The sequence below is a fragment of the Indicator indicator genome, chromosome 1 (genome assembly GCF_027791375.1).
Source record: "Indicator indicator isolate 239-I01 chromosome 1, UM_Iind_1.1, whole genome shotgun sequence".
Taxonomy (NCBI): domain Eukaryota; kingdom Metazoa; phylum Chordata; class Aves; order Piciformes; family Indicatoridae; genus Indicator; species Indicator indicator.
The window spans coordinates 117,395,779-117,537,610 of record NC_072010.1 but is presented as its reverse complement, the minus strand read 5'-3'; the positions used below and the strand labels follow the sequence as shown (position 1 = coordinate 117,537,610).

The window sequence follows — 141,832 nt, the reverse complement described above, 5'->3', positions numbered from 1 at the left end:
CTTCCCTTCAAATCCAGCTGCCTCGGACAGGGAAAGACACAGGCTCCAGATGCTGTCTGCAAGTGCCCTCTCGATTCCCATAGCAACAGACCCCCTTGGTTTTAGGGCTGAGAGCTGCCGGGCATTGTCACTCTGACCCTGAGGCTGACCGTTCCTGTTAGAGGCAAGATCAGGTGTCACTTATTCCTTGGGAGGGGCTGGGAGGTGGGAAAAACCTCTTTCATCAGGGTGCTGAGAGATGTCACTTGTTTTTATGCTGAAATAGGACCATAATTATTAGTTAGTGCCAACCCTTCTAGTGTGCTGCCTGCAGCACCTTACAAGCAGTGCGAAGGGTTCCCAGCTGTGCCCTGCATTGGAAGTGTGCTTTTAGACACCCGTCACATATGGGGTTCAGACTATCTCAGCCCAAACTCAGTAGCTTAATTTCCACATCCCTCCTGTAATCATCACAAGGATAGAAAGAAAAAGCACTAGCTGCTTTTTTTTTTTCTCCCTGCAAACTCCAGGAGCTGAAAGAAAGTGTAAAGCCCATGCTCTCACCCAGCACCATCTGTGCCACCCCCAGAGTGAAAGAATTCGTTATTTAATGGAATGTGAAGTGTCCTGGCAAAGGCATTTCCCATGGGAAGGCACAGCCAAAAACCAGGAGGGAGCAAACCATCCGATGGTCGATTCTTTGAGCAGATGCCAAATGCCATCTGCTGTGTCTGTGCTGTGTTGCGGTGCCTGTGGGGAGCTGAAAGCAGCAGTGGGTAATGCTCAGCCACAGAGGGGAGAGAGTGTTGGAGGCAGCAACTCCTCCAGCCTTGCAGGGGAGAGGCTGTCTGACAGGCCACAAGCATGCACAGTGCCTGTGAACAGCTCATCCTGCAAGTGCCAGTTTTTGGTGTTTTCTGAGGCTTCTGATGGCGAAGCTGCAAAAACACTTCCAAGCCTCTTTTGCACTGCAGTCTGGGACAGCTGGGCTTGTGGGTTGGTGCTGTCCTCCCTGCCCACCCCAGACCCTGGTGAAAGAGCAAGACATAACTGACCTGCAGAAGAGGCCAGTGCAGCCCTGCAAGCTCCAGCCTCAGATGCCCTCTGCAACATGCTGGCAGGGCTCCTTCCCTCTGCAAAGGGGATTTATAAGAGACTACAGGGTGAAGCAGGTCCTGAAGCCAGTCTGGGAGTCAGAGCCAGGCTGGCTTTTCAAGCTGAAGCCATCAGTAATCCTACTGCACTCAGAGCAAGGTGAGTCTTTTGGAAGGTACAAACCTTTAGTTCACATGCTTCCCTTGTCAGCTTGAAGCAGGAACTTGAAGTCTTCCAGGAAAGAAGACTTCCTTGCCACTGTCGAGCTATGTTGTAAGATATCTTTTAGGCTGTTTTGCCGTCAGTCCCACAGGCTGTCCTCTAAAACATCCTGGAGGCTATCCCTCAGGCCATCCCATAGTCTGTTCCCGTGGCTATTCTGAGGTGGGCACAGCCTCTCCCACTGCAACAGCCTTTCCACATTAAGCCCACCACTACTGTAGATCAATTAGGAAATACATGACTGATCACTCTGATAAGCGTTACTTTAAACTTCTTTCATCATGGTTCACTCCCAAGTGACTTCATTGACTTTGACATACAAGTAGACACCTAAGGAAGGCAGACATGACAATGAAAATGCAACCATTTAGAAAGAGGCAGCAAGAGCACTTGCACTGGGAAATGCATATGAGGTGTAGAGGAGGAGACCAAGATCTCCTCCCTGATGACCTGCTCCAAGAGTGCTCGGATGAGATCACTTGTGCACTGCAGGAATTGATCCTACATTGTTGAAACATCTAATGATCAGAATTGCACACTGATGAGAGTCTACCTTTTGATTTCTGTTTTAAAAAAAAAAAGCCAAGCTCTGAAATTCAGGTGATGAGCCTGTTCCTGCCACTCCATGCTCCTGCCTTATCTATCATCCCTATGTATTTAAATTGTGTTTCTTAAGCTCCAGCACAGACACACATACACCCCCACACCCCCACACACACCCATTAATGAATACTCTGGTGAGACCTCACCTGGAGTGCTGTGTCCAGCTCTGGAATCCTCAACACAGGAAGGACATAGGTCTGCTGGAGCAGGTCAAGGGGAGGGACACAAAGATGATCAGAGGACTGGAGCACCTCTCCTCTGAAGACAAGCTAAGAGATTTAAAGTTGTTCAGCCTGGAGAAGAGAAGGCTCCAGGGAAATCTTATAGCTTCATTTCGATATCTGAAGGGGACCTACAGGAAGGCTGGGGAGGGACTGTAATAGGATAGGGGGCAAAGGTTTTAAACTGGAGCAGAGTAGATTTAGGTTAGACATAAGGAGGAAGTTTTTCACAGTGAGGGTAGTGAAATACTGTAACAGGTTGCCCACTGATGTGGTGGAGGCCCCATCCCTAAAGACATTCAAGGTCAGACTTTCTGGGGCTCTGAGCAACCTGACCTAGTTGAAGGTGTCCCTGCTGACTAGAGGGGGGTTAGAGAAGATGACCTTCAAGGGTCCCTTTCAACCTGATGTGTTCTGTGATGCTATTCTATGATTATTGGGAAAATTGCTTTGCTATATAACTACTGACTACTGCAATTTCCAAGAACTTGTCACATAGAAGTGATTCTGCAAAAGCTGAGCTCTCAGAAATCGTGGTTAAAGCCTGGTACAATCTCAGGCACAACTTAGGCCTGTGCCTGAAAGGCAGCAAAAGACGGTATTCACCAATGAGGATGTGCAGCTTGGTGAGATTTCCTTTAGCTGGTTTAACCCTCCTGAATCTCCTTATTTTATTATACACTGTGCAATGTGGAGCAAAAAATTACTTGGAAGGATTATCCAAACTTATTGACCCTTTCAACACTTCATCAGCTGGAACACATCCTGGCAATACTGCACCAGATGATGTTTCTCCATTTTCTGTCTTAAAGAAGAATATTGACCAGGGCAGCACACAGCTATCATCTCCCAAGCTGCAGGTGGCATGTCAGGCGTTGCCCAGCCCAGCTTTGCCATCTCTGCTAAGCTGTTTACTGAGGACAGCACACACTGCTTTGTAGACACAATCCTTAAAAGCTGATGTGGCTTTCAAAGGGCTGAGGGGCTTGAGCCTTTGGCCCAACCATCTGGCGGTGTCCCGGCCACTTACCCCACCAGGTGCTCCCAAGGAGTGAGAAAGGTGTCTCTGTCTCTCAGGCCTGGCATCTGCTCCATGTAGCTGCTCAGAAGCAGCTTTATTAGGGTTTCCGAGGTGTAGTTGTAGGATATTCAGACAGCATGCTCTTTGCACCTTGACTCACTACTGTCAAAGCACAAAACATCCATGCTGTCTTAACACTGGTCAAGATCCCCCTCCTGCTGCAAACTCAGCCTAAAGGGTGAGTGTAAAGCTTTAGTGACAAGGAGGGCTGGCACAGGATGGCAGAGCACCATCCCCATCTGCTCTGTGCTTCCTGCCCATGGCTGCAACCACACAGAAGGAACCAAAGCAGCAAGCTGTCATTGACAGCACAGGGACATCGCTGACACTGCCTGCACCTGCGTTTTACATGGACTGCCAGACTGCATGGCTCCTCCAGTGAGCTGCTCCTGTCAGGCACAGCTTGAGACGGCAATGTTCTTTTGCAACAGTCTCCCAAAATCTGTCCTTTCTCCAAAATATCTCCAACAATCAGAGTAATCTATTTACAGCCATGGGATTTGGTTTCCAAGGCTCACTTCACCAGTCCTGGCACACAATGCAGACCATGACCCACAGGCTCTCTAACACCTGGCTCTCCCACAGCACTCAAAGAATTGCAACCTGCTGCTGTATAGCCAAACTGATGGAGTGCAGGGCAGTAATCTTCAGTGGGATTTAGAGAGGGAAAAAAAAAAAGCCAGATAGGTTAAACCTTTCTGTGAGGGATGTTCCACTCATTTTTCTTCACAGAAATGTATTTCCACAAGGCATTGCTGAACTCTGTCTCTTCACTCTCTGCTACACTTTGCCTCTCCTTGTCCTCGTGATGGAGTGAGACTTCTTGGTGCCCTGCCTGAGGTGCCTGCTTCTGCCCTACATTCTAGCAGTGAGGCTGCATGGGGCTGGACTCAACACCAAACAGCTTGTCCCACCTGAAAGGCAGGGAGAGGTGCCTGCAGTCAAGGCTGAGAAGGGAAAACTTTGGGTTCTGTGCAAAGCTCAGAAAGTACTTTGGTGTCTACAGAAGGGGCCAATTAGGGTCTAAGGTTGCATTTGACTTCCTAGGCCATTGGGACTGGGAAGGTACAGCCTGACCTGAGAAGGAGATCACAAAATCACAGAGTCACAGAGTGTGAGGGGTTGGAAGGATCTCCAGAGATCACCAAATCCAGTCTCCCTGCTAAAACAGGATCATCCAGGGCAGGCTGCGCAGGAACTCATCCAGGAGGCTTTTGAAAGTCTCCAGAGAAGGAGATTCCAGTGGTGGGCAGCTAAAACATGATTCAGACCAGGTATTCTAAGAACAGTGACAGATTTTGAACAAAGTTTGCCTAGGAAAAAAAAAAAAAGAGAACAATATTCTTAAAAAAACACAACTACTCCGTATCTAAGAGTCTCAGCTACTTCCTTCACCCACTACTCCTTTCTCTTGCAGGTCTCCTCCTTCGCCTGCAGGTCTCTTGAACATGTCTGCCTGTCTCCACATTCCTGCAGGGCCTCATCTTACTGCTTTAGCTCTCCATGTTTCCCTCAAACCTACTGAAATGCCTGATTGCCCATGGGGCCAGGAATGTTTCCCTTTCACTCTCCCAGCTCCAAATTCCCCTCTCAGCTTTGCCTAGTCTTCTCTGTGTTCTTTCATCATCTTCGGTGTTCCACCACTCTTGCTGATAGATTTTTCTCCACCACAAACCCATGAGTCAGTGTTGAAGCCATACTGGAATGAACTTCTCAGGGCAGCTACATTTTTAATAACTAAACCCATGGCTACAGCCCTGTAAGCTCCTCCAACAGGCCTGTTGCAGAGCATGACCGAACTTTTCAGTCCAGCTCTCACTCCTTTCCATAACCTTGTGGAAAGTGTATGCTTGTTGTATAGAGAAATTGTATCTCATTTCTTTGCACATTTCTTTTATACACTTCCAGGTTTCCACAGCACTGGTCCCCGAAATCATAGAATTGTCAGGGTTGGAAGGGACCTCAGGGACCTCCACCCTGCCTGCCATGGGCAGGGACACTGTCCACTAGATCAGGTTGCCCAGAGCCACATCCAGCCTGGTCTTAAAAACTTCCAGGGATGGGTCTTCCACCACCTCCTTGGACAATCTGTTCCAGTGTCTCACCACCCTCATGGTGAAGAACTTCTTCCTAACATCTAATCTAAATCTACCCTCCTCTAGCTTGGGTCCATAGTGATCACATTTAATGCTAATTACAGAATGACTGATTATCAATACTAGGACCTTTATATGATTTGTCTATACAGGCCCTGACAGCCTGTATTTGGCCCATCACCAAGCAGCAGCACAGCTTCCCACACTGCTTGTGGTTCCAGCCCCATTTCTGTGCCTGTTGCTCACCCCAGCCGCACCTCTAATCCATGCAGTGCAGCGGTAATCGCCTGCATCCCAGTTTCCATGGCAAATCCCCAGGAATGTGGGCTGTAAGGGAGTTGCAGCATCTCATGATGTGGCTGACCCAGGGCACTGGGGTGCAGATACAGAGCCTCCTGGGCTGGAGGTGTAGTATTACTGACTCAGGAGGCAGTCTTGCAATGCTGGCCACCTTGATGCTAATGCTGCCTTTATCCTGATTACAATTGTTGTTACGCTTCTGGTACCAATAGTTCTTGCTTGTGTCTCTACACTCACACATAGCTGTTAATAGGCTCCAGTCTTGGGAAAGTGAAAATAGTAAACCCACAAATACTTGTCCATGTGTGCAGTACTGGCTTTGAGAAGCAGAGCAGTCCCAAGCTAGAGGCAATCCTGCCGCTTTACTAGAGCACATGTCTGCTGCAGCATCTGGCATTTCTTGACTTGCCTCTTTTGTCTGCTGGGGGAAAAAAAGTCCCTTCTTTATCCAGCTCTACACTAACCATTCTTTTAGTAATCTGCTTTACAAAGCACTTGCAATACCTGGCAGCTCCTCAGGTTGATTTCCTGTAGGTCTCACAAAGGAGAAATGCCATTATCTTCCCCTGTTCCCTGCTGGGGGTAAAGAAGGCTCAGTCTCCACAAACATTTCTTTCCAGTGCTAGCATTAGTCCCTGACACAGGCCCAGCAATGCAGTGGCACAGACAAGCCTGTGTCCTGACTTTGCTAAGAACACTTTGCACCACCTCCTAAGGCAACACTTTCTCTTTACCAGGAGTGAGCAGGACCTGGAGCATCGCCATGCCCCATGACTTGCTGCTGAGTGCTGCCATATACCTATGTAGAGACTTGGCTACTCTCCTGTTGCAACCTCTCTGCCTATTTTCAGGTTCCCTTCCCTCTCTTCTTTCCATTTTCCATCTCTTCCCTTCATTTCTCATTCCACTCCCACCTTCTCAGTCCAGCTATTTCTTTCTAGGCCTCCATTTGAAGTATCAAAATGGAGCCAAATGTGCTTGAGTGCCTTGCAATCTTGCCCTAGGCACTGCTGTATACCACAGGACCATGCAATACAGAGGTACTCACACACATCCTAACTAGCTGCTAACTATACACAAAGTCAGCATGCAGCATCCCTGGTATAGATCTTCTGGGAAAGCCCAGCTATAAAAGCTGTGTTTTCACAAGGTTATGGAAGAAATTAGCAGGCCCAACTGGAACTTTCAAGAGCTGATGAGAAAAAAATGGATTAAGTGTGTCTGGAGTCACCCACTAGATCATTCAGAGGGATGACAGCCAAGAAGTGGAAAAGTCAGTTCCCTCTGTTGGACAAGGCTGGCTCCTGCTCTTGGCAGAAAAGCCTGACCAGGGGCCACAGCCATGCTCCTAAACAGGAGGGAAGCAATATATGGCTCAACTTGAAGCAAACTGCCTGGCACTTTATGTGGTGCAGGAAAGTGAAGTTACTTCAGATGCCTGTTTTGGAAGACTGCCATCTGAGCAGCTCCGAGCTGTTCAGTGACTCACTGTAAATCAGTTATTTCCATCTTTCTGACAAGCAGACCTCAGACACCCTGAAGTCTTGGCAACCCAAAGATTAATGAAGGGCTGTCAACACCAGTGTCAGCCTGGCGTAACATATTCCACAAGCTCATGAGATGTGGAGCCTGGGGGATGGTGGCATCCATGCACACTTGTGTCTGGGCTAAAGACCCAACATGAGCAGAGCAGATACAATCATTGCTACATCTGTGACTCATTCCTGGGTGCCTCCCCATCTGCATGCTGCCCTTCACCCCCTCCTTACAACACTGAGCTAGCACCACAGGAGCAGGAACGGCTGCAAAACCTTTCACTACTCAGGGTTGCTTTTCAGCAAGCTGGGTGCATTGGCAAAGTTCACACCCTGGGTGGGAGATTTGTACCTCAGCTGTATCATCACACCTGCATCTCACAAAAATCAGAACTAACCACATGAACTCCTGGGGGTTTGGCACAAGGGGCCTTTGCACAGATCTTTATACCACATCGATCTTTGTACTACACAGATCTTTGTGCTACACAGATTTTGTACTATGTATTTCTTTGCAGTATGTATTTTAACATTATTTTTAAGTACAGACCTTCATAGACAGCTAGATAATATCTCAAATAGAGAACACTTTTTCTGCAATGCATAGATTTTTCTCAAATTTGTTCTGTTGCCACAGATCATTCAGTCCTGTTTCCATTAACAGGCAGAAGCACATTTGTTCAACAAAGAGATGAGTCTCATCTTTTCAGGTGGGAGGCCAGAAGAGGGACGCAGACACTGTGTGAAAAGGATGACAGAAGCCTGAAGGTTGTATGAAATGGGGAATCTTTTGCCTATTCTTGCAGTTTCCAAAATGATGTTGTGTTCAGTGATACTTTTTCCCAAGGAGACTTACCCAGAAAATCACCACTGGAGGTCTCTCTATCAGGACTGTCACTGTTTCTAAAATTCACAGCCAAAGAAACTCCAAAGACTGGATGAGAAATCATTAGCATCTGCTTTCAAATAACACAGTTGTGCCTTTTCTTTTTTACATGTCTCCTGCCTTCTGAACCTGGCTGTTCACCCACATCACGTGTATGAGCTTTCCTCTACAGCTCTGGAAGCCGGAAACTTTCACCAAAGAATAAATTGAACTGAGATTTTCATGCAATAAGATGATTCTGTTTCCCAAGGAAAACAGTAAATACCATAAATAATGGCACAGGCAGGGGAAAGGGCAGCACTGTAGCATTTCAGAAAATTAAATGGAAGTAGCTCATGGGGAGAAGAGAGAGCCTCACACAAAAACTGGCTTGTCTTTTCCTTTTGGTAAATATTTTTCACTACCCTTCCTTCATCCTCCATTGGATTTTGCCCTGCACAGCCCAAGCTTTCACTGTGATGCTGGGTCTCAGCCAATACCTCTTCCCTTCAGGCCTGCACTCTTCACTTTCTTAGAGGCAAACCCTGAGACCAGTAGTGCTGGTTCTGAGATGTGAACATTCAAGTCCAAGATACTGCAAAATGTGAAAAAAACCAAGCTCAAGCCAGTGCTTCCCTTCATAGCTCCTGCACAGGGAAAGACCCAATGTCACCATGTTGAAGCTAGCTCTGTGCATGTAGTTATCCTCAAAATTGAGGAGAAGAGCTCAGAGACTGTCACTGGGGACAACTCTCCCAGCTGTCCTTGAGGGCTCTTGGTATGACAGCTGCTGGCATTTAATGACAAGCTTTGGCCTGAGGGGCTTTCCTCTCTCTTCACAGAATCACAGAACGTCAGGGGCTGGAAGGGACCTTGAGAGATCATCCAGTCCAACCCCCCCTCCCCCCCACCAGAGCAGGATCACCTAGAACAGATCACACAGGAACTCATCCAGGTGAGTCTTGAACATCTCCAGAGAGGGAGACTTCACACCCCCCCAGGGCAGTGTTCCTTCACCCTCACAGTGAAATAATTCCTCCTCCTATTTCCATGGAACTTTCTGTGCCTCCACTTTCACCCATTGCCTCTTGTCCTGTCATTTGACATCACTCCCATGCAGCTGAAGCAATGTCTCCTTCCTAGACTTTCATCCACATCTTCCTCTTTTCTTCCTTCTTTTTCCTTCTTTGAATGAATTTCACTGAAATCACCCATATTTTTTTACTTTTTTTTTAATCCTCATCCTCTTACCTGTAGCTGCTGCTGCACAACCTGGACAATAGATGTGAAGGTTTCCCCCACCTTAGATCTATTCCTCTGACCAAGTGTTTGATCAAAATGTACTACTGCTTCTTTGACCCTGTTCAGAACCTTCACATAGGCAGCAAACAAGCTTTTGTACAAGAAACTGAGAAGAACAAGAACGTGGAGAAACAAACACACAGAAATAAAACAAAAGCCCAGCAGCTTTCCACTGAAAAGAGTACAATGTCCTGCCTAGCTCTGCTCCCCAGCCCCACACCTCTTCCTTGCACTTCTCCTCTTTCTGTTTCTTTTGCTGCTTTTCCATTATCATCTCTTCTGATCAGTACTCTGTCCCCACTATCTGCCCCAGTGACTTCATCTGCCATGGCTGGGGGAGCTTCACACTCTTCCTTCTGCCCCATTTCATCCAAGGAGCACAGTCTCCCTGTCTTTCGACATCCTGCTCTCCAGCCATCAGCCAGCTCCATGCCATCCCTCTGCCCAGGAGAACAGTGCCCACAAGCGGCAGAAAGTCCACCGAGCCAGAATCCTTTACCGACAAGATGGGATTCCTGCAGGGGCGCCAAGCCCTGCTTGCTTTGGAGCATGTGAATGCTTCACCCTCACGCTTGCCCGGGAGACAGCCAAAGGCAACACATCACTTTATTTTTCTTAATAAAATGCTGCCTTTGGTGTATTTATCTTCTACACATCCTTCTCCCCTCCTCCAACCCCATCACACCAGGTTCCCAGAATTGTGCCTGTTGCTGAGGAGCTGCTGTTCAGAGAGAGACATCTGGTTTGTGTGCACATCTATGTGCAGAGATGTGTCTGAATGAGTCTCTATAATAATCTTTGGGCAATGACATTAATTAGGAACATGACCCCACCCACAAACACACCCACCCCTCAGATGGGTGCTGCCCACCATGAATTAAATATTGCTAGCATGCTAGAGCATCAAACTGCAAGATGCCAAACATCACCATTGCTAACTCTTTCCACATTGCTGAAGATTGTAGGAATTTTCACAGAGCCTTCCATGTAGATATCCAAGCCCCCTACAAGGTTAAGACATCCCACCACTACCTGAGAGGAGCTGCATGCTCTTCTTGTGCCTTTGGAGTCCCATTTCTCCCCAGTGCTGTCACTGCTGCTCTCTGGGTAGATCTGCTGTGTGCTTCTTTTGATGTTGGTTGCTCGAGAACCTGTCAGCTTCAACAACTACCTCTGCCTCATATTCTGTGGTACCTCCCAACACAAAATTTGCTAGATCAGCTTGGTTGAAAGCAAATGAAGCTGTATTTACAAGGAAAACTACAATCTAGAAATATGCAATGCAATGAGCATGTATAAAATATACAATATTTACATATATTTACAATTTATAAACAACACAAGAACCCCCTTGGACAAAACCAGGGGGTTACCAACAGCTTCCTCCTCTTCACCCCTTCCATCCCTGTACATGGGACAAGGGAAAGAGAAGAACATTAGCCACAACAGAGAAATGCAGCCAAGGTCAGAAGCAACCAGCTAGTATCTGCTGGAGTGGAAGAAGCTGAAAAGAGGAGTTAGTTTACACAACTAATTTTAGGTTAGTAATCAGACCAATGGGATTATTTAGACCTTATAATTATTTTCCCTTTTACATCCAATGGTGATTTATTTACATTCTAATACTTTTCTACTAAATCTGTGGAAAAGTTTCCTAGGCACAGAGTAAAACTTCCACATATTCTAAAGGTGAATAGGGTTAAGCTTGGATGAGCTCTCCTGAGACACAAAATCCATCACAGTGGATCACACTGTGAAAGTGTCCTGCCCTTGGCATCCCAGCCCAGGCTCTGACAGACAGTGCAACCCCCAGGGAGCTTAAGCTGCCACAGACAGCCTACATACCTGTGCAGACAGAACCCAGCAAAGATTGCATGCTCCAAAACAGTCCAGTATCTGATTCTGGGTGAATCAATCTGTAATTCACAAAAAAGTAATAGCTTGGACAAACTTGCTTGAAAATAGACTCAAGCCATGGAATACTAAACTTACTGGAAACTCCTGCAGCCTCTGAGTGCTTACTAAATGTGGTTTTGGGCATAAAAATTAGGACTAGCAAGACAGTTTATCATGGGTTATTGTTGTTTTCAACAGAACAAATTTAGGTGGACAATTTTAACTGTGCTTGAAAAACAGATACAGTAGAAGGCAGTTCCTGGGGGGAACACAAGGGATGCATAAGGTGAATGTACCAGAGCTGCTAATCATCCATTTTGACTGCTTTTATAGGTCTAGAAGAAACTGTGTAGGAGCACTTAGGAACAACATTTCCTTTCTGATGACACAGAAATGACATTTAGATGCTGCTTTGACAGATGCATTATTTTATTAGAGGACTGCAAGCAAGCAAATACAGGAGCTTTGTTTTCCCTGTTACTGTATGACTCATATTGTCTGTAACCTTTCTACCAAGAGGTCTCATTTCAAATCACAGTGAAAACCATTCCTAGATGTTAGTTCTACTTCAGATGTTCAGGGGATTTTATCCATTCACCATTTCTAGGTGCTTTGCTGGAGAGGGATTTTATTCTCCTCAAAAAATTATTTTCCTGAAATCTGGGTTTAGTTTAGAGTCTCCTGATTTGCTTGACAGCAAAGCATACATAAAGTTAGTCTAATGTAGCTCTAATGCAGATCAGTCCTCAAATGCACATTCTCAGGCTCCTCTGCCCACCCCCTGGATTTGTCAGGCAGCCCAGTTCTGCCTTTTTGGGCAGCTTTATTTTGAAAACTGCTGCTCTAAAAATTAGAGCAAGAAAACCAGAAGGTTTCTCTTTATTTTTCTTTGCTTTCAACAACCACACCATTTTGCAAGCAGACACACAGACCAGCTGTGCTATTGGATTCCCTTGGTGCCCTGCAAATGGGCAAGTTTTCTTACTTCCAAACCCATCCCCCAACTCAGCCAGCAAGAAAGTAAAGAGCTAGCACCAAGCTGAGTGCTCTCATGCTTAGGTGGGGTGACAGCCACCTGGCACAGGTGACTCTGCAGGCCATTTGAACTCCTCCTGCTTTGGAGAGAGAAGATGCTTTTGATAGTTTCTTGTGACCTCTTCTGTTCTTTGTTAAAAGTGTTTTCTTCCCTTCATGCAACTGGAAAGCTGCAGCCAGAGGAAAAGGGAAGGAAGCTTTATAAAGGCTTTAAAGAGGGATGGCTAAATCCTTGTTACATTTATTGGTATAAACCCAGATCTGTAGATTCTGCCACAGAACAATGCAATGTTCAGTTGTTTCCTACCAGGCTATCAGAGCAGTTTAAGAATAGGTCCAGAGCCTGCTTTACTTATTAAGCTGAAGCCTCACGTGGCCTATGGTGAAACTGGGTTGACTCAGACTCAAAAACAATACTCTGTCCTTTGCAGCAGAAATAATGTCACTGGGTTTGGCAGAAGATGCAGAAGAAACCCCTTCCCTCCAAAAGTTTTGCCTTTACATCACTCATCTATGAGCAGCCTCCTACAACAATTACCTTTTGTTTCACAAAAAAAGAGAAGGTGAGAACTGAAGATATCGATCGTCCCTTTTGAGCTAGACTCTCTGTGTCTACTGGACAACAAAATCCAGCTGTGTCGATCTGAGCTGCCTGGCTCCACCAGAAACCACCAGGGACAGGTCTATACTGCCTCACTTCCAGCCCTGCAGTGGCACAGTGCAAGCTGTATTGTTACTCTGGATGCATTCCTGTGCAGACTACCCTGGGTGGTCCACTTTGGCAAGGGGAGAGGACTCGATGATCTCTGGAGGTCCCTTCTAACCTCTAATGTACTGTGTTACACCATGCTGACATCATGCTCACTGCATGACAGGAATGGGCTGGTGGGGGCTTATGGCACTTGAAGTATATTCTGCAGCTTGTAAAGCTTCCAGTTCCTGTTTTTTGTGTTCTTTGCTCTGGCTTCCAGGCAGAGAGGTGTTTCCTTTTTGACAGTCCTACAGTTCCGCGGTTGTGGGGAGTTCGCATTTTGTCTGCTCCCCTGCAGCTGCATACTTCACTACTTCTGTTTTCTTTTGTGTAATCTGATGTTCCCCTGACAGAGTAGCAAATTGTTCTTACCTCAGCTAATATCTTGGCCTCCTGGGTCCTTTTCCTCCTCGCCCACACAGACGGGAGGGAAGGGGAAAGAAGAAATCCCTCAGTTGTGAGCAGATTGCTGGGGCTCAGTTGCCAGCTGAGTTAAAACCAGGAGAGTCCATAGTTGGTGCTCAGTGTGGGGCCTGAGCCTGCGTGTTGAGATAAGAAGAGAATTCAGTTCTGCTGGAGTAAATTTGTTCACCCTGTATTTGCTTTATTATGCTTCCCTTCATGTTAAGGCATTCACCTCTCTGTTTGTGTTGCCTTTTCTGGTTACACTACATAAGCTCCTATGTGGTGTATGCATTTGTTTCCCTGTGGTATCCTCTGTGGTGCTGTTTGTCACCTTGAGGAAATGGTTTAAGGCCTGCACTTTGCCTGGAAAGGACATCTAAAATCCAGTCCCACTCAGCTTTGATACTAGCTGCTCATTTAACTCTGCATCCAACCTGCCATTACATGAGCAAAGGAGCACAATGATGCTAAGAAGTAAAACATAGCTGAGCACTACTGGATGCAAGTCCCATGACAGCTCCATAGGGTCCTGCAGAGACCCTCAGTGACTGTGGCACTGAATTAGGACCAACCCTCGCAGATATTTGTTACAAGCACTGGAACCAATTAGTTCCTGGAGGGTACAAAAAAGAGAAAATGATTACAGATGTGAGAACAAAAATGCCAAACTTAAATGAACCCTTGGGCAAACTAAAAATCAGACAATTCTTCAAGCCAAAGCATCTATTTATCTTGCAGGTTATGTAGGCCTAAATAATACATAAGAAAGGACCCAGCAGATGAGTAGCTCCACAACCAGCCACAATGGTCCTCTTCTTTCAGTCCCTACAGGCTCCCAAGTTCTCCACAGGCCAAGCTTGGCACCTGCCAGAGGCACACAAGGAGAGCAGCCCTCTCGCTTCCACCTGCAAACACTGTTTAGCACACAGAATCTTTGGGGTGAGGTGGCTCTTCCCTTTTTTTTTTTTTTTTTTTAATCCAAGCACCAGATTTTCACCTCTTCATAGTTTTCAAGTTAACTCAGTCTTTCACACTTTCCCTTCTTTGCATTTTTAACCTTACTCCATCCTACTTTCACATTTCTCTAGCACCTCAATTGCACTCTGCACTTAATTGTGCTACCACTGGTTGTCCTCCATTCTTTTCATTTCCAAAACCTGAATCCTCTTTCTGTCCTTGCACTTCCCTTTTTTAATCTGTAGCAGACTTTCCATATAAAAAGGCCATTGCTCCTTTTTAGATGGAATCAGTTCAAGCTCTTGTATGAAGCTTTCTGCTTGACTTATGCTAATGGGTTCTTGAGTTCCCTTTTTTTTCCCCAAACCTCACCAACATGCAGATAGAACTCTAGGGTAGGAAAAACAACAACAACAACAAACCAAACCCAAACCCCAACAAACCAAATTGACACTCATTTCTGTTTATTTACATCTGGCTAGTTACTTAACATCCAGAAGCAGTATGGAGTGTACGGCACAGAATACATTTACCAGCTCCTCAACCAGAAAGAGAGAATCTCATGAAGTTGTGGCACAAAACACTCGTGGAAAGAGCTCTTGTCTTCCATTTCTGAGTGGCTGGTGTCTTTGTTTAAAGAGTAGAGAGATATCATTTTACTCCCAAAGGAAGTAAAAATAAAGACACTCCTGTTGAATTGGAGAGAAATGCAGAATTATGTTAAAAAATATAGCAGATGGTACAGAACACATGAATCCTTAACACCTAATACATATACAGGATACATGAAAACCCCCAAAAAACTTTCCCCCAACCAGACTAAACCACAAGCCCCAATGTTTCTTCTCCCCCCACCACCCTTGTCTCCTGGGTCCACCTCCTGGACTGTCTAGCCCCTGGAGGGCTTTCTGTCTTTACAGTTAAGACTTCCAGTGCTTAACCCCATGACAGCTGGAAAAGCCTGGGGTGAAGACTGTAATCAACCCCTAGGAAAGAAATATCCTATCAATCCCATCTAAGTGAGAGACATTACCTGGGGCATCAGCCTTTTGACAGCATTCCAATGTTTAGACTTATGTGGTAGTACACCTGAAGTGTAGTGCCCTCCTCTGCCTGAAACAAACAAATGGGCCTAAAGGAGCATTGTGGAAATGTGGCTGAGTATTTGTCACCTGCTTTTATAAGAGGAGGGAGAGTAATCCTACCCCCAGTAACACTATGAGGTGAAGAAAACATCCTTAGAATCCTCTAGGTAAGTACAGCATCAAGAGAAACCTTCAACACATTTTTGATGCTTAATCTCCTGATGTAGCAGTTGAGCAGGTTCCCTGAAATATGCCTAAAGAAAGCCTGGCTCTTGAATTCACAATTTACAGAGATATGAAAGCTTCATTGCAGCAGAAAGGTAACCAGTATACTACACCAAGAGTGAAATACAGAGGAAGAAATAAATCCCAAGCATCAGGTGGTGATGTCAACTAATTCTCTCCTTATTCCAAACTGAAAAATAACCAAAAGAAAGGAGACAAAGAAGGGAACAACAGCGGCAATCGAGTTTATTAATCTCAGGCAGTGAGACTGATAACATCACATTAAGGTCACTGAAGATGAAGATGAACCCTATCAGCAGCTAAATCCTCTCTTTTCCCCTCCCCACCTTTAAGGATGATGGATTCTTAACTGGGCATGGCAGAGAATGTAGTTCAAGGCTACCCAAGTTGCAGAGCATGCAGATTAAAACCTCCAGGTGAACCGTCCACAGTCCTTCCACAAGCATGGCAGGCTGTGAGAGGAGAGCAGGAGAAAGAGCCTGCACCGTTGCATGGGTAGTTTAGCAGAGAGCAAAATAAAATCAAAACAGACTTGCTGGAAGGTGAAAGTCACATAGTTCAGCAAATCAGAACATCATATCAGATATACCCTGAGGTTGGGACAAATAATGAAATAATCTAATCTAACCTCTTTTATAATATGAGGCCATAAAATTTCGTTCAGGCCAGAGGACATCACAGTTATCAATTCCAGGCCTCATCATTTAATGGGACTGTAAACAATCTTCCTCAAATTAACTCCATATGAAGAACGTTTGTTTCCAACAGCTCTAAACACCCTCTGAATCAATTTGTACCCTCTTACATCTACCTAACTTTGAGCAACACTTCTTATATAGACAACCCCACACTTCAGTCACCGGAGAAACCTACCAACAGCAGCCAAATTCCTAAGAACAGGCAAATTCCCTCAGACAATCTGAGGCAGTGTGACACTGGTACAAGCACTCAAGGAGGATTGCTATTGTTATTCTAAGGATATTATGCCACAAACACATGCAATAACCTCCCAGAGCAGATGACAGAATCCCTTCTGGAATTTCCTAACTGGCAAAACATCTGTAAGTGGTTCTGTCTGTGTACAGAGCATGTTACCAGTTCAACCTAGAAGCAAAAGAAGTCTCAAAGTGACCTGTGAGCATGACGCTACCTATTCATCTTTTTCCCACCCTATGAACCCTTTGTACACAGGATGGAGATACATCTATGCTGTAGAACATCCAGCAACTGCCGAGGTGCTCTCAAGGATACAAGCATCCTCCCAGAAGCTTCTGCTCTGATTCGGGCAGAACAGAAATGTGAATCTGAATTGCTCTTCTTTTGTATGATGCCCTAGCTGCTATTTGCCTGTATCTGGGAGGTGCTTTGGATGCATTTTGATGAGAAATTCTGTCCAAACACCTCAGACACCTTTTTCTAACCCTGAATTGTTTTCCTTCCTGTGCTGCTTTACCTCAGCACACCTACCATTTTGGACATTGTATCTCTGGTAGAGGCACAAAAACCTCATCAAGCATCATAACAGAACTAAGACAGTAACTGCTCAAGATGACTAGAGGTAGAAAGACAAGATGTGGCTTTCCAGTTTCAGTTCCGTATAAATTGAAGAACAGGCAAAGCAAACCACAAAAAGCCACCTCAAAGCTGTGCTGGAGGAGCTGGACTCAGCCCCTGACTCGGTGGGGGGTGGAATTTCAGCTCACACTGACACAGTGTCCTTGTCTGCTATTAGACCAAGTAGGCCAAGAAGGCCAACAGCATCCCGATCTGCATCAGGAATAACGTGGCCAGCAGAACCAGAGAATTGATTCTCCCCATGTACTTGGCACTGGTGAGGCTGCACCTCAAGTACTGCATTGTTCTGGGCCCCTCACTACAAGAAGGGCATTGAGGTGCTGAAGCATGTCCAGAAAGGAGCAACGAGGCTGGTGAGGGGTCTTGAACACAAGTACTATGAGGAGCAGCTGAGGAGGCTAAGGCGAGACATCGTTGCTCTCTACAACTACCTGAAAGGAGGTTGTAGTGAAGTGTGGCACAACCTCTTCCCCCAGGTATCAAGTGATAGGATAAGAGGAAATGGCCTCAAGTTACACCAGAGAAGGATTAGATTAGAGATTACAGAAAATTTCTTCATCTGAACGGTCATTTGGCACGGGAACAGGCACTGGAACAAGGCTGCCCAGGAAAGCAGTGGAGTCACCATCCCTGGATGTGTTTGCAAGACATTTAGATGAGGTGCTCGGTGATATGGTCTGACAGTTGTGTACAGGGAGATGTTAGGTTATGGTTGGACTTGATGATCTTAAGATCTTTTCCAACCAGGTGATTCTATGATAAGTAAGCAGAATATAACCATCTGGTGCAGCTGGCTGGAAATACTGATGTTGGACAACCTACAAAGTTCAAAACCTTCCATATTCAGGATGAGGAGGGCACTGTTTTCAACCCAAAAGATTCTAATTTGTTCTCCCAATGAACCATTTTCATTACCCTCACAAGAGACAGGAGAGCTGTCGCAGCAGGAACATGGAGGTATCAAAGATTAAATAAACAACATTTTTCATTTTAAGTAAGTTTTATTCAACACAGGATGGTAAATGGGTGAAATTCACAATAACCAGCATTAAAACCAACGCACAAACCCTGCAGCCATATTTAAATCTGGCTCTACCTACTGGTCACTCACATTTCTACATACAAAACATTGTCAGTCCTGCTCATTTCCAGATTAATGGATATTGGCACCCAATACTAACAAAACACACAGTTTACTCACAACTTGAAGGACCTTTGGGGTTGTTAAGAAAGAAATATTTCTATCTTTTTGTCCAACAAATCATAGATGGGAGGAAATGAAATGTACATCAGCAAGGAAAGAAACATTAGTACACTAGGAGTCCTAGAGTTCCTGCCCACAATCAATGGAAGGAAGGACTCAGCCCAGCACCTCCAACACTCTTAATTCCATATCCAAATAATTACAGTGAAAAAGCTACTCAAATAAATAAATAAATAAATATTAGCAGCAGCCCCAACAAGTAAAACATAAAACCCAAACCACAGTTTTTAACTATCTTTACAACATGTAACTTAAATAGAACTGAAAGCATTTTAACCTAAGACTTCAGCCCATCAGGAACAGCCTCTCAGCACCTGAGTGCAGCAGTTTAAATTGCTTCAATAAGCTAACATACAGCTCCTGTATATATATATATACATATACATACACATACCTTTTTCAGGGCAAGGGCTTGGCATCTTCAGCTAAAGAAGTTCTCTCTCCCTCCCTACCCATGCAGCCATTGAAATTGTGCCAGTCCAGGCTTTTTTTTTGGGTGTTGTAATGTTATTTTCCCCCCCATCAGAGACCTGATTCCTCTCTCCTGGTCTGGCCAGCAGTCCCCTAGGGTCAGTGTGGCTGAGTGAGGGGCAGTGTGCCATGCCACTGGGATAGAAATCCTTTCAACTAACAGCGCTGCAGAATTCTGTCACATTGAACTGCAGCCTAAAGCCCAAACAACACAGCACAGATTTATGAATTTGTTTGTTGAGTATGCCCATTGACCTCAACAGGTTTACTCAAAATATGTGAAGTTAACTTCATCTAGGTAACTGCAGAGTTAGGGCCTACATGGAGCCTTCACTTGCAAGGACTTTGGTACCTTCTGTAAGTCTTTGTGGGACTGAAGTCTTCCCTGTAGTTAAAATTTAACACATTTTTTACACTGTTCAAGTCAAGCATAAAGCACGTGCTGAATCAAACCAGTGGAAAAATAACTCATTAAAGACTGAACAATTACAAAACAGCCCTGGAAATGAAGTGCTGTGCCAGCACATGGACCACAACACCAGCAGCTGATTGAGACATTTATCCATATTTTGCCAGGTTATTTTAGGGTGTGCTGTTTTGTTCATCAATTTTAAAGACCACTTAATTGTTTCACAAAACTTAAGAGCATAGTTCAGAACAAGACATTATGCCTAGAGCTTTAATAAATACAGTTACAAACAGTACACAGTTTATCTAGCTCTCCTGATCTAAGTATAAACACTTCATACAAAACCGATTTTTACTTTGTACATCTTGAAAAAAAATAAAATAGAAAAATCACAGAAACATCTGTTTTGCAAAGGAGAAAGCTGTACAAAGAAATTATATGTTTTAAAGACATGAAACCATCTATTTGCTGAGTAAAACTAGTTACTGAAACGTTGCCTTAAAACCTGTCACCTAGGTAATTTTGCTTTTCTGGTAGTTTAGCTCCAAATCTGAAATTCAGAGCCAGTTCAAATTAGCCACTTGAAAGAGATTTGTGGTTTTTAAGGCCCTGGTCTGACTTCCATATGCATGCACCAGCACTGAACTCAGGAAGTACCCAAGAGAGATCATTGTGGCAGCAGGCACTAAAGCAGCTCATCTGTTCAGTCCTGCAGTACTGAAGCATGACAGCTCACTCTGCCGCCCCAAAGGTGGCCCTTTCAACCCAGCACAGTTACGTGATGTCAGCACAACCCCAGTTTATAATGCCCTGGAAATCATTAGAGCTCCCTCTCTGGAAATTCTGACTCATAATCTACATTTGTTGCTTCAGATTCCTTTTTGCACAGTCCTAACATCCATCCAGAGAGGCTGTGAAAACTGCTAACTGCAACAGTCAGTTCCATTTCATTGCCTACCAAAAGGCAGGATGTTGTCCCTGGGAAATAGAAGTTGTACTGTAGTTAAAAAACTAATAATACAGTGAGGTTATTGTTGTCTCAGCAGCTTCAGAATACTAAAAGCAGTGCATCCTAATAACCAGCTGGTATTGTCCTCCATAACATGATGCCCTTGATGTGTACAAGATGGCATAAGGGATACATACTTTGCTCACTGACACTGGGGTGTTTCACTGCTACACCATTACAATTTCAACTTTCTTCTGCTTTACTTTTGACTTGTTTCTGGAAAATACACAGGTTGGCATTTTAAGTAAAAACATTCTATCAAAAGAAATAAAAAGGCACTTGGCATTTCTCTTTGGCTCAGTTGAGGCACGCTGCTAAAACCTTCCCACTGTTCCTGTCTCTTCTGATGAATAGTTGCCATTCTGAGGTACTTATTCATGTGCAAAAATAAGATCTTCAGGAGTTTACCAGCTGCATTTCTCACATGGCTTCCAGTAAACACGCAAAGTTCTTCACCAAACAGAATCTCTTAAATATAGAATAATGCATTCCAGGAAGTTTGTTTTACAGGGAAATGCTCTGGTCACTGACATAGTTCTCCTCCAGATATGGTCTTGCAGCTCAGTGTTCTTTAAACCTGGGAAAGAACAGCAACCGGACAGGAAAAGTTGAGGTGTGAGGTGTAACAGTCACTAACTTCCAAATGCAGGATCTCAGTTCAGGAAGGACAGGGGTCTACTCAAGAGAGTCCAATGGAGGGCTATGGGGATGATTAAGGGACTGGAGCACTGCCTTATGAGGAAAGGCTGAGAGCCCTGGGGCTTTTTAGTCTGGAAAAGAGACGACTGAGAGGGGATTTAATAAACATTTATAAATATCTGAGGGCTGGGTGTCAAGAGGGAAGGGACAGCCTCTTCTCACTTCTGCCCTATGATGGGACAAGGAGCAGTGGATATAAACTACAGCACAGGAAGTTTCACCTCTTCACAAGGAGGAACTTCTTTACTGTAAGGGTCACAGAACACTGGAACAGGCTGCCCAGAGAGGTTGTGGAGTCTGCTTCCCTGGGGACCTTCAAAACCCATCTGGATGCATTCCTATGTGACCTGCATTAGATTCTGTGGTCCTGCTCTGGCAGGGGGGTTGGACTCGATCTCCATAACCCCTAACATCCCTTCCAACCCCTAACATCCTGTGATCCATCCCTCGTCACGTGATTTCCTATCCTCTGTCCGTTTTACTTCAAAACTACAATGAAGGGGCTCGGTTTAGATTTTGCACATGCAAGTCTAACTCCATTGAGTCAGAGGATTATGCTTTTCCCCTCAATTCAAAACACTGTAAATTCAGACACCCTCTCCTTTAAAAGGGGAGCTCTTGGAACAAGTTACGTTTGAAACCGTTAATAAACAGAGGAAAAGCAGCTGAGTAACCTCTTATTTCTCACCTGCATGCTCCATGACGAAACCCAGAGAGATTACATGTTTAGAGAACAACAAACCATACCCAAGAGACTGACAGAGGGACGTTTTCAGAGCACATACTTCTCAAAGTAAAATGTTCTAAAGGAAAGCACTGAGGATTTGAAAACACCAAACTGAGATTAGCCTTTTGAAGGAGAGCTAAACCAGACAGAAATGGACATACAGAAATCTCAACACATTCGACCTACATGGAGGTACTATGTGGCAAAGGCTTAGCAACATGTTTTTCAACTGTTACTAGAGAGCAACAGCCATGCACAACACTCACAGGGTATGATCTGCGTGACACCGAAGCTCCTTCTGAATAAGACGGAGTAAGAACTGCAAAAACAGTCACAGTATCTGTGTTAGTATCTACACAGATATATAAATAAGCCACGTTTCAAGATAAGATTTCCACTGTTATTCGAAGAGTTCCTCATTTGAAACATTACCCTGTAAATCAAATCAATCAATCAAAGATTTACACGTGCTTAGTCCATGTTTGGAAGAGGAGTTTTCACGACAAATAGGCAAGAGCAAAGTAATTTCATTTTCACAACTGAGGGGTCTATTTCTTTGTAAAAACCGGAATGCTCTCTAGTTGCTTCACCAGCAGATGTGCAAAGAAACCAGCAGAGGGAACCCAAGACCTCAAGGAAGCACACGGCATAGAGAAATTCTGGAACATAGAAGTATTTTAGCTGCTATTCTGAAAAGTAACTCTGTATGTGAAAAACTTTAAGCACACAATTCGTCAAGACAAGTCAGTCATGTTTCTTTGCCTGTGCAGGGTCAGGATGTGCACTTTAAACGGTGTAGTAAGATATAGGAAAGTGATTTTACAAATAAGATTTGATGATTCCCACATACAATAAAGACAGAACTTCCAGGGTTCCTCACTGTTACGGGTTTCCTTATCGTCAGAGTCTCACTGTTATAAATGGAAGTTACTTCACTCTTCAAAGTCTTAGTGTTTTAAGAAGTTAAACCTTATGTTTCAGGGTGTCCTGGTTGTAACTCAGCTGGCAGCTGAGACCCAGCAGTCTGCTCATGACTGTGGGGTTTCTTTCTACTCTCTCTCCCTCCCCTCTGGGTGAGCAAGGAGGAAAAGGACCCTGAGACGTTAGCTGAGATAAGGACAATTTACTCCTCAACTGCACAGACATCAGACTGCACAAAAGTGCAGAAAACACGGGGGCATGCAGCAGCAGGGGAACAAAGTGCAAACCCCCTGCACCCGAGAAGCCAAACCAAAGGACAGGTAAAAGGGACACAATCCTACCCATGAAGTCAGGGGGGTGAAAAACAAACACAAAAACCCCAGAATAGGAAACTTTACAAGCTATAGAACACACTTCAAGTCCCATAAGCTCCAGCCAACCCCTTCCGGTCATGCAGTGAGCATGGTGTTACCATGGTGTAGAAGATATGATCCAGCTTGAGTTGCAACACTGCAGGGGTGTGGGGAGGAGAAGGAGGGCAGCCCTATGCCCTGTACCTTCCCTTCTAGTGGGCCCAGCCAGCGTAAATCAATACAGAGGGGTATGGCAGTGGCCAAGAATGGCAGAACTGAATACCACCTAAGAGGATAAAGCACCATGAGATCACTTCTGAGAAACAACACTAGAACACAGGCATCTCTATGCCATACTCGGAGGAAAAGCAGAACGAACAAGAGTTACAAAACCCAGGATCTGTTACAACAGCAGAGTCAACCCTCTCAGTACCAGAGCCTTACCAAGACCTTTTAACTGCTGCTGCTGTAAAGAAACAGGGGATTTTTTTTTTGTTTGGTTTTAGCAAGTAACTATAAGAGAAAAAAAAAAAAAAAATCAACAACAGAGCTTTAATTCTCCTGCAACAATCTTCCAAACCTCACTCTGCAGCATGGAATACCTAATACTGAAAACAGCACAAATCAGGAATTACAGAGCTGCTGATTATCAGTGGTAACATACTTCAATAAATTAGGTCATTTAATAGTTGACTTAATTTCTGGATATTTCACATCTTATATGTGGAAATTTTCACTTTTTTATTCATTTCACTTTAATTAATTTACTTCCAATTAGCTTGAATTTAGATAAAAAAAGCCTCAATCCTAACTCAAAGCATGACTCTACTTTTCTCATGCCACACCGGGCATTAGCTCCTCTGCAGGAGCACTGAGCTGAGTGCAACACCCTGCAGGCACAGGGCTTTGTGTGGGCACAGCCAGTCTGGAGGAAGAAGTATTTCTGAAGTGTTTCACAACCACCCTGCCCTTTCATGAGCATTTCCACCTCCCACTTCAAAAGGAGAGGATAAGCAGGTAACACCTCAGGACATCTATGAAGTAGGCATAGATAGTGTTCTTTGCTGTAGAACAAAGCCAGCACACAGATGTCTGCCAGGGAAACCTGTGGCAAGTGCAAAGACATAACCTGCAAGGTTAACCCCTAGAGGTGAGTGCAGGAACATTGACTTCAAAATGTAGAGCAAGAGTCACCCTGTCTTCTTTGGTTTTTAAAACCTAAGCAGAGCAAGTCAGAAGTGGGAAAAACAAAACAAAACAAAACAAAACAAAATCAAGAAAAAAGACCCCCACCCTCAAACAACACAAAGCCAAACCAAACAAGAAGAAACTAAACAGCTTTTCAGATCTTTCTATCAATCATACTGGATCACAACAGGAGAAAAAGGGAAAAATGGGTGTGCTGTGTACCAGGCCACTATGTGTGTGTGGCAATCCTTTCCCCTAAACTTGTCAGGAGTTACACCACCAGTTTTTCACAGCAGTTTTAGGGCCCATCTGGAGGATGTGATATATTAACTTCCAGAAGCTTCATTATCATGGTGATTTTGGTGATATAGCAATGCAGCAAACATTTGTTACTGCTTTGCTAAATAGGCTTTAAAAAAAAAAAAAAAAAAAAGAGATAATTCTTCTGTGAGTGGAATCTGGGATTGTTCAGTGTGGAGAAGAGAAGGCTCTCACGAGACCTTATTGTGGCCTTCCAATATCTGAAGGGGGATTACAAGAAAGCTGGTGAGGGATTTTTTAGGGTCTTGCATAGTGACAGGACTAGGGGGAATGGATCCAGGCTAAAGGAGTGTAGATTTAGATTAGACATTAGGAAGAAGTTCTTCACCATGAGGGTGGTGAGACACTGGAACAGGTTGCCCAGGGAGGTGGTAGAAGCCTCATCCCTGGAGGTTTTTAAGGCCAGGCTGGATGGGGCTCTGGGCAATCTGATCTAGCAGAAAGTGTTCCTGCACACAGCAGGGGGGTTGGAACTAGATGATCCTTGAGGTCCCTTCCAACCCTGACAATTCTGTGATTCTAGGCCTATATATGAAGGTTTAGTTAATATTATGGCTGCTGTAATCTGCTCAGCCAGCAGTTGACAGATGTGCATTTGCTCAGGAGCTGAAGTGTATCAGGACTAATCTGCACTTTTGAAATTCTCATCTAATTTTAGTCAAAGCGAGCAAATTTGCTCTTTAATTGAAAATTTCCTACAGAACTCGAAGTTTTGTATAAAATCAAGCACTGAAAATGCAAAAGGAAAATTTGCATTTTAAGATAGTTTAGCAGAAAGGAAATACATAGCAATTAAAAGAGTATTTTTAGACTTACTAGCAAGGCACATGCATCTGCCACCATCAGCATGTAAAATACATTGTTCCAACCAGATGGGGAAATCAGGCCAGCTAAGAGAGGTCCCAAAGCTGCACCTAAAACATCATATTGGTATTGTCAGAATGATGCAATGTAAGATTTACTATGCTCAAAGTTAGTTATTCTGAACTGGAATATCAATTTTCCCACCTAGTTAACTCAGCATTATCTGATGTATTAAAAGGTAAGAAAAGTGCAAAACATTATTGGTACAGCTGCAAGCCAATGGGCAACCTAACACAGGAGAAGCTGGAAGACTGGAAGTTTGAGAATTGTCTGCCTTTGGCTCAGCCAAATGCCCATCCAGTATGAAGCTGAGTCCTATTCAATCTTCCCTTCCACACCTGAGTGCAGAGAGCACGAATAAAATATCCCTCATGTCAGAAACACCCCAACATCATCTGCTTTTGTTGCTTGTGCCCAGTATCAGTCTACCACCTTCTTTGTGTTGACCCTTGATTGATGGGTCGAGGGTTGGACTGGTTACTCTTTGAGGTCTCTTCCAACAGGATGCATTCTGTGATTCCTTCTTCCCTCCCTAAAGTATGGGACCAGAGAGCTTTAAGGCTAAGTTTGCTCTACTCTCCATTTCCAAAGTGAACTGGAGAGAGCCCAGTTTCTCAAAGCCCCTTTGTGTTAACCTACCCCAGCTAAGGCAGGCTATGTGGCAGCTCTGGCTTACCTACAGATCCTGTTCCATCGATGATCGCTGTCACTGTGGACAAGGCTCTTGCATTCCCTTTCAGGCTTTTATGGGTACCCTGAAGTGGCAAATATGAATGAGGCCTATTCTAAGATGAACTCTGAAAAAGTCCTTACAGGTTATCTAGCTCACACCCCTGCATATTAGATGCACATTGTGAAGATGCCTTAAATATCCTACCTCATACCTTTCCTAACTACTTAAAGAAGCCTTCTATCCCTTTAACTGTCACCTATAGCATTTTACTTTATTAAATCATGTTGTTTAAACTACAGGTGCCAAGAAGCTTTCTGTTCTGCATGTTGTGTAGTCAAGCAACAGGGATGGTACTTCAGCTTTGCATCATGCTGCTTTTTCCATGGCCCTCTTCTCCCTCACTAATAGAGAAAAGCTCTGCAGAGCAACAACAAAAGATCACTGACAAGAATACTGTTAGCAGTTTGAACCCTCTTCTCAAGGGCCAGATCGAGGTCCTATGATGTCAAACTTTACTTTCTTAGCTAGCAGCCCCTTCAGGACACTCCAGAGGATGTCTGGAGATTTCTGTCCTGCTCATTTTCCTACATTTAGAGCATTTGTTGTTAGAGGGCTTTTGCCTCCTGCTTGGCACCTTAAGGGACCAACACCTTTGAAAGCAACCTTACAAAGCTTACCCAATGTAAGGTACCAGGGTCAATGTTTTTACATGGCATTTGTGATATGACTGACTTGATCCAGCTGGAAGTGCTGGCAACCAGAGTAACTACAAGAAAGGGCAGAGGGTAGCAGGGACAAAGTAAAGCTATGTGCCAGGTATAACTTTCCACACTGATGGGAATTAACTCTCCAGCTCATCTCTCACATAGCTCCTCTCCTCATTTAATGATGCAAAGTAGAAAAAGGGAAAAGGCACCTGGTACTGAGATCTGGTATTCCATGAAACCTTCACATTCACTTTGGGGTGTCATCTACAAGATCTGGTCTATCTTGTTCATAGGTAAGAATCATTTAAAAGCTTCTTGCAAGCATGGTGCTTATTCATACCAATCCACAAACTCAAAGCCAATCTCAATAGCTGAGTTCAGCACTGCCTATCCAGCTCCTTAACCCTTTGCTTTAGGACAATACAGCCCCTTCACTGACAAGCTTGGAGAAGCCAAAGGTGTCTCCCAAACTCACCAAGTCAGCAGAGACAGCAGTGGTGATCAGTGCGTAAGGGCCATTCACCAGGGCACCACTGATTAGCAGCATCACTATTGCAAGGTGACAAAAATGGAAAATGTGAGTTGCCTGAATGACTGTTAACCATATCAACAGGAGACATCAGAGCCTATGGCTCTCAAATGGTTCAAGCCTTCCTTGGCTCCTGTCTTAGTTTTAAGAGTAGACAGAAATTATATTTTACCCCTTAAAGAAAGTATAATAAAAACGCTCTCACACAGGATTGGAAAAAGTTGGAACTTTAAAAGGAAGTACTATTCACACCTATAGACAGAAATTACAGAATAACCAAACTCACTTTCAGTCTCAGCCCAGTCCTTCCAACCTGGGCTCTCAATCATCTCTTTAAGCCAAAAAAACTTTTCAAAGCCTCCCCCAGTTAGGCCAAACCCCCCAGGTCTCCATCTCCCCCCCAACACCTCTCTATCTCCCCATGCCTCTGGACCCAAACAGTGCAGAAGAAATTAGCTTTTACCTGGCAAACCAGGCTGCTCAAGGCCAAAACCCTCCCCCAAAATACAAAACAAGAGATAAGGAATGGCTGGGAGAAGAGAGAGAGAGGAAAAGGGCAGAAAAGACAGTAACATCCATTTATACAGAGGAGTAGATGCAGGCATAATGGGATGATAATAACAAAAGATTACAATTTCCTGCATCCCCTCTGGAACTCCTGGAGGACCTCTCTGTGGTAGGACAGCTAAGGCTAGTCCTTAACCCACAACAGCTCCCCTGAGCCCATTACAGAATTGAGAAAAAGCAACACACATTCCTATCTTACTTCAATGCTTACTGCAGGATGAGAATTCTCAAAAATAGCAGGAGATAGGACTGAGTCAAAAAAGCACTTCCCAGGGCTTTGATGGATCCTGGTAGGTCAGAGAAAGGGGAAAAATCTGGCCAAACTGACTCTTAGAGCATGGCATGCTCACAGGATCCACCCATAAACCTCCTCTCTGCTTGTACAGCACCAAGCACCAAAGAGCTTTAAAACTTAACAAAGTCTTTAGGCTGGTGAGATGCTGCTATCAGCTCTTATATTTCAACTTCTGTTTTGAGATAACAGATAGAAAGCAGCAAGTGGTTAATGTTGCTGTCAAAAGTACTACAAATAATATTTAAACCACCTCTGACATTTGGTGTAGGGAATATAATAAAGCCTGTGCTGACATAACAAGCTCCAGAAAGAAGACTAGTTAGATTAACTAAAGCACTATTCTCATGCCACCTTTATGCATTTCCTAGCCCTGCTTCCTTATCCTGTAAAAAGCCTGCAAAAGGTAGTCTAGGAAATTTGATTCCAAACTTCATCCTCTCAGGGAAAATGTAAAAGAAAAAGGAAAGATCATCAAAAGATCATAAATGAAAAGTTAGCAGAAAGCCAGACAACGAATTTAAAAACACTCACCTACAGTAGCCTCAAGGCCCATTTTACTGACTGCAGAGAACATGTACAGCTGTAAAGACAAAAAAACCCAAGCATGATGAATATCAGCATATGGACTAACCCTAGGTTCCTGATTTTCCCCATGCTAACTACAAAATATCTTAGTTGGCATTATGTGAAAGCTAGTTCTGTATTTTTCAAGACCCTTTTAGACCACTGCAGAATGACTGATTTGACACAGGAGGGAGACAAAGGGCATGCTCCTGTTCCTCAGTATGTCCTTTCAGAAGAAAGGGCTGTGTTACAAGACCAGTCAGTTTTAAAATCTCAGGTTGCCAGCTCTGACACAGCACAGGATATTGTTCACAAAAGAATCAAAGATGCCCAGCTGGAATTTTCCCAGCAGTTACAGCACAAAAAATTTCACCTTTGAGTGGCCAAAATTCTGGCTAAGAATCAAACATCAAATTTTACATAGGAGTGAAACTTTCCACATAATCCTGCAATAAATTAATCTTGTTTAATTAGTATAGGCAGCCCTAAGGTCCATACTTGCTCACATGCTCAACCTTTCATGTCAGCTTTTAACTTGGCCCAAACTCTTTATATCCAAGCTAGAAGATACTGTCTGCAGAGCATCTCAAGCAATGCTGCCAAATCTCAGCCACAGTTGTAAGAGAGAAGCAAACTCTTACTGTGGGTGCTGCAAGCAATAACATCATTCCACAGGTTGATGCCCTCTTCTCCAGCCTGTCTGATATCAGGCCTGCCAAAATTCCACCTGAAACAAGACATAGGTATGTGAGGGAAACACTCAGCATGTTTTACACAGAAGACATCAGTTATACTTAAGGAAACCCAACCCAGATTAGAACAATATGATACCACTTCTAATGCAGTTATACACAGCAGCACAGAGTGTGAGACTAACAACAGAATTCACACTTCCCAATATCCTTATTAACCCAACTGGTTTTAACTGCACGGACAACAGAAGCAGACAGATGCTCTTCCTCATTGTTTACTCCAACCAAATATCCAAGATGACATGGGTGGGGGAGGAATAGAGATGGAAGAAATATATAGAAATCATCATTCTGCAGCTTTTGAATGAAAACACCTTTTTGTCAGGTGCCCCACTGCTGGCATTCTGGAATCCAGCTGTGCCCAGCTACACACTGGTCTCTTAACTACTCACAGAAATCACAGAGTACGTCTGCTTGGGAGAGACCTCAAAGACCATCCTGTCCAACCCTTGACCCAGCACTGAAGGGTCAACACTAAACCATGTACATGCCCCCTCCAGACACATGCTCCAATTACACTTCTGTGTACAGTCATTGGCAGACACAAGAAGTAGGAAAAATTAAAGAGCCTCTGGTGATTACCTGGAGAGAAAAACAATTACTTCATTTGCCCCAAGATCTGCAATAGTTCATTTCCCTTGGTTGCAGTGCAACATGAACAGAGCAGTCAAGAGTCAAGTTTACTGTTGCATCAATCACTGGAATGGTCTGCCCAGGGCAGTGGTGGAGCCACCATCCCTGGGGATGTTCCAGTGGTGTGAGGACCTGGTGCTTAGGGACATGGTTTAGTACTGACCCTTCAGTGCTGGGTCAAGGGCTGGACTGGATGATCTCTGAGGTCTCTCCCAACCAGATGTACTCTGTAATTTTGACAGGTGGTGTGACCAAGACTCACAGGCCAGAGCTGATGAAGCCAAAAGATTCTGTAATATATGGCTCTTACAAACTGTACTGGACAATATATACTGGATGGGAGGTCGACCATGAGCCAGCATGTGCTCTTGTGGCCAAGAAGACCCATGGCCTTCTGGGATGTATTAGAAGGGGTGTGACTAATAGGTTGAGAGAGGTTCTCCTACCCCTCTACTCTGCCCTGGTGAGGCCACATCTGGAGTACTGTGTCCAGTTCTGGCCCCCTCAGCTCAAGAAGGACAGGTAACTGCTTGAGAGAGTCCAGTGCAGAGTCATGAGAATGGTTAAGGGAGTGGAACATCTCCCTGATGGGGAGAGACTGAGGGAGCCGGAGCTCTTCAGCTTAGAGAAGAGGAGACTGAGGGGTGACCTCATTCATGTTTATAAATATGTAAAATTTGAGTTACAAGAGGATGGAGCCAGGCTCTGCTCAGTGATGCCCAATGACAGGACAAGGGGCAATGGGTGGAAGTTGAGGCACAGGAAGTTCCACGTAAATGTGAGGAAAACTTTTTTCACTGTGAGGGTGACAGAACACTGGACAGGCTGCCCAGGGGAGTTGTGGAGTCTCCCCCTCTGGAGTTATTCAAGACCTGCCTGCATGCATTCCTGTGTGACCTGGCATAGGTGATCCTGCTCTGGCAGCGGGGTGGGACTAGATGATCTTTCGGGGTCCATTCCAGCCCCTGGCATTCTGTGATTATCACTGGCTCTGTGAGTTGCTCAGTTTAAAGATATTTTGCTAGGTCTTCAACAACCAACACAGCTTTCAACCTAGCACCTTTACTGCTGTCTTTCCTAAGCTGGTCTGTTTAAGGGTGAAATATGAACTCAATGATCTTAGAAGTCTTTTCCAACCAAAACAATTCTATGATTCTATGATTTATCTATAAAACTCACCAAAGATTCCACCCACATCAAACAGCGTAGAAAGGTCTCCAGCTCTTTTGGCATCAAGGTGCTCTAGTGAAAGAAGAAAAAACATCTGTTTCATTTCCAGACTACAAAATGTAGAAATCTCAACACAGTCTTGTCATGCTAGGATAAAGGCATCTTACAGCAGCACTGTTTGTTCTCAGGAATAAGCTACCATAAGCTGTCACAGTATATGACAACTAGGAACATAGCATAACTGTGCACTCAGGCATAGTGTCTTCTAAATGCAGTCATACTCATGGCAGGGCAGTTTACTACTTTAACTACAAACACAGTCCAAGCAATACAGCTGCTAAAGTATGGACTAACAGTATTCTTACTAATGAATAGCCACTGATCCATGTACAGTCAACAGAGGCTTTTTAATAAAAGCATGATTAGTGTACATTTCAATCCCTTACGGAGCCTCATCCTGAGGCCTCCATCCATGTGACCAGTAGCAGTCATCATTAATGCACTGTGCTGTTCCTGGGGACTAAGAAGAGTCACTGATTTTGTGAACTCCACTGTTTGCACATGCTTACATTCAGTCTAATGGAGTTACTGATAGGGTAAGGGGTCAGCACACCATGAAGTTGGCCTACCCAGCCCTATGCATTAAGTCTGAGGTTTCAAAAAGGAGCTGAATTTCTAAACCCCTTTGGTATTTTTTTTAAGTCTCTGAGATACAAGAGCAGTATGGGCTAAACCAGTGGGGTCACTGGTACTACCATAATCTCACCAACATCTGCCACAGCACAGCTGGCAGTGCTGCAATAAGCATCAATAAATTTTATTATTAAAAGCCTGCTACTTTCAAGGTACCCAGTCCTGCAGAAGCACTGATGATTTGGAGTCCACACATAACAGCCTCTAACTGTAGGATTTGCAGCTCTGTCTCTTTCTGTAGGGTGTTCAACCTGTCCCTCTCTGCTGGCTGTTATTGCCATACCTGTCCAGCTTTTTTGTTACTTGGGGGTTTAAAGGTCATATCATGGCTCACAAGACTACAGATCCCTCTGGCTAGGGTGAACTCCTTTCTCTACACTGACAGCACAAACCAAACCAGCAGTACTGAACAGATAAAGAAGCTCATTTAGATTTATATAAATTTTAATAAGCCACTTCAATCATGTAAAGACATTATTAGAAAGTAAACCTTTCTGATTTGTTTGCAAGAGCCAAACACAAAGCAAAGATCAGACTCTTTTGGGTTTATTTAGAAAATGCCCTGAATTCACAAAACTGAGAAGTATGTTAGTTGGTGACTTACAATTATCCTGCTACTGGAGCAGAGGGAGCTTACTTCTGAAGCAGTAAAATTTATTGTCTTATTTCAAGCTCTTATTTCCAGGCACTTTATAGACACAGCATTGTGATGCTTACCTACGTTTGTGATATAGAGAGGAAGCCAGAAGAGGAAAGTGTAGCTCACCAGCTTTGCAAACAGAAGACAAAAGGAGAATTCTATGACTCCCTGAGAGAAAAAAAAATAAAGAAAGTTAATGTCTTGACAGAGGCTGCTATTTACATTGCATACAAAGGGTAGTGGTCAATGGCTCGATGACCAAATGGAGATGGGTGACAAGTGGTGTCCCTCAAGGGTCTGTATTGGAACCAGTGCTGTTGAATATCTTCATCAACGATAGTGGGATTGAGTCCAGCCTCAGCCAAGTCTGCTGGTGATACCAACCACACCAGTTTGGTAAGACTGAAGGATGGGATGCCAACCAGAGGGACCTGGGCTGAGGAGACTCTCAGGAGGTTCAATAAGGCAACGTGCAGAGTCTTGCACCTAGGCTGGGGCGATCCCAGATATCAATACAGGCTGGGTGTGTCGGTGTGAGCTGAAATTCCCCCCCCCACCGACAATAACCAGGCTAGCCCAGATTGGAAGCAAATGAAAAGCTGTATTTACAAGCAGAGTCTAAAATCTACAATGAAATGCAATGAATATGTACAAATATACAAAATTCACGACATTCACAAATATATACAATCAACAGAAAAAAAAGCACAATCGATCTCCCTTTGCTTCCCCTCAAGGGGACCCTCCCAAAGGGGCCTCTCTCTCTCCCAGGAGCTTCCCCCCCAGACCCCCCTGGACAGAGAAGCAGAGTTAGTTAAGCAGAAAGTTGTTAACTTAGCTGCCAAGGTCAGTGTGTTATCTTCAGCCAGAAGAGAAGAAGAAACAGCAGCCAGACAGCCCAGCAACTGCCCCCACTGCCGAACGCAGAATGTGCAGAGTGCCTACTTTGTTTTGGGTAATAGTTCTTAAACATTTCTATCTATCCAATGGAAGTGTTTAGAACAATCGTTATTTTGCTTTCTTACACCCAATAGTGACTTATTTACATTCTTTCACTTTCTCTGTTCTGAACTTTGCAAGGAAAAATTAAAAAGACAGTTTCAAACCATCACAGTCCACCCCTTCTAAACAATTCCATTGGCTGCTACTATCATTTATCTAATCTAAAATAATATCTACAACAATAGGTGAATAAAGACCATAGTCCATTCCGGCTATTTCAGATGTAGATGATTCAAAAGAGTCAAATCACAGGAAAAACAGCAAACAGCTTGTTTCCTCGCAGATGGAGCAAAGGAAGGAACAGGGACTCTCAGGTGACTCAGGGCTCTCAGGGTTCGTGCACCGTAGATCTCATGGACTCTCCTCTTGGGCGCGATGCTGTATCTGCGCAACACTCTGAATTGAACCTCTCTCAGCCAAAGTTAGATTTCTTTGTGGAATACACTGAATTTCACCATTTTCTTGCATCACCCAATAGGTGTGACCAGGACCTTCAGCAGAAACCACCCCTCGGACAGGTTTGGCCTCTCCTGAAGGAGAAAATACCCAAACAGTTTTGCCTAACAGATTCTTTTCTCTGATAACAGGAACTCTATCACCTTCCTCCTTTCGCAACAAATCTGATTGGGCAGGTCCAGCTCGATTCACTGAACCTCTACTATTCACCAACCAGGTTGCTTGTGCTAAATGTTTCTCCCAGTTTTTCAAAGATCCACCCCCCATGGCTTTGAGAGTGGTTTTCAGCAAACCGTTGTAGCGTTCGATCTTCCCTGCAGCTGGTGCATAGTAGGGAATGTGGAATATCCACTCGATGCCGTGCTCTTTGGCCCAGTTTTTTACAAGATTGTTCTTGAAGTGAGTTCCGTTGTCTGACTCAATCCTCTCTGGAGTTCCATGTCTCCACAGGATTTGTCTCTCCAGGCCAAGAATGGTGTTACGTGCAGTTGCATGAGGAACTGGATAAGTTTCCAGCCATCCAGTGCTTGCCTCTACCATAGTCAGCACATACTGCTTACCAGATGGAGAACGAGGTAGAGTGATGTAGTCAATCTGCCAGGCTTCACCATACTTGTACTTGGACCATCGGTCACCATACCACAAGGGCTTGATCCGCTTTGCCTGCTTAATAGCAGCACAAATGTCACAGTCATGGATGACTTGTGTGATAGCATCCATGGAAATGTCAATGGATCTGTCACGAGCCCATTGGTAGGTTGCATCTCTGCCTTGATGTCCTGACGAGTCATGGGCCCACCGAGCTAAGAACAGCTCACCTCGGTGTTTCCAGTCAAGATCAGGATCAGGATCAGAGTTTGTGTCCACCTGGGAAACTCTTGCAGCTAGATCTGCCTGATGGTTGTGTTGTTGTTCCTCTGTAGCTTTGCTCTTAGGAATGTGAGCATCGATGTGTCTCACTTTCACTGGGATTCTCTCAATGCGAGCAGCAATGTCTTGCCACAGATCTGCAGCCCAGATTGGCTTTCCTTTCCTCTGCCAGCCATTCTTCTTCCAGTTTTTCAGCCAACCCCACAAGGCATTGGCTACCATCCACGAGTCGGTGTAGAGATAAAGCTTTGGCCATCTCTCACGTTCAGCTATGTTAAGAGCTAGCTGGACAGCTTTTACCTCTGCGAATTGACTGGATTCTCCTTCTCCATCTCTCGCTTCTGCAACTCTGCGCGTTGGGCTCCACACTGCAGATTTCCATCTCCGCTTGTTCCCAACAAGACGACAGGAACCGTCTGTGAACAAAGCATATCTCTTTTCATCATCAGACAGATCACTGTAAGGAGGAGCTTCCTCAGCACGAGCTACTCTCTCCTCTGGAGGTTTAGCACAGCTTGTGCCTTCTGGCCAGTTTGTGATCACCTCCACCAAACCAGGCCTTTCGAGATTTCCCATTCGAGCTCTCTGTGTTATCAGAGCCATCCACTTAGACCAGGTAGCATCTGTTGCATGATGTGGTGAAGAACCTTTGCCTTTGAACATCCAATTCAGAACTGGCAATCTAGGAGCTAGAAGAAGTTGTGACTCAGTTCCGATCACTTCAGAAGCAGCTTTCACTCCTTCATAAGCAGCTAAAATCTCTTTCTCTGTTGGAGTGTAGTTTGCCTCTGAGCCTCTGTAGCCACGACCCCAGAAACCAAGAGGACGTCCTCGTGTCTCCCCTGGAGCTCTTTGCCATAAGCACCAGGTTGGACCATTGTCACTCGCGGCCGTGTACAGAATGTTCTTAATGTCTGGACCAGTTCGGACAGGTCCCAGACCCATCGCTTGGACTACCTCTCGCTTGATCTGGTCAAAGGCTGCTTGTTGCTCAGGACCCCATTGGAAACTGTTTCTCTTTCGAGTCACATCATAGAGAGGTTTCACAATCTGACTGTATCCAGGAATGTGCAGTCTCCAAAATCCCACTATGCCTAAGAAACGCAGAGTTTCTTTCTTGTTGATGGGATTTGCCATGGTGGAGACTCTGTTTATCACATCCATTGGGATGTGACGGCGACCATCTTGCCACCGCACTCCCAGAAACTGGATTTCTCTGGCAGGTCCTTTCACCTTGTCTCGCTTGATAGCGAAACCAGCTTGCAAGAGAATGTCAAGGATTTTGTTACCTTTCTCGAAGACTTCTTCAGCAGTCTCACCCCAGACGATGATGTCATCGATGAACTGAATGTGTTCTGGAGCTCCACCTTTCTCCAAAGCATCATGGATCACTGCATGGCAGATGGTTGAACTGTGAATCCACCCCTGGGGCAAACGATTGAATGTGTACTGAATGCCTCTCCAGGTGAAAGCAAACTGAGGCCTGCATTCCTCTGCTATGGGAATAGAGAAGAAAGCATTAGCAATGTCTATGGTAGCATACCATTTGGCCTGCTTGGATTCCAGCTCATATTGGAGTTCCATCATGTCTGGTACAGCTGCACTCATGGGTGGAGTTACTTCATTCAAGGCACGGAAATCAACTGTCAGACGCCACTCTCCATTCTGCTTTCTCACAGGCCAGATTGGACTGTTGAAAGGTGAATGAGTTTTGCTGATGACCTTCTGACTCTCCAACTGACGAATCAAGTTTTGAATGGGCACCAAAGAGTCACGGTTGGTTCTGTATTGTCTGTGATGCACAGTTTGAGAAGCAACCGGCAGCTTTACATCCTCTATCTCATGTTGTCCCACAACTGCAGATTCATCTGAAAGCTCAGGTCTAATGGACAACTTCAATTTTCCTCCATCAATTTCTACAGTTGCTATTCCAAAAGCCCATTTGTAACCCTTAGGGTCTTTAAAACGCCCTTCTCTCAGAAAGTCAATTCCCAAAATACAAGGTGCATTAGGACCTGTTACAATAGTATGTTTCTTCCACTGCTTCCCAGTTAAACTTATATCAACCTCTATCTTAAACAACTCTTGAGATCCACCAGTGACTCCCTGAATAGTTATAGATTCTCCCCCTTGATAATTTGATGGTATTATGGTGCACTGAGCTCCTGTGTCAACCAAGGCCCTGTACTTCTGAAATTTTGAAGTGCCAGGCCACTGGATGTACACATCCCAATAGATTCTGTTATCTCCATTATCCCTTACCTCCCCCTGGCGGAAGGCAGGGCACCCCTAATGGTGGGGATTACCTCCACATGTACAGCTGGCACAATGTCCAGCACCAGAATTAGGATCACTGTTGGAGCTATCAGAGTTGTTCTGGGAAACTGAGGAAGCGACAGCTACCCTCCTGGTATTGCTACCTCGGGATCTGCCCCTCTGCAGCTCCCGTAACCTCTTGAAAAGATCAGAAGTTGGTTGACCATCCCATCTGTTCATGTTCTCACCAAACTGATCACGCAGAGTTATCCAGATACTGCCACGTGATTGCCTCTGCTGTCTGTTTTGGTTTGACCTATTCTGGAATGGCCTCCTTGGAGCACGTCTGTTCCTAACAGCTGAAACTTGTATCCATCTGGAGGAAGAGGAATTAGAATCATCCCCCTTCATCAAGTTGGATATGGAGGTTTTAAGTTCCTCCTTCAGCTCTTTCATGCAATTCTCCATCTTTCCAGACAGAGTTTCAATGGCTGAAACCAAAGAAGTACGTGCGAGACTATCCTCCAACTGCCTCATTTGGTCAGTGAAATGGCCAACAGTGGGAGGCACTCCACCATAATTTCTTGCCACAATCCTGCTTGCCAGAATAGTGGCATAATTAGGAGGAGCAAGCTTAATGAGCTTTTTGGCAAGGCCTGTTCCAACAGGAATTTCATCAGGATTCAGAGTCTTATGATCTCCATACATTACTTCTCTCACAGCAAACTCTCTCAGACGCTTGATTCCCTCAGCTATTGTGGTCCAAGGCTTAGGGTTCCATGGTAAATCATCTCTGCTGGGGTACCTCAGCGAGACTGCCAGTAGGAGGCGTGCCCACAGAGAAACTTTACCAATGCACTTGCCTAGGTGCCTGTCTATGCCTGTATCCTTTGAGAGCATCCCCAACTGAGAGGCCGACTTGTCGCCTACCACCAATGCTGGGGCTCCCATATCAAAACAGCTGGCTAGCCAAGACAGGACTGGCTCATTATCTCCTCTGATGTAATCCTTTCTCACATGTCTAATTTCCTGTCTGGGTGCATTAGCTGACTGTATGTCATCCTCATCATCCTCATCATCATCATCCTGAGGTCGCTGTCCCCATAATCCTGTTGTAATCCTCCGTTGAATTTCCTTGAGTTCAGAGGCTCTGCCAGCAGTTGCTAATCTACCAGGGTCTACATCCTGACCTACATCTCCATCATCCATGTGGGGTCTCAAGAGGTCTACCAGAGTTTTAAGGCTAACCCTCTCTTCCTCATCAGAAGGATCTTTCTTAACAGAGGGACCCTGAGTAGAAGGACCCTCATCTCCATCTGCACCATCTCCTGCAGCATCTGCATCTCCTTTACGCTTTCTGGTTACAGTGGCCACCAAATTTACTGGCTTGGTTTTCACATTCACAGCAGAGTTGGAAGAGCAAGTAGCCTTATGTCTTTCTTGACACAGTGCTATCAGTAGCCATATGATTATTCCAAGAAGCAACAAAAATTAAGGCAAGCACAAGATATCTAGGGTACCACTGGTTCCAAAGACCCTCTGTAGTTGTAAGAGGAGTAACAAACTCATATGTGTCTGCTAGAAGATCCATAGTTGAGTTACCATAGCTTCTTAGCCCAATAAGACCACAACAGAATTCACCAACATTCAGTAACTTGTTCTTAACCCAAAGAAATGACTTATATGCCACATATCTCACAATCTTGTCTATCATGCAAGAAATGGCCCATCTGTAGGCAATTGCACCGATAATAGATGAAATAGAATGACTCAGAATCCAAAACAGCTTAATTTTGCTTCCTAATCTGAGCAGAAATAAATCACAAGCAATCGAGCCCCACGTTGGGCGCCAAAAATAAAAAGTGTGTCGGTGTGAGCTGAAATTCCCCCCCCACCGACAATAACCAGGCTAGCCCAGATTGGAAGCAAATGAAAAGCTGTATTTACAAGCAGAGTCTAAAATCTACAATGAAATGCAATGAATATGTACAAATATACAAAATTCACGACATTCACAAATATATACAATCAACAGAAAAAGCACAATCGATCTCCCTTTGCTTCCCCCCAAGGGGACCCTCCCAAAGGGGCCTCTCTCTCTCCCAGGAGCTTCCCCCCCAGACCCCCCTGGACAGAGAAGCAGAGTTAGTTAAGCAGAAAGTTGTTAACTTAGCTGCCAAGGTCAGTGTGTTATCTTCAGCCAGAAGAGAAGAAGAAACAGCAGCCAGACAGCCCAGCAACTGCCCCCACTGCCGAACGCAGAATGTGCAGAATGCCTACTTTGTTTTGGGTAATAGTTCTTAAACATTTCTATCTATCCAATGGAAGTGTTTAGAACAATCAGTATTTTGCTTTCTTACACCCAATAGTGACTTATTTACATTCTTTCACTTTCTCTGTTCTGAACTTTGCAAGGAAAAATTAAAAAGACAGTTTCAAACCATCACACTGGGGCATGATGAAATTGAGAACAGCCCTGCAGAAAAGGACTTAGGGGTGCTGGTGGATGAGAAGCTGTACACCAGCCAACAGTGCGAGCTTGCAGCCCGGAAATCCCATCACATCCTGGGTTGCATCAAAAGAAGCATGGCCAGGAGGTTGAGTGAGGTGATTCTGTCACTTTGCTCTGCTCTGGTAAGAGCTCACTTGGAGTACAGCATCCAGCTCTGGAGCCCTCAATACAGGAAGGACATGGACCTGATGGAGCAGGCCCAGAGGAGGGCCATGAAAATGGTCAGGAGGCTGGAACACCTCTGCTACAAGGACAGGCTGAGGGAGCTGGGATTGTTCAGCCCAGAGAAGAGAAGGCTCTAGAGAGACCTTATAGCAGCCTTGCAGTACCTGAAGGAGCCTACAAGAAAGCTGGGGAAGGACTGTTTATGAAGGCCTGTAGCAAAAGGATGAGGAGCAGTCATTTTAAATTAGAGAAAAGCAGATTTAGATTGGATGTTAGAAACAAGTTCTTTACCACAGCGGTGGTGGAACACTGGAACAGATTGCCCAGGGAGGTGGTTGAGGCCCCACCCCTGGAGATATTCAAGGTCAGGCTCAACAAGTCTCTCAGCAACTCGATCTAGCAGAGGATGTCCATGATCACTGCAGGGAGGGTGGACTAGATGACCTTTGGAGGTCCCTTCCAACCAATCACTCTATGACTCCATGAAAATGGTTTTTATGGTGGCATCTGGTCACAAGCTGTGTTCCTCAGGGTTCACTACTGGGGCTTGTTCTCTTTAATATCTTTATCAGTGATCTGGATGAGGGGACTGAGTGCACCCTCAGTGAATTTGCAGATGACACCAAGCTGGGTGGCTGTGTCAATCTGCTAGAGGGGAGGGAAGCTTTACAGCAGGATCTAGACTGATGGGCCAAGGTTAATTGTATGAAGTCCAAGGAGGCCAAGTGCCAGGTCCTGCACTTGGATCACAACCACCCCACAGTAAACTGCAGACCTGGGGATGTGTAGTTGAAAAGCTGTAACTTGGAAAGGGCCCTGAGGCTACTGGTTGATAGCTGACTGAATACAAGTCAGCACAGAAGACCAGTGGCATCCTGGCTTGTATTAGAAAGACTGTGGCCAGCAGGAACAGGCAGGTGATTGTCCCCCTGTACTCAGCACTGGGCCAGTCACTATAAGGACATGGAAGTACTGGAGTGTATCTAGAGAAGGGCAACAGGGCTCATGAAGGGCCTAGAGCATAAGTCCTATCCACTCTAAATCTACTCTTCTCTAATTTCAAACTCATCATCTACCACTCCATCTAGAACTTCATGGAAATATGAATTCTGTGGTGAAACTTAACTCTTAAGAGGAAGAGCACAGGTACTCACAGGTATCTTCAAGGCCCCAAGGAAGCTGATAGCTGATGTCCCATGTCTACCTTCCCCAGTGACCACAGTGCTGGAGTTCAGCAACATGCTGCAATTTTCACTCTCAAGAAGCAAATGCTGCATTTCTGGGTCCTACAATTTTCCCCAGCACCACCATATGAAAAACAAAGGCAACAATGCATCAACAACACCTATCAAGGAAGCAAATAATATCAAAACATTTCAAAAAATAATGATGTGTGTTATCACAGGAAGCTACAACTTAAGAAGAACCTCTTGATTTGGATATACAGAGTATATAAATAGAGTATATAGAGAATATCAGGTGAAGCAAGCCTGGTTGTTTATGTCTGAGAGCATAACAGTCCATTACAGAATCAAGTTTCTGTTCTGTTGTGGCACAATTTCAAGTTGCCAAGCCCACGTATCAGAGTATGGTTTAATGGAACAGAACAATCACCAGTCTTCCCTAACCCCACTACATCAACATGGTCTAATTAAAACTGACAATACACACACATTTGTGTACAAAAGCATGCATTATTTTCCTTCTGTACAAATATTAAGCCTATTTTTCAGATTCTGCAACATCACCTTATTCACCAGTTTAAATACAGGCCATCTCTCCAATTGAATTATGGATACCAAGTGCTTTATGGCTTTATGTTAATCAATCATTTTTGCATTGTTTCATTTGAGCATTAGAATTCACAAATGATAAACCCCTCACTTTTACCACCATTACTGAAGTTGTGAATTCCAAATTCTTTTCTAGCAGTAGGGAGAATTTTAATTTAGTAATTCCACCAGCTGCTAAGAATATTTGTGGAGCAAGTTATCACTCAACAAGAACGAGCCACCCCAGTCTAGCTATGAGGACATCTTGTTATTTCTATCTATCCACCTCACTGAAGAGAACTCTCAGAACAGAACTGGAAATTTACATCTTACAGCTGTATATAAAAAAAGAAAATTCCAGTATAAATAGTCCTGAATACTTCTTTTCCAGCTCACAGAAAGGATGAGATGTAGCTATTCTCACTTTTACCTCCTCAATGAGCAGCTTACCAAACTCTGTACTTTTACTAGCTATGGATGTATTCTACATGCTGCCTTCTTTTTTCTAGTTCTTGTGCATTTGAACAAAGCCTTAGTGAAGAACTAAGTGTCATGTTTGGCTGTAGGCTAGTTAGTAAGGATAGAATGGCAGGCCATTCCATTTCCAGTAGTTAAAGATGAAAACTTTCCAATTACTATTTGGTAAGCTGATGGAGGAAGGAAGAAAGAAAATGAATAAAAATCAAGTGCTGGACAAATGAAATTCTGGTATTTTACACATATGTCTAAGTAAGTTCTGCTTTTAAAGTAGTTCACTTAGCAGAGGACACTAGGGAACAATCTGGGCACCTGTGCCAGGACATTTAGCATAATTTTAGAAGTCAGCATGCAGCATCAAAAATATTTGTAAAGGATTTAGATAGAGGATTGACAGAAAACACTGCAACTTGATGAAACATTAATTAGAAGACAGGGGAAACATCTAGGGACCTCTGAGTCACTCCATCACCATCATAAGTATTTATCTTCTGAATTACTGGAGCCACTTCAAAAACTGAATTATTCTAATAGCAGCAACTCAAACCATCAGGCTATTAACACTTAAAAAAAAAAAGTAAGGGAAAGAGAAGGAAAGGAGGAAAAAAAAAAGGGTTTAAGCACTAAAGCTCCTCACTGGGTTCAATGAAAGACACTTCCAGACAGTGTCTTAAGTTAGTATTTCTTGCACAGTTTGCACAGCAACTTCAACCATGACTATGAAATAAAGTTGCTCGTTTCTCAGACAAGTAGCTCTAAGTCTATTTAAGAAGAATGGGCTAAACAATGAAGAGAAAGTGACCAAAGTCCAAATACTTTATTTAGCTCCCCATGCTGGAAACTTTTTTTTTTGACAATATGGGATTTTTACGCCACACAGAGAAATGATAAATAAAAACAGCAGCTTGTGCTTGGCAGAGAACATCGCTCAGCCTTGCCAGTCTGTCCCAGACTGTGATCCAGCATATGGCACGCTTAATCTCTGGGGAAGGACTCATTATCCCTCAATTTGTGTGTAATTTTTAAGAGGCCAATTTTACATAAGTAGTAATGAACACATAAATGTATTCAGGTCATGCAGCCAAAACAACATTCTGCTTTCAATCACTGCATATCCTGAATATTTGCTTTCTTTTCATAGTAATTGAAGGGGTCAATAAAAAATCAGTGTGGTTTGGAGGAGACCTGCTTAGAAGTGCAAAACATCTGTTGTTTCTAGAGGCACAAAAGCTGACTGCAATAATCAGATCAGCATAACTGTAACACAACCATTGTAAAAAGGAAAGATAGATCTGCTTTGGAAGGAAAAATACTATCTTCTATCACTGGCAGAAAAACCAGGGAGTCTGAAAGAGTGACAAGCAAAGATTTTTCTTTTTTTATTGATTTACTTTAAACTTTTGTGAGGACTCCATATCACAAACACATAGCCCAGCTAGGGGTGGGGCAGGACACAAGATGGAGAGGAGGATATCAGCAGGATTGCCAGCAAGTGCCCTTGTTCTTTCTAATCTGTATTGTCTCTGTCCTGCTCACAAGGGAGCACCAGGCAGGAAGTACATTTTCCTTGCCCTCTTGTTATGCAGAATCTTTGCACAGGCTGACAGTAGAGGTACTAGTAGAGTTAGAAGAGAAATCCTTGTCTATTCATTTGCTAACTATATTTACCTGTCTTCATAACTTGTCTGAAGTCACTCACTGGTATTTTTACAACTGCTCCCCTCATCTTCCAGATGGTTGTAAAAAAATACTACCAAGTAGTTTCTGGAGACTGTTCTTGACCAGCCCAAAACCAACGTGACTAAACTCAGTATAGAGAAGATTAAAGGTGGACTCATCAAAATGATGAGAAAAATATTTCCTTAGCAAAAATGTCAAAACCTTTTCATCAGCACTAATTCTTACACCCTGCGAAGGCTGATGATTATTCTATGGGCAAAGGATGAAAAAAAGTTGTAAAAGTCTGAAAGGAGTTTAAAAAAAAACAACTCAGTTACTCTCTCAGGATATGATGTCCCAGTGTACTGAATACGAAGTTTCAAATGGAAATCTTCAGTTAAGGTCCATCACAAGATAAAATATCTTTTTTCTCACAGATAGGCAAATCCAGAATTCAGTTTCGAGAGAGAATTACCAGCACTTACAAGTTGTAAGCAAGATTTCTGTGAATAATTGTTCATATTTAGAACACTCCATCTCTAAGTAGAATCTTGTAAAGTACCTACGTCTATTACATTTAAAAGGATGAGAAGTGAGACTGCAAGGATGGCACAAACATGATGTAAGTAGCTTAAGGATTTCAGATCTTTAAAATATTTTGGAGGAACTGTATAAAGATCACAAGAGAAGATCAATCAAGTAAATGTCTTATCTTATTCAGCTTGGTTTGCAGTACATATGTTAAACAAGGCTTAGTTCTCTTGCCTGAAGTTACATTTGTGTATTGAAGATTGATTTCAGCACCACAAAAGGAAGAGCATCTTCACTAAGAGTAAATTTACTGCAAATATTCCATGTGTGCTATATTTTTGCAACAATATATTATGTTTTACCTGAGGCTTGCTGGTTTCCTTAGAATTTAAAGTTGTCTGGACTCTGAATCGAGATGCACCATTCAGGAAGGTTTTAGAACTCTGAAATAAACAAAATAAAACCTCTCATACTTTAGTTGCTTGATTTTGAAAGGATTATAGCAGTGTTAATCATTTCTCTGTAACAAAAGTCTTTGAGCATTTTAATTTCAATGTAACTCCAAAGGGAGCATCTTTAATTTAATAACGGTGTGTTTTGGGGTTCTTAATGTATTACATAGGCCTACAGCAATCTACATAAAGTCCTATCACAAATTTATTTGAAGGTTAACTTTCTACACAGAACCAACATACTAAATTAAGAGCACAGCCATGGCATTCTGAACATCTTTAGCTACTTTCTCCTTTACTGAACTGTCACTGACATTGCAGACAGTTTTTTCTCATAAGCAGGTAGCAGCTACAGAAGCTGATGTGTTTCAAGCAAACCTTGATTCTTCATCTCCCCTATCTCTTAGGACAGAAGTACCCCTTTAGCATATGCTTACTGTATTTTTTAACTCAGAAATGGATGGTGCTTCTGTGAGCAGGAGGGTTAATTAAGAGTCTGAGCACCTCCAGCATGCTCAGTACTGAAATGGAGGTAAGAAGCTACATTTTAGCCCCTGATGGACCTGCTTTTTACACTTACTTATTAACTAACTTATTAGCTTACCAGCTCACATCAAAATTGCATCCATTGGAAAATGTAACTATGAGATCCTTGGTTTAAAAACATTTACAAGGGACATCAAGGTTTGCATGCTAAATTAAATATTGAGCTTCATAGTTGGTTTGCATCTAGGTAGGGACAACATGTTCCTAGGATTGGAAGAGGCACTGTGTATTCTTCAGGGTTGAGATGTTTAAGAGTCTAACCACACTCTGGATATCACATTAAACCCACCTCCCACTAAAAAAAAAAAACAAACAAACACACAAACAACAACAACAACAACAAAACAAGCCAAACCAAAAACCCCTGAAAACCACCACAAACCACAAAACAAAACAGAAACCCCCAAACTATGCCCTATGTAATAGACCCCAAGCACACCACCATAAATCAAAAAAGAACGCTCAGCCTGACTGAGTATTTTAATTCAAAAATGAATCACTAGGTTATTCTTCCCCAACAATGTAAGGATATGTGTTGCAGAAGTGCTTAGGCAAGCTGCTATTCACTGACAAAATCCTTCCAAGAAGGCAAAAAACGTTTCAGAAGAAACTAAGCTATTTCTGATGCTCAATACAAAACGGAGTTGTAAGTAGTCACAGAATCATAGAATCAACCAGGTTGGAAGAGACCTCCAAGATCATTCAGTCCAACCAATCACCCAGCCCTAAGCAATCAACCAGACCATGGCACCAAGTGCCTCATCCAGTCTCCTCTTGAACGTCTCCAGTGATGGTGACTCCACCACCTCCCTGGGCAGCACATTCCAATGTGCAATCACCCTCTCTGTGAAGAACTTCCTCCTAACATCCAGCCTACACCTCCCCTGGCACAACTTGAGACTGTGTCCTCTTGTTCTGCTGCTGGTTGTCTGGGAGAAGAGACCAACCCCCACCCAGCTACTACCTCCCCTCAGGTAGTTCTCCAAACTAAACAACTCCCAATCCTTAGGGCCCAGTAAAACAGGTTTTTTACATTTTATCTTGCAGAAAATGATGCTCTTGTCAAAAAAGTGATTTCCAATAACCTGTGGGGAAGAAAATCCATTATCTAGAAACAAGTCATCCACATCTTTAGTCAGCAGCTCATCAAAGGAAAAAAAAATTACTTTTTCATTTGACTGTCAGAAATAAGATTTGCTATGTTAAGGAGGAAATATCTGGGGAAAAAAGACCTAGACAGAGAGGCTGCCCATTTAATACTTGGGATTTCTTTCTCCTTTTCATAAGGTAAAAGCTGCAGCCTGGTGTATTTTAAATGCACAAGGACTATGCCACAGGAGTTCAAGAGAACTAAGGTTCCTGGAAATATAAAGTCAGGATGAAGGAAGTTCCTAAAACATAAAGACAGGTCTCAATGAATATGCTGCAACAAACATGTTTACCTATGAATGAAAAAGATAGATAGAAAAGATAAGCAATAAAGCCAGTTCTAAATCATCATATTTCACAAATGCTATTAAATCTACTCTCTAACTTCAATTATGAAAGTGCAGTAAGGCTTAATAAAGCACACTGACTTCTTTCTCGCATATGCCATAGGTATAACCTTTGAGAAAGGCACAGATTAAGCCTACAATGCAAATGTTTAAAAGCATTTTATTGTACTCAAATATTTGTTTTGAAACAATTGTCAGATTAATAAATCAGAGCCAAGGTGAATACAAGCAAATGAAGCCAGAAATTGGTGTATAACAATAGGAACTCTGCATTCAGGGCTCTGTGCCTGCCTCTCCATCTGTGCTTCTGGACATCTCGGAGAAATCAGACTACTCACCACTACAAAGTCTGCAGAAATATTGGTCTCATGATCATGCTGCAAACAAACAGTAGACCAAATTCATCCAAGATAGTGATACCACACAGAGATCAATCTGATCTATAAATCTTACTGTAAATCTACCCTAAGTCCTTCCCTCATGCTGAGCATTTATTTTAGATGTGCTTAAACTGGCTTCATTCCTTCACAATGAGGTCCCATTCTTGGCACCAGCTGGCAGAGCTGCGTGCATCTAACCAAAACTCCTGTCCAAAGTGACCTACTACAGCCTAACGAGCAAACCAATTGTGTATGTTTTATGGTGTCTTAGAAAAAAGATTTCTAACAATTTGCAAAAGCACACAGGTGGTGCAGGTTGCCACAGAAATGACAGTAAGATTTGTGGATGTCAGTATATGGAATAGGGAAGGAAGAAGTGATACCTTTGCTCTGGAGAGCAAGGTTTCCAGGCAAACATTTCATTTTCTGAGACTGGTGGAAAGGGTGGTGAATAGAAGGGTGGGTAGGGGGATGGGAAGCTCCTAAAATACTAACATTTTATTAAAAACATCATGGCAAGTAGATATTGAATGTCCAATTTTTCCATAGCAGTTTCTTGAGACATAGGAGCTACACACTGTGTACAACTCTTTGGTTATGCTTTCCAGTAAAAGTGCCTTTGAAACAAATAGCAAGCATTTAATTCCACTAAGTTTAACAGCAAATTCTGTAAACATTATGTTATAGGTATTACAAACAGTAGCTGAAATGTCCATGACAGCATTTCTGAACTACATAAAAGCTGAGGAAAAAAATGCTTCCTTTTAAGAGTCTCTGCGAGTCACAGAGAAATGAAAGAAATGAAAGAATTGAATTAAAAATACAGAGCACATTGTAAGCACACCTTATCTCACAGTAACAAACTAAGAATAGGAGTTTCAGAGACCATCAAAAGTATTCAGAGGTTTTATCAGGAGCACTTCAAGAGGAGAAAAAAAAACAAATCCATTAACTAGTACAGACAAGACAGACAAGAAAAGTTGCCTACAGTTACTATTCAAGATGAGAGCATTTAAAGTGTAAAAAGCCATCTATATGGAACTATTGAGGGACTGCTGAAAAACCAGCAATCATCCCTGTACAATCTACCTGTGAGATTTGCAACTAAATGGTATAGTTCACATATACATCCACGTGGAGACAATCTCCATGTTATAATCCCCTACCTCAGGAAACCTATGTGACTTCCTATAGAACCTTCAATACTTTCCCAAACAGCCCTGATTTGCCCTCACACATGTGAAACCTAAAACTTTGCCAATCTTCCCCTCCTACTCTTCCAAAAAAATAGCTTGAAAATGTGGCAGACCTGACTTCTGGGATGCAAAGAAGAAAAAGCCTGGAGCAACATGCTGCTCTAGGTTTTGGTTACAGAGGAGACAAGCACATACTGGAGTCTTATAGAACATGAAACAGATGAATCTGCAGACATCTTCCTAAACAAAACTGGGCTACAAATGACATTCTGTTAAGAGAAGTTACCCTAATGCTCTCCTTTTTGTTCCTCTCACTTGCTGTTTATTTTTCTCTTGTTCTACTCGGATTGCCTCCCTCCTCTTGGATCACATTCCTTCATTAATGTCAGTTTGCATTAAATAAAGGCCATATTATATGACTGTCACCAACTGACTGCTCCAATCTCTTCACCTCAGCTTCACATCCATCCCTTACTTTCTCTTTTCCTAGCCATGTGCTCCTGCTGTCCTTCCTTCTACCAAAAGAACACCCCACCTTCTCTCCCCATTTCAGATGCAAGGTTTATTGACACTATGTCACCAAAAGGGCTGTTGGCTCTTCCTGCAATGCCTACTAAGGATTCTCAGTGAGACCCCTCCCAAGATATGGTTGGCAGCTCTCTTGTTATGCCATACCTAAGCAAGGCAGACAATAGCAGGAGATGGTCAAAATGCTCTGAAGATACTCAAGAAGATTGGAGGAATGTAATAAAAATAAGTAACAATAAAAAAAGAACCATTTTTACTTGGTTTACTGTAGTAAGATCATCTATTCCAAACTTCAGTTAAAACAAACTCACCTCTTGATTCACTTTGCTTTAATTGTTAGTAAGCTACTAGTTTATCAGTGAAGCACAGAAGACCAAGCATTCCCCCAAATACAGGGTCAGTTATAACAGCCAGGCACAAAAAGGGCACACAGATTATCTCATTTCCAGAACTCTGAAAACACATGTATTAGGAAGCAAAAATCAAAATAGAAAAAGCATTGACTTACACTGGATGGTGTGCAGGAGCAACTGATATCTTTAGGATCTGAAATATAATACCATGCATAGTTAATAGTGAAATCTAGCATAATAAGTATCTCTTAAAACACAAGTAGTCTAATTTACTGACAACAAACCAACAGCACAGACAACACAGAAGCAGCTATTATGGAAACGTGTGTCTGTAGCTTTAGAGAAAAATAAAAGAGTGCTCCATGGTACCCTTCCCATCCTATGATCACACTAAGTTCTGTTCTGGGAGTCTAACTCATAACAGCATTTGAACTACATGTGCAGAAATGTTTACTGCCCAAGATAGGGCAGTCACAGTAAAATAAGCATTCATACTAATATATGAGTCTACATAGGGTCAAGACAGAGCATTCCTTTTATAATTTCCAATTCCCCTTGCTCTATCTGCCAACTTCTGTATTTCATAGCACAGAATATGGATGGCATGGATTGAATGGTAGCATAGACTATACATTGCAGCCAGGTGGGATTTTCTGCTAAGATACACTTGAATAATTTATGAAGATACATTACTTGAATAATTTATGAAGACAAAGAACCAACAACAGGGCACTGAACTGAATTCTGAAGTGTTACTCTTGGGTATGCCAGTCTTAAGTGTATGAACTCCTTAGACATACACAGGTTCTTCTAGGATGAAGTTCTTTAAGTACTGGCCCAGCTTGAGGAATATGCTTTGCACAGGGTCATTTAGCTTAAACAGCTTGGTTTTCTTCACCCATAATGAGCCCTCCATGGTTTTATCCCATCAAAGCACTTACGTTCAATAAGAAAGAGGAAACAAACAATCCCCATCACAGCAATGATAACACCAGGCATCACGAAGGAGAGACCCCAGCACGTAGACACCCAATAAGCAGCAATTAAAGATCCCAAGATATTTCCCACTGAAGTGTGTGAATTCCAGACTCCCATGATCAAGCCTCTCCTGCATTTAAAAGAACAACACAAATGTTTCCTATTATTCCAACAATAAGCATTACCATGTTGAAAAAAAAGTATTAAAAAGGACTGATCATTTGTGATGTCAGCAAAATATTTGCAGTCCGATTGTTCTTTAACTGACCAATTCTTTATGCCATAGTCTTTCATCTGGCAATTACTTTGTGCATGAGAAAACTCATCCTGCATTTCACAGCATTTCAAGGCATCACTAGGGCTTGCACATTTCTGGTCAGAGTTGCTTTAATAACAAGTATGCAGATGTTGTGTAGCATATGCATGGCAAGTCTGATGCTTCTGGAACTGAAAGTCCTCCTGCAAACACACTGCACTGACCATCTGAAGCTTTCAGGATATGTTAAGACTTACCATGCAGAAGAAAACAATCTGTACAGGATAGGCAGAGAAAATTCAGTATTTTGTAATCACATTCTGGACTTGCTAGGCATTAGCAGAAGAGAACACCTGCATGAGCTTGGTTAACAGACATAGCAAAGTGCTGTCTGTCTGGAAATCCCAGATTAGAACTGCTGTAGAATAGCTCCAGCTGAGCTACTGTAAACCCTACTGAAGTCATGACAGTTGGCAGGTTTGTTTTTTTCCCATTCTAAGTCATGGAAAAATTGTCTTGCCCTCAGCAGGAGTTTATCTAGAGCAACCTAATTTGAACTAAACCAATTTTTTTCCATTTGGCTGAAGTAAAGATCCAAGAGGTCTGTTCACATTTCACAGAATTTGTAGCAAACTGAAAACAAGAACCAGATCACCAACACTGCAATCAAAGTCCTATCTACCAGTCCACTGTGCAGCCTTCTAAAAGTAAAGGCTGTTCCTCCTGCATAAAGCAAAATCTGAATAAAAATCTTTGTTTTTCACACACCAGTTTTATTAATTTGTGCATGACAGTTACCATTCTCTGTATTTTGTAACATTCACTAAGAAGGCTGTAGAGACTATGGAAAATCAAGATAATTAAAATGATGTAAGCTCAAACTGTGATTTTTTTATAGAGGGTATACACTTAATTTTCCTATGGCCTTCTCTGGACCCAAATGACAATAATGTTCATGCAGTGGAACCTACAATGGATGGCACTACAGCAGCATTGCTATATGCTATTTGTATCAACCATTATTGGGTTGGGGGGAGGAAGAGGAGGTGATAGAAAGTAGCCCTGAGGGAAAAGGACTTGGGGGTGCTGGTGGATGCGAAGCTGGGCATCAGCAGACAGCGTGTGCTTGCAGCACAGAAGGCCAAATACATCCTGGGCTGCACCAAAAGATGTGTGGCCAGCAGATCCAGAGAGGTGATTCTGCCACTTTGCTCTGCTCTGGTACGACCTCACCTGTGGTACTGCATCCAGCACTGGGGCCCTCAAGCCTGGAAGGACATGGACCTGAAGGAGAAGGTCCTGAAGAGGGCCATGAAAATGATCAGAGGGTTGGGATGATCTCTGCTATAAGGACAGGCTCGGGGAGCTGGGCTTGCTCAGCCTGGAGAAGAGGAAGCTCCAGGGAGACCTAATCGCCACCTTCCAGTACTTCAAGAGGGTGTGCAAGAAGGCTGGAGAGGGACTGTTATGAAGAGCTGTAGTAACAGGATGAGGGGCAATGGTTTGAAATTACAGAAGAGTAGGTTTAGATCGGATGTTAGGAACAAGTTCTTTACAATGAGGGTGGTTGAGCACTGGAACAGGTTGCCCAGGTGGTTGAGGCCCCATCCCTAGAGATATTCAAGGCGAGGCTCAACAGGGCCCTTGGCAACCCAATCTAGTTGAAGATGTCCATACTGACTGCAGGGGCGTTGAACTAGACAGCCTTTGGAGGTCCCTTCCAACCAGGTGGTTCTATCATTCTGTGATTATCAAAGCAAATGGATTTACTGTGCAGCTCTTGCAAAAATCTATGGAAAACTCTGGTATGGTATGACAAAATAAACATTGTGAGTGATCTCTGTTTGGAATTAGTGGGGGGGGTGGGTAGAACAAGAAAGGTGAAATCAGTTGCCATGTATATTTTCCAAAGTTAAATCTTCACATTTCTCTAAATCTGCTAGAAAACATTAGACACACTTAATAGAGTTACACCCTGACAAATGCACTGAAACACAAATGGAAACACCATAAATTCCACATGAAAATGGCTTAACAGCAGTACTTACCAAAAGCGGGTTTAGACTCTTCACATTTGCAAGGATAATTATTAATTGTGGGCTCTGGGCAACCTGATCTAGTTGAGGATGACCATGCTTACTGCAGACAGGGTTGGACTAGATGACCTCTGGAGGTCCCTTCCAGACTGTTCTATGATTCTATGATTTCATCCGAAAAAAATATAAGACTGAAGAGTTACTACAGAAAACTGTTGTGACATGAGATAGAATATTTTAAACAGATATATAAATTAAACAGCCTAACAAAGGAAACTCTTCTCATACATCTACGTAAGTGCCTCTTTCATCCAGAAAAAAACACTGAAGCAAAAGAATCACAGAATCATAGAACATAAGAGGTTGGAAGGGACCTCCAGAGATCATCAGGTCCAACCCCCCTGCCAAAGAAGGATCACTTAGGGTAATCCACACCGGAATGCATCCAGGTGGGTTTTGAAAGTCTCCAGAGGAAACTCCACAACCTCTCTGGGTAGCCTGTTCCAGTGCCCTGTCACCCTCACTGTAAAGAAGTTTCTCCTCCTGTTGAGGTGAAATCTTCTATGTTCAAGCTTGTATCTGCTGTTCTTTGTCTTATTACTGCGCACCACTGAGAAGAGCCTGGCTCCCTCCACTTGACACCCACCCCTCAGATATTTATAGACATTGATCAGATCCCCTCTCAGTCATCTCTTCTCAAGACTAAACAGCCCCAGATCTCTCAGTCTCTCTTCATTGGGGAGATGCTCAAGTCTCCTAATCATCCTTGTGGCTCTAAGACAGATATTTCAATTCAATATAATATTGCAGTCTGGAATGTATGGATTTGTACTTCCAAAACTTTGGATTATGTATTATTTACCTTCCTTTTCCAAACCAGTTGCCAATACACGTGACGACACTCGGCCAGCCTGTAGTTTGCACCAAGCCATTAGCTATCTGAAAGGATACAAAAATAATAATAAATAAACATACCCTATAATAAGTCAGCTTCCTACAGAACTCCTGCCAAGTGCTGTATTGGGAAGAGGAAACTTACAAAAATGCTTTGGATTTGGAATTTTGCTAGGGGAGGGCAGGGTTTGAAAGCATTCTTTTCCAAGAACAAACAAGTTACAACGTTTTGTGGAGACTCTCCAATTATTTTAGGATTTAAACCACCAAAGACTGCATTTCAGTCTCATGCTTATTAAAAACCACATTGCACTGAACTGAACAGAGAAACAAATTACCCATACTCAACAACATAATGCTTTTGTCAGTTTGAACACGCAGCAAAGCATGTTTGCAATCAAAGCAGAAAAAAAAACAGAAAACTTGAGGAGGTTGGAGAAACTAAAACATTAACTGTAAAATGCTTACCAGACACCTGTAAACAGAGGACAAACTTAACTTACTAAACTCACGCTGAAGAATGAAGTATTTCAGCCCCCATGTTGCACAGAGCATAATCCTAATTCCTCTCAACAGCTATAATGCTCCCTGTCTAGAATTACACATTAAAACAAAGATCACAAGACAGTAATTCATATGTAAAATGAACATTTGAACACACAACAAAATAATCTCATTCTACCCAGCAAAAACCAAGTAGGCTGGTGGTAGGAGATCACCCTTGGCATTACAGGATTCACTGATCAGACTGGGCAGTGCCAGCACTGGCAGAGTTAGTTTAGCTTAACCCTAAGGGACCCAGCCTGTCTTGGAAACAAGGTTAAGCCAAGAATGCTGGAGCAGTGACATGGTTAAATGGATGACTTGGTGGAATGGTTATAAAAGCCTGCAGGACCCAAGTTAGTATCACTGCATGCCACATTGCACAATGCCATGCAAACATGCCAGCAACAAAAGTGCTACTGCAATGACACTAAGAAAGCAGCAGTGCAAGGTGCAGACCTTTCCAAAATGACTCTGAAATGCTAACCATATCCTGGTCTTGACCATCTAAGGCTATGGTAAATATTCTTGTGACACCTGATTAGATGTACAAGTGCTCTGAAAAAGCCCACACAATGAATCTTGTCAGAGAAAATGCTTGTTCTCAGCCACCACTGGGAGACTGTTCATCATTAGCAGCATAAATATAATTTTCCTGCAGAGAAAGCCAGGATGTGTCACTCAGGTCTTGGCAGACTGACAAAAGTAAATACATTTGTTTTGAAACTCGCCCACATTTGAGCTTGCAAAGATTTGATCACCGATTTGACATATAGTGAAAGACGTTCATTTGTTTTCAAAGATTTTTTCCACTAAAATATAAATCTTTTTCAAAAATAAAACCAGAGATTCACTCTATAATTTTTGCCTGTTATCAACAGCAACATATGTCAGCATTTACATAGAATCACAGAACTGTTAGAGTTGGAAGGGACCTCAAGGATCATCTAGTTCCAACCCCACTGCCATGGGCAGGGACACCTCACACTAAATCAGGTTGCTCAGAGGCCCCATTAAGCCTGGCCTTAAAAACCTCCAGGGATGGGGCTTCTACCACCTCCCTGGGCAACCTGTTCCAGTGTTTCACCACCCTCACTGTTTGCACCTGAAAACACTCAATACACGCTCAAGAGCACCATCGAAGCTCAAGAGTATCTAAACAGCATCATGCCTACCTGGGCCATTATGTAAAACCACAGATTATGTATATTATAGAAATAACCCAATCCAAACATTGCAGTGAAGAGTCCACTAGCAAGCATCCCAACTGTCAGGTAGTAGCGGATAGGTAGTCGTTCTCCTATTATTCCACTTGGAAAACAGAAGGAAACAAAAACAAAGGCAATAATTAAAAATTAAATCATACCCCAAGTCTTCACAAATAAAGAATATTTAGTGATAATTCAGGTTGAGGAGAAGCTTTACTGGTCACTACTGTTTTTCTTCACAGCAGTAAATAAGCATCTTTGGTCAGGGATCAAAAACCAACACATTTAATGCTCACTAATTGTCAACTACTGACATCTGCACAGCCATCTCCACAGGGAGCTACTTACCTGAAGCACATTAAAGTAATTCATTTACAGAATTTACTGCCATTTCAAGTGAAACTTGTCTCCCTTGCTAAGGATTCTAGTTACAAAGGCTCTGTGTTTTATTCAATAAAAAGAAGCATCTCCAAGCATCAGCCAATATTGCACATTTTAAGATGGGTTTGGTATCACTGTTTAGCCAGGACACTCAGTTTAGTCTACATGTGCAAGTTGGAGACTGATAAAATTTAAGGACATGTATTCCAGCATATATTCCTTCACTTTCCACATGAAGGAAAGACAGGCCAGATTGCTAGAAAGCATTCCTACACAAAGTAGTCAGGACAGGTGCAGGTAAGTAGCTTTCTATACACCAACAGGTATCATACTGCTGGGAACTTGAGATGATGTGTTTTTTCTCCTCAGCAATTAAGTTCTCATTCTCTTCACCAGAAACTTTACAGCAAGAAAGGACAGTATCTCAGAAGTAGTACAGCCTCATAAATCAACAGTATGAGATAAAGCAGGTTTCCAAGAGTGTGAGGTTTACCTTAAATACATTCCGACTGCGTATGCACACAGAAATGAGTAATCCAGTGCTCCCAGTAACTGTTTGTAGTTGTTCTTATCTAAGAATCATTTTCAAAACAAATGATCATTTAAAATGTATCAATAGCTTCCCAACCATTGTTACACATTACAAGAAGAATGTTAGTGAACGTGCACTGACATTACATCTTCAATAGGAACTTTTAGATTTAAGCATGCATTTTGCAAAACATTTTATTTAACCAATGAAACCATTACTTAGTCTGTATATATATATATATATATATATATATATATATATATATAGCATATGAGGAAAATATTGGTAGACCTACTCTTAACTCCACTTTACTCAAAAGAGGATTTTGGAAGAGAAGAAACAGTTATTTAACAAGGTGCCCTTCTCTTATAGGTCTTTAAACAAAAGAAAATCCAGACTTTAAAAAGGTCAAAAGATGTGCTGCAAATATGTGAGAGCCTAACAGCCAAAATGGCTAAAAAAGCCATCATAACATAGGCTTTTAGGAATCAGCATAATACATTTATGTTAAATGGTTAAAGTCTTTTGCATTTTATAACAGCACAGATACAGAGGTCTTGTCAAAAAAACCCAAAAAAACCCAGAGTTCTGCTCTGTACTGTACATGACCAAAATCACAACTAAAATGGGACTTGCAGGCAAGATGGAGAGAGCAGGAGGGACACCACCCAGATAGAAACACCAAATCTAGTCTCAGGAGGCCTGAGTTCATACCAAGACAGACAGTTTGTGTATTTTCAACAAGCCACAACTCTCATTGACTCTCATTGAGTCAGTGATTAAAGCATTCCTTCCTTCAGTGTCACTCTCAACTCGCCAGCTATGTTTCCCGAAAAAGAGAGCTGAAAGAACAAGTCTAGAGTGCCATCCCAAAGGAGCAGCTTTGCAATAACGTGTGTTTATGTAAAAAGGGGGGCACTGGAGCTCAGAAGCATCCATTAAGAAAGAAAGTAACGTTTTAGACAAGCAAATTCAGTCCCCACTTGGTCTAGGGACAAGAAACAGCAAACAAGTTTAACTGCATCCAAACATGGTTGGAAACCTCTGGGACTAAATAATGTCAGCAGGCTGACTGCCTTGCAGCAGGCAGTTAATATAGAGTTTTGTCCATAGAAAACCCAGAGCTCAGATCTTTAATTATGTTTGAACAGAGGAGGACTTTTTTTTTTAATTGCTAATTAAAGAATAATTAGAATGGATGGCTAGATAGGCTGGACTGGCCTATTGACAGAACGGACTATTCTACTTCACTTAAGTTCTTGGTAGTGACAAAAGTGTCAAAAATTGATTCAAAATCTCTATTAAATTGAAATACAATTAAATTCAAATTTAATGGTGAATAGACAAATATTTTTCTATTTAAGTGAAAGGCCAGGTTCATAGGCTATTCAATAAGCTGTCAATTCTATTCTGCAATAATGTCACCATTAAAAAAAATATTTTTCTTCTCATTCTGGCAGATGAAGACTCTGAAAAGTTCCATTTTAAATAAACACCAAGTAATTTCATTTAAATGATTGGTGGACCTTGGAATTAAAACAGCAGAAAATTACAATGATTTTTTTCATTCCTTACCTGTTTTTTTTTTTCCTTATTATAGTCATTTAAAAGACAAATTTAATTTTCTGATTGAAAACTAATCTACTGAAAACTGATAACTGTAACAGGTAAAATAACGTCAGTTGTTTGAAATACTTCAAGGAGAAAGGACATCATAAAGTAAGCCATAACTTAACGTTCTTTGGAAAAATTAATGAGAATATGGTAAAGAAAACACACCCCATACACATTTACTGAATCCTTCCACACACAAAGAAGAAATAGCAAGAGGCAAATAATCTAATTATGAATATCAGAGCATTATTATGAAAGAAAACAAACAAACAAAGGAAAAAACTAAACAACCCTTACCAAATGGCTCCCAACCACACTGAGACATATTAGATGGCTTTTTGACAGGCTGAATCTGAGCAGCATTTTCTTTGAAGGAGTTGAGTTCAACTTCATGTGAAACAGCACAATGCTTATGGAGCTCTCCCTGATACAGAAATTTGAAAATTAAATTTTCACTTGTGACTGTTAATCCACATACAGCAACTAACTGAACAATGCTAGCTCCCTATGAACCTGTGTCAAACTCAGTGAAGCCTGTAAAATTGTTAGCCATTATTAATTGCTTGGTGTTTTGCTGGGTGAGGCCACCATTACCTTACATAGTAATTATGTGGTTAGAAACAACATGGTGTAGGGAACTGGTGTTTCTGATACCGCAGAATGTCAAAATTCTTCGCTAACATCAAACTATCTTGCCAACCATGACTCATCAGTCATGTACAATACAGCTCTGGGGGATTTGATTTGTGTTTGGCAAAGTTACACAGGCCAAAGATTAAACTAACAAGCCTACAAGTATATCATATTTTGCCACCAGCTTCACTGGGAGCAGTCACAACTGTACACAACTTTGGCTACAGTGTTCAACAGTGCTTGGAACAGCCTTGTAAATGCCAGTGGAATTTTATCACATTTAACTCATCAGGAATGAACAACTTCTCTCAAACATATGAATGTAAACCTGTGCACTCTGAAATATCCACAATTTGATTATTTTACATGCTTTCACATATGCTATTTCACATAGCTTTTTCAAGTCGTAAGTCTAAAGATAAGATGTATATGCAATATTCTAGGTGTGGTCTCACTAAAGTTTATCAATTAAACATCACTATGTACTAGCTTTATCAGCTTTTCATCTTTTAAACCATTCCAAGTTAAAGTTTAACACTGCCTTCCACAAAAGGAAATGCTGAAAAAGACAAGTACTTCCGTGTTTGATGGTAACAGAAGGATGTTTAAACAAGGACACAGCCTTGCTTACCTTAACTATACTAATAGGTTTCCTTGATAAATGGAAGCTGGCATACAAGAAGAAAGTGAGGGAGAAAATGAAGGCTCTATACCTACAAGGTAAAACAAAGAGTATTTGAAAATTATTTCATTCAGGTTTACTTTTAGCCCTAAGTTTCAAACAACATTACACAAGACACTGGTAATCCTGCAATAGTGGAAGCTAACTTTGTTTTTTGTTCTCCCACAGCCTGAAGAACCACCCAGGCAGTTACACCGCTTAACGTCTGCTCTGATCTAGCTTTGGGAGGGTGCTTGGTAGCACACAGGTACGGGCAGGAGAACATGGCAGTAATCTGGAGTCCACAGCATTGATCTGCCTGGTTTACAGCCTTTCTTTGGGGGCTGTAAACAAGGCAGTACATTAAACATACTGACAATCAGATTTCACATTTCACTGTCTCATGCAGTTTTCTGGTACAATTAGGACATAAGTGACAGCTCTGTAAATTGTCAGTCTGGCTACTGTGGGTTATTACTTCTTTCTTACTGCTTTTAAGATTTTGCTTTACTTCTGCCTTGCTCCGTACCAACAGAAATCAGCAATTTCTAGAGATGAACAGGGGGACTGATAATGAACTTGTACTGTCAGCTGGTGCACAAGAACATAATAAACAGCTTTGAGACTGAGAAGGAATTTTCCCTTGTACTCCACTGGCATCCTCAGGTTTTTCTCTGCAGTCCATCTGAACTAAAAGCGCATCTCAAAGTCCCTGTCACTGCAAGTGCTAAACAAAGATAACAGCTGGATCTATTCTATTCTCTGCTTGCAGCACATTTCAGCTCTTTCAGGAGGACAGTGTTTTGTGGATTTGTGCTTTTAACACCACACAGATCAGTGTCTATCTCCTGGCTCCTTCTAGTCTTAATTTTAAAATTAAGATCTACAAATGAAAGTATATATAGACATACAAAGATGTGATATCACACATCTTTTTTCAATCACCTTCTGCCTTATAAACTTTTACATTACAATGGTCTTGTTTTATAGTTCTGGCATATTCACAGAGGTATTCAAACAAGAAGTGAGATATCCTGCAAACTGAGTTATTCAACTCCCTAACTGAAAACACCCTCACAAATAATGACACTGAAATGACTTTGTCTTTGCTGCTCTACTAGAGAAAGCATGTGATAAAATTGCTCAGATGGGAAGTGCTTGGTCTTTGTTATTTTTCTGTTATTTACACACAACTGACTCAGAAAGCACAAGAACTGATGCCATCCAGCTTTGTGGATTAGTTTTCCTACAGCAAAAAGGTTTTGGGTTTTGTTTCATGGGGACTTTTTTGTGCTTTATCATAGTAACAAGAACTAAAACATACAACTGTCATTGTATAAGTCTGTATTACACATCAAATTTATGGGGGAGAACATTCACTTCTTGTTAAGAAAAGAAAGCTAATCTCAAACACCCCTCCCACCCTATAGTCTGAAAAAACAATAATCTCACATTTATCCCTTCAAAAGCATGCCTTGCAAATAAAAGGACAAAAGGCTTTATTCTCTACCACACTGGACTAGTAAGGGTCTGCGTGGGTTATTCTGACAAAGTATCTCACTTTTTAAATACCAAGCAATAAAAAGGCAAAAATACAGCAGGGCAACAGTATCACCTTCCCCAAACACAAACTCACATTGTCCAAAACAAAGACCACCACCTTAGTAATAAATCAAGACTTACCACTGATCTCGTGAAAATGAAGTGATGAAGCGAATCCCGGGAGGAAGCTGAGCCATCTACTCTACAGCTGGTATCAAATTTTAGGTCACACAATTATGCACTTGTAACAATGCAATCTGTTCTTCAGAATGTGTAACGACGTTCCTCCCAAAGCGTGCAATGGTAGGCTGCTAACAAACGTGGAAGATCTGACGCTGAGTTGATCTCCCTGTCACTTGTTTGTCACGACGTGGCAGACTCTTCACACTGCCTTTGTTAATTGCTGATCTTCAGATAAGAAATTTACTTATCAGTTTCCCTTATCAAGTTACTGTAATATTTTTTTCTTATCATAATATTTGAATCAGCAATTTTCTATTTCAGAGACAAGTAATTACCATAACTAACCTTATAGACATTGAAAGTGTAATGGAGAATTTTAAGCTAACATAAATCACAGCCTGTTCTGAATCTTACAATGTATAATCTATTTTAAGAACTCATCACTGTATAAAGCAGTGTGAACACAAGAGAAAGATGCACTGAGAACATGATCCAAAGCCAGATGACATCAAAACACTCTGCTCGTCTCAGAACGACTGCAAATAGGCAAGTCCTCACCTTACAAAGATGTATTTTAACATATCAGAAACATTCCTGAGGTTGAAGTTTGTTCAGAAATGACTGCAGTGTTTCAGCCAAGAACAGAGACTCTTCCAGCTTGAGAGTGGATGCTGCTGAACAAATGCTGCCAGTAAAACTTGACCAGCACTTCCTTTTCCGCCTGATTTCCCTTTCCCAGTATCAGTGCATGGAAAAGAAGTTTTTTCACCACTTGAGCTCCCTACACCAGCTCATCCAGCCCTCAGAAGGCAGGTTCACGTGCGTACATGACGTGCAGGGAAGAGACTGTAGCAGCATCGGTTCAGTTTGGTTTAAAACAGTGTAGATTTCCTCCTGTTTGTTCAAACTTGGGCCAAAGTCCTTTAACAGAAAAAGACGCATGTTACCCTTTAGCATAACTACTGCAACAGGAACTAGCTGCACTGTTACTTCTCAGTAAGGGTGAGCCAACAGCTGTCAGTAAGATGACAAAAGGCACTGTAGGCAAAAGGTGTGACTGCAACTCATGCATGCAGACCGAGCCTTCCTGTGTCCTAACAGCAGAGCATGCTCTCCTGGTGAACAACAGAAGGTGACCTAAAGAAAACCCTACTTTGAAGAAAACACACCTGCCAAGACTAAGGGTTTTGTCTTAACCTGGAAATTTTAGAGGCTGCTACAGGGCAGGCAAAGGTGCGAACCTCTCTCCTCTCATCTTTACTGCCACATCTGACTAAAGAAAACAAAACTACTTCTCATCAGTCAGCTAAATTATGACAGCAGGCAGTATCTGCTGTTGTCAGACCTAGAAACTTGAAAGCTTCACAATGCACACAGGCTTTTTTTCCCAGGAATGGAGGAAAACTATCACCTCTTCACATAACAAAATATTCCACCAAAAGATCCATGGTCTGCTCCGTTATGCTAACACATATTTGTCATATCTTTATTTTTTTCCCCAGTGTCTCCATTCAGCTTGACACCACCCTCCCTTAAGCGTCAACTGACTTGATAATCTAGTTTGGCATGTTCCACCTCCTTCCTCTTGCCCTGAATCAGACAACTGGTTGTGCAATTGATCAGCAAACCCCATAATCATTCCCACCTCCTGAGGTTACAGGTTAAGGAAAGTGCAGCCCTACACTCCTCCCCTCTTCACCCTCAGCTGTAGGTCCCTCCCTCTGTGTCAGACCTTGTAGTTACACAGCAATGGTTCAAGCGGTTGATCCACCACAGAACCTGCCCTGAGAAACTACTGATCCAATAGTCAATATTAATTCACTCTGTGGCCATGAAATCATCATGCAGGATGAATTTAAAGTAGGGTGAGCATACAGGCAGGGAGTAAAAGTGGGACTGTCCCTTACAGCCATGGCTAGCTAGTTAGGTCAGCTGAACTCTCATTTGAAACCAACAACTGCTTGTCACTAATTTCTTGTTCGGTTGACATGAATTGTGGACAACTCCAGGGGAAGCTCCAGCTTTTACAGAAAAGGAGGAAGGCCCAAGCAGCTGACAGTAGCAGTGAATTTTTTCTTCCAACAGTAACAGATCTATTTCAGGGTGATCCCAAATCTCATTTCCCCTCTCTCAGAGTTATGCCAAACACTGAAACTATTATTTAACTGACAACACTAAGTGAGGAGACACAGATATATATTGGAAAAAAGCTCAGCAGCCAGCAAAGAACAAGAACTTGAGGTCATAAACCTCTTATAAGGATCATTTAAACATAATGGTATAAGGCAATTATCATCACAGAAAAGCATTTAAGAGGTTACTATTTAACAGCTTTAGAATATGACGAAAAAGACTTCATACATCCTACAAACAGTTTCAATGCTAAGTGGTCACACAAGGTTGAACATTTGTGAACCCATGGCACAGATCATACACCATGTATTCCTTGCTGTAAATCCAGTCACAAGGCCTAGCCAAGACAACTAGACTATTACCAGCATTCAGAGAGCTGCACCTTAGCTCTACAGGGGCCTGTTTCTTTTTATCTAGTTCAGGCAGAGAGACCCAAGGTCTCGTTTACTTATTTCTGTTCCCAAACACCCCTAAGTTCCTCTGACATTCATGTGCTTCTAATAAATAAAATTTCCTCCATAAAAGCAAAGAAACATGTGGCAATAAAACTTGTGATAAAGGGTTATAAAAATCGCATCCTGCTGCAGATGAAACCAGAGTTTAAAACCAAGTTAGTCCTCAGCTATGGCATTGGCAGCCTACAACACATAACTGGTAGTTTACCAATACACCGTTAACATTTCCATTTTACTAATGAAGGCCAAGGGGCAAGCTCCAATTCAATCACTTGAATTAGTTTTATGCTCTTTCATCTTCACCAGCTATTGTTATCTGACAGTAAATACTTTCACTTCTTCCTTGTTGTATTGCAAAGCATAAAGCAGCATTTTGGTACTTACTTTGAATCTGTATTTACCTTTCAAACTTCTTATTGCTTCTTCAAGCTTTCAACCGCACTGGCTGAAACATAGCTCCCTCCCTCTTTCAGGAAAACACAGCCATTTGTGAACTGGCTTTCGCCACAGCAAATACTGCGAACCTTGGCTCAGCTGTGCAATGTGCGAGGGAGATGGAGTGAAACTCCGGTCTGTCCCCTGCCCCATTATGCACAGCTTCCCTGGAGGGCAGGCATTAATTCTGTGCATGCAGACAGTGGGCAATACAAGTCCGCATCAGGGCATTCTTAAAGGATTCAAAAGACCTTTAGACACACGCAGATGAAATGTATATTGTGCTCTGCACCTGAGCCACAGACTGCTAAATCCATCAGCTTTGGCCCTTAAATGGCCATATGATTTCCACTTTGTACAGAAAGCAAAAAGCAGTTAATCCTGGCTTGGCTACAGGGGACGAGAGTCCTTGTGAAGGCACAGTTAATCCCCACCTGGGTCCCGGGATCCCACATCGCCGACCGTGCTACACTGGGAGCCACTGCGACACGAGAATACCCCTTGGAAGCCCGGGCAGCCCCCCAGGCTCCCTAAATGTCTAGTCCAGGTGAAGAACAGCACACCCTCACCCAGTGGTCCTGCGGGGCCGGGCCAGGAGCCACGCAATGGGAAAGTGGCGAGCACATGCCTCTCCCTGGGCAGGCCTTCCACAATAATACGAGGTGCTGTGGCCTCCAGGTGCCCCTGCTCACACCCCACGAAGGTGTCAGGCTGGTCGATGCGCCGAGGGCAGGGCTCTGCCCCTAGGTTGCAACTGCTCACGGGCTCTTGCCTGCAGCCGCGCACCCTTAAGGGCAGAAAGCCTACGGCTGCTCCCGTCGCTAACAATGAAACCTTGAGGTGCTCCCAAAATAATCCTACCCGGCTATAGGGCCTGACCCCGCCGCCTGGGGCGGACGAAGGGTGTCTCGGGGGATCCCAAGCCCTAGAAGAAGTAGACCGGAGAAGACAAAAGGTGACGAAAAGAAAGGGGAGAGCCGAGGGTGGTGATGGCCGGGAAGGTGAATGCCCCAGCCCCTACGGCTGCCTTCCCAACGCCTACCAGCGGACAGTCAGGACCGGCGCCCCCCTCCCAAGCAGTCCTGCGGGCGTAGGGGCCGCCGCACAGGCGGGAAGCGGCGGTGACTCCCCCGCTCCGCCCCCGCTGCGGGCATGGCAGGTGCACGGCCTCCCCCCCTCCCGACAAGCTCACCCGCTATAGCTGCCCTTGCCCTCCCGTCGCCGGTAGCTTCCTTCTTCCTGTCTGGCCTCCGCCGGGCCGGGCGCGGCTGCGGATCACTGCCCGGCCGCGGGAGCTACGCGGCGGGACCGGTCTGCCAGGGCCCCTCCCCGCCGCGGAGGAGGAGGGCGCCCGGCAGCGGCTGGGCGGGCCGCGGCACAGCTGGGCTCGGCGGGCAGTTAGACACTCTACGCTGGGCCGGGGCGGCTGGTAGGAGCCACGGCATGGTCTGGCGCGTCCCGGCAGCGTCCCGCGAAGGCTCCGGGCCGCATCTCAGGGTCGGCGAAGCCTGCGAGGACTCCCCGGGCCTCGCCGCTGAGGGGGCGGTGGCTTGTCGGCGGGGCCCCAGACCGCTGGGGAGAGAAAGCTGCTGCTTGTGCTGGCGCTACTTGCTGTCCCCGCCGACCCGCCTGTCACCGCAGTGGCCTCTAGCTCTAGAGTGGGTGCCTGGGGGCGGCTGAACTCTGTCTGCGCTGCGCGGCATGGGCAGAGCGATCCTCAGGCAGGCCCCGGGCCGGGTGGGTGCGCACCGTCGCTTCACTGAGAGACTGCCAGTTGCCTGCCTGGAAATACGCGAGGGCATTGCTGGTGTCAAACTACAGATGTTTAAGAAATCACGCAGCAGGACATCTGAAAACTAAGGAAAAATTCGGGGGTGCTTCATCAAAAGCGAAACAATGTATTCATTTTATTTGCCTTATGGTTTCCTAATCCTGCAGTGCGTTTTCATTTTCGGCAACTATATATATTTCAAAGCTTACAGAAATCCGTACTTCTAGCTGCAGGTGCATTTGTGACCACATCACCAGTGCGGATAGTCCTATGCTGCTTAATTCATCCAATACTGAGTAGCTGCTAACAGTTACGTTGTGCAGGCTTCATTTGTTTGTATAACTTTGCTCCTTGTGGAATATCACCTGCCTGGCATCAGTGAGCCACTTAAGGCAGTCACTAAATTGCTCAGTTTCATTTTGCTTCTTCTTTGTAGTCCTGTACTTGCCTTTTCTAGTAATACCAGTAAAAAAATGCTTTAACTTGCAGCAAGATGTTACTGAGGGCTCACATTTCAAACACTTTGCTCCACCATCCTAGTGGCACCCTTCTCCCAGTCACTAAACAAGCCCTTCTCTTTATGATAAGGCTTACAGAACTAGGGTCTCCAAGGTGCACCCAGACCATTGCAAATCCAGGTGGGTGTTGCACAATCTGATACTTTTGTCACTTGCAGATGTTAATTCCTCCTCAGGCCTGTATCCTTGTAACTGAGATTTGTAATCAGTGAACCACAGATTAGAAAAAAAAAAAAGACTTCACCTCATCTACCCAGTTTCATCCAGTGTGCATGGTTGCTTTTTGACAGTATGGTCCCATGCCCCTTGTGAATCCAAAATAAAAAGTATCTGCCCCAAGCTCTCCCAGCTCAGCTGAAACAGCTGATGCCCTGGGCAATAGGACTAGGTTTAGCAGACTTAACACTTGAAGATGAAGTGTAGACATGCTGGTCCTAGAGCTGCTTTACCTCCCCGTGTTTATTGTCCCTTGTATGATGGTGTGTGATGGAAATGTCTTATAGAGGGGACATTTATGTTCTGGGCTGAGAAAGCACACAGTAGCACCAGATATAGATGGGGTAATTACAGCCAGAGCAGAGTGTGTATGTTTGTGTAGGTTTGGATGAAGCCTTGAGCCACTTTGTGTGGTGGAGGTGTCCCTGCCCATGGTGGGGGTTTGGAACTAGATGATGTTTTAAGGTCCCTTCCAACCCAAACTCTTATATGGATCTATGTCATTTTTGCTCTAGCAACCATTTAGTAGAGACAGAACTAGTCAGGGACTGCTTTTACAGGAACAGTGGTTGGCATGGATCATGTGACTGCACTTCCGCAGCAGCACGGGAGGGCACCCAGACACCATCTATTCTGAGTGACACGCACACATACACACAGAGAAATGAAGATTTGTCTCTTAACAGCAGAAAAGGTCAGACCCATCACAGTGCATTTGCTTGCATACATGATTAGCTATCCCAAATTGTAACAACTATCATCATCACAGGGATCCTCATATTTTTTTTACATATATGTTGGCTTGGCCCTTTTAAAGTTCCTTAAACTATTTAACCTTGCTTGAGTATCTTTCTATTTTTGGTTACAGGCAGCTTGCAAAAAGCATGAGCCAAACAGCCACAGAAACAGGTGATATTTTTCCTACTTAAAGCAGAAACTGTATCTCCCATTAAAATGAAGGTCGCTCATAATCCATTCCTCTAACATCACTGAAAGCTGCTGGTGGCCACACTTGGCACAGCTGCTCTCTCTGCTATGCCAGCGCTGGGCACCAGCAGCTAGAGTTGCCAGAAGCCATCAAATAAGAGTGCAGGGAGAAGGAGCAGCATGAGCTTGTGCTGCTGGTTGCACAATGGCCTGCTGGTGCAAGGACAGAGGTGTATCAGAGATAAAAAGTGGGCTACAACCAGGAGTAAGTGGGTAAAAAACAACATGAGAAAAAGTAATTTTAAAAAACTGTATGTGATCTAGAGCCTCTGTTTTTATTTTTCTAAAAATAGGACATTTTGCAAGTTCCTTTCTAGAAGGAAGTACAAATGAAGGACACGGTCAAGTAAATGGTTGTATTGGGTAGTAAGTGTGGCAGCAGCTTGGCTTTCTAAGCTTTTGATATTGTTCATACTAAAGCGAATAGGAAAGGGCACTGTCTGCAAAACCAAACAAGTAAAGATGTATGAGTTGACAGATGCTTATGTATGCTTCTGCTGATGCTTCTCTTGGAAAAGATAATCTAATTTCCTGGCTGACAGTTGAATTTTGCTTGCACTAAACAAAACTGGTGCTTTTAACTCCTCAAGTCCTGCTGTAGCAAACCACTTTGAAGTCAGTGGATGTCAGTATAATCTTTCCTTTGCTGAACATGTGATGCTGGCTGAACAGAAGTCTGAATGCTGATTATTGATTCCTTTAGCTGTTTAATGTGTTTCTTTCCAGTAAGCTGCACAAATCACAGGATCACAGGATGTTAGAGGTTGGAAGAGACCCAAGGAGATCATCGAGTCCAAACCCCCTGCCAGAGCAGGACCATACAATCTAGGTCAGGTCACAGAGGAATGCATCCAGATGGGCCTTGAAAGTCTCCAGAGAAGGAGACTCCACAACCTCTCTGGGGAGCCTGTTCCAGTGGTCTGTGACCCTTACAGTAAAGAACTTCCCCCCTGTGTTGAAGTGAAACCTCCTGTGCTACAGCTTACGTCCATTGCTCCTTGTCCTATCGAAGGGAGCAAGTGAGAAGAGCCTGTCCCCTCCCTCCTGACACCCAGCCCTCAGATATTTATAAACATTTATTAAATCCCCTCTAAGTCTTCTCTTTTCCAGACTATAAAGCTCCAGGTCCCTCAGCCTCTCCTCATAAGGCACATGCTCCAGCCCCCTTAATCATCCTCGTAGCCCTCCGCTGGACCCTTTCCAGCAGATCCCTGTCCCTCCTAAACTGGGGAGCCCAAAACTGAACACAGTACTCGAGATGAGGTCTCACCAGGGCAGAGTAGAGGGGGAGAAGAACCTCCCTCGATGTGCTGGACACACTCTTCTTAATACACCCCAGGATCCCATTGGCCTTCTTGGCCACAAGGGCACATTGCTGTCCCATGGATAACTTGTTATCCAGCAGAACTCCCAGGTCCCTCTCCACAGGGCTTCTCTCTAGCAGATCACCTCCCAACCTGTACTGGTGCAGTTTATTATTCTTCCCCAGATGCAGGACTCTGCACTTGTCCTTGTTGAACCTCATTAGGTTCCTCTTTGCCCAGCTCTCCAGTCTGTCCAAGTCACACTGGATGGCTGCACAGCCTTCAGCTGTATTAGCCAAGCCTGCCAGGTTGGTGTCATCAGCAAACTTGCTGAGCAGACACTCTGTTCCCTCATCAATGTCATTGATGAAGATGTTGAACAGCACTGGACCCAGCACTGATCCCTGAGGGACCCCACTAGTTACAGCTCTCCAGCTGGACCTGGCACCATTAACCACCACACTTTGAACTCTGTCTTGTAACCAGTTCCTAATCCACCTCACTGTCTGTTCTTCCATCCCACACTTCCTGAGCTTACTCACTAGGATGTCATGGGAGACAGTGTCAAAGGCCTTGCTAAGGTCCAGGTAGACTACATCCATTGGTCTCCCTGAATCTACCCATTCAGTTGTAGCATCATAGAATGCTATCAGATTAGTCAAGCAGGATTTCCCCTTGATAAATATATTTTATGATTGATAATTGCACAGGTGGAAAAGGCTCCTCTGTTTACCCAGTGAGTGATCTCTTTGTTCATAAAAGTTCATCACTTCTTTACACAACAGTGGGTTCTTAAATAGTGTTTTGCTATATATATATACATATATAAAGCAGTATTTACTTAGACTTTATTCCACACAAGGAGCAGGATTCTCAGGAATGCTATAATTGCTGCTTTTAGTTGCCTTTGTTAGTTTTACATGCTTTGTTATCCCAACAGAGCAGCTGGGATATGATATAAACAATTCACATCAACACTGGGTGCAATCCAAATATAACCTGCCATTGAGCTTTGACAGACAGAAAAAAATATCCAAAAGCACACACACAGAGCCAAAAAAAAAAAAAAAAAAAGAAAGAAAGAGTCCGTGAAAGCTGTGTCTGTATGTGTGGGAGCAGACAGGTACAGTCCTGCTATGGTCACACTCAGGGATGGAGGTAAGCTGTCTGTCATCTGGAAGGTATCTAGCTGAGTATGTCCTGCCTGCCTGCCTGTTGATGAAAAATTTTAGTGCTGGCACAGCTTCACACTAATATGACTACATAGTTTCCAGACTGGTATTTTCATCACATCTAGCTTGCCAGAGAGCTAGTAGCTTCAGGAAAAGAGACCAGCTTTAACAAAAGAGACCGCTATGCCAGCACAGCCTTTTGCCCAGCTGGAGCGGGATGGTACCTAAATACTAAGGACTACTTATGAAGAAAAACCCCTGTAGCCTGTGGAACATGGAGAGGGAGGATCAGTTAAACTGCCTTCAGGCCTCTTACATAAAGACATACTGCTCTGACATCAGGGGACATTTAAAAATAATAGCATTTATGTGAACACTTGAGTTGCCTATCACTCTCTGGTTTCAATCAGAAAAACGAGACCAATGGTGCTGACAGTATGCTACTCTGACTCTTCCCAAGTCTTTCCAGAGGGGTACAGCATAGGACTGTTAAATCACCTCATGTAATCTAAGGAAAGATCTGTGAAAAAAAATAGTTGTAGCAACAGTGGTGTCTACTGGGATAGGATCTGCTGGAGGGAGTCCTGGGCAGAGCTGCTGCATGTGATCAGTGGCCCCTGTAGCTAGGATGGAGGTTTTCTGGTTAGAGATCCAGATCAGTTCCCATATCTTCAGCCTCCTGCTCACAAAAAAATTAACAAGAATGCACCAAGATCACAGAACAAAATCAAAAAACCACAACACACAACCAAGCCATATTGTGGTAGTGGAATCTGACATGGGGAACTAGGCAATCTTTAAGGTCCCTTCCAACCGAAACCATTCTATGAATCTATGACTCTCTATATACCATCAAAAGAAGAACATCTATTTTGAGGAACATATCCTGAAGAATTTAATTCTACTTCCAGCAGCAAGTGGGAGTATGTTACTTTGCATTTCTTTCTACTCTTCTTAAATTTCCGGGAGAGCTGAGTGGAAGTGCAAGAAATTGCTATGAAAAGAATTGCTGAGGAGTAAATAGATTGAAATAGACAGGCAGACTACTGATAGATTTCATTTCTTCATGCTTGCAGACTTGATCACTGGAGGGTAGTTATAGAAGGGAGGACTGAAGCATATTTTAATAGAAATCAAATACCAGAACAGTTACAAATGCTGTGCTCAAATAGAAAGTCGACCAGAACAGAGTTCACACTAAAGAAAATACCTTACAAGTCATGTATAAGAAGATGAAGTACAAAGGTATTCAAACTGACAGGAATAAAGAGGCAGCCACTTAGTCCCCTCTACCTCAATTGTTTCATTCTTCTCTATTGAATTCACTCTTGAGTTGCCTTACGTGGTAGGAACAAAAGGACTGGGCTGCGTCAGCTTTATGTCATTACAATCTATGCCTAAATAAAGAAGCTGAGGTTTCACTAAATAAACAAAACCTATTTCCGGAGAAAAGTAGAGAAAAATGTAGTAGTAACACTGCTTTATTCTTATACTGACCACATAAGACATTTTTAAATCTCATGAATGCCAGCTGCTTTCGTGGTAGCTGTAGTAATGCTGGCTGCCATAAACCCTTGAGAAAAGACATAAGAAACAATTTCCTCAAGGGAGCAGAAGTGATCTGTCTATGTCCCTATTGTACTTTAGTGGAAAGGAAGACCCCCTTAGGTAAAAAAAAAAAAACAAAAAAAAAAAAAAAAAACAAAAAACAAAACAAAAACCTTGACAATTCTCCCAAATTCCATTCTGAGGAGTGGAATGTGCTTCAAAATGGGCAGTAAGGTCAGAGAAGTGGAAGTCAAGGGTATAAATAGAGCAGAATGCTTTTCCTTGGATATTTTGCAGGAGGGAAATGGAATGTTATATTTAGCCAAGATGCAAAAAAGTATTCCTAATATTTCAAGAACAGCTTTCATAAAAGCTGCCTTTCTTCTAATCATCCTGCCTTCAGGATATCCCAGTATTAATTGTACTTGGAGGCAGTTGTAACTTAAGTGGCTAGAAAGGTCATTTACTTGTTTTTCTGGCTTGGTTATGAGCACAGAAAGAGGCTATCTTTACTCAGCATACAAACATACTAAGCAGCTTTCGTTTTGCCTGTAGAGGGTTTAAAAGGAGAAGTTGCCATTTTGTAAAGGATTTTGACATTTCAGAATCTACCTTTATTCTGAACCAGAGTGAAAAATCCTATATGGAAGTTAGTGACAGTGAATTCCACTTTGTCCATCATTTGCTCCCATAATCTAAGAAAATATTTTGAATTCTTTGACTCTGTCCCATAGTGTGTATTGCAGAATAACAAGAACTCCCTTTTATTTTAATTCTTTAATCCTACAGTTTTCCTCCAAAAGGCGGATGAAATCAACCTGGTTTATATTTAAATTTCCAGAGGAAGAGAGCTGATTTCATTAACTTTTTCCTGACAGCTCCAGTTTATAGTTTTTTGGTATTTGGTATGATCATGCACTGTATTAGACAGTGCTTTTATCTTTTATAAAGAAAAAGATGTCAATTACTATCTTCTAAGACATAACAAAACATTTCCCTGCAGATTTATGTCCTTTAAATTCCTGTCAGAAGACATAATCTTGCTCAGGTCTGCCCTGCCAAAAGCAATAAATGGTCATTTGCATCTCTAATTCAGCCCAGAGCAAAACTCAAACTGCTTTCAGTTCCCAAGGACTAGGCCTAACAAAGTAACCATCTCTGTCAGTAACAATTGAATGATATGTGAAGTGGGAAAACCAGCCTGGGAATTAAGTGAATTACCTCCACTCTGCCTATTCATTTTGATGTCAGAATTTGAAAAGGTGGCTCCCTAGAGCCATATGGCTGACCAAATGGAGAAAGCTGATCCATAAAGGCATTAGCCCTGAAAGAAGGATGCATGGTAGGACAGGGGCATAGAGCAGAGACCTCTCAGAAGCATGCCACCTTTATACCACATCAGAGGTAATGTGTGCCACCCTACTGCATTGTTATCCGCCCTCTGGAGCATGACACTGATTGCAGTGCAGGGGTGACCAAACAGTACTGTTATCTCTAATGTCCATTATGCAATGCATGTTTTCAAAGCCCTCTCAGTGCTGGAAGAAGCCCCTGAAGTCAGGTCTCACACAGCAGCATTTTCCCTGCAAAAACCTCTGCACTGCCAAAAGTCTTCCCCCTCCTAACACAGGTTAAAGTCCAAAAAGAGTCAGGAGCATAGCACGCCTTAAAAGTCCCTTTGGCTATTCCTCCCTACAGAGGAGCTCTCTGGCTAAATTCGAAGTGAGGACTTGCAAAGTAGGATAAAAGGACATCCAGGGCTGTCCTCACCTACAGAAGGCACCTTACAGGATGCTGTATTTAGCAGCCTTTTGCTTTGCCAGGTCACTGTCTTTCCCTGTTTCTAGGCACCTCTGGCAGCAATGGTTTCTGCTTTCTCTGTAGCTCTCTCCCTGTGGGGCTTCTGCTCAAACTGCAAACCAGGAGCTTCTCCATGGCAGCTTGAAGCTCTGGCAGCTGCTGCTCTCTCCTGTCAGTGTGACTGGCAGTCAGTGCCAGCAACTGCCAGCTGAGCCAGCAGTAGGAGCAGAGTAGATAAGCAGCTCTCAGGCCTTTTGCCAAATGAAATTTGTGTACAAGATCAGCAGTAACTCAAGAATATTTTTGGTGTTATGTTGGTCCTTTGATGGAAAGACAAAGAACAAGACAATAAGGATGATAGCAGCCCTTCCTTCATTAGTAATGTACTTAAGGCTTAACTTTAACCTGAAACACACCCAAATGCAACTGGAAGGCTGGAACTACAAAATGTATCCTCCTTGTCATTAATTATAGGCATCTGTATAAGCTGTAGTTGTCCTCACAGGCCAGTTTCTAAGAGTATAAAACTTTAAATGATGCCACCCTCATTTATGTGATCCTGCCATACACACATTCCTGCTATCTGCCACTTCAAGGTTCAGAACAGTGTAAATTTTATAAATAAATAGTTCTTGGCTGCTTTCCAGGGAAAATGAACTTCTTCTCCTTCAGACTCTTTCCTCCTTAAAGGATTCTGAAACAACACAGAGAGAGGAGCAGTTAGTGATCATTAGTGGGAGTGTTTCTGACAGCATGCCACTGCTTCCTGTTTGTGTCACAGCTCATCCCTGGGCTAGGTCAACCTTGAAGGCAAAAGACATATCTGGTTATTTTTGTCATTGAGCTTAACAGAGAGCATTTCTATATGCATCCCAAACATATTCTCCCCAACAACTCTGAGCTGCAGTGCCTGCTAATAATGAACATGCCACTCACAGACACCATAACCAGTTTTATAATTAGAGACATTACCTTATCATAGATAAAATAATTTAACCATCCTTCAGTGAAAGAAGAAACTTGGGCATCACGATGAGAAAGGAGGAAATGTGCAGACTATGTTTCAGATCATGTATGCGTGTCCCCAGATCTGCAGGAGGTAAGCAATCAGAGCAGTATTTGACATACTGCAGTTACTTATTCACAGTATAGCCATTATGCAAATTAGGCCTCCCTAGTCAAATGCTGGGGATGAGCTGGAAAGAGAAATAACCCTACAATTTAATCCAGATCAATGATAAAGATGGCCCCAGTACTGAACCCTGGTCAGCAGTAGTGACTGGCTTAAACTGAGTTTAACTCCATTCCCCAAAAATCTTTGGGCCTGGCCAGCCTGCCAATTTTTCACCCAGTGAAGCATCCCCCATCCAAGCCATGAGCAGCCAGTTTCTCCAAAAGGATGCTGTGGGAGACAGTGTGGGAGGCAGGCCTTACTAGAGTCCACATAGAAAACAGGTACAGCCTTTCTCTTATCCACTAAGCAGAAGGAGATCCACCTTGTTGCAGGTTCATCAAGCACAATCTGGCCCTCAGGAACCCATCTCAAACGTCACCAGCCTGTTTCAAGACACTAAAGGTACAGGTCAGGAAAAGCTAAGCTCAAGAAAGGAGATCGATGCTGGGGAAAGGCGACACACCAACCCTATCCTCCCCATAGTTTATTGACCCGGCACTGCTGTGATGGTTGCTGCATCCCTCCAAGGACTGCTGAGTCGAGAGCCACCAAGCAGCCCTAGAAGCCTCCTGGGGAGGCGATGCTCTACACTCCCGATTACAGCTCGGGCCGCCGGTGCTTCTCCTCAGCGGCGATTCTGCGACGGGGCGGCCCCGCTGTCCGCTGCCCGCAGCTCGCAGCCTGCTGCCCGCCGCCACCGCGCGGTGAGGGGCGGGACCAGCCATTGCTCTCAGCACCGGGGACAGCAGCGCGAACGCCCCGCGCGCCCCGACGGGCGCTGGTTGCCGTGGCAGCAACGGCCGGCGGCGGTGGCCCGCCCCACCCCCCCACCCCGCCCCCCCCGGCTCTCCTTGGTTGCCTTGGCAACGGCGACGCCGCGGCCATGTCGGACCTGAGCTCGGAGGGGATTGAGGAGGCTGAGACCGATATAGGGGTCCGTCGGGGAAGCCAGGGTGTCGCTGGCGGCTTAGCAGCACGGGCGGAGGCAGCCCTGCCTCGTCTCCCGGCCCCTGCTGCGGCAAGTAGCTCACCCCGTTTGGAAGCATCAGCCGCCGAGGGAGCCGGGGACAGGCGGGGCGCCAAGTGACTCACAGCCACGGGCGCCTAGGGCAGGGGGTTGGGGATGGCCAGCGGGGAAGGGAAGAGAGGACGTTACCGATCACGGTGTCCTAAACAGTGTCCGCCGGCCATGCCGAGCCTGGGAGAGCTCCCGAGTCACTTCTTCCGTGCGCAAAGGGAGTTCTGGAAGCGGGGCTGTACCGTTTCAGCTGGGATCTGCCTGGCTTTCTCCACTGGATGAAAATAAATCATCCATACTTTCTAGTAGAGTGCCATGACGTGAGGAAAGCCTGTGGGTGCCGAGATCTGCTGCAAGGGTCTGCATAAACAATACATCTGTTGGCCAGGTGCTTCTGCAGTTTCTGTTTCAAACCGGACTGGAATAGCTTTGAGCAAAAAACTGCTTTCTAATGAGATTAGAGTCAGTCAGGTCTAAGGCTCTTGAACACCTTTTTTTTTTTTTTCCTCCACATTTGCTCAGGAGTATGATGGTGAACGCAATGCGGAAGGTGAGCGACACGGACGTGGCAAAGCACGCCTACCAAATGGTGATACATATGATGGAGAGTATGAAAATGGTTTCAGAAGTGGACAGGTAAAACAGTGACAGAAGGCAGTGGAGGTTATGCTGATGTTTCAGCAGTTCTGGGCACTATGTTGAAACAAGACTGAGAACTGACAGATATTTTATCTATACCAAATATGTTTCAGGGGATCTACAGATTTAAAAATGGTGCTTACTACACTGGAGAGTATCTTCAGAACAAAAAGCATGGCAAGGGTATTTTCTTTTATCCAGATGGATCAAAATATGAAGGTAAAACATGGAACACAGTTGCAAGGATTTCTGTAACTGAAAGGACACAGTCAACCCTCACTCTCCAAATGCAAGGAGACAGTGAATTTGAGAATGTATTCTTTTAAGAAGATAATTTTGCTACAAACTGTTTTCTTTTTATTTCTCTTAAAGGGGAAACCTTTCCCAACCTGAATGTTTCTGTGATTCTGTGATTCTGTGAGATGTTCTAAGTACTGAAAAATATTAAGTATCTTTTATAAAATCAATTCCATCCTGATAGAAGAAAGTATGGTTCATTATTTCTGAGTAATTGTTAGAACCACATGTGTTTAGTATGAAGTATTTTAGGACTTTATTAAGTTCATCCTTAAAAACCAGTGTACAGATCAGAGTACTTAGGGACTGGGATGCCTCTGAGATCTGAAGAAGTTGAAACTCATTCACTTCTTCCAGGAGAGTACCTGAAACATTCTGAATATCAGTTAGGCTTCAAGAGACACTTATTCCTCCCCCACCCCTCCTTTCTAAGCTAGGCAAGAAAGAACATTCATATTGTGAGAGCTAGAAGTAGAGAGCAAAAAGAACAACCCATTCCTGCCTTATGGGAGCCTACAAACACATGACTATTATTATTATTATTATTATTATTATTATTATTATTATTATTATTATTATTATTATTATTATTATTATTGAAAAGTAATTAAGGCACACAACCTAGCATCATTTTGAGTCTATATGCCCCATGACTGACAGGACAATTTTAGCAGATAAGTCAAAATAAAGTAGTCCCTCTTTTTATTTGAGTGGAAGTGTCACATTGTCTAATGCAACTGTAATGCATTACCAAATTTAAAGATAGGAGCAGGTTGTTACATGGTTTCTTGTGTTCATAATGATAATGGAGAGTGATAACGGAGAGAGATTGTGATAGACAAAATGAAATGGAGGACTGTCAGCTGCACAAATGCATGGGGAGAGGGACATACAGAATTCAAAAGAGCAAGGGTTTAGAGTAAGGAATGGTGTAAGGAATGGTAGGGAGTCACAATGGTGTCAAAGCTTTCTTTCCTTCTCTGATGATTAATGTAGGATAACTTTACAAAGTGAATTGCACAATAGAATATCACACAATAAAATAAAACACATCTCACTGTTTTTATCGTGTTCCCATTAAAGGAGACTGGGTGGATGACCAGAGACATGGCTATGGAGTGTATACATATGCAAATGGAGACACCTATACTGGAGAATGGTTTAACCACAATAGGTTTGTTTCATTCTTACAGTTGTGTTTCAACTCACCCAATGGCGTTAAAATGCAAAGGTTTCTTTCAAAGCATGACTGACTGCAGCAAACCATGGTCTGCTGGATGACTTTGGCAACTCAGTCCAATTTAAGTCATTTCAGCTACTTCAATAATATAGTTTTAATCCCTTAAGTGTAACAACATCCTAAATTCTTAATATTCCTAATATAAACCAAAATGATCATTTTCTCCTTAGGCATGGCCAAGGTACATATGTCTATAAAGACACAGGATCTAAGTATGTCGGTGGCTGGGCAAATGGAATCCAGGAAGGACAAGCAGAACTTATCCATCTAAACCACAGATTTAAGGGCAGGTTTTTGAGAGGAAATGTAAGTGTGTTGAAAATCTTTCTATGAATCTGAACAGTTAGGATGGAATTGCCTTGATATGGTCTGGTTTGACTTAAAATAGGAAGCTAGGCTCCTGATCTTTTGTAGTACTTCTTGTACCTTAAGTGTAACATAGAATTAACCTATAGAATAGAATGCCAAATTTCTCTGCAACTTTGCTTGCAAACTATATTGCTATTGACTGTCGTAGGAATTTCATAGCAAAGGATATTTTACATTTATATGTTTAGAATATACTAACTTTATAACTCTGCTCACTTTTTGTATCTCTGTGCAGCCTGTAGGTCGTGGCAAATACGTCTTTGATATTGGTTGTGAGCAGCATGGTGAATACATACAAGCAAAGCAGGTAAAAAATAGTGAAAATTACACTGAATATCAGAGAAGTAAGTAAATCTAATCTATAAAATGCCTAATAGATACTGATGTTGAAGTAGTTCTAACCAATTAAAAAGAGTAGAAACTTGTACGTTCTTATGAACTAAATGAGATTTCCTTCTGCTTTTTGCTTTAACTTCTCTACTGTGTAAGCTTTGACAAGTACAAGGTGTCATTTTTGCATTACTTGCAGACAGAAGTCCTTTTTGCTTAAAGTTTAGCAGAATTAGGACCTTCTTAAGACATTAGAAGTTTCAAAACACACAGAATAATGTGAATGTATTTGTCTGGATGTTTAGCCTGCATTCCATTTTGTTCTGAATACCAGAAAAAACCAAACCAAACCAAACCAAACCAAACCAAACCAAACCAAACCAAACCAAACCAAACCAAACCAAACCCAAAGAGAACAAAATTTCTTACATTTCTGAATTTTTTGATGCTATCCATACAAATGGTAATTTCTAGCAGATTTGTGTTTTGGAAATCTCTCCCATGGTGTGTCCTGCTCCTGGAAGGAGATTAACAGTCACAGCTCCTAATAACTGGAGGGAGCATCTGGGGTCAGGGCCTGGTTTTCCTTCTCCTTCACGCAGAAATGTTTTGAAATGTTTCTTATTAATGTGGTGCAAACCAGCTATAGCAATAAAAGAATTATCTTCACATTTCTGTTTTGATTTCAGGAAAATATGCTGCATTTCACCTTATAGTTTGCTACCTCTGTTGTCTGAACCGTTAGCTCCCATTACACACTCTGAAAATTTGCCAATGCAGCAATGTCTATCGAGACAAGGACAATATCATTTCCTGCCATTAGTGATAGATTTGCAAAACATGGAGACAGCTTATCTTTTCTGGCCCAAATTAAGTGTCAGATTCATATAAATATCCAAAGTGATGAGTATTTAGTACCTTTGCCAAAGCTGGGAACTGTTTGATGGGGTGATTTTGGAATATCAGGCCATTCATATTGGAGTTGAAACATGAACTTAAGAACCCAAGGTTCTTAAGAAGCCACTTGGCTTCCAAAAATCATTACTCTCAGGAACATGAACGTCTTCTCTTGTAAATGCTGTAGTGATTGTGTAAAGCAAAGGACACTGCTGTCACTAAAGTAAGATTGAACATAAAGATTAAACTTAGTTGAAGTAATTGCAGAAGATGACCAATTTAAAAAACATAAATCAGCTAGCAGTACAGATAATGATTCTATTACTAAGAGTCCTTCATATTTGGATAGAATAAAGACATTTTGCTTAAGAGAGAGACAAAACTTTGAAGAAAGTAATCTGGCAAGAACTGATCATTAGTAACAGCCAGCTGACTTCATCAATGTACAAAGTGTAGTTTTCTTCCAAGATTTGCAGCTGCTGAAGTTCTTCCACCTGTAAAAAACTTTAAAAGGACACATCATTGCTATTTTGAGCCCAGATAAAGAGGTTTTAGTGTACAAAATCATTATCTTGGTTACTGCTGTAATATATGTAAGATGAGATGTTGGATTTCATGAGTTGTTTTCTAGGATAAAGGAGAGGAAGAAGAAGAAGAAGAAGAAGAAGAAGAGGATGAACCCTCATTACTTGTTGAACCAAAATGGAAGGCATCAGAAATTACCAAATTAACATTCTGGACCCCTCATGGGGAAAATCCACCTTCTCCCAGAGAAGCCTCCCTGGTAACAGCAGAAGCAGCTGCACCAGAAGCAGTGGAAGAAAGAGCAGAAGCAGCAGTAACTGAAGAGGAGGAAAAACCACCAATTGCAGGTTTGTTCTACTGGACAGCTGGAAACTCCATGCTTTAACTGTGCCTTGAAATGGTTTTTGAGGTTTAATATCAAGTGGTGTGAGAGGTTTGGGGGTTTTTGTTTTGTTTTGTTAATTTGTTTTCAGGGTTTTTTTTAAATGCTATTTGTGTTTGGATTTTTGTTGTTGTTGTTTTTCTATAGTTTACTACATATGGAATGCTATAAACTTCCACATCTATTCATAAACTACACAATATGCATGTACCTCTTTTAACTCACATAGTGTAATGAGATACAACTGCCTTGGGGAACCTGCTTATCATGCATACCAATACAAACTTGATTACAAACAGTTAGAGAAGATTCGTGGGATATCTCATGTGAGTAAAGGCTGCAGCAAACTTAAGTAAGAGTTCCCAGCTACTGCATGGAAAAAAAGGCTGAGTGCAAATTTGTAAAATTAATTCTCTGTGATATTTCTAATTTCTCATATTTCAGCCACTGATGAGTCTGCTGAGGGTATGGATGATGAATCTTCTCTTCATGAAACTCTTAACCCAGGAAGGGATCCAGGAGAGGCAGAGGGGGAAAGCAAAGAGGAAGAAGAAAATGAAGATCAGGAGCATCAAGGTGAGGAATGGAGCATGCATTGTTGCAATAACAATAATAATAATAGTAGTAGAAATAAAGTTAATGTAAGTGAATCAGGGTTTTAAATGCTGCATGTCAATCAGCTGAAGTCATGCTGCTGCTGAGAGGTCCATTGATCAAACCAAAGAGACCACAGGGATATCTACCCTTCATAAGGGGAGCAGTCCACTAGATATGCAAAGTAGTTTTGACAGTCAAGTTCCTCTACTGTTACAGCACAAATTAGAAGTGACACTTCTGTGCAGCATTATCTATGCATGTAGAGCTGACAGCACTTGCAGAGCTGAGCTTGTGAGTGATTGCACTTGCAAACGTTTTTTTATTACAAAAATGTGAGAGAAGATTTCAGACTCTATGACATGTAGGGGTTTTTGAGCACCCCACTTTTCTCTCATGAATGGAACTTCTTATTCCCTCAGCTGAAGTTCAAAAGCAAGCAAAACAAACCTGAGGAAACAAATTTTTAATACTGTTATGCATTACAGTTTGAATTGTCTCTGGTTGGTTTGTTTCTCCTATAAACCAAAGAGATCTGGAACTCAGATGCTCAGGTTATCTTCCAGGCAGTTCAGAAGCCTGTTCTGAGTGCCAGATTACCAAGAAGCAACAAAAGGATTCATCTGTGTTTGTGCATATTTGGCCTATAGCTTCCACCCAGTTGTGTTGTTTGTATTTATTGTTAACATAGACAAGCTTACATATAGATGTACAGAACATAAGATGAAGGTGTCCATTTGTAATCAGTCCATTTTACAATAAGTCAAAGCAAAGCACTATCCACAGGGATCAATAAGGCTATTAAGCCATACAAAAATGCCTGGATGTGTACTCTAAACATTTAGGTCAGCTCTTGGAATTTGTGTAGTTTATTTCCTAGCATTTTTTAGTCATCACCTCTGAAGGTGTTCTCCTGCTTTAGCCAAACTAGCCAGCTAGCTGATCTGATGTGTAGGACTGACATTGTACAGGATCCCTGGGACTGGATCATATCCAACTGAAATATCAGCAGGTCTCCTGCATAGCTCTGCTTTGGATTTGGCAAAAGTTCATTGAGCATGACTCTGGGTTGAAAATTCCCCCCAACATTAAATTTGCCAGACCAGCCCAGCTGGAAGCAAATGAAACTGTATTTACAAGCAGAACTACAATCTACAATGAAATGCAATGAATGTGTACAAAATATACAGTTTTTACAACATTTAGAGATATTTACAGTATATAAACAGCACAAGAACCCCTCTGGCCAAAAACCAGAGGAGCTAATAGCTTCTCCCTCCCTGCCCCCCCTCTACCCTCTTGGACACAAAGGGACAAGAGAAAAGAGCAGAGAGTTATTTTGTTAGATTCAGCTAAAACAATGCAGCCAAGGTCAAGCAGAAGCCAGCACAGCACAAAAGTTAGTATCTCCCAGAGCAAAGAAGCCAAAAGAGAGAAAGTTTACCAAACTAATTCTTACTGTACATATCTCTCCAATGGGATTGTTTAGAACTATCATTGTTTTCCTTTATACACCTAATAGTGATTTGTTTACATTTTACCACTTTCTGTTCAAGATCTGTGGAAAAATTTAAAGGTACAGCCTAAAACTACCACAGACTCAAATAACCATTTTGACTGAACTTAATTCTCATAAATTTTCTGGCCCACCACAATGAAACTGTTTTGATTGTTTCTTGTGTTGGGGTTTTTTTACAGAACAAATGGAGTCAAGTATCTGTCAGAGACAGCCTTGGTTTAGAGACCAATGCAAGACAACATTGGAATGTGATAGGTGTCAAATTTCCTTCCAGCTCTGTTTCTGTTATCAGAGAGCTGGATGATTTTATACATTTTTCAGCAGTAAGATTAATGAGAAAACATATTGCTCCCCTTGTCTTTAGCAAGAGTATGTTATAGTAAGAAATTATGTGAAGAAAATATGCATACTGTGAAGAGCAGATGTAACAAAATCTGTTTTCTTACAACCTTATATTCTCTTTCCCATTGCCATAATTTTTTCAACACAGGAATTCCATCCCTGTTGCTCCACATTTCTTGAGATACTGTCTAAGTAGGAGATGTTCTTTGGCTATTAGAGTGTTACATATGGGCTGGCTGGCAGTCAGTATGTGTGCACCAAGTCTGTCTGGCAGCTGACAAACAGTGTGGAACAGTTAAGTTTGAGTATTGACAGTGAAAGGAAGTGAGGAAGGAGGTCTGAATCAGAGGGCATAGTCCTAGAATGATGTGCTAGGTTCAAAGGATTACTTTCAACTACTTTAATAATAAAATGCATCTCTCTGTACTGTCTTCACCTCCACAGGAACTACTAGTACAGAAGATAAGGAGGATGAATCAAAGGAAGCAGAGTAATTTGATATAGCTAAAAAGAAAGAGCCAAAAAGGAGATTTCGGAGTAAATAATTTATTATGATAAACCTGCAATAGTTTTATTAATAAAAAGTTGAGTTCAGATACTTTGAATAAAACATTTCTGTCAATGTTCTGTCTGGAATATTTATTTCTGGAACTTCCATGATTTCAGGGTGCACAGTCTCCCAACAACTTTCTTTACTTCGTGCAGCAGGTACAGAAGTCAGCTGCAGAATTTGGTGCAGGTTTATTCTGCATTCATGAAGTTGTGTCCTTACAGGTTTGCAGAAGCAAACTCAATTTTCTCCCACTACTGGTAGTTCTTCTTTTGCTTGAACCCTGCCTCTGGGCACGAAGACTTAGGGTTCTGCTTGTGAAGACAAAGGCAGCACTGGGCTTCTCTCATCTATGTGTATCCCCTGTCACTAGATCACCAATTACAGGCCTGCATTGTTCATGTAGAAACTCTTATTGCCCTAAACCTCCCCTTGCCAATGTGAACTGAGTTTTGCATTCCTAACACACTGGCACAGTGTTTTTAAATTCTTCCTTTTCAGTCTGTTTTTGCTTCCACTTTCTGTATACTGCTACTTTTGTTTTGGGTTGGGGTTTTTTTGGTGTGTGTGTTGCAGCCAAGTGTCTGCTTACCATGTAGCCTTCCTTAAGCTGTTTAAAGGAGACTGTGTACTGATCAGCATGAGGAATCAGATCTGCAACAAATTCCCAGCACTCTGCCATACTTAACACCCTTGCTGATCCATAAGCTCTCACCCAGCATATTGTCCATAGTATAGCAATGCTCCGTGTGTTCCAGCACAGGGACCATGCCGACAGTCCGTTTATCCTTAGTAGTGAGCTGTCTGCATGACAACTTCTGCAAGTCCTTGGACACAGAGCACCTGGATCTCTACACACCTCATGCAGGAGGGAAACCCATCACCTGCAGCCCCATGAGAAACACAGACATAACATGTCCATGCCCAAGCCATGTCTAGGCTGGCACCACCGACATGCCAAGGGTACTTTCTTCACCCGTACCTTGTCAACATTTTTGCACAGTCCCGTGTTGTCTGGAGGAGAATTTCTGCCTTTCTCCAGCACCCACACAGATTACCAAAAACTCTGCTTGCTGTATTCCCATCTCCCAGCTGAACCAGAATCCCCACAGAGCAAATAAAACCCAGTCTAACACCCCCTAATCAGCAGGCAGTTAATGATTGAACGTGTAGCTCCTTTTAAATCAAGAACCTGTCAATCAGCAAGCAGCCAGCAGGAGATAGCAGCTGCAGAAGGCCCCTAGAAACTACCAGAATCAAATGGCATTTTATAAATAATTGAGTTAAAAGCATGGAGCAAGGCAGAACTGCACAAAGGGTTGTGCAAGCACTAAATGTCACAGACAGTTTTTTTTCTCCTCTGCTGCAGGTGAATAATTCTGATCTGAAGTGTCTGATATAATGTGAGCAAAACCTTAATTATTAGAAAATATATCTGTCTGACTACAATTGGCTCTCTCATACTGTGTGAACAGTGATGGGCCTGAAGCCTGAGGTTGGGATTTGCCAGTCGGTAGCAATTTGCTTTTAAAGCAAAATAACCAGTTTTGGACCAGCCGGGTTAAGAATATTTTACAGGCATTGCTAAAATAAGACCTGAATATTTTTTATTCTTCATCGGACTCAGTGTAAGGAGAGAGACAGGCTCTCTAACTCTTCTCAAAGTAGTTAAAGAGAAACTCCACACAGGATTGGATAGAAATACAGAATATTATTGGAAGTTTAAATGGAAGTGCTATTCATAAACTACATGCTACAGTGTAAAGCATGTACAATACAAAGAAATCCATAGGCCACTGTTATCCAAGAACTTCCTTAGGCCAAAGTTTCCCCAACCTCCACTAAACCAAGCCTCAAATTCCAACCCCCCCTACCTCCCTGCTACTGCCCCCCAAACCAGGCCTGAAATGATGCAGTTCGAAATTCAGCTTTGCCCAAGCTGCTAGCAGGCTGCTCTAGGCAGAAATCCTCCCCCATACCATACAGGAGATAAGGGAGCCCATGCCAGAAGGGAGAAGGGGGAGGAGAAGGGGAAGAAGCAGCTTATGCTGTCCCTTATAAAAGCTAGATGCAGGCATTCTGGGAATGAAATAACAAAAAAATTACACTTTCCAGTCCACCCCTGGACCTCTCTAGTCCTCCTGTAAGACTTCTCTGTGGTTTCTTAAAGGCACCCAGCCTCAAGCTATGACATCATCTCAGAGGAGGAAATCTACCCTGGAATGGAGGAGGAAATCACCGTGGAATGGGTTGTGCAGGGAGATGGTTGAGGCCCCATCCCTGGAGGTGTTTAACGCCAGGCTAGTGTGGGGTGTCCCTGCCCACGGCAGGGGGGTTGGAACTAGATGATCCCTGTGGTCCCTTCCAACCCTGACTGATTCTATGATTCTATGATCTATACCAAGGAAGTAAAAAAGGAATAAAAAATCGTTTTAACAAGTCCTTCTCCTCAAGAGCTTGGAATTTCAGCAAAGGTATGCCCAGTAGTTTGCAAGGTTATAATAAAAATGGAGTAAAAGAAAGCAGAGGTAAGGAAACAAGTCATAAATAGAGTTTATCACTTCTTCCTGCAATTTTTCTCCTATCAGAAATCTCAGTGAGAGAATTCCCATGCAATTTTCCCCCTCTTATCCAATGTAATTTTGTTTGCAATTTTTTTGTTGCACCAAATGCGACTTCAGTGAACATTTTTAGAGGTGGTTATCCTTTTCTCCTTTTGCTCTCTTCTGGGAAAGTGCTGCATTTTCATTACTCATGTAGCTAGATCAAAGCAAAATTGACTTGCTAATGTTGGGGGGTTTGTTGTTACATAAACCCCCTGAAGATTATGCATTTTACTGTAAGTTACTGATTATGTAGTTTACTGTAAGTTACTGTGAGTCTACACAGTGTAGACCCCAACTCAGTTAAATGTGAGCTCATTCTTGGCTGATGTGCAAAATTGTCTTCCCTCCAGCAGCCAACACTGCACTCTTTATTAGTACGTGAGTGACCTCCAGTGGTGTACCTGAAACCAACGCATCCTGCCCAACCGAGAGCCATGAGGATGACTGGGAGACTTGAGCACCTCCCCTATGAAAAGAGACTGACAGAGCTGGGGCTGTTTAGTCTTGAGAAGACGGAGAGGGGACCTCATCAATGTGTACAAATATCTGAGTGGTGGGTGTCAAGTGGAGGGGGCCAGGCTCTTTGCAGTGGTGCACAGTCAGAAGAAAAGAAACAACAGGTTCAAGCTTGGACAGAGAAGATTTCACCTCAGCATGAGGAGAAACTTCTTTACAGTGAGGGTGACAGAGCACTGGAACAGGCTGCCCAGGGAGGTTGTGGAGTTTCCTTCTCTGGAGACTTTCAAAACCCACTTGGATGCATTCCTGTGCAGACTACCCTAAGTGATCCTGCTCTGGCAGGGGGGTTGGACCTGATGATCTCTTGAGGTCCCTTCCAACCTCTAATGTACTGTGATACTGTGATCTGAAGTTTTTCTCACATCAGGAAGGTCTTAGAGTGCATTGATGATCACAGGGGTTGAGCACCTCTCCTATGGAGAAAGACTGAGAGAGTTGGGATTGTTCAGTCTGGAGAAGAGAAGGCTCCAAGGAGACTTTATTGTGGCCTTCCAGTATCTGAAGGGGGCCTACAAGAAAGCTGGGGAGGGACTTTTTAGGATGTCAGGTAGGGATAGGACTAGGGGGAATGGAGCAAAAATATAAATGGGTAGATTCAGATTGGATGTTAGGAAAAAGTTCTTCCACATGAGGGTGGTGAGACACTGGAACAGGTTGCCCAGGGAGGTGGTAGAAGACCCATCCCTGCAGGGTTTTAAGGCCAGGCTGGATGTAGTTCTGAGCAACCTGATCTAGTATGAGGTGTCCCTGCCCATAGCAGGGTGGTTGGAACTAGATGATATTTGAGGTCCCTTCCAACCCTGACAATTCTGTGATTCATTCTGTGATTTGATTTCCACCTGAAAATGAAAATGTTTTCAATGCCTTCAGAGACAGGACCATTTTACATTCACAGATGATAAGGAAACAAAGACTTGTTTGACCTGTTGCATAAAAACCAAGCCTTCCCTTCTTTCACGCACTTCATGCTAAGGCAATTTCTTCCATTTTCTAGAGCACTCTGATTTCTGTGTGCAAGGTGCAGGAAACAACCCTTCTGTGAGTCATCAATTCCTGTAAATTTGAGGGATTGCAGGAGGGAGATCTTGTAGTATCAGAGCCTTTTCTCTCCTTAAGAGACTCCACATGTAGTAGAACTTGAGTGAATATTGTTGTTCTTTTCTATGTGGATTGTGCTGGAGGAGTTCCAGCAGTCTGTCTTTGTTTTTCCCTCTTTCAAAGGCTGATAGATTTGTTACATATTGTAAGGTAGTTTTGTTTTAGAACCGGCCATGTACTTTTGAAATGTGTTCAGCCTGGGGACATTTGCCAAGTTAGAAATAATGTCAGAAATCAAATGTTAGGTGAAGAAGACAGGTTAAGGAAACATGAAATTGCTTTTATAATTGATTCAACAACTTCCCCACATAAGCACCTGTTTAACCCCAGTAGACAGCTGTGGGGGAGAGAATCAGAGATCTTCCTTCTTCCTTCAGTTTTTACTGCTGAGCACAACGTCATTCTGTCTGGGATATCTCTTTGGTCAGTGGAGGTCAACTGCCCCAGCTGTGTCCCCTCCCAGCTTCTCAACCCCCTCCAGACTACTTGCTGGCAGGGCTTAATGAAGAAGTGGCTTAATGCTGTGTAATCACTGTTCAGCAATAGCTAAAGCTTCCCTGTGTAATCAACAGTATTTTGGTCAAAAATCCCAAATATAGCTCCAGAAAAGATACTATGAAGAAAATTAACTCCATCCAGGGTTAGAAGGTCCTGTCTTCTGGGTATCGTCATCAACAACCAAGGAAGCTCAGGGAGATTCCATTTGGAGGTTTTGCAGTTTTGCTCTAAGGTTTTCTTCTAACTAGGTGTTAGGATCACGAGCTTTCCAGAATCTTTGTGATCTCCACAAAAATAATTTGGACTATAAAATTCCATAATTCACTAACTCTTTCTTATTCACAACAGTAGAATCATAGAATCATAGAAAATCATAGAATCAACCAGGTTGGAAGAGACCTCCAAGATCATCCAGTCCAACCTATCACCCAGCCCTAAGCAATCAACTAGACCATGGCACTAAGTGCCTCATCCAGTATTCTCTTGAATGTCTCCAGTGATGGTGACTCCACCACCTCCCTGGGCAGCACATTCCAAAGGGCAATCACTCTCTCTGTGAAGAACTTCCTCCTAACATCCAGCCTATACCTTCCCTGGCATAACTTGAGACTGTGTCCTCTTGTTTTGTTGCTGGTTGCCTGGGAGAAGAGACCAACCCCCACCTGCCTACAACCTCCCCTCAGGTAGTTGTAGACAGCAATGAGGTCACCCCTGAGCCTCCAGGCTAAACACCCCCAGCTCCCTAAGCCTCTCCTCGTAGAGTTTGTGTTCCAGGCCCCTCACCAGCTTCGTTGCCCTTCTCTGGACACATTCCAGTACCTCAACATCTCTCTTGAATTGAGGAGCCCAGAACTGGACACAGTACTCAAGGTGTGGCCTGACCAGTGCTGAGTGCAGGGGAAGAATAACCTCCCTTGTCTTTCATTTGTGCAAAGCTTTGGTGTTGTTCTGAGCTTCAAAGAGTCATGAGCACTTCAGTTTTTAATCACTCAGTAATGAAAGCAGTAAAAGATTAAAGCCAGACCCATACATTCTTTGGAACTCACATTGAACAGCTGCGTATGATCTTCTGCAAAATATTCATTTTCTTTTGGAACATTTTAATAACACAGCTCTCAGGAGACAGTCAAAAATCTACTCAACTCCCCACCTGATGATTTTAATTTGTGCAAAAGGAATGGCAATAACTACTGTTCCCGGTCATCAGAACCACACAGAACCTTACACTAGTATCAGTGTGGGCATAAGGGAAGCTTTGGGAAAATCAGGAACAAGGCACTAATAGCATTTTTTTAATCTTGCTTTTCAGAAAAACTGGATTCAAGTGTTTCTCCAAGCAGTTCTGCCTAAGAGTAGTTCCAATAATTATTATAAATTTCTATATTGCTGTCCTTTCAAAATGTATGGAAGCAGCATTCTTGCTTGAAAAAATGCTTCTCCTTCTCATCCCTCAGTCACAGAAGTTTTTATTTAGTCGTGTAGGTTGTGTTTTCCCACAAGGTGTCACCATAGATTAACTTCACCATAGGACTTTACCAAAATAATTTATATTTTTAGTTTTTAAGATGTGGACAAAACATTTAGATTATCTAGGTAGTGCTAAAAGCATGTATTAAAGTACATAACTTTGTAATGAAATCTATACAATTAAAGAAAATTGCATTGGAATAAAGCAACACCTATTTTTTTAAAGCTGCATTAAAAAGAAAACTAAAAATTTTTGTGATGGTTTTAAAGACTGTGTCTTTAGGTTTTCTTCACAAAGTTTGAGCAGAAAAGTGAAAGAATGTAAATAAATCACTATTGGGTGTAAGAAAGCAAAATAATGATTATTCTAAACACTTCCATTGGAGAGAGAGAAATGTTTAAGAACCACTTCTGAAAACAAGGTTGGGCAGTTGGGCAGTCTCGCAGTCCATCTTCTCTCAGTCTGTCTGCCTCCTTCTTTTCTGGCTGAAGATAACACACTCCTGCATACAGACCTTGACAAGCTAAGTCTAACAACCTCTCTGCTTCTTGGCTCTCTCTGCCTTCTGCTAGAGGAGTCTGGGGGGAGTCCTTCCGGCTTGGCCCCTTAGGGGGAAGCCAGGGAGCTTGGTTGTGTTTTTCTGTTGATTGTACATATTTGTAAATGTTGTGAATAGTGTATATTTGTACATATTCATTGCATTTCATCATAGATTGTAGTTTTGCCTGTGAAATACAGCTTCATTTGCTTCCAGACTGAGCTAGCCTGGTTATTGTCAGTGTGGGAGGGGGATTTCAGCTCTTACACTGTAACAATTTTTAAAAGGGGGGAAAATCCACTTTTGTTTCCTACAAAAACGATTTTGAAGCTTTTGAGGACATTTTCATCTGTGGTGAGCAATTTCATATTATGAGCACACCACATTAGGAATTCTCTCTCTCTCCTAAACACTAGATTATACAACGAAGAACCCTTGTATGTTAAAGACATAATTTCAGTTCTGGTCCTAAAAAGTGTTCTGTAGAGGGGAAGATGCATGGAAAGGCAAAAGCAGCATCCCTGTGAGTAAAAGAGCTTGAAATTGTCCTTTCCTTACTGAGACTGAGATACAGTTCCAGAGAGCTGCTTATTTCTGCTGCCTGTTCTTTCTGTTCAGTTGATTTGGGTGGTAAAAATAGACAGCTGTTCAAAAGCTAAAGAAAGGCTTTTGCAGCTAAGCATTTGTCCTCACCTGCTCAGCACTGTCTGGATTAAAAATCAACACAAGAGAAATGTTTAAGTCCCTAGACCCTTTTCCCACATGCTCCTGCAGCCATATCTTTCTCCCCTCTTGACACCTGCTTCCATGGTAGCCAACATACACTTGTTTTTGGTTGGAACTTGATGGACAATGACAGGATTTGAGTGTTGCAAACTGACTGTATAAGTAACATAATTTCTTCAGGCCAAAAGGAGTGAAAAGCAAAGAGAATTATTTCACTGCTATGTTGCAGACAACAGCAGCAGTGGAGGAAAGCTGTTCAGAGAAGGGAGGTGGTGCTGTTCTTACAGGTTACTTTTAACAACAGACCCACCCTCACAATACTTCTGATGCCACTGGGAGAAGGGACAGATGTCATTTGGTATTTTATTTTGGTGTATTAAAGAAGGGACAGATATAATTTGGTGTATTTTGGTGTCAGATTCTTAACCCAGATTGGTATCTGCAACACAGTTTAGGATTAATACATAAAAGCATTACAAAAAAGCCCCCACATGATTTCTTAAAAGTTAGGGGAAAGTTTCTCATGCAAGCACTTGAAATTTTATTTCACCAGTTGTTTTAACAATGAGCAGTCTTCTAAGTGGTTTTGAAAACTCCTGTTCCTGCAGGAGGTTTCTTTCTTTGTGTCAGCTAGTGTCAACTCCCTTGGTAGGTGTGTCTCAAGATGCACAAGTCTCACCTGCCTCTCCTGTCTGCCTCTGGCTTCATCTCCAGAGAGGCAGTGTGCCATCATGCCTGGCTCTCTTGGAGTGTCATTTGAACAGCAGGCATTTTCCTTTCCCATGTGAACTTGGAGCACTGCTGTTGATCCCACCCAACCTTATCCTCACCTGGGCTTTTGTTTTACTTCCATCAACCTCTGTGCCTGGGTCACCAAGATCAAGACCTCCCCTTACACAATACAGTTGCATAAACACATTCACCACTGGAGAAGAAAGGCACTCCCCAAAACTTGCAAAAAGAAAGGATCAGTCTCAAGCCTAGAGCAACTCAAAAGACCAAAAGCAAGTAGACTGAAACCTGGAACAGACTGCAAGAGCTGTCCCAAAAGCCAGCTTTTCAGAGGTAAGGGACAACAGCTGATGCCATGTGTTGAAACAGAACCATTTTTACATTACAGTCCTATTTTGCTGTATCCCTAGCAAAAGCTCAGCCAGAAACTGAAACACACCACTGCCTGCACAGCCCTGGTATCACACATACCTAAACTCTGGGCAGAGTTGTGACCGTCTCTCACAGTTTCAGTCTGGAGTGACAGTGTCTCAGATGACACCTGTCCCAAGGCTTGAAATTGCTTGATGAAATCAGAGCAAATCACACCAAAAGCAACAGTTTTCATAGACAGGAAACCTCCATAGGAGCTATGTGGGTTGGGAGCTGACTCCTCTATGGGCACTGAGATCAACCCTCCTGAGAATGACCAGATACGTGCCATGCTCAGGGCCAAGTCCTTGCCCCATTCCACTCTTGTTGTCCCACTGTTCCCTTTTTTCTCTCCTTTCCTACTTGGACAGGTTCCTTGGTAAAGGGACAAGGTACTCAAAAGGGCTGCTTTTCACCAACAGAGGGGGAAAAGCCCAGCCTGAGGGAGAGGTGGAGTGGCAGGACATTCTTGTTGGTTTCTGTTAATGTGGCTGAGTGCAAGGCAGAAATTGCTCTTCCCCTATGTGTTGGTTTTCTTGTATCGTCCATCTCTTTCTCAGATAGACCTCTCACTCCCAGCCCTCCTGGAAGAACACAGAGAAGCCTTGCTTCTGCCTTTGAGGCTTAGTGCAAATCATCCCTCACCACACCTGCTTCTCTCAGCTGACAGAAAGTGCGTGATGGGGTGAGATGTAGAGATGTAACCAAACCACAGTCTTCTCAGAGCTGCAGTGGTATCCTGCTCCCCTGGAGCAAGAAGGGGCTCTGATGGCACTTGGGGGTTTTATTGTTTTCTGGGGCTGCATCTATAGCCACACACTTGAGCTGCAACCAGTGATGCAGTCCTATGCCTTTCCTTCCGTCACTTGTTATCTAAAGAGCTCCTGCCTTGGCCCTGGAGCATTTGATTTTCACTTTGGAATTACAGTGCTGTCAAAAAAGCAAGAGCTCAGGCACTTTCACCAGAGCTGGAATGTCAAAATGAAACATCTCAAGTGCAAGACTGAGATAAAAAAAATCTCTACACCCAGAGATAAGGGTTCTTGTCAGACATCTACCAGGCCTAAAGCTTGAATGTTGTTGTTGTATGGCCCTACCACATGCCCTGGCATACACGAAGAGATATGTCAAGAAGGAACAGGGAGATGAAGAGGGAAAATATAAACAGCTTTAGTCATGCCAATAGAGAAGAAGAAACCTCATTTCCCCCCCTTCATTTAAAGAAACACTTAAGCTTTTCCAGAGGTAGTTAGATCTGAGGGTGTAAGTAGAAAGGAAAAATAGAAAGGAAAACAGACTGTGGAAAAGCATGTTCCTGTTTGTGCATAAAATTTCAGGTCTATGCTCCCTCAGATCACCAAGAGAAGAGCTACAGAGACCTTTCAGGTGACTCATCTGGTAGTGTGTCACCATTTCATACAAAGCAAAACCGTTGTCCCATGAGTGCCATCCCAGGAAGGGTTCAGGAGCTCAAATTGCTCACATCATGGTTTTGTCACCAGTACAATCACATAAGCATGTTCTTTGTCCCAGCTACAGTAAAATAATCAGGTCAGTTTTCTTCCAAAATGAGTAATTTAGTTCCTTTTGCAATGTGGATTGCTTGGGAATCATTGAATGGAGACCTGTGTGACAGAAAATGGACCCTCTTTGTAGAAGAGATAAATAATAGTCAATATTTGCTCTCATGGAACTGACAGAGTGAACAGGAAACCCAGTAACTTTAGGTAGAGTTCGTCTCCTCTTTAGGTAGGAGATGACTTTTGTTTTTCAGTTCTAATTTCTCTGCTTGTTTGAAAACATCCAGGTACATGATAAAATCCCCCAATTCTTACTGGATGCAGTCTAGACTTGGAAAATGCAAGTGTCTACTTTAGTGCCTTTAGCAGTGGAACTTATGACCAGGTAGTTCTGTCCTTATTGATGTTCTCAGAGAAGGTTAAAAGGTACTTCCTTCACCACCAGAAGAGTTATTTCTCACTTGCACACCAGTTCCTAGGTTCTTTCTTGCCAGCCAGTGAAACCAAACCAACATTCAGGCACCAAACTTGAAAGTATTTTTCTGTGCTTTGACAACTCAGAGGGTGTAACTCCCACCCTCTGCAAGTCTTCTGGCTGAATCACTGGACTGCTCTGAGCCATAACCTTCCTTTGGCTCCCTTTTGAGGACTGCAAAGGCAGATCTGACTTTCTCAATCTTCCATGATACCATTTCTCCAGTTGAAGGCTGCGTTTGCTCCATGAGTTAATGTCTTCACTGGTGGGTTGACCATCTGCCATTTCTTCTCCTCTTTCATCTCTTCACAGAAACACATTCCCAGAGAAGGGATCTAGGAAAAATGTTACCAGCAGAGTTACTAGCAGGGTCATTGCTTCTACACGAAAAAGGGAGCTTTACTTCAGAAGAAGCAGAAATTGAGCCTGTTCTGAGAGGAGAGATCAGGACATTTTGCCACTTCTGAAATGAACTAAAACCAGACTGGTGGCCTGCAGGATGTAAGCTGAACTTGTGTCATCACCCCACATTAATACTTGGATTTGGTGATCAAAATTGTATGCATTGGCAGTAGTAGTAAAAATATTTCTGAAGACTGAATTCTCTATATAGTCATAACTAAGCTGTACCAGAGCAGATGGTAAGGACAACTGGGCTGAAAAATTCTGCCACTAGTGATAATACACAAATAAAGTAAACAACCCCCCTTGGTGACAAAGTCTCAGGCAAAGGCCCCACTTGTGAAGCTGGCAAGAAAAGTCTTCTTCATTCTGTAGCTAAGCACTCTAGTCATGAATTTACAGTGACTCAGGAAACATCCAGCTTCTTGAAGAGTGACTCACTGAGTGTAGCTGCAAGTTGCATTCACAATACTATGAGGAGAAGGGGGAAGGCTCCTAGCCCTGTTTCTAAAGAGACTAGTCCAGATGGAGAGGTTTCCAAATGTGCTTCTTGTCTGTAGGTGTTACTTGGCATTGACTTTCCAGGGGAGTTGGATGAAAATCTTCTCCAAAGACTTTGCTACTAGGCACATACTGCTCACCAGGAGGAAAATCCTTCCCTTTGCCTTCCAATGCCTTGATAAAACTACATGAGATTCCCTTTGTAAGGAGAAAGCTTCCTGCTGAAAAATAAAATCTTCTTACCTTTCTTACCACTTGGGCAAAGTAGTTGCTGTCTCTGGCGGGAAGCCCTATCAGAGGTCTGGTGAGAGATGCCAAGGAGGAACCATGGCCCACAATGAGGATGACACCTGATGCACCACAAAAAGCAAAGAGAAATAGTGAGAGAGATGCAGCATTGTCAGTTTATCCATCAGCAGAGGGGTATGAGGCTCTTTGGGGCTGTTCATCTTCAACTATGGGTCAGGATGCTTTGTTCTGGTGAGGAAAAGCCTGTATGTGTTGTAAGCATGCCAGATAGTGAGAGAAGGCATTCTCTAGGAAATGAGAAAATAAACTCTTCCAGAATCTTATGCTGAGCTATGTTCTGATGTAGAAAGACCAAGCAAAGATCATAGAATCATAGAATCAAGAAGGCTGGAAGAGACCTCAAAGATCATCGAGTCCAACCTGTCACCCTACACCTCATGACTATCTAAACCATGGCACCAAGTGCCACGTCCAATCCCCTCTTGAACACCTCCAGGGATGGTGACTCCACCACCTCCCTGGGCAGCCCAATCCAATGGCCAACCAATCTCTGTGAAGAACTTTCTCCTCACTTCCAGCCTAAACCTCCCCTGGTGCAGCTTGAGACTATTGCTCTACTGTCTTCTGTTTAATTTTGCTTTTTCATTTCTATCCCATGACTTGCACATATTTTAATTTAGTGTAGCCCAAGACAAGGAAGGACATGGACCTGATGGAAAGGGTCCAGAGGAGGGCCACGAAAATGATCAGGAGTTGGAGCACAGCTGTTATAAGGACAGGCTGAAGGAGCTGGGGTTGCTCAGCCTGGAGGAGGCTCTGGGGAGACCTGACAGCAGCCTGCCAGTACCTGAAGGGGGCCTACAGGAGGGATGGGGAAAGACTGTTTACAAGGGTCTGTGGTGACAGGACGAGGGGCAATGGCTTCAAACTAGAGAAGGGCAGATTTAGATTGAATATCAATCAGGAAGAGGCTCTTCACTATAAAGGTGGTGAAACACTGGAATAGGTTGCCCAGGGAGGTGGTTGAGGCCCCTTCCCTGGGGATATTCAAGGTGAGGCTCAAGGAGGGCCTGGGCAACCCGATCTAGTTGGGGATGTCCCTGATGACTGTAAGGATGACCTTTGGAGGTCCCTTCCAGCCTGGACCATTCTATGATTGCATGAATGAGTCTATCTTAAGCTCCATGCAATACCAACAACTCCTGTTGGATGTGTTCCTGTTGGGAAAACTCTGCCAGTTCCTGTTACTGAAAGTGTCTGACAGAATATGCAATGATGTGAAACCTTTACCTTTGCTGGAGCAGGCAGTGATGATTTTTTTTATAACTGCAGAACTTCTGCTCACATATTCTTCATAACTTTCTGATGGCATCAGAGAAGAGAGCGAGAAATTACCCCTGACAATAAAATCACAAATCACAGATGTTAATCTAAATTAATACTAGGACACTGTTAGCACCACTGGATAACTACACAAGAGAAAAGGCACTTGGTTAAAAGGATGCAGGTTTATCTACTGACTTGGTTGACATACTGCCTAAGTCTAAGAAAAGCTTCAGCTTTGACCAGTTCTGGTGACAATGACACTGCCCAGCTATGTGCTGCAGAATTCCAGAGCCATGCAACTCTAGCAATCTTGGCTAAGTCCAAGCCAAGGTGAGACACTGATGATGTGAATAGTTTGAAGATTTGGTGCCTCAGTGTTAGTATAATAAAGCAATTCAAAATCATCAACAAATGAGGCATATCCACATCATCTAGACAAATGGATAGCAAAGACTTTTAAACATCTAGAGTTTAAAAAAAAAAAAAAAGTGTTTCCAGAGACATTAATCACAATGCCACAATCACTCCTATGTATCTTAGTATGTCTGCTGAGACCAGGTTTTCTTTTTTATTTTGTATACCAGGGCTTTTCAGAAACTGAATATTTTCCAAAAAAATGTAAGAGCTAGACCTTCAAAGTGCTATGAATCAGAGCAGTCTCTCAGTAGCACTACAGCTTAAGCTGACGGGTGCCATGCACCCTTCACAGACCCATCCCAGCTGGGAGGAGCTTGTGGGGTCCTGGTATGTGGTGGCTAGTAGAGCCTAAGGCAGGTGGCTAGGAACACAAATTTCTCATTGATGGGTGGCCCTGACAACCTTCCTAGAGCTGTGGGACAGGAAAATAGGCATCAGGAACTCAGTCAGCAGACTTCTGTCTTTAATAACTACCTACGTAGCTGGTGCTTGAATCAGGGCTTCTTGGCAACAGAGTAAAACTTTCCCAAACTCACTTTCTATTTTTCCTGTCATGCTTTTAATCTGTCTTCTCTAGTAATGGGAACCATTCACTGCCACAGCTGGCAAATCGTTTGCAGTGTGTTGTGGTACAATAGAGGGTGTACATTTTTGTTCTACAAACAACTACTTCCTCCCCTCTGATTATCTCTTTATTCAGTGAATAGGCAGGAGTGAGACTAGGTTAATATATTGTATTAAGGTATGGTATCACAGTGTACTTGCACAGGCAAGACCTCAGTACATTATGTCAGCACAAGGGCAGAAGCAGAAAACAGGTGGCAAAACCACGTGAAAGGTTCATACTGGGTTGTTAATCAGAGCTAATATTAATCCTGGATAGGTCAAACGAGTCTAGATAGACTACTCAAAACTAACTGCTAAATTTGTCAGAGCTGCATTTTGGGTTTTTTTAAATGGGCTGTCCTGTTGGCACCTCAGCCCCTCTAATACTAACCCTGCTGTTAACCAACTATCCTCCAGCAGAACTGAGCATCCCCAGCACTAACTCAGGTGGTTTCCAGGCTAAATAGCAAAAGGAGTGCTCAGTCCAGGCTGAGGTCTTGGTGGGAGTGTTGTGTCCAGATGTGAGTGCTACAGGGCAAGTGAGATGAGGACTAACAAGTGAAAATCCAGAGAGGAGCAGAGGCCCAGAAAGCACAGCCTAAGAAGGAGAATGAGAATAATTCAGCTCAGAGGGAAAGCTGAAGAAGGACATGATAACAGCTTACAAAAGGCTGCTGTGAGGAGGTAAGGAAGGGTCTCTCCTCCATGTAAAGAGTGAAGAGGAAAGAAATAAGCAGCTTACACTACAATGGGCAGTCTTTAACAGCAGGAACAGCAAAGGCAGAGTTTATCTTGCTTTGGGACAGGGAGTGTTTACAACATTCTGCTTCTGTGAGAGTGAGAGAGGAGAGGGAGAGCACTGTTAATCTCACCCAGCTTCAGCTGTCTACAACTTAATGGTCTGGCTAGGTCAGTGGAGAAAAGCCCCTTCAGAGGGCAATTCATGCTATCTTAAGTGTTTGACATAGGCTATCTAAGATGGAAGATCACTAGTGGTCTTGGGAGCCCCCTTCTTTCCACCATCAAGAAGGCTGCTAGCTAACCATCACAGCCTAGGCACTCAGTTCTTAGATGTATGCAGCTGGGTGCGGCAAAAGTTTTGACACCATTCACGTTGCCTGTTAGTGACACTGGAAAGGGGAGAATTTGGGTCATGTCTGCTGCTGTCAGGGAACAAAAAGAGACTTAACTTAAAGGTTATCATTTGCAATGGGTTAATATGCCAAAACCAGCCTGTGGGACCTGAGGATTTTGAACCCTGCAGGTGACAGAAGAAATGTGCAAGTTTATAGTTCAGCCACTCTCTTTTTCCCTGGACTTGAGTGGACTGTGAGGGGTCTGAACCCTGTAGTTAGCATTGCTTCAGAACTTCCCCTCTGAACTTCTCATCTGCAGTTTCTTTCGAGGCAAGTGACTTTGTAGTGGAAAAACTAGGGAAAACAGTCTTTTGGTGGTAAAGCACACCAGAAAACAAAACAAAACAAAAAACTATGATCCAAGAAAATGAAGGATTTTATTCCTTCATACAATTTTAAATAAAGACACTCACTCAGCTGTAAGAAATGCACCAAGATGTGAGAAGTTTCTTTTCTCCCTTTCCTCTATATGTGGGAAATCCCAGAAACACTCTTATTAGCTAATTTCCTGGGTCTGGCTGTGTAGTGCAAGCACACAGCAGCCTGGCATGTGAGCAAGGTGAGGAGCTAGGTTGAATTGGAGGCTTATAATTTCCTGCCCTGTGGTGGTTTGCAAGCTCTCAGAAAAGACATCACTCCACCCACCCTCCTTGCCCCCCAAGTTGTGAGCACCCCAAAAAAGTCCTTACTGAGCACAGTACTGATCTTTGAGCAACACAAAACAGCATGACACCCTTCTTCACCTAATCTGGTACAAACATAAATTGCAGTGAAACACTGTTATCCTACCTGCCCCAAAACCAGAAGGACAGCTGGCTCATGTTGGGCTCAAGCCTTTCTCTATCCTCTGTGGCTCTGCTCTGAGGTGCACAAGGGCCCCTCACTTTCCGTTCTTATTGCACCTGTTGCTTCAGTGACAAGAACTAGCAACATTTCAGGTGTGGAGCTGTACATCTTGCCACCTCCCACACAAGTGCCTTGCCTGGGCACACTCTCTGTCATGGGGCAGCCCTCTTGCTGCTACCCTGCAGACCCTCAGCAATGGACTCGCTAACCTTTGCTGAAGTTGCATTTCTTGATTGCTGAGAACCAGAATGTTATTTACCCAACACATTATTCTTGCCCAGAGGGGTTGTGAAGTCTCTGGAGATTTTCAAAACCTGCCTGGATATGTTCCTATGCAGCCTGCTTTGGCAGAGGGATTGGACTCAATGATCTCTAGAGATCCCATGCAACCCATAATGTTCTACGATTCTGTTTCACGTTTCTAAGGTGGGTTCCATGGTAACCAAAGATAAAAGCAAAACTCTGGGTTCTGACTGTAATGCACATAATACAGCTATGCTTGTGCATGACAAGGCCTGAGCCAGGAGGTCTGAAGGTGACACTAAAGCAAGGCTGGTCCCATATTTGATGTCAGTGCATGTACAGGTGCACCTGTGTGCTATGTTCCCAAGTGGGCACGTGTGACTCCGTGTCAGGGCAGCAAACAAAGGTGACTCTTGACACAAGACAGATGACAGCATATAATATTTTGGTAATGGATCATGCAGACTTGAGTTTGATCAGAGTTGCCCATTTTTGCAATGGTCAAATGAAAAAATGAAGACATACTGCAGGGAAAAACAAAACCCAACAGCTTTAACAGCTTGACATGGAGCAATTACCTGTAACTTGTGTCTATTTTGTAAGAGGCCTCTGCCAGCTCTGTCACAGTCATGAAGTTAGGAATTACTCTGCTTGCTTCCCACTTGGTCCACTCAAACAAACCTGGTTCCACCCTAATTTTGACTTTGTGATCTAGTTTAAGTCCTGCAAGAAAAAGAAATATTAAGTAAAGTACACTCAGTGTGATGCAGTTATGCTGTACATTTCTACCTTGTTCTCTATAATGTTTTCATTAATGAAGAAGAATTACTCGTTGTCAAACAAAAGAACATCAAGTTGATTTGATGAAGCCAACATTATATTCTTGTCTGACTAATGTTAAGGCACTATGAGTTCTTATATTATTATTATTATTATTATTATTATTATTATTATTATTATTATTATTATTATTATTATTTCTGCAGCTCTCTTGTGATGATCTGCAAGGTACAGGAGAGAACAGAAGAAAAGATCTCAGTAATGTTGCAGTCTGAATGAACTTTAGACAGGAAATGTTTTAACCATTTTTATGTAGAGTTTTGCTCAGTGGTCCTTTGGTGCAGATTTATTACTGCCTGTGTTATCAGCTCGACAAAACCACCTTGTCTTCCCTGCTTAAATATAGCAACAAGTAACCACAAACTCATACATCTTCTTAGTTACTCATCTCAGAGACTTCACAGAAGTTTGATGAAGGTATTTTCACCACAGCAGAAACAGCTGACCAGTTTTTCTGTCTTACCCTGCAGTACATGTTGAGCTGTCTGTATGCAGCGCAGTGCGGGTGACGAGTAGATGTAGTTGACTGTCACCCCCTGGTCCAGCAGAGCTTCCCCTGGATGGGAACAGCAAAGTGAGATGCTCTTATACAAGTTGCAATAGATGAGAAAATACTGCAAAATACTTTCTACAAAGAACAGCTTGAAGGTTTTCAGTTTCCTTGACAAGGAGCAGATACATCACAACCTCTTTCTATTAACGTTTTTCACACAGCTGGCTGACCAAGTGCACTAGAAAGTGGCAGCAGCAAGTTTAAACTGAGTGTTGGAAAGACAATTACAGAAGATTCCATATCTGCAAACAGCAATGAAGCATTTGGCTGTCTCCACAGACCTGAATCATCTTAGACAAACATTTGCACCAGACTTTCATTGCCCCAGTGAGGCACACTTGCTCAGGGAGCCAAAACCACTTCATCTGGTGAGTGAAATGAGTAATTACTGTGCAAGACATTAGTCCTTTGCAGACAAGCAGTGGGGCACAGGCAGTGTTGCAGCTTCTTTCTTTCACCTTTCTTTGGCAGAGACTGTCAGAATGGGACTCCTGTCCTGCTGTTTTGCTGTTTGACAAGATCTTGCAGTGGTTGCCCATAGAGAAGTGATTCCACGAGTGCTGCTAGGAAAGTGTTTTCTACTGCAAAGCCACTCTGAGGTTTTGCAGATGATGAAAGTCTGTTTCTCAAATCCTTATGTTTGCAGCAGGATATTATCCAGCTTACCTATAAGCCTTGACTGAAAAACACCACAGCAAGACAAAGGAGGATCACATTCAAAATGTTTTACGCTGTCTTTCCGCTTTGGCAGGGTAGAAGGGAAGTTCAGATCTGCTCTGTAGTATTTTCCTGAAACAAGGTGGGACATTTTGTCACAGCACAAGACAGGCAGCAGCTAAACACATGGATGGCATTGCATTATAATGACCTTCATTTCTTCTAGATGGTTAGATAGCTGGTTCTACTCAGCCCAGAGTGACATCTCCATTGGCAAATGAAACAGGTCAAGGTCTGTTCTCCTGCCACAAGGCAAGTGGTGAAGTAGGACATATGCCCAAGAACCTAGACTCCCCTCCACCTCAAACAGTCATGTTGTCTGTCCACTAGGAACCAGCTGTGGTCTGTGCTCTCCCCAAACCTTGCCTGGAAACCTTGTGGGTGAGGGAGAGATACCATCAGTCAAGACCACTCCAAGGAGACAGGTAGTAACTGAGCAATTTGGAGGATTATGGGGCAGTGCCTGAACTTAGTTGCCTGCACTGAACTCAGTAGTGTTTTAGTACTACAGACACAGTCAGTGTCTTCCTGGTAAAAATAATAGGGTAACTGCTGTTACCTTAAAGAGATCACATTTTAAGGTCAGGACACGGGTTTGGGAAATCACCTGTCCTAACAAAAGAGTACCTCTTCTGCAAGGTCTGAAGGAGCAAATTGGGAGAGGAGTGAAGACAGGAAATCATGAGATATTCAGCCTTGTGGGGTTCAAAGGAAAGAAAAATCCACTTGTTGATGTTCTTTTGCCACTGCCAAAATTACAAACCCCCAACACTTCCACTGAAGAAAACTGAAATCAATTAATTGATTGTGCAGCCAGAAGGCACCACTCTCATCATCCAGTATGAATTTCACACACTTAGTATAGGATATATCCATCATAATAAATGAGACTTTTGGCATAAAGCTCTCCCTTTTGAACTCCCACCTTCTCATTCACCATTTTCATCCTGATACATATGTCCCTGTTCTGGGTCTATTTTCTCCCCCTCAAAACATTTATTTTTTTATTTTTGAGAGAGAGAAAGAGGGCCAAAGAATTCAGCTTTTAATTGAGGTCAGTGCTGTCATCTCATTCCACCACACTCCACTACTGGTCTTCTTCCCCAGCTTTGATTCGTGACACACTGTGGCTCTGATGAACAGATTCTGACTGAAGAGCAAAAAGTCAGAGAGATCTGATGGCTACCACCTTGTGTAACAAGCACTAGAGATCTTATGTTTTGTCCATCTGTCAGGGAGACACACAGCTGGCAGCATCACAAGAGCTTTGTTTGTTCTGCAGAGTTTAACCAACGTGAAGGACTTCAGGACATTTGGAACTGATTATGTGCACGTCAAAGCAGTGCTGTGTCTGATTTGACACTACTCACTCTTTTTTGTCAATGGTTACATTTACAGGTTGGAGACTGAATCTGTTACATGTTACTGGATTTGATTGCCTTTGGTTCTGATTTGCTAATATCTGCCCATTATCTTACTCACCATCTGCAGTTAAACACTGTTGAAGCCAAGATTTGCCAAAGACCTGATCAACTCTTTCCCCATGGCGCATCACCAGCACACCTCTTTGCAGGGTGGAATTCTGAGACAGCTGTGTAAAAAGGGTTTTTCATTACAATATTACAGATAACCTGCACGAAAAGTCTGGATTCCTGAATGCTGCTTGATGGAGGAAAGAACAGACTTACTCTGGGAGGTTTATAAGAAGCACAGAGTGGGAGAGAAAGAAGCTGCCATAACAGAAGCCTTTCCTTATGACAATATTAAGCCTAACTGGTCATCCACTAAATCACAGAATCACAGAATGTCAGGGGCTGGAAGGGACCTCGAGAGATCATCCAGTCCAACCCTGCTGCCACAGCAGGATCACCTAGAGCAGATCACACAGGAACTCATCCAGGTGGGTTTTGAATATCTCCAGAGAGGGAGACTCCACAATCCCCTGTTCCAGTGTTCTGTCACCCTCACAGTGAAATAATTCTTCCTCCTGTTTCCATGGAACTTCCTATGCCTCAACTTCCACCCATTGCCCCTTGTCCTGTCATTAGGCATCACTGAGCAGAGCCTGGCTCCATCCTCTTGGCACTCACCCTTTACATATTTATAACCATTGATGAGGTCACCTCTCATTCTCCTCCAAGCTAAATGGTTCCAGCTCCCTCAGCCTCCCCTTGTAAGGAAGATGTTCCACTCCCTTAATCATTTTCATGGCTCTGTGCTGGACTCTCTGAAGCAGTTCCCTGTCCTTCTTGAACTGAGGGGCCCAATATTCCAGATATGGTCTCACCAGGGCAGAGTAGAGAGGGAGGAGAAGCTCTCTCAACCTCTCTCTGAAGGCATATGAAAGAGATCCATGACCTTAATGGGCTACAGATTAGGTTTTAACTCTATATTTTTACTAGTGAAAAGCAGTACTGATAACAGATCTTTTAACTCCACTGTGGGAAGGAGTTACAGTTTTAATAGCTATAATATGGCTGATGTAAACACAAGTGGGAAACTAAGTAAGATTTAAGTGGTAATGCTCTTTTCTACATCAGGACTGACACCAAACTTGTCCTTCTTTTCTCAGGGAAAACACTGCTTACATGTTTTTGTAACTGTGTGGCCAACAGTGAACACAGGTCTCCTCTTTGCTCAGACTGCACAGAATTATAAATAAGTTCTAAGCAGTCTGGGGTTAGCATATAATGGATAGTAAATACAGATGAGAAGATAAGGAAGAAAAGGCCAAAGGCTTTAAAGCTTTTTCAGTGGGAACTCATGGCAGCATTGCTGCTGTAGCACTGGGGTTAGCAATGGGTACCTTCAGCAGCAGAGATGGGGATTGTTAAGAAATGGTATGAGATTAATGTTCATTTATTCTGCTAAAGAATATTGCATTTCTGCCATGAAACACACATCAACCACCACAAGACCAGAGTTTAAAACTAAGGTTTTGTGGTCTTCCTTTTCTGCATGGGAAGAGCCCAGAGGCTGAGGAAACTCTGACTGTAGACTTGTACATCTGTAAAATGTTTTCCTCAGGCCAGGAAGTGGCTGTGGCACAGATCTGAGCTAGATAAGAGAGGCCAAGAGCAATCAAAAGGCAATGGAAGGACATGTGAGTCATACTGAAGATTCTGTTTTACAGTCATATGCACAGCTTCCTGGGGGGCCCAGGGGTGGAAGTTTACTCAAGGTGCCCTCATATTCCTCTGATGTTAACACAAATGAACCCCAGGCTACTCCTGAGCACAGATAGAAGAGAGGCTGTGGAGCCAGCAAGCCCAAAGGGATTTCTGGAGCATATCAGTGTGCTAGAAGGACTGTCTTAGCATCCCTGACAGTCAGACCCAGAGTCCTTCTTTGTTTTGTTCTTCCTACCAGAAGAACAGTGGAAAACCTGGGGAAAAACGATACATGTTGATTTTGAAACTGGAACCAAAATGTAATCTCAGCAGTGCTGCTAATCTTTCCAGCTAGCTGTTCTCTTGCTGCAGTTTTATGCAGTTATTTGCATTAGCTGTGTATCTAAAAACACAAAAGAAGATGAAACATTTAAATGTGATAAGATCTGAGACCATATAAATCATCAAGGTGACATCCATAGATTCTGGACATAAAAGTAACAATGAGCCTAATTCTGCTCCTGTTATTGTGATATGAACCCATATGAAAGTCACAGGAAATGCACCTGCCTGAGACCATTCATCAGACTTGTCACCATACCTCTGCCCAACTTGCCCAGTAAGGCTATGCACAGAAGAACCACCTGCTGTGCTGTTATGACAGGAACAAAAAGAGTTTTGTGAAAGGAGGGAAGAGTAATACACATCTTATATGTTACAAAATGTACCATATGGTATGAGCACGTGAGTGTGTGTGTGTCTGTGCATTACAAGGTGAAAGTGTGAGGAAGAAAAGGGAAGGTACTATTACATTTATTAAATGCTTTTAATTAACAGTATGTCTGCACAAGCACATAGTAGAGATAAGAAATGGAAGAAAACAAGTTACCTGCAGAGGGAGTATGTTGGTTGGGCTTCTTGCCATACTAGAATTAGGAACTTCTTCATTCAGTTTTTCATTAAGTTCATTTTTGGTTTGGGTTAAGAACCTTGGAGCTGCTGCAAGAACATATTCCCTGTAGAAAAAGCAGAAGCAATTCACACACAAACATGTGAGTGCACCCACAAATAGAAGGGATTTGTAAGTCATGATACAGGCAGGTGTAAGTCAGGATTCATCTTCCATTCGGTATTTTTTGCACATCCACTATCCACTTCATTGCTTTGTTCTTGATTTAGAATATTCCCAGTAAAATGAGGTTAAAATATTAGGAACTGACAGCATGTGTTGGGTGTAACCTTGCTAATGTGTGACCTTTGAGCAGGAAATACTACCTCCTCTCTGTCTCTGAGGACTCAGGAAGAAGTGCATTACAACTCCCTGCTAAGAAAAATCAGCTTTAATCTGCAAGTAGCATCAGGTGCTCTGTCAGCTGCAGGGCAAAGTGCAGGAAGCCAGACAGATGCCTACTGATACAGGGTAAATCAACAAGGGTGGGCTCAAGGTGGTGGAGTAACCTTTATGTGGTTTCATTTCAAGTTGATGTTTCAAACTCTTGAAATGAGAAGAAAGCGTAAAGAAGAAAGCAGTGAGCCAGGCTAGAAGCTCAGCCTGCTCAGCAGTATGAGGCCTTTTAAAATTCATTAGGATGTTCAGGTTGTTCAGGAGTGAACAGAGGTCATCCCTTGAGCAGCTGAACTAATGAACTCTGGGTGTTTGTGGGTGCATGTCCTACCCTTCTTTCAGAAGTCTCAGCATCCCACCCAAACCCCCACGGCCCTCCTCTCCTCTGCTCACATCACCTCCAGCTCCTGCCTGGCAAAGACAAATGCTGCCATGGCTCCCCAGCAGAAAAAGCAGCTGGAATAAAACAACAGTCATGAAGCCTCAGCTCACCTGTGCTTCACCCATGTGTCTGACTCACTGGCCCTCTCAGTGTAGTTTTCTGGAAGAAAGCCCCTGCAGCCAGTCCGATGCGAGGTCCCAACCACCCAGCCTTCACACACGTCACACTGCTGCGACGGGTCAACGTAGATGAAGTCCCCAGTGTTGATCAAGAGTTCATCAATATTCTGGGGCTTGTACTGGAAGAGGGCCCTCAGTGTCTGGGGGGAACAGGCAGCAGGGTCAGGCTGCTGCCCAGAGCCCACTGTTGCATGTGCCACAGCAGTTCAGGGCATGCTTGCTCAACCCTCTGCTGGACACAGTGACCGATACTATTTTCCAAGCTGTTCTTTAGTGGCTTTTGGCAGAGAAAAACAAGATGTTACCACATTTGCACTATGTGTTAAAACAGACATTTGGTTTTCATAAAAATACCTTTTTCCTGCCACTGACACAGGCTTATTTGAAAGCAAATACAGCAAGGGTGTTAGCAGCTATTTTTGTGATTACTTGCAGCTCTCCTGGATCTGACCATGCCAAAGCGATACACTGATCTGACTGGAAAATAGTGACCATATCATAATTTAAAATTGGAAGGAAGGACTGGAAAAATGTTGATTGATCTTAACAAAGAGTCTTTCAAGCAGAAAATCATCAGTGAGAACTGTGTCCTGCTCACTGGTACTTAACTTGTGTGGTTTTCACCAAGGCTGGAACAGCCAAGAAAACTAATTTTGCTGAATGGAATTTTCCTGAAAAACTGTGATCTGAGAAATCCTAGCAAATATTCAAGCATCATCTTATTTTCTCATGCCATAGTAAGATTAGTTTTCTTTATGCTGGAGTTTGGAATTAGAACTTGTTGACATGCAGGTCAAGCAGCCTTCCATGAAGGTGTCTTCTTCTCATTCATGAGTACAGTTTTTCAATGCAAAGATGTACTAGAAACAACCATGCTTTTTGAAACACTGTACTGTGTATGCACTGATTTAATCCATAAAAAAGGAGAAAAGAGAAGAGAGGAAAAGAGAAAAGAAAAGAAAAAAGAAAAGAAAAAAGAAAAGAAAAAACAAAAGAGAAAAGAAAAGAAAAGAAAAGAAAAGAATAAAAGTGAGAAAAGAAGAATGAATAGAAAAGAAAAAAGAATAATAAAAGAAATGAATGATAAGTAAAGAAAAGAAAATAGAAAAGATAGATTAATGATTAAAAAGAAAAAAAAAATAGAATAAGAAAAGAAAAGAAAATGAAAGATAAGAAAAAAAAGATATAGAAAAGAAAAGCAAAGAATAATTAAATTAGATAAAAAAGTATAAAATAAATTGATTAATTAGAAATAATTGAAAAAAAAAAAGAAAAAATAGATAAAAAAGAAAAGAAAATAAAGATAAGAAAAGAAAATATATGATAAGTATAAAAAAGAATGAAAAGAAAGTAAATAGGAATAGAAATGAAAAAGGAAAAATGATAAGAAAAAATGAAAAGAAAAAACATAATAGAAAAAAAAGAAAGAATAGTTAAGATTTAAAAGAAAAGAAAGAAAGAAAAGAAAAGAAAAGATAAGATATGAATAGAAAGGATAAAAAAGAAAAGAAAAAAGATAAGGATAAGTAAAAATGGATAAATAGTAAAGGATTTGAAATAAATGAATAGATAAGAATTGATATAAAGATAATATAAGAATTAAAATTTTTGATAAGAAAAGAAAAAAAAAGATAAAGAATTGTAAAGTAAGTAATGTAATGTTAAGTATTGAATTGATATTGAATAAATAGTATTGTTTATTATTTAATTAATTTATAGTAAAGTAAAGATAAATATTAATTGTTATTTATGGTTTTTATTAAGGTACTTATATAGTATTGTAAAATTTTTTTATTTAAAAAAGATAAGAAAGAAAAGTTTAATTAGTTAGTTTATGTTATTTAAAATAGTTAGATAAGATTTGGATTAAGTTTAGTTAGTCTTATAATTATTATGTTTTGTACTGTATTGTTTTTAGTGAAGAAATAAAGTTAAGATAAGTTAAGTAAAAAGAATAAAGCTTGATATGTACCAAAGAGCCTGACCACAGGCACAGGAAGTTAAATACATCTGGTAACAGTACCTGGTAATGCACAAAACGCATGTCCCGTGAGTAGAGAGCAGCTACCCACTGGCAGGTCTCCCCTGGGTTAATGCATTTGGCCAATTGTTCCAAAGTTTTCTGATGATGAGGATAAAACTTGTGAGCTAAGGTCAGGTGGAGCTGCTTTAAGCAGGGCTTCACATGGCAATCTACAAATGAAATGATTATGACACAACATAGAAGTGAAGGTCATTTAAAGTTCCTTTTCTTGTTTAATCCTACATGCTTTGCATGATGCAGGAACTATCACAGTAATTAGTAGTAGAGTAGATCATGGTTTTGCTGAAGAATGGTTTTTCAGAATGTCGTGGTTTTAATCATGCCAAAATAATTCACAAATCTGGACCAGATTTACTTCCCGGCTTCAGCTGGGAGAGAAAAATGAACAGGGCTTGAGTTCTTCTTCTAGTCTGAGATGTATTGAACACTTTTCTCCCAGATAAATCTATGCTGGGGCTGTGTGCCTTCAGTCTCCACTGGTGATGCAGTTTCCCTTAGATGCCACTGGTGTGGAACTTAGAATTTATTTCTCAGAGATGCAGTCAAGCTGTCAGGCTGGGCCACGGCACTATGAGGATGGAGGTCTGGGAAGAGGGCACAATATAACCCTCCTCATCTTAGATATTCCAACTGATGACCTATCAAGTTACACAGCCAACCATTTCAGCTTCCAGATAAAAGCTGTGTGTCTTCAAAGTCTAAAACATGCTCCCCTGCCCTCATTGTTTTCAAATATGTAGGAGGAAAGAGTATTTGCTACCAGTAAAACATCACCTAAGCTCCTCAGAAGACACAGGAGACATTTTCAGTACCATGCCGAGGCATTTGTGCTACAACCCACCCATTTTCTCTCTGATGTTGATCCTACCTGCCAGGGCTGAAGCCTCTGATGAGAATGCCACAGCAAACTCTTTGAGAATATTAGCATGGCTGTCACCAACAAAGAAGCCAAGGTAGCTGGTGGATGAATGTAAGGACAGGGAAAGAGATGGTGGGAAGCGTTGTGAAAAGTTGTCACTGACTCGCTTCAAGGTGTCATACAATATTTCCACTTTCTGGTCTTCACACTGAAAAAAAACAGAGGAAGAGCAGGCTTTACTCACCTGTAGTTCAGTAGCCACCTGTGTTAATACAGTAGCACCAGAAAACAACAGGGGCATTAGACTTCCTGAGAAAGACAACACACCCTACAAATTCCTGGTGTTAAAATCAGTAATGTTGGGCAGTTTGATCAGCATGACATCCTGGTGCTGTAACAGGAGACAGAGCCTTCTGCCAGCAGGTGTATCTAGATTAGTATCGTGGTTTAGAGTGGGACAGATTGCTCTAATGCCCTTGGGGCAAAAGAAAACAGCTTCAGGTACAGGGTTAGAGTATTGGAAAATTTAAATGGAAAATCTATTCACAAGCCACAATACTATGATGTCGCAATGAATATTGATGAGCATAGCAAAGCATATTAAATAAAAAGGAATGCATGATCTGGGTTTAACACAGCAGCTCATTAAGCCAAAGAACATCACACAAAACTTCCACCAAATCAGACCAAAAACCCAGTACTCCTTTTCTCCCTACCTGGGGTTTAACACACACCCCAGGGCTCTTTCTTCCCCCCCCCCCATTGCTAGGCTAGATTCAAGCTGGCCAAGCCTGAAACTGCCTCCTGTTGGTCCCTGGTATCAGGCCTAAACATGCCAAGGTTGCACAGTGAAAATTAGTCAGGTCTTGAAGGCCACAGATAAGACTAGAACCATCCTCTTTCAATACCAGATAAGTTATCTCACTGTTTCCTGTGAGGAGAAAGGGGAGAAAGAGAAAGAAACTGACTTTGCAGCCATATTTATAGAGATGCAGGGTTTATGGGAGGAAATACAAAGATTACATGTTCTGGTATACCCCCTGGACACTCTCCAGCTTCTGGAGACCTGCTTTATGTTCCTTTTAAAGGCACCCAGCTCAAACTGAGACACCTAGGTAGAAAAAAGCCAAAAGCGTTTACCATCTGACAGGCATACAGTAGCCTGTCTGAAATGAGGCAGGGATCAGAATTGCACTCTTCAATTCTAAGTAAGAATTTGTGTTGTTGTTATCACACAGTCCTTAACTGAATAAACTCCTAAAACTTCAAGATCTCAGAATGAGAGCAACATAGCCAGCAAAATTCATACGGTATCTTTGTCATTATGATCCTTAATGCTCTAATCACATCTAATTAAAGGATTGTGCAGAACCATACTTCCACAGGAAAAAAAAAAAAGTGGTAATTAAACAGTTTAAGGAGCAGAGAGACTAAGATGGAATTTGTGCTGTCCAGCCATTTCTATTCTGCTTTTTTCTCCACCACAGAACTATTTGCTCCGTTTAGCCTTTGGACTGCTGAAGAGGAATAGCGGAAAAGAAGCAAGGAGCTCCTTCTTCTTAGACTTTCTTTCTCTCTTGAGCATTTTCAGGCTACAGGGAAGAGGGCATGCACCAAGGGGACACGGGGCAGATGAGTTTGTAGGGGAACAAGTGGTGTGGTGGCACTGGGGGATAGGGCTGTGGTGACATACTGCACCAGGGTAGGTGCCACACAGCAGGCTCCTCCAGGGCTGACATGCCTGGGAGCTGCAAAAGACACAGGGAGTCAGGATACAGGAGAGGGTCAGGTTGGGAGGAGGTGGGAGCCAGGTCAGTGAGTCTCACATTCACCTGTGAGGTACCCAGGTCAGATCTTGATGACAGTTGAGGAGCAGAGGATAGCACTGGAGAGTGCATTTATCCCTAGAAATATGCTGCCTGAAACAGGGCTGAGTTGTGTGAGGTGAGGGTTGCAATTCAGTCATCTCTTCCAGGGGCAGGCCTTTAAACCTGACCCCTTCCAACAGCACAGCAGTTGTTATTAATTGATGATTTTTATTCTGTATCATTGTGAGTAATGCCCATGAGGTACTCTGCTGTGCAATATTTTGAAACAAAATACTTTTATTTTCACTGTCTATACTTAGCAGCAAGGTTTAGCATGAAAGTATGATTGATTAACATCATGTCTCTAGCTCATGCCTGTTTCAGCACATCTCAGCTACAGCTGATGTTCATGTGCAGCATTATCAGCATGTGAAAAGTGGATACCAGTTGTCTCCAGAGATTTTGCAGACTATTGCTGGTCTTTGGTGATACTGGCACATTGACCTGTGCAGGAGAAGCAGCTCTGCTGGGAAGAGTAAGCCAGGAGGACAACAGCATATCCAGAACCAGAAAGCGACCTACCAGGAGACCAGAGCAGAAGCCTAACTTCCATGTTCAATTATTGACAAAGTGACTCAGCTGCACTGCCAAACCCTAGCCCAGATCCCCTTGCTCCTTCTCTATCTCTGTATATTGTGCTTCTTTTATTTTTTCACGATGTCCAAGCTTCATTAGAAAGGGCAAAGACCAGGACATGCCACCATTTCAATGACCTTCTGGCTGGGACTCTGTCAGGGAGGCTGAAGTTTTCCTGAAATTCCCAATGGCATAATACCAAAACTAACTACATCCTATGATGTACTGGCTGTCACCACTGCATGGCTGGCTGAAGGCAGACACTGCTGCCCTGGGCAGGAAGGTTTGATATCTTGGATCTGTGCAGCAGTGGGGATGGTCTGTCTAGCCTGCTGGTAGCTGCACGTGGTGAGCAGTATGTCCTGCTGTCTGGTCCATATGCAGCCTTGTCTGTAAAGGTTTGCTCTAGACTGATGCTAGACACATGTTACCCAGCCACCCTGAAGCATCCCACTGGCCACAGCACCCATTTTTCAGGTATGCTGAGGTCTAAGGTGGGTAGCTAAAGTAGGAGGTGGGAAGAAGGTGCCAACACAGGCTGAACACTCAAAATATTAAGCAAGCACATCTGGATCTGCATTATGTCAGTTTGGTCACCCGGGAGAAGGTCTGGTACAAGAAAATGGCAGGTGGCCCAATTTCACCAGTAGATGATATTTGAACTTTGCATGTTGTGGTGGTTTGGCCGTGCCTGGGGGCCAGATGCCCACCAATGATGCTCTATCACTCCCCTTCTTAGATGGACAGAGGAGAGGGAAAATATAACAAAAAGGCTGAAGATAGAAGCAATTTAATAGAGCAAAAGTGAAAGCAAAGGCCGAGCAGAGAGGCAAGAGCAAGCAAAGATGTTATTCTGTACTTCCCATCAGCAGACAATATCCATCTGCTTCCCAGGAAGCAGGGCTTCAATACATGTAGCAGAGCTCCAGAAAACAAACGCCGTCAAAGAATGTCCCCCACGCCTCCTTCTCTCACTTAGATTTTATATCTGAGCTGATCTCCTATGGCATGGAATACCCCTTTGGTCAGTTTGGGTCAGCTAGCCTGGCCATGTCCCCTCCTAAGATATTGCCCATCCCTCAGATTACTCTTGAGAGGGTGGAGCGTTGGGAAAGCACAGCCTGGGTGCTTGGCTCAGCAGTAGCCAAAACACTGATGTGTTACCAGCACCCAGCTACAGCTCTGCAAAACACAGCACTACCAAAGATACTACGGGGAGCACCAACTCCATGTCAGTCAAACTCAATAGAGTAGTACAGTATACATCTCTCCTGTGCCTTACCGTGAAGAAATCACAGAGAGTGATGTGTGGAAAATTTTCATGGGCTCTGTTTTTCCCACACTGGCGCTTGCTCTCCTTCCAGAACTCTTGCAGGTGGTTATGGAAAGGGCCAGTGGGACACAGGTAAAGAGCATACTCCTGAGGAATTGGGTCATCCAAAGAAGGATCGTTGCAGTGGGAGTGCAACCTGAAATCAAGAGTATTTCACAGAGTGTAAATGCATGCACCACTTAACTCTTGTTTCCTGTGGTCAAAGGCATCCATAGAAGAGACCAGAAAAAGGAAATACAAACTTGTTATTTTCTCACAAATGTAAATGTAAAACTAAAATAAAGGCTCCTTACGAAGTTTCTGGCTGAAATACTACTAATGGGGAATGTTTTGGGGTTTATAGAATCATAGAATTGTTAGGGTTGGAATGGACCTCAAGGGTCACCTTGTTCCAACCCCATTGCCATAGGCAGGGACACCTCACACTAGATCAGGTTGACCAGGTTTTTTCTGCCTTTTTTTCTCATGTGTGCTTTACATTTTATTATGTCCCTTCTCGTCTTTCAGTGTGTGAAATGGAAAGACAACCAAAAAAATATTTTTTAAAGGTTTTTCAAGTCATTTTCCCCCCTTTTTAATGGCTAGAAACAGGACTCCTGGAGGAGGGAAAATAAACAACGGGTAGAAAAGGTTGAAGAATGACAAAATTAAAACTAACTGCAGATTTAAAGAAATACTCAAAAATAATTACCCTTTTTATTCAGCATTAATAAAGGCAAACCAGACAAATCAGAAAATGTGCAGGCAAAGATCTGAAACACCTGTGCCATGTGGTGATACCCTTCACCTAACTATTCACATGCTGTGTGTTTGGCTTAGCAACTGCTGGGTTGGTAGTGATTGGATGTTGGACTGGTGAGTGGAGTAGCATCCCTGACAAAATTTATTTTGTAAGAACAAATATGGCATTTTCAAATGTCTCCTCTGGCTTGTCACAAAAAAAAAAAAAAAAGAGAGAAAAAAACTAAAAAGAAATTGAGTCAAGCAAAAAAAAAGGGCACAGAAAAAAAATCTGAGGAAAGTGAAAGGAAAGATTTGATTTAATTTGAAGCTGAATTAAAGAAAAAAAAACAATTATCAACTTATGAATAACATGATACTCTGTGGGAGTCTTGGTACAGAGTTAAAACCTTTCTAGGGATCAAGACTAACAAGTGATTTTGACTCTGATGATACTTCCTTCAGCAAGTTCAGAGAAGGGCAACGAAGCTGGTGAAGGGCTTGGGGAATAAATCTTATGAAGAGTGACTAAAGGAGCTGGGGCTGTTTAGTTTGAAGAAGAGGAGGCTGAGGGGAGACCTCATTGCTCTCTACAACTACATGAAAGGACATTGTAGAGAGGCTGGTGCTGGTCTCTTCTCACAGGTAATTAGTGATAGAACAAGAGGAATGGCCTCAAGCTGTGACTGGGTAGCTTTGGACTGGACATTAGGGAAAACATGTTCACAGCAAGAGTGGTCAGGCATTGGGATGGGCTACCCAGGGAGGTGGTTGTGTTGGCAATCCTGGATGTGTTTAAAGGTCATTTGGATGTGGTGCTTAGGGATCTGGTTTAGGGGTGAACCTTGTAGAGTAGGGTTATCAGTTGGACTTGGTGATCCTGAGGATTTTTCCTAACCTGAATGTTTCTGTGATTCCTATAAATAATCAGGAGGCTTGAAACAGAGGAGTGTCTGCCCAAAGCACCTGCTCCCACGAATTGACTAACATCACTGTGGTAAAAGCAGCTGCTTCTGGCCAAGACTGTCTTTTCCTCACCATTTTTTCCCCCTAGACCTTCTGCAAATAACCTTGCTTCCCAGAATAAGTACAGATACAGTTATTTCTTTCTGTGTGGACTAAATTAAAAAAAAAAAAAACAAAAAACAAAAAACAACCAAAAAATCCTGAAACTCAGGTGCAAAATTTTTTATGGTGTCTATCTTCAACTTTTTTGACAGAATCAGCACATGAACAAGGATTTTTAGCAAGTTTAATGCAAAAGCACTTAATAGAAATCATAGGTACTTACCATTTTGTAGCATCTTCTATTGTCTTCTGCCCAGTAGCAGCCAAGGCTTTTTGCCTAGAAAATAAATAACTAAAAAAATAAGAATAACAGAAAGAAAACTCCTGTAAAATAAAGAATGGGCATGCTGTGGTCACCATGTCTGTTTTCCAGCACAAACAGGACCTTTAACAGCTAAGTTATTCCCAGATAACATTAATGTCTTGAAGCCCTGTATATAGTTTTTGTCACTGCAAGTCTTTAACTCCTTGACAACTGCTAATCCATCCTCCCCACAGAATGACCTCCTTTGTGTTCTGGAAATATTTCCTTCGTACTCTTACTGACTCTATGGATTTCCTCAGGGTTGGGTGAACTGTCTACACATGCATTTTAAGAGTAGGCTTTGCTAGGATAATGTTCTGGGTTCAAGACGCCAGGTCTTATCCCATACATACAAACAAAACAAAATGTATTTATACTGGGGTTTCACAATCTGGATTGAGGATCTCCCACCATCCAGCAGAGAGCCAGATCTAAACCATCAGTTCAGTCCAAAATGAGGGCCAATTCCCACATCTCTCTGTCCATGCAGCTATCATTCCCTGGGATCAGATTTGATTTGTACTTCCTTTTCTCACTAGAGCTTTCAAAATGCCAACTATGTGCTTGACATGAGTCTTTGTGACTAATGCTAGGTGACAGTTGACAGTCTATGAAGAGAGACTGAGATCCCTGGGGCTATTTTGTCTTGAAAGAGAAGACTGAGAGGGGATCTCATCAATGTCTATAAATATCTGAGGGGTAGGTGCCAAGTGGAGGGGGCCAGGTTCTTTTTGGTGGTGCGCAGTAATAAGACAAGAAACAATGGGTTCAAACTTGAACATAGAAGATTTCACCTCAACATGAGGAGAAACTTCCTTACAGTGAGGGTGACAGAGCTTTGGAACAGGCTGCCCAGGGGAGTTGTGGAGTCTCCTTCTCTGGAGACTTTCAAAACCCACCTGGATGCATTCCTGTGAGGTCTACCCTAAGTGATCCTGCTCTGGCAGGGGGGTTGGACCCAATGATCTCTGGAGGTCCCTTCCAACCTCTGATATACTGTGATACTGTGGTTACATTATTTAACTAACACCTATGAACCCCATTTCCAGCCCTTTAACCCACTTACAAACTTCTCAGAAAAGATATGAAAGACAAGTAGAGACAGTGGGCATGGAGGAAAATCTGCTACATTATTTGATATCTGCTCATCTCTTCTCTTCTCTCTTGAGGCTACCCTCTCTGGCTACTGGGTCCTGAGAGCATTGATTCATTTAGTTTCCTCACATTTTTATCCTCCATCCATTCTTGTGACACTTGAGCATGCATCAGCAGTGCAATGAGTGGATTAAGCAGCGGAGGACTCAGATTCATCCTTGGTACTTCCTTCTAGTCTTCTGTCTTCTCTCTGGTCCAAAAATTACACATGGGCTTGATAAAAACATTTAAGCATGCTTATGTGCATGTGCAACCACGCCTGATTCTTCAGTGGAGCTCCACAAGGATGACAGCTAATGGGAGTCTTTCCACTCAAACTTTATCTTCTGCCTTTCTTCTCCATAAAGTAAATCAACTACCACGGCCAAATCAAGGCAAAACCATGAGCTAGCTGGTCTAAAACTAACCTGTATCCTTTGTGACTGAATCCTGCACATTTTCTTTACATGCCTCTGCTGGCTTCCCCCTCCTCCATCTCACCAAACATGAGCACCTTGTGTATTTGTCACTCTCACCATGCAACCCTTCCTGTCATATCCTACTGAAATGTCAGTGCCTGCCTCATCTCAGCCAGTGATGTCAGATTTTGTCAACCACTTGTACACCTCAAAGTGAGTGTTTTGCTGCTTCATGCCATGCTGCTACTCCCACCCAGAGACAAGCTCTGTGCAAACAGCCCTGCAGCCAAACAGAGTTTGACTTCAGCTTTTATTTTTAATCTTAAGGCCTGCAAAATTGTAAACATAGTAAGACCAATGAGACCTGAGACCATGGGCTGTCATGCTGCTGAGTACTATCTCCTTGCTCTCTTGTGCTCCTCTGCGTGCCTGTTTCCACTTTTTGTCTCGTTATATACTGTAGGATGCTTTCCAGAAGGGTTTGTAGAGCCCTTAGCATCAGGAGAGCATTAGGCTGTGGCTCTTGTGCTTCCATGATGAGCAGTGAGGATTGAAAGATAACACATGGACTGAATTCTCTCTCTAACAGTTTCTCTCAGAGAGCAAGCAGGAATAAGCCATTGAAAGTCTGTACTAAAAATAGTGGCTTTACAATGTGAACAAAGCAGCTCTTCCCTGGAGCAGAAACTGCTGACAGTTCAGTCTGTGTGAGCACTAGGGGAGGGCATTTTGTTGATAGGATGCTGGGCTTCATCCTCACACATTTGTGTTTTGTTCTTTGGGGAAATGTTGCTATGGCATGCTGGTTCTACTTTATGAAAGATTTTGTAGTATTTCTACTCAGCCTCATTTTTCTCAGGTCAGGACATCCCAACAACTTTTCAGTACTTTCATTTATGGTTCAATCCAGGAACTACAGAGACAGCTAAAAGGCCTTATAAAAACACAGTCAAAATTGTGAAGGTCTTAAAGTCAGTACAATCCAATAAATTAAACAATAAAGTGGTTTGGGGCAACTTGTAATTTTATGTTTATTTGCATAGTACTTCTGCCACTGCTTCTTGGTTTTGACCTGGGAAGCACAAAGCCACCTCAGTAACAGAAGGAAGTGTTTCAAAGGGGATTTGAAGAATATCACACATAGGAAAAAAAAAAGAAAATAAAAGAAAACAGAATTAGTTATTACTTTGAGGTGATCAAACATATAGTATTGAAAGAGAAATGGTGAGCCAGGCTTTCAGCTGCACAGCTAAAATTCCACTGTACATAACTGGGAACAAGGGATCCACAGTTTTTGTAAGTTGTGCCTATCATAATATTGCTTGTATGAAGTTGATCCACTGAACACAGCTGTCCCTAAAAAAGCAGCACAGCACTTAGGAATGGTGGCTTTTCAACTTGCTTAATGTTAAGTTACAAGGGAGAGATATTGCTTCCTTCTCTAATATGCTTCCCTCTCTAATATGTTTTTATGAGCTGTTCTTTGACACTTAAAGCTTTTTTTGGTTTTGTGTTGCTTTTTAATTAATAACAATTTAAACTGAAGCACACATACTTGCCCTTCAGAAATTCTAAAATCTCCCTGAAAACTTCCCTGTCCAACCAGTGTGATGTTCTAGGGAGGAGAGACTATTAGGTTTCATTTTTATTAACATGATTAGCTGCAGGTAATCTCTCATCCATTGGAGTTGCCAAGAACAGTGCCTCACTCTTTACTATTACGTTTTCTAGGTAGGACATGCTTTCGGGAATGAAGTCCTACTTCAAGACAGGAAGAAAAATTGATAGACTAGAAAAATTGATGTGGTATCTTGTTAAAGAAAGCACACTCTTTTAAAACATTTTTCAGAGACAAAATCCAGCAGGAGATCTTTGCCAGGCCTGAAAAAAACTTTGCATAGAAGTTATATCCACATTTAACTCCATTATCGTAACAAAGATAAGCAGACAAAATGAAAGAGGATATAACTCAAGAGCAAACTATGGACATCAGCTTCTTAAGTCATTGAGATGGTTCTCAGCTTGAGAATGTGGAAGGCCACGTGTCTTCAGATACACACAGCACTCACATAAACGTGTACAGAGGAGGCTGGTTTTGCAATATGAGCAATGCAGACCTCTCTACAAGGAATTCAAAGCAAGGCAGATCTGATCTCTGTGTAGGAAGCAGACAAAAAGCAACTTTCCAGCTGTCAGGGTCTTAGGAGAAATAGCTCTTCTATCTGAAATACCTCTTAGGGCTGCCAAGGCCGCCCAAAACACATTACTCACGCGGTATGAGCTGGGAATCCTTTGGCGAGCAGAGCCTCGAGGAGCACAGAGAGGCTTTTGCTCCCGCGCTTGTTGCGCACCTTTGCGTACAGCTGCGTCTCAGCCACCGCCATCTCCTCTGCCTTCCCTCCGACCCTGCGCTGAGTGCTGACAGATATTAGGAGGAGGGTGCAAGGGAGGGAGTAAGAAAATGAGCAAGAGAACGAGGCAGCTAAAATAGAAGAACCCTCAAACCTCTTGTGATCTTTTGTGACAAAAGCTGACATCCTGTTTTCGTAGCATCTGCATCTCTGAATTTTTGTTTTAGTGTGGCTAAAAAAACCCCCAAAAGCTACCTGCAGGCTTTTTCCATCCAATCCAGCAGTCTAAAGGTAAACACCACAGTTAGGGTGGATTTGCTGAAGAATCTGAGGTGGGATCTTTTAACCTTCCACTTTAAATTGTCTTATGAAAGCAAAGAAATCCACTTTGCTACTGCAGCTTTGGGGAGGTGAGAAGCAATGTCCTGCAGCATGTAAAAAATCCATCCGCAGGCCAAATTCTTTCCTTCTGATTTTGACTTTGATGTCCTCCCCTCCTTATTTTGTCAAAACAGACACTGGAAGTGATAACTTCTGTCTGCATGCACCACAATGAGGTCTGGCTCCCCAACCCCTCCCCAAATCACAGAATCAGTCAGGGTTGGAAGGGACCACAAGGATCATCTAGTTCCAACCCCCCTGCCATGGGCAGGGACACCTCACACTAGATCAGGCTGGCCAGAGCCTCATCCAGCTTGGCCTTAAACACCTCCAGGGATGGGGCCTCAGCCACAACCTTGGACAACCCATTCCAGGCTCTCACCACTCTCATGGTGAAGAACTTCTTCCTCACATCCAGTCTGAATCTCCCTACTTCCAACTTTATTGTTTGAACAGCTTCCTGACACTTCCCCCCAAAGAAAAGCATCTCTGTGTTACAATCCTGGCTTGTAACTGTCCCACTAACTGTTTCTTTTTGGAACTTGTTTAGTCTGGAGAAGAGGAGGCTAAGGGAAGATTTTTATTGCTCTCTACAACTACCTGAAAGGAGGCTGGAGTGAGGTGGGGGTTGGTCTCTTTTCCCAAATAACTAATGCGGCTTTTTGCTTCTCCCCCCTCTTTCCTCCACCCTCCTCTCTATCATCAATCTCTCCTCTCAGTAAAAACCAAACCAAACCAAAAAACCCCGAACAAACAAAACAAAAACCAAAAAAAAAAAAACCAGCCCAAAAAACCCCAAACCCAACCCAAACCAAACAACAACAATGAAATAACACCACCACCACCACAACAAAACAAGCCAAGTTTTATAGAATCATAGAATTGTTTTGGTTGGAAAACATTTCTAAGATCATGGAGTCCAACATTCAACCTAAGACCACCATGGTTATTAAGCCATGTCCTAAAGTGCCATGTCTACATGGTTTTTGAACAACTCCAGGGAAGATGACGTGTTACTTTTGAGTATTTCATGAAGCTGAGCATACATTTTCACTCTCTAAATCCCAGAGTATAAATTGATTGATAAAACATGAGATATTGATCACAAAGTACTTCTAAAACTCTGTGTAATTTTTAATTATAAAAGATAACCATAGCTAAAACATGAGTCTTTTTTTTCAAAATACCTCTTTCAATGTGCTCTTTGCTGCAGGCACACAGCAAAGGCTAAACCAAGTAAAGGAAGAGCAAGATGAGCCTCGTGTGATGAAGAGATGAAGCAGCTGAGGCTTCTGCCTTCTGCTACTCATAGCTCTGGGCAGACTCCTCAGCTGCAGGAGTTTTGGTGAAAGATGAGGAAGCATGAGCCTGTGCAGTTTGTGGTGCTCCTTTGCTGAGGGGTTACAGAAAGGTTTGCAAATACTAGAGGATTACCTGAAGCTCTTAGGCTAATTAAAAAGCATGCTGAATTTTTATCTTCCTCTTTCCGTGGCCATGCTGCCCAGGGCCACCTGATAGCCCTCAACAGGTTGAATTACACAGGCGGCTGCCATAATGCTGTGTGCGACAGACGGCTGAACAGGCAGCTGCTGGTGGCTTGGTGAAAACATTTCCAGAGCAGACTGGCTTAGCAACCTCAGAATTTCCTTTTGGTTTCTTTTGATAATGAAGAAAGAAAACAGTTTTGCTTTTAGCTATGACTTCTCAGGAAGAGGTGAGTGAAACTTCGGGAGCGTGTGGTGTCCTCTGAATAAACAGCACATCGGTGTTTAGCTTGCATGTGGTGTGCTCCACAAGGCTGTTTTGTTTCCTGGTGGACAACTTTTGCACCAGCTAGGAAGCCATTTATTTATTTTGCAAATATTTAAAAATCTTGCACAGAAAGCTGTCCCTTTCTCTGCCTTACAGCTAGTAGATTCCATACAAAATTTGATTTCTGTTAATTGAAATGTGTATGAAATTTTATGAAATTAAACAGTAGGAACCTTAATGCAAGGTTTTAAAAAGTGAAAAGGTCTTCCAAGTGACTTAAAGATACAGACAAAGCACTAAAATGTGTCATTGTAAGTCTCATTTTCTGGAACTGACTCTGCAACCATGCAGCTTTACAGCTTACCAGCTCCACTGTCTTTAACAAACCTGGACTTGTTTCACCCCACTGCAAGTTCAAAAGTCTCATTCCTTTTGCCAGTGACAGTGTGCAGAACAGGAGTCAGAAATCAGCATTTCATACCCTGAATTCTAGGGTAGCAAATTTTAATAGTTTTTCACTGTGTAGAAAGCGATTAAAGGTTTTCTGGAGCAAAATTCAGTTGTGCCTTAATGAGGTTCCTGTGAGGTGCTGTGAAGGTGTCACATAGTTTTTAGTCTTTCTCTTGTTTTCTGTGGCATCTACAGAGGAGGGGCTGGGTTCACAACCCCAGTGTGAGTTTTTAAAAGTAGCTACAGTGCTTAGACAAGTTTGAATAAAAAATAACTTCTTTAGTTTTCTTGTAAATTAATTATAAGTGCTCTTCTCATGAGCATTAAGTACATAATGTGATGTGTCCAGCTTTGGAGTCCTCAGAACAAGACAGACATAGACTAGATCCACGGAGCAGGCCCAGAAAAGGGCCAGGAAGATGAGGGAACACCTCTCCTATAAAGAAAAGCAAAGAGTGTTGGGGTTCTTCAGCCTGGAGAGTGCTCAGGCAAGGTCTCATTATGCCTTTTCAGTACTTAAAGGTTGGTCATAAGAGATACGGGGACAGATGTTTTAGCAGAGCGTGTTGCAACAAGACAAGGTGCAATGGTTTTAAACTAAAAGAGGAGAGGTTCAGACTAGATATAAGGAAAAAATACAATGAGCATGGTGAAAAACTAGAACAGGTTGAGCAGAGAGGTGGTAGATGCCCCATCTCTGGAAACATTCAAGGTCAGACTGGAGGGGGCTCTAAGCAACCTGATCTAGTTGATGTCCCTCCTCACTGCAGAGCAGGGTTGGACTAGATGACCTTTAAAGGTCTCTTCCAACCCAAAGTATTTTATGATTCTATGCCAACATTTTACAAAGTGATTGTATTATTTTTTCTTCTATTTTTTTTTTCTCCTGGTAACTCAGGTACAAGAGACAAATCCCACTACTGGAAGTCCTGAGATCATCTCTATTACAGAGGTTGACCCACCGGTACCAGAAGTTCAATTTTCCTTCAAAAGATTTTTCTTCATACCACAAGTAACAGTAGACCCCAGTGCAGCTGGATCTGGTAGGGATACTGAACAGCTTTCTGGCCTTGGTAATCTAAATATCTAATGTAGGTCTTTAGCCTTGAAAAACTATGCCTGCCCACTCAGTCAGAGAAAGCCATCACTTGGAGCAGAGAAACAGCCTCATTCCCTCAGCCATGAGTTTTGCCAGCACATTAAAGGGTGATGACATCTTGTGTCAGCTTGTGATGCTTATTCTTGCATACACAAGCATTTTTCACAGCCAGAATATTCACACACTTCAGCCACATTGCAAATATTTGCCCACACTTTTCAAACACATATTTGAAAGGCTTGTTTGAAATTTTACCAGCCTGGTAATTAGTCCATTGCAAAACTGAGTATACAGCACAGCACTCTTGGAAGAATAGCATTCATGTTTGCTGCTTCCCATGGCAAAAGTAACCACTAACTTCAGGTTGAGCATCAAGGATGAAGATAAAGCAATTAAATTTGCTAGTCAATTAGATTCTACAGCTGTCTAAGATTTTTAGCATTCCAGACACCAACTCCATTGCCAAAACCAGTTACTCAGCTGCTTCTGAGAGAGTTTGTATAGGCTGGGATTTACTTGTGTGTTTGTAAGCACTGGGACACAAGGATGAGACACTCGTCATCCTTGGCTGATTGTAAGTACCTGCCAACTTCAAATTCAAAGCTTAAAAAATGAGGGGGTAAAGAGTTTCACAAACTGAAATTGAAGGCAAGGTTCTGCTTGCTTCTGTGTGTACCCAGGATGAAGCTGTGTGCTATTTTTCCATCATTAGCCCTTTGTATATCAGCATACATAGAAACAAGTGAACCATTCGTTATTTTCAATGGAATCTGTTGGTGTCTTCCAGACTGAAAATACCACTAAGTTGTCATCAGCTATGGAGGTCACAAGAACTGATCCAGCTCATGAAATGTAGTAGTTACTACTGATGTATATTTTAACTTTAGATGCATCCTTTTTCCTTGAAAATTCAAAACTTGGCCTTGACCCAGCTCAATTCTTTCCTTGTCATTGCAGAACAACTTCAATTAGATCACATTTTCCCACACCTTTCAAGACCAGTTTGGGCGTCCTGGTTTTTTGCAGATTTAGTTTTCTGTCATTTTTGGTTAACCTTGCTTCCAATTCCAAAAGGACCAGTGAGTTTCCTCCTTCTCATCTTGAACACATATTTACTGTCTTTTTCCAATATCTCTGCTCCTGGTCGAATCTTTAGGTTCCTCTTACCTGTTTCTTTGTCTCTGTTACCTCAGCTCTGTAGGAATGTATCACATATGGGACTTACCTCCCTGGTGCATGAGATGGACATATGTGATCTCTGGCCTCATCACAGGATTTCCAGTGTCCTAGACACAGAGCAGCTGTCATGGTTTAAACCCAGCCAGTAACTAAGCACCATGCAGCTGCTTGCTCACTCCTTCTTTCTCCCAGTGGGATGGGAAGTGGGGAAAAAACCCCAAAACTTCTGAGCTAAGAACAGTTTAATAACTGAAATAAAACATAACAACAATTCAAATTCTAATTATTAGCCCAATGAAAAGAAAGATACTAAGAGAGAAGTAAAACCCAAGCTAAGACAAGTAATGCACAATGCAATTGCTCACCATCTGTTGACTGATGCTCAGACTGACCCCAAGCAGTGATCCCATTCTCCTGGCCAACTCCCCCACAATTTATACACTGAGCACGATGTTCTGTAGTATGGAAAAAAAAAACATCAGTGTGTTAGCAACATTATTCTCATGCTGGATCCAAAACACAGCACTGCACCAGCTGTTAGGAAGAAAATTGACTCTATCCCAGCCAAAACCAGGAAAGCAGAGGCCAGCTGAGGATACAGCTGTAGGGTGCACTGGCGCTGTAGACTTGGTACTAGCAAGAGTCAGGAGGCATCACAGATAGGAATTGCCATAAAGAGGAGATTCAAACTAGTTTGTTCACTGCTACTTCCACTGAAAGGATTTATTGCTCCACTTGAGCTTTTTTGGAGTCTTCAGAGACTACACATGTACCCTGCACACAGGTTTGATAAAAACCAAATCAGGTCTGGATTTAATTTTTATTCCTGGACACGCGTTTTCAGGACAGGTGCTTGTACGCTTCTAAAAGCTCACAGTGTAATGTAGCCTACAAAAATAAACCTTCAGAGCTTATATTCTCAATTGCACTGAGGACAGGCCAGGTGCTTTGCAGGAGTGTGACCCAGCACCCATGAGGCAAAAGCTACAGAGGCATCTGAGAGCATCAGTGAGCCCCAAAGCACTTGAAGCCTTCTCAGTGTTAGTTCACAAAGTGTATGCAGAGATTGCTACTGCCATCTAGTTTAATGTTAGACAAATCTTTTAGTTTAATGTTAGAGAAATCTTTCAGTTTAGTGTTAGGTAAATCTTTTTCATTAGATTGTAACTGTTTTAACTTCACAGAAGCTGTTCTCTCTGTTTCACTTCTAGGAGATATTGAGCCACCTTCGATGTGCCATGTTTTCATGTCTCTAAAATACTTTCCATATATCTGTGGCTTGTTCCTTGCAGTAATCCTAGCAGTTGCCATTGGCCTAGGTGGTGAGTACAATTAGTTATTCATTAAGTTCTCGCTTGGCTATTCAAATGCTTAATTTTTCATGAGCCTTTTACTTAGAATGGAATTAAACTGCTACTGTGGCTTGTTTGCTGAAGCAAAAAATCCTGTAGATGTGATGGCTTTAAATTTTATTTACATGTAGGGATAAAATAGATGTGCCACTCATGAGAGGATTGGTGTAATGTTTACAGCACTGGGGAATCTGCAGCTCCAGGAAGCCTTTCTCTAGTAAAACTTCACCAATTCCTCTTGGGTGATGAACTACGAGTTTAGAAACTAGGAGGGGGGGAGCTTCAGAAAACACACATCATATTTTGGTCCCGTACTTCACTTCTCTAAGTTTGGTTTCAAAGAATCAAGGAACTTTCTGCTATCACAAACAACTTCTACAAAGGGAAAGAAAATGCAGAATGAGTTTAGTAGTGATTGTAAAGTGTGACCTGCCCAGGTCTGGGTGCCAAATATGTTGATGCTAGAACAGTGTCTTCATGCCTGCAAGATGGATAAGCTTGTGTGAGGTTGAGGCATGCCTCCAGGAAGAGAGTCCACTGGACATGTTTTGAAAGGGTCTCCTTGCTTTGTTGGACTGAAGAGCCAGGCAGAAACTCACCTTGGGGTGAAACATAAACTGGGTAGAGTGAGCTAGGAATGTGTCAGCACAAACAGCAAAGCTGAGTCCTCCTAAAAGTCATTACTAATGGATGAGTTTAGCAGCACCATGTAGCAACCTCCAGGTTGTATTTCAAAAGTTCCTAGATTATGGGACTTGTCTTTTCCTTGGCAAGACTGAAATCTGTCCAGGTAATTGAAGCATCAGAAGTGTTAAACTAATATCCAAGTGTGTTTTCATCACCTTGTTTTCTTTCATTCTTGTTAGTCCAATACAACTGCATTGGGAAGTTTCGCTGCCGATCATCCTTTAAGTGCATTCAGAAATCAGCCAGGTGCAATGGGGTCTTCAACTGTAAAGAAGGAGAGGATGAGTACAGATGTGGTAAATTTGAATTTGGTTATAAATCCCTCCTCCTGTAGCATCTGGCATGTTATCAGGAAATGTATGTTGTAAAGAGTTGAGTGAGACAGGAAAGTCTGATGGATTATCTAAATCACCACTTCAAAGGAACAGTCTCTCTGAGGTACTGATCTACAGTTTATGAGAAATCCAACTACTCTTCAGATAAATGTGATGACTGCTGAATATTTCTACTGCCATATTGGGCATTTGTCTCCATTAGAAGTCTAGATGCTTCTTGACTGCTACCATTTCCTCTACCTGCAAGGTATACCATGATGCATTATGGTATGCATACACAGCACACTCTATATTCACTGGATTGGTTTTGAAGATTCAAAATCCTCTTATCTTAAAGGATGTGGAAATGGGAGGGGTCAACATTGCTTTTTGTGCATTGAGTACTGTGGAGTTTGCTGCTTTGTGTATGAAATGTATGCCCCATGCCTGAGTTTCTCTCTCAGTTTCAGGCGTCATAGGAACACTTTAATAGAATCATAGAATCATAGAATGGTCTGGGTTGGAAGGGACTTCCAACGATGATCTAGTCCAACCCTTTCTGCAGTAAACAGGGGCATCCTCAACTAGATCAGGTTGCTCAGAGCCCTGCCAAGCATCACCTTGAATCTTTTAATTGATCCTTCTCTGTGCTGTGCTCTGGAAGACGACCATGATGTTTGCAGCCACTGGAGGGAAAGGACTAATAATAGTAAGCTGGTTTTCAGATCAGTGCACTTGTAATTCTGACTCCAGTACCTACAGGTGAGGAGACAGCATGGCTTTCTGTCTGTACAACAGGAGGAATGGCAAAAGCCATGAGCTTTTGGCCCCTGCTAAGCCTGCACAATGCTTTAAACCTTTGGTCCATTTTCTCCAGGGAGGCCTCTGTGGAGCCTGTGGGTCTGCTTTTCTGGTCTGCCTTTGCAATGCCATGACAACGGCCTGCAGGCTCATGGGCACACATGGGAAACCCCTCTCCTGCTGTGACCATGTGTGTGACATCCCTTCTCCCTGGGAAAACCTTGTAGATGTGTCTTTTCCCAGGTGTGCCTCCTCTTGGCAGCAGATGTGGTGAAAGGTACAGGGATGAAGAGGACATGATGCCATGCAGGACAAAAGGGTTGTAGGTGATGGTCTGTACCTGGGCCTTCTGCAGTATTTCCCCATTGGTCTTTTGCCCAGACTCAGCACACCTTGCAGCAATGCTAGCTCCAAAGGGTGGCTCAACCCTGCAGCTGGGCTGCCATGAAGAAATGTCCACAGGGAAGACCTGTGATGAGCAGAGCCAGGCTAGAGAACCAAGCTCCCAACTGGTACATCTCTCCTTTCCTCAGCCTTTACACACCCATCATCCTAGACATGCCAGACCCATTTCAGAAGAAGGATGGAGGTAGAAAACTCCACAGGAGCCCAGGGGCAGCTGGATGCATGTGCATCCACCTCCCTGACTGTGCTGTGCAGCACAGGTGATACCAGCCACCTTTCATGACTTGATCACAGATTTCCATGGTGCCAAGCATCTGCAGCTCCAACTCACTGCAATCAGCAAGATTTTCTTAAGTTCACTAGAGGGTGAAGCAGTTTTTCCATCTGTAGTAGAGCTAGAATTCCCTACCCATTCCCAGGAGCATGGACTTTCTTGTCCTGGTGGTTCTAGCTCAGTGTACCTTGGTTCACCTCCTCAAGGGGAAAACAAAAGAAACACAGAAAAATTCTGTCAAAGGATCCAAGTGATGGAAAAGACAAGTAGTAAAAACTCAGTGAGCCAAGAAACATGGATGCCACAGTGGTGCACTGACACAGTTTTGCACCTGCTGTGTGTACCTGGTGGTTCTTCTTCACAACTCAGACTTTTCTTCTGAATCTCAGTCAGGTTGAGTGGCAAGAAAGCAGTGCTACAAGTCTTCACTTCTGGATCCTGGCGAACAGTTTGCTCTGATGACTGGAAAGCAGAGTTTGGAAATACTACCTGCAAACACCTGGGTTTCTCAAGGTATGAACACAACATGGGATTTTGAACAAACTGAGATTTTCAATCTTTCTAATGAAATCCTCTATTAGTCTGTGCTTTGAAAGAAAAAAAATAACTTAATAGACCCTTGTGAATGAGATGGTTAAAGAGATTTGAGATAATGTGGGAAATAGAATCATAGAATCGTAGAATGCATTGGGTTGGAAGGGACGCTTGAAGGTCATCTTGTCCAACTCCCTTCGCTGAGCAAGGACACCTCCAACTAGATCAGGCTGCTCAGGGCCCAGTCAAGTTTAATCTTGAATGTCTCCAGGGATGAGACCTCCACCACATATTCAGGCAACTTGTTCCAGTATTTCACTACCATAATTGTGAAGAACTTCCTCCTTACATCTAATCTAAATCTACCCTGCTCCAGATTCAAACCACTGCCCCTTGTCCTGTCAGTACACGCCCTTCTAAACAGCCCCTTCCTAGCCTTTCTGAAGGTCCCCTTCAGATATTGAAATGCTGCTATGAGGTCTCCCTGGACAGTCCTGAGTACTTGTGGACTGCAAATACCATTTATTACTGCCATAAATCCTGAAGGATGGTCTGGTTAAATCTTCCCTGTGGGGTGCAGGTGCCTGAATCCTACTTGTCTCTCTAGTAGCTTGCAGCCTGTCAGAGATGCACTAAAAAGCATAGGAACATTTTTCATCTTCTTTACTTCCTCTGTAAGAAAACTGTATCTACAATTCATACCATGACATCAAGGTCCATCTCACAATTAGAGAAGAATCCAGCAAGGTGGTTCTTACTGTATTGATCCCATTCCTGAGAAAGCACCATTTCTTCCACAAACTTCAACACAACTGAGAAAGAATTTGATGCTCTGACGTTTCTTACAATGGCATTATTTGGACTTCTGCATGCTATACCTAGTTGTATAAAGCTTCTTTGAATAAATTTCTGTTGCTTTTAGAATACAATACATCTCAATTGTTCAATTAAAAAAAAAGACCAAGAAAAATGACAAATTATTCATCCTTCTTGCTGCAAAATATAACTTTTGAAAAAAGAGGCAATGAGCCTCAAGAAATGTGCCAGCCAGCTCCAATAAAAGCTTCACTGGAGTATCAGAACTAAAATTTACTTTATCTGCCAGTTAAATGCCTCTCAGCTTGTGTGATTCCCACTGATGATTATGGTAAGAATATGAGCACGTTATAAGAAGTTCTGCTTGGGGAGGATAGGATTACTTTACCAAGGGTTGGACTCTGGTTATTGTGGTTGCTACACTGGGTTGTGGTTGGCAGAAGCACTGAATTATTTAAACAGATTACTGACATACTGTCTGAGGAAGCTGTGTTTATGGTTTATTTGCAGCTATGTGAGTTCAGGTTACCTGCCTGTGGCTGCAGTCGAAAAACAGTTTCAAAGACATTTCGTATCCCTCGGCCACTGGTTATCAGCCGATCAAGTGACATCCCTGCACAATGCAACAAACCTCAGGTATGCCTAACTTCTTCATCCTGACAGAAAGACAGCAATCAGTAGAAGGAGAATTGCTAATAGTTTGAGATGGTTGTCTAATTTTTCAGGCATGTAGAGCTTCATAACTTGGGGGTGTTGTTATGCATCACAGACCAAGGCTCATCAGCAGTCTTTCCTGAATATGAGCTAAGCGCTTGCTCCAAGACCCATTAAAACCAAGAGTGGCTTTAAAATGAGATATTTGTCCCATGATCCCTTTTTTTTTTGTAAATGGATGGACACCAGGCACTTATCTTTTTCCATTGTGAAGCAGTTTGTTTCAGTTTACAGATCCCCAGATATTTCCCAGTGGGATTATGAACCTTTTATAGTCCATTTCTTCCTCCTGATAATTGCTTGTTTCCCTTAGTTACCTTTCACTGAAAGGCAAGCTATGGATCCAAGGAGACTACAGATCACATGTTGAAAATTGCTGATGAGTCTCCCCACACAAAAGAGTGAACCACTCTTCAGCAGGGCAGCATATGGCCTGGAGGGTCCCAGTGGTACCTGAGTTACTAACCTGAGTATTTCAGTTAAATGTCCATAGTAGATTGGATGAGTATATCACTTTGTACCTCATTCAAGATATGAGTTATATTTATGTGCACATAGATGTACAGGAAGATGGCACAACATTGAAAAAAAAAAAACAAAACTCCAAACCACAAAATTCTGTATTTGTGAACTGGAACTAATACTGCACTGTCTTTTCATCTTAGAGAGGAATGCACTTCTGGCAATGTGATCATCTTAAAATGTTTGGGTAAGAATCAGGAAAAGTAAAAATAAAATCAAAACCTCTCCTTCTTCACTGTATAGCAAGAGCTGGGAGGAATTGTGTACTTAGGGCATATTATGCCATCAGTTATCACATCAAATAAAAATTTCATTTCCTACATAAAATTTAAAAGAATTTCAGAAAGTGGGAATAGGCTGGGAGGATAAATTGGAAGCATCAGGCAGCAGAACTATTTTGGTGAAAACCACAGTAAAATGCAGATGTTTAAGGATTGTGAGTTGAGTGTGTGGGCTGATGCTGTAATTTCAATTCTGCCATCTCAGCAGGGAAAGGGAAATTCTGTCTTAACATTTGAACTTTCATCCCACACCTCTCCACGTCAGCTAGTTTTCAGATCGATATGAAAAATCAAAAAACAACAGCAAAATTATCACCAGGGCAGAGGAGATGCTTCAGCCTGCCTGTGCATTTGAGGAGGGCAGAACAGCAGGGTTTACAGCTCAGCCAAGCACTACGTCTGCAGGGGAGAAGATGTAAACCCCGCAGCTCCCACACCAGCCCCCAGGCACGACGCTGCAGGGCTGGGAGGGAGGAGAAGAAACTTCTGGAGGCAGCCCCAGCTCGAGATGTGGGTGATGGAGGGTGGTCCTGCTGCAGAGACCTCCTAGTTTCAGCAAGGCTGGGAGTAGAGGGGCTGAAGGTGACAAAAACGTGCCTGTGTTTCCTGTGCAGACTGTAACCTTTGCTTTCTGCCAGTGTGCGGGACGCGGGCCAGCTACGGGCCACGGATCGTGGGGGGCAACGCATCCTCCCCCCGGCAGTGGCCCTGGCAGGTCAGCCTGCAATTTCACGGGCACCACCTCTGTGGAGGCTCTGTCATCACCCCACGCTGGATCATCACGGCTGCCCACTGCGTCTATGAGTAAGTCCCTAAACTGCCTTGCTCGAGGTATCTCCCCACCCACCCCGCAAGCAGTAGGTCTGTGTGCGGGGCCACTGCAGAGGAGGCTTAATGCCCCATACTTATCTGAAAAATAAACTGCAGGAGATACTGGCTTGTCTTTATTTCATGCCCTTGCTCTGTAGCGTTTAAATCATCTCTCTCTTCTTTATTGAAAACAACCAAACAACCACAATCCAAAACAAATCAACCAAACCAAACCAAAACCCAAAAAAAAAAACCCTCCAACAAATGTTTCCAATTGGAGTCCCCAGTTTTCAGATATTCCGGGCTCTCCTGGGAAATCACAGCTTCCTGGGAAGCCACCTTAAACCAACATTTAAGTAGCAGATTTTAGATATCCCTACCTGCAATTTCTGTCCCTTGCATGTGAGTTAACAGCTCAGAGGGAATTTGCAGTTGGCTGCTGTGGCACTCCGGAGCTGCAAAATAAGGTATGGAATCTTTTACAAGTGGATAGGATCAATGGGTGGTAGTTATGGAGTCATACTGCACTTACCACATGCTAGCTGCTCCTTTTTATGCTGTTATAGGTTGTCTTTCACCTGTAAATAGGTGCTAATTATTTAGACTCCTTTGTGTGTTGTAAACACAGCCCCCTCTATTAATTACTATGAGTCGTTTGGGTTTGCAGTCTTGTTCGTTGCTAACAGTGCAGGATTGCTCTTCTGACTCTTACAAACCCTGGCCTCTTTCATACTGAATGACAGGGCTGGAAGGGACCTCTGGAGATCATCTAGTCCAATCTCTCTGCCAAAGCAGGTTTTCCTAGAGCAAGTTGCACAGGGCAGTGTCCAGGCAGGCTTTGAATCTCTCCAGATAAGGAGACTCCACAACCTCTCTGAGAAACCTGTGTCAGTGCTCTGTCACACTCAAAGTAAAGACGTTTTTTCTCATGTTCAGATGGAACTTCATGTGTTCCAGTTTGTGCCCTTTCACCAGGGACCTTAAGACAGCTAAAATGAGCTTTGTCTGACCATCCACCACATGTCTGCCTGCTTCTGAGCAAGTCTTGTAAGAATGCTTTTGTACCCAGTAGGGATGGGGCAGACAACTTACCTGCGTCTCCCAAAACCCAGCTGGTTCTGGTGTGTTCAAAGGCTGACATGGATGAGAGTTGACAGCACAAGCCATGCCCCTGGAGACCTTTCCAGGCACTGCTGCTAAGCCACTGCTAGCCTGGTGGAGTGAAGCTAAGAGATTATGTGCTGAAGGCTGAAAGATGTGGCTGTTCATGAGCTGGGGGCAGAAGAACCTTCCAGAAAGACAGCTTCTCCCTTGAAAACACCTTATCACAAGTGCAGCTGAGCTGGCTGCATGGCTGAGCACAGATCTGCCATGCAGCAGCAGCAGGAGCTGCTGTGGAGTCATATAGGAGGACAGACAGGTAGGTCAATGCAAAGCTTTCATGCATTTCTAGAAAGCTGCACAGATAATGTATCAGTGACCCACTCTGTTACTAAGATTAGTCACTCCTCTTATATTAATGAAATTAGACACAAACCATAGCCAATACTAATAGAGAGGTAAGCAAGTACAGCAGGTTGTAGCTATTTGCCTGCAGGTTTTTATGTGATTCACAAGCTCAGGAGACAATTTTAAAAACTAAGTCTTTTGTTGAAGGTTTTTCACTCTTTCCTACCTCTTTGTTTCAGCCTGTACTTGCCGAGCTCGTGGAGTGTGCAGGTTGGTTTTGTGACTCAGCAAGACACCCAAGTTCACCCATATTCAGTGGAAAAAATTATATACCATCGAAATTACAAGCCCAAGACAATGGGAAATGATATAGCACTGATTAAACTGGCAGCACCACTTTCTCTTAATGGTAATTCTTTCTGTTAGCTTTCACTTGACTTTCTCACCTTCCTAGCTAACAGAGGGAAGAGTCTTTCCCAGTACAGACAGGGAAAACACTTTTGGCATTCTATGCCTGACCCAGGACACTTGAGTGGATCCTCACCACCTCTACAAGCAATGAGACATATGCAGCACAGATGTAGCCAGCCTGCTGGTGTGATGGCAAGCAGCAATCCCTCTTCAGACTATGCCAGCAGCAACCCCAGAGGCACAGTGTCAAGAACTCCTCTGTACTCAATACCCAGGCACAGAAAACAACACCACCATCCAACCAACAGGGCTCTGCAAAATGTTCCCAGTCCTTTCTGGTATGGGCTTACTGAAGGCATTTAATAATAGGCAAACATTAGCTTTATAATTTCTAAATGTTTTTCCTATCTAAAATAAATGCCCCACCTCATTTTACTTGGAGGTCACAGAGATTTTTATCCTGTCCTTTCTGTGAGTATAGGGAGCTGAAAATCAAGCTTAAATTTCAATGAAAAAAAAAAGGCAATTCAAATATAACAATGCTTTTAAATTAAAACTGCTTCTATTTTCTCAGCAGGATGCTACCCTCAGCTGACACAGTTAGTGAATTGAAATAATATATAATGATATTATATGAATTTAAGTGATCATCTGCCAGTATGTTGTAATCACTGTGAGATCTCTGCAAAGTGGAGCTGGCTCTCTCTGATGCATTTAGATTGTCAGTTCCTAAATCAATTCTCTTGAAATGCTTTGAATCTAAATTAAGCTTGATTTTGTTTTCTGGTTTATATCTCAGCTAGTGGTGGTTTTGTTTCCTTGGGAATAAGTTTGGGAAACTGTCAAGAACAGTCATAGCTCCACATCAGAGACACCTGTTATGTCCTGGGGGACTAGGGGCAGCCTGGGGGGCTTGGTGGGTCTATGCTGGTGGCTTGATGCTTGGGGCAGGGATCATTGCATGACAGAGAGCTGGATCACTAAGAGCTGCCCAATGATACCTTGCATTTTCTCTCCCTTCAGTCATGGCCAGCTCATTTTGGCACGTCATAGTTTGTCCCTGCAAGCATCAAGCACTGATTATATTGCACAGCATTCAGTGTCCCAGAGTGCCAGAGGCACTGTAACTCCATGAGCCAGTGGGTGGGAAGCAGAGAGCATCCCAGACGTCTTGTTGCCCATTCAGAAGAGCACAGAGATGTGCACACATAATCACAGAATATATCTGGTTGGAAGAGACCTCATCCAGTCCAGCCCTCGACCCAGCCATGGCTCTCTGCACATATCACTGCACACAGCCTGTTAGAAAGTGCTATGTAGTTGTGCCATGGTCAGCCAAGGCCATTTCTCTGCCCAAGCAGCATGGTCCATCAGATGTGTACCTGGTGCATTTCTTGTTTTCTCATTCTTCAGTTTCTTTACTCACAAATACCTTTTTCTGCTGCTTCACACTTAAAACTAATTAGGCCTGGTGTAGGTATTGTCTCAAACTGATGGTATTGGCCTTAAGACAAAGACCTGCAGACCCTCCAGTCTGCTTAACTGGGGGGGTGTGTGATGCTCATAACAAGGCCACTGCAAGCCAGATTCTCAGGTTTTACTGAGACATACAATTTACTGCTAAATGTTAAAAGCACTTCTCTCTCTCTTTTTTTTTTTTAATAGGTCACATAGAGCCAATTTGTCTGCCTAATTTTGGTGAACAGTTCCCAGAAGGAAAAATGTGTTGGGTGTCAGGATGGGGAGCAACTGTGGAAGGAGGTATTTTAAATTATTTGCTTTTGGTTGCACTACAGGCAAATCTTTCTCATACAGGATTTGGTTGGAATGTTCTTCCACATTAAATTTTCTGGGATATCACAGTGGGGGGAGGGAGGAAAGAAGACATACTCCTAAATGTTGTGCTTGCTCTGAACAGCGTCAGAGCTGTGCAAATCCTGATCACAAGGAATGGAGTGCACCCTGTGAAAAAAGCTAAAAAAATAACATGTAGACAGCAAGACTGCTCACAATGTTGTCCTCAGCATCACTCAAAGAAGCTGTGTCCTATAATTGTATCCATAGGGGTCATCATCTCTAATTGTAGCAGTAGTGTTCTTCTCAGAGGCTGTGTGGTATGGTGTTTCCAGCTGACACCAGGACAAGAAAACTCTTACTGTGAAAGGCAAAAGCATTTATTGCCTGTGTAACTAAGCAAAGCACTAAGCACAAGCAAAAGCAAAGCAAGAACTTAAACATAAGCCAAAGCCTACTACTCTGTTACATAGTCAACTTAGATGCTTTTCTAACACAGAGCTGTCACATCCCCTTTGTCTCTCCTTTCACTGACATGGGTCCAAGCAAAGCATACAATAGGTTAATACTGACAAACAAGCTTCTCAACATATCCAGTCAACTTCTGCCTAGTCTTTCTCTTCAGTCACAAGGTGTTTACATTTTTTTGCAACTCAAAGACAGAACATAGCCTTCTCAAAAGGTGTTCAAAGGTTTGCTATCTTCCTACAGTGTTCAAGCATAGGAAGAACAGCATGAATACAAGAATTGTCCATCCTTTCTTTCCCCCCCCCCCCCACCCAGAGAAAGCATGTATGCATTTGCAGGCAAGTTCAGTGATGTAGAAATTTGATCTGTGAATAATATCATGAAGAAAAGGGAATTGTGGCCTTCCAGTATCTGAAGGGGGCCTACAAGAAAGCTGGGGAGGGACTTCCTAGGATGTCAGGTAGTGATAAGACTAGGGGGAATGGAGCAAAACTAGAAGTGGGTAAATTCAGATTGGATGTTAGTAAGAAGTTCTTCACCATGAGGGTGGTGAGACACTGGAACAGGTTGCCCAGGGAGGTGGCAGAAGCCTCATCCCTGGAGATTTTTGAGGCTAGGCTGAATGGGGCTCTGAGCAGCCTGATCTAGTGTGAGGTGTCCTTGCCCATGGCAGGGGGGTTGGAACTAGATGATCCTTGAGGTCCCTTCCAACTCTAACAATTCTATGATTCTATAAATTATTTTGGGTTTGTTTTTTTTTGGCCATGACTCACAGGTCATGTTAATCAGTAATATCTGCTAAATCACTTCCATGTGAAAATACTTGAATTCTTAGGTAATTGGCTTTTATCACTCTTCATTCATCTCATTTAAGGTTCAGAGAACAAGAACAGTATGTTACCTGGCCTATAGATAATAGCAAAGGGTGGGAAAAAACCATGACAACAACATTTAGGCCATACAGTCAGCTATAAATTGACAATAGAAAGTGTGTAAACAGTCTCATTTGTAGAAACAGCCCATTCAGAACCTGAATCAAATCAAATCAATATTTATAAAATAAATCAAATGTTTGCAGATGGTTTGTTGAGTTAACAGAACAGGTGATAAATTCTAAATGAATTTTGGCACTACACTGAAGGCAGTGTCCATCAGCTTTTGAGTTCATTCCTGCCACTGATTGTCTGAAGGAGAAACATATAATGTACAGTTTTATACTGCATGCTGTCATCATCCACAGCTCTACAGAGTCATTAGTTACTGGATTCTCTGATGAGACACCCAGTTGCCTTACTTGTGTGTTGCCATTTTAACCATATTGCTTTCACCCTTGCTTGCCAATTCACACAGAATCACAGATTCAACCAAGTTGGAAAAGACCTCAGAGATCATCAAGTCCAACCTATTACCGAACACCTCCTGACAACTAAACCATGGCTCCAAGTGCCACATCCAATCTTTTTTTGAACACCTGTAGGAACAGTGACTCCACCACCTCCCTAGGCAGCACATTCCATGGCCAATTACTCTTTCTGTGAAGAACTTTCTCCTCACCTCAAGCCTAAACTTTCCATGGCACAGCTTGAGACTGTGTCCTCTTGTTCTGGTGCTGGTTGCCTGGGAGAAGAGACCAACCCCCTCCTGGCTACAACCTCCCTTCAGGTAGTTGTAGACAGCAATAAGGTCTCCTCTGAGCCTCCTCCTCTCCAGGCTAAACACCCCCAGCTCCCTCAGCCTCTCCTCACAGGGCTTGTGCTTGAGACCTCTCACCAGCCTCATTGCCCTTCTCTGGACACGTTCAAGTATCTCAATATCCTTCTTAAATTGAGGAGCCCAGAACTGGACACAGTACTCAAGGTGTGGTCTAACCAGTGCTGAGTACAGGGGCAGAATGACTTCTCTGCTCCTGCTGGCCACACTATGCCTGATGCAGGCCAGGATGCCATTGGCTCTCTTGGCCACCTGGGCACACTGCTGGCTCATGTTCAGGTGGCTGTCAACCAGTACCCCCAGGTCCCTTTCTGCCTGGCTGCTCTCCAGCCACTCTGACCCCAGCCTGTAGCTCTGCATGGGGTTGTTGTGGCCAAAGTGCAGCACCCACACTTAGTCTTGTTAAATTCCATCATGTTGGACTCTGCCCATCTGTCCAGCCTGTCAAGGTCCCTCTGCAGAGCCCTGTTAGCCTCCAACAAATTGAAGCCTGTCCCCAGCTTGGTGTCGTCTGCTAACCTACTTGTGATGGACTCTATCTCCTCATCCAGATCATCCAACACACTGAAACATTTTGTTTATAATTGGAGATTAGCTTCCAGGATAGAGGGGGTTTTCTTGTTGGTTTTTTTGGTTTGGGTTTTTGTGTGTGTGTGTGCATTTTTGTTTTGTTTTTATTATTTCATTTGCTTTATTATTTCATTTGCTTTATTATTTCATTTGCTTTATTATTTCATTTTTTATCATTCCATTTTTTATTATTTGAAAATATTTAAATTGTTTTTACTTTCGTTATTTCATTTTATATTTTTTGCCAGGTGATACATCTGACACCATGAACTATGCAGGAGTCCCTCTGATTTCTAATGCAATCTGCAATCACAGGGATGTCTATGGTGGGATCATAACTCCTTCAATGCTTTGTGCCGGGTTCCTAAAGGGAGGGGTAGACACCTGCCAGGTATGGAAGTTTCCAAACTGCAACTGTTCTCATTAAGATCAGCAATGGAAAAACGTGAGTGATAAGTTATCAGAAGGCACTCCCAGGTTTTTCTTGGGCAAACATTTGGGTTTGTGCCATGTACTGTGTTTGCCATGAATACCAATCACTGACTGTGCACAATCATGTGCCACAATTCCATTCTTGCATTTCTCCCGTGGACCATATCTGTTACTTCTGAAGCCAAATTTACTTAAGATATTTTTTCATTTCTTGCATGTACTACAGCACAGTGCCATCCTTTGTTTGCCCTGGCTGTGGCCTCTGCGCTGCACTGAATTGAGAGCAGCTCTGGAGCTCTGCAAAGTGTAGAAACTGTGGTGTAAAGCAGGCAAAGCATATATCAATAGAGAAGTAGAAGCATGTGATTTTGGAAATAGTAGAGTGAGGCAGGGGAAGGAAGAAAGGGAGAAGTGTTTGAGTAGCTCAGATAATTGGTAATGACTTTAGAGGAGAAGAATTCATAGCAGACATTGATCCTTCACAACACTGAGTGATGATTATTCAAAGTCAGTGTCAGAGTCATGAAGGTGCTGACCTTGAGATAGGTGTCTTCCCTGTACACACTAATGTAGACTTAGCTAGCTAGTCATGGATGAAAAGCAAGGGCTGGGGAGGAACATGCTTCCAGATTTTCTCAGTCCCAATCATGCATGGGACATGACAAAGCAAAGGTCATGTCCCATTATGTGCACCATTAGGTGCATAGATCTCCATTTGAGCACATGTTTGCACAATGCCCCCAGGAAGGTACTTGACACCCTCCCCATCACTCTGTGTGCAAGAGCTGTCCAAAGACAGCATTCTCAGAACATGACTCCCAAGTGATAAAATAAACCCTGCTGACCAAAGGGAGAGGCTTGTTCCAAAGTATTATTTTTCGTATTTTTTCCCCCTTTCTGTTGTCTTGCTGGCTCTGATGTCAGGAAATTGCCCCAGCAACATAAATTGAGAGTTTTCAATGCTTAGATGTGAGTCCATTGACTCAAATCTGCTTAGCAAAGTGTCTGGGAAGGACCAGAAAAGCAGCATGTGAGACTGTGTGCAGGAGCAAGCAGGGAAGGAGGTGGGGTGCAAGCTTTTTGTTGCAACATTGGGCTCAGCTCAATCATGACAGCTAGGAGACAAGCAGCTATGAGACACCAAGGCTTCATGCAGACTGCAGATTAGCGATGCCCTGTCTGCAGGACAGGTACACTCCTCAGCACCTAAGTGTTTTTTAGCAGCAGGCTTCAATATTGCTTTGCTTGAGCTGTATCACAGACTGAGATAAAGAAAATATGATCTAATATACATCTGAGAAAGCTCTAAATTCTGCTGTAACATATACTCTTCCCAGGACCCAGAACAGAGCAGAAACAGGAGACACTGAATTATTTGACTATGCTTCTTCTCATATCCCCCAAAGAGGCATTCCCTCCTTTTTTGGAGGCACTGACATTTGTTTTTATTCTTTGTCCTTCAGGGAGATAGCGGGGGTCCCTTAGCATGTGAAGACATGAGTATCTGGAAGTTGGTGGGGACCACCAGCTTTGGAGTGGGCTGTGCAGAAAAGAATAAGCCTGGTGTTTACAGCAGAACCACCTCCTTCCTGGACTGGATACACGAACAGATGGAGGTCTGATTTTGCTCTGTCTCTCCATCTCCAGTTGCTGCTTTGCTCTCCCTGTGCCACACAGGGTTTAGCTCATATTTGTCACAGCTGGGTTGTGTTGTATGGACACATGTGGCCCAGGGGATTTCGGGGATGGTCCATGAGCACAGTGGGCAGAGCAGGGTGTGGGGGTCTTAGTGAGATGTGGATATTTCCTAATATCCAGCCTGAACCTCCCCCAGCACAGCTTGTAACCATTTTCTCTAGTCCTGTTGTTGCCACCAAGGAGAAGAGGCTGTCCCCCTCCTCACTCCAACCTCCATTCAGGTAGTTGTAGAGAACAATGAGGTCTCCCCTCAGCCTGCTCAGGGCTCTGAAACAAACCAAAAGCATGTGCCTCTGAGAGTGGGACCAAGGGAATGGCTTGCACCTGGCAGCTCTGTGTTGTGGTATAACGGTCCTGATCTGCTCTTCTCTGCTATTGCTCCCTGTGGACTGAGGTTCATTTGATCTCTCCAGAAGCTTCTGTGCTTTCTTCAAACAAAATTAACTCTGGGAGCAAGGGCTTAGCAAAGGGGTTAGGAAAGCGATCTATTTTGATCTAAAAGATGCAAAATTGCAAGATAAGGAATTTGGCCATCAGAATGCCCTTTAAAAGCTTGCTCTCTGGGAATTAACTTTAGAACAGCCTGCTCATCATGGCCAACCATCTAATGCAAGCCATGATCAAAGAGCAGCCATTTGTTTTCACTGATCTACCATTTCCAGTTTTGAAACCTGAATAAAGCACTTCTGCTTCTCTGATTTTCAGGAGAATGCAAATATTTTGCTGAAGGCTCTCTCCTGTGAGTGCAAAGAAAAAAACAATCTAGTGCAAAGGGGAAAAAAAAACCTATTCCTTTCCACTATGTAGTAAAAATTAATTGATGTCATTTAGCCAGATGTTTTCCTGACATTGTGGACAGAATTTCTCCTGCTTCCATCTTGAGGAGCTCTCCCACAAGGGAGGAAGCAAAAACTTTATAGCACTAAAGGGAATATCAGTGATGTGCATACATTACTGCCTCAGAAATATGCTTCAACTATTAAATCTAAATTAGCTATCAATGGTTCCCACCACAGCAAGAAAAAAAAAAGAAACCAGCAACAGAACAACTTAGAAGAAACAAAAATAATGCATTCAAAGCCCATTTAGCTCCCTGTGTGTCCCATGCATGTAGTATCTACCACTGTTATTAATATAATCCTCCTTTCCCTGTAACCTCATCTCTTTCTGACCTTGTCTCAGCTCATGCAAGGCTGAGAACCAGAGAACTAAAGCAGTGAGAGAAGCTGGAGGCGTTTGCTCAGGTTCACAGTGCATGCAATGGGAATTGTTGCACATCCATTTAGTTGAGGTGGTGTGTTTTTCTGAAGGACTTCAGCTGGCTACAGCAGGCCCCTGGTTCCTTCGGTGACCCTAGGACTATAAGGAAAAAAGTTACTCCCTCTCAGACTTCAATGGGTGGCAACATGAGTGTTGGAATAGATGCATGACTGGTTTTCCTTCCCAGAGAGAAGAACTGCAGACCTGAGGAGAGCAGCAGAAAACCCACATCACGCTCCAGCCCCCCCTCAGAAGGACCTACTACACTCTTCTGGACACCTACAACAAGCTTTGTATCTTCACAGACTACTTCTTATCTTTTTTTTTTGATACTGGTAGCTATACTTACTCAACACTGTACTTAATCAGACTCCTTTGGAAAGGGGCAGTTGGATGCTGGATGCTGGGTATGCAGATTTACTGTCAAGTACAAATTTCAGCACTAAGCCTGGTAATGCAGGATGCTGTTACAATAAAGTTCTGTGGGCACTATGTCAATAAAGTTTTGGAAGCACTGCAGCAACT

At 42.9% G+C, this 141,832-nt stretch overlaps 4 protein-coding genes across 4 annotated transcripts; 2 read left to right on the top strand and 2 right to left on the bottom strand.

Moving 5' to 3' along the window:
• Positions 1 to 22,090: 22,090 nt before the first annotated feature.
• Positions 22,091 to 60,824, bottom strand: SLC37A1 (solute carrier family 37 member 1). The gene is made up of 19 exons (XM_054394853.1): positions 60,769 to 60,824; positions 59,056 to 59,137; positions 58,089 to 58,215; positions 56,139 to 56,217; positions 55,232 to 55,367; positions 53,482 to 53,558; positions 50,291 to 50,457; positions 49,505 to 49,542; positions 47,231 to 47,269; positions 44,761 to 44,841; positions 41,114 to 41,245; positions 32,776 to 32,866; positions 31,375 to 31,437; positions 29,452 to 29,537; positions 28,778 to 28,826; positions 27,331 to 27,404; positions 26,152 to 26,230; positions 25,428 to 25,525; positions 22,091 to 22,147 (listed from the first exon to the last, which is right to left on the bottom strand). The coding sequence occupies exons 1-19, from the start codon at positions 60,822 to 60,824 to the stop codon at positions 22,091 to 22,093; spliced, it is 1,611 nt and encodes a 536-aa protein (XP_054250828.1).
• Positions 60,825 to 75,206: 14,382 nt separating this feature from the next.
• On the top strand, positions 75,207 to 80,191 carry RSPH1 (radial spoke head component 1). Its single transcript, XM_054394749.1, has 8 exons — positions 75,207 to 75,257; positions 75,864 to 75,977; positions 76,094 to 76,199; positions 77,361 to 77,451; positions 77,688 to 77,823; positions 78,122 to 78,193; positions 79,745 to 79,897; positions 80,168 to 80,191. Exons 1-8 carry the CDS (start codon positions 75,207 to 75,209, stop codon positions 80,189 to 80,191), a joined length of 747 nt encoding a protein of 248 aa, XP_054250724.1.
• A 13,622-nt stretch (positions 80,192 to 93,813) lies between these two features.
• Positions 93,814 to 119,177, bottom strand: UBASH3A (ubiquitin associated and SH3 domain containing A). Its single transcript, XM_054384114.1, has 14 exons — positions 119,065 to 119,177; positions 115,160 to 115,213; positions 113,098 to 113,284; positions 109,381 to 109,579; positions 108,492 to 108,661; positions 106,400 to 106,608; positions 105,452 to 105,578; positions 102,935 to 103,043; positions 101,402 to 101,524; positions 100,646 to 100,738; positions 99,921 to 100,065; positions 96,059 to 96,165; positions 94,763 to 94,869; positions 93,814 to 93,951 (listed from the first exon to the last, which is right to left on the bottom strand). Exons 1-14 carry the CDS (start codon positions 119,175 to 119,177, stop codon positions 93,814 to 93,816), a joined length of 1,881 nt encoding a protein of 626 aa, XP_054240089.1.
• Positions 119,178 to 121,221: 2,044 nt separating this feature from the next.
• Positions 121,222 to 141,515, top strand: TMPRSS3 (transmembrane serine protease 3). Its single transcript, XM_054384813.1, has 13 exons — positions 121,222 to 121,239; positions 122,626 to 122,770; positions 125,217 to 125,327; positions 126,224 to 126,340; positions 128,228 to 128,351; positions 129,699 to 129,824; positions 130,568 to 130,611; positions 131,344 to 131,509; positions 133,204 to 133,373; positions 135,041 to 135,136; positions 138,166 to 138,308; positions 139,813 to 139,965; positions 141,495 to 141,515. The coding sequence occupies exons 1-13, from the start codon at positions 121,222 to 121,224 to the stop codon at positions 141,513 to 141,515; spliced, it is 1,434 nt and encodes a 477-aa protein (XP_054240788.1).
• Positions 141,516 to 141,832: the final 317 nt, after the last annotated feature.

Bases quoted from the DNA above. Each gene is read 5' to 3' on its own strand.
- SLC37A1 (XM_054394853.1), bottom strand. From the start codon at position 60,824: ATGGCTCAGCTTCCTCCCGGGATTCGCTTCATCACTTCATTTTCACGA. The intron at 58,216-59,055 runs GTAAGCAAGGCT...TTTCTGTATCAG, and splicing joins AACCTATTAGTATAGTTAAG to GGAGAGCTCCATAAGCATTG. The intron at 29,538-31,374 runs GTGAGTTTTATA...GTCTTGTTTCAG, and splicing joins TGATGTGGGTGGAATCTTTG to GTGGAATTTTGGCAGGCCTG.
- RSPH1 (XM_054394749.1), top strand. From the start codon at position 75,207: ATGTCGGACCTGAGCTCGGAGGGGATTGAGGAGGCTGAGACCGATATA. The intron at 75,258-75,863 runs GTCCGTCGGGGA...ACATTTGCTCAG, and splicing joins AGGCTGAGACCGATATAGGG to GAGTATGATGGTGAACGCAA. The intron at 78,194-79,744 runs GTAAAAAATAGT...GTTGTTTTCTAG, and splicing joins AATACATACAAGCAAAGCAG to GATAAAGGAGAGGAAGAAGA.
- UBASH3A (XM_054384114.1), bottom strand. From the start codon at position 119,177: ATGGCGGTGGCTGAGACGCAGCTGTACGCAAAGGTGCGCAACAAGCGC. The intron at 105,579-106,399 runs GTGAGCTGAGGC...CTTTTTCTACAG, and splicing joins GACACATGGGTGAAGCACAG to GGAATATGTTCTTGCAGCAG. The intron at 101,525-102,934 runs GTGAGTAAGATA...ACCTTGTTTCAG, and splicing joins ACAGTGTTTAACTGCAGATG to GAAAATACTACAGAGCAGAT.
- TMPRSS3 (XM_054384813.1), top strand. The intron at 133,374-135,040 runs GTAATTCTTTCT...TTTTTTTAATAG, and splicing joins AGCACCACTTTCTCTTAATG to GTCACATAGAGCCAATTTGT. The intron at 139,966-141,494 runs GTCTGATTTTGC...TTTCCTTCCCAG, and splicing joins GGATACACGAACAGATGGAG to AGAGAAGAACTGCAGACCTG.